Consider the following 144,179-nt stretch of genomic DNA (forward strand, 5'->3'; position numbering starts at 1 on the left):
TTTGTTTCATGCACAAAATTATTCAAAATATTGTACAAAATGACCTTCAGGCTAGGTGTATAAGATGATGTGAAACATAGATAAATTCTGTGCTTAGACCGGGGTCCCTTTTTAAAGATATTACACGATGTCTATGCAAATATCTCCAAATCCAAAAACATCTAAAACGCTTCTAGTCTCCAGTGTTTTGGATAAGAGACACTCAAGTTGTGCTTCCTCCCATGTAAGGTCTCGCCTCCGATGTTTTGGGCAGCCCTTACAGGTATTGTCGAATTTGTGGATTATTTCTGCCTCTCACATTCTTGAAAATGTGAATCGTGGGAAGGGTTAGAGATCTTCATCTCTAGAGGAGTGTGTATTGCCTTGTTGCTTTTGTGTAATTTGCAGGAGGAGAAACGGAAAGGTCTTGGCTTCCATTACCATCATCATCCTGTAAGTCTTCCAAGTGAGCCACCACGCCCGGCCTACTTCTCCTATTTCAATCATCAAATTGGCCTTCTCCCTTCTGCAGCCCCCTAATCTGGGCTGGAGCTCCTTGTATGAGACAAGGAGCAAGAATGGTGACGTGAAAACATTTGGGTTTCAGTCCAATGCCCAGGTTTAAATCCTTCCTCTTCCCTTTCCTATATGGCCTTGGGCAAGTCAATTCAACTTTTGAGCCTGTGATTTTTCTTATATGAAATGAGGATGAAAATGCTCACCTCATCTAGTTACACACAGAGAGTAAATCAGATGATGGATGTAATGTAGTAATTATCCAGTGAATATCTGTGCTCTGGAACTCAATGGTGCTGGCATCTCCAGGCCCCCTTCCTAAAGAAAAGAAGGCAAGGACAGCTTGTAAAAATAACAGTACTGTCCTCTGCAGTGCTCATTCTATTACTCATCAGATACTGTGTGAGGTATCACACACACTTTGCCTAATCACATTTGCTTATCCAAGGCCAAAATCAACAACAAAAGGAAACTGGGATATTATTGGTCTTGAGATGATCAGAACACTGAGAAACTGAAGAGCACACCAGGCTTCCCGCGATGAAACGGCTTGAGGACGAAGTCACGTGGACACGTTAGGGCCGTCCCTATTGGGAAAAGTGTCCCCCACTGCTGGGGCTGGGGCTGGGGCTGCTCACCTAGTGAAGAAGGAAGAAAGGAAGACAGACAGTAAAAACAACAGCCACTGACAACACCTCAGGCTGGTGCTGCAGAGGGGTTTTCAAGCCCAGGCAGGAAAGAAGGCAGAAATGGAAGGCCGGGTTACCGGAAGAGGAAGCCTACAGGAAGGGCCCGAGACTGAGGGAGTGTCCTCCCAGCTCCTGGTGCTTTAGATGAGCTAAGACAAACCAGCACTAAACCCCTTCTCAGGGCCCATGGATCATTCTTGGTTTTTTGTGTGTTTTTTGTTGCCGTTGTTTGTTTGTTTGTTTGTTTTGAGACAGGGTCTCCCTCTGTCACCCAGGCTGGAGTACAGTGGCGGGATCTCAGCCCACTGCAACCTCGGCCTCCCAGGTTCAAGTGATTCTCCTGCCTCAGCCTCCTGAATAGCTAGGATTACAGTCCCCCACTACCACTCCCAGGTAATGTTTGTATTTTTAGTAGAGACGGAGTTTCACCATGTTGGCCAGGCTGGTCTCGAACTCCTAACCTCAAGTGAATCTGTCTGCCTCGGCTTCACAAAGTGCTGGGACTACAGGTGTGAGCCACCACACCGGGCCCCATGGATCATTCTTATGGGATGAACTGCATCCCCGCCCAAACTCATATGTTGGAATCCTATCCCCAAGGACCTCAGAATGTAGCCATATTTGAAGACAGGGTCTTAAAAGAGGTAATTAAATTAAAAGGAGATCATTAGAATGGGCCTTAATCCAATATGACTGGTGCCCTTAGAAGAAACAGAGGATATTTGGACAGAGAGAGCTACAGAGGGAAGATGATTATGACATACATAGGGAGAAGGTGGCCATCTGCAAGCCAAGGACAGGAGCCTGGGACAGATCCTTCTCTCATGACGCTCAGAGGGAACCAACCTTGGCTACACATTCATCCCAGACATCAAGCCTCCAGAACTGTGAGAGAATAGATTTGTTTTTTAAGTCACCCAGTGTGTGCTATTTTGTTATGGCAGCCCTAGCAAATTAATGCAGTCATCTCTTTGGAGGAGGCTCAGTAAGGCAGTGACCTCCAAGTAGAGTCATAGGATCAAGAGCACGGGGCCCAGACAACAGGGGCAGAGCATCTGAGACTGGGGTTTCCACCCACGCAACCCCAGTGATCTGCAATAGCCAACCCCACCCACCCAACTAACAAAGGGACACCATCCCTGCCCAGCCCTACCAGACCCGTCCAAACCCCATGACTTCTCTTCCCTCTTGACTGCCCTAGGTGTTTGCCTGACCTGACTTCCCACCTCTTACCTGTTAACCACTGCCACCTGGCCCCCAGTGCCATCTGCCACACAGCCACTACTGCAATACCTCTTGGGTGACCACCGGTTCCACTCTTGCCCACAACCCACCTGCACCCATCTACTCTCCACACAGCAGTCAGAATAAGCCTTCTGCAACCTACACCCTCCTGTGGCTCCCATCCCACTTAGAACAAATCCTAAGTCCGTCTATGGCCTAAAAGGTGGTATGAGGTCTGGTCCTGCTGACCTCCCCACTGCGGTGTGTGTGCCTTCTCCCCCTGCCCTCCTGGCTAGCTGCCTTCCTTGCCGTTGCTTGGACATATCAAACACCTTCCCATCTCGCAGCTTTTGCACTTGCTGTTCTCTCCACCAGGAATGAGCTTCCTCCTGATAGCCACATGGCTCCCCAACTCCACTCCACCATTCTACCTCTTTGTCTGACACATGATCTTGGGTTCCTGGAGATGTCACACGCTCAAAGGTTAGCAATGACCTTAACACCAGTGAGCCCCGGGGCACTAACCTTTGCTGAATGATCACTATGTTATATAGACAATCAGATTTCCTCCCCATAGGTCCCTGTAGCAGGTGGACACCCATGCAAATCCCTCCCTCCCTGGATTCAGGGATCCACCCTGAATCCAGGACACCCATGCAGATCCCTCCCTCCCTGGATCCCTCCCTGCTCAAATGTCACCTGCTCAGAGAACAGGTGACACCCTGTTCCCTGACCACCCTGGCAGCACACTCTGGGCTTTTTATTGCTCTCCTCCTCTGCTATCTAATTTTTCTCCCTAGCACTATATAGTTATTGGTTTATTTATCCACTGTCTAGCTCCTCCTCTAGAAAACCAACTCCTTGAGGGCAGAAGTCCCAATGCCCAGGTCAGTGCCTGACACCGAACTGACATCCTGTAATGAGTGGGTTTCCCAAGAGCACATAGACTTTTACTCCCTGGCCTAGAAGAAGGATTGACTTTTAGTCAAAATCTCCTCATGCGTGAACGCTAACTAACTTAAAGCTTGCTACAATATGGCTTATTATAAAAATCAAGTCATAAATGTTAATTGTTTGTTAAACGCTTAGTTAATTAATCTGATTAAGCTGGTGTTTCAGGGTAAAAGTACCACGTGTACAAATGCATCATATGAATGGGTGAGTTTGTAAGTAAATGATGCTGGGGTGGGGTGAGTCACCAGCCCAATACCCCCATTTCTCCAAACCTGCTGCAGGACAGAAGGTCACTTGCCACAGCCAGATTTGGTTTTTTATTTTTGAGACAGAATCTCGCTCTGTCACCCAAACCCCATGTCTCCATGTACAGTGGCATGGAGATAGTGATCATAGCTCACTGCAGCCTCCACCTCCCAGGTTCCAGCAGTCCTCCTGCCTCAGCCTCCTGAGTAGCTGGGACCAGAGATGCATGCCACTATGTCCAGCTACTTTTTAAATTTCTTTTAGAGACAGGGTCTCACTATGTTGCTGGTCTCAAACTCCTGGACCCAAGTGAGCCTCTCATTCAGGTCTCCCAAAGTGCTGGGGTTAAGTGAGCCACCGTGCCCAGCCTGCAGCCAGGTTTTATAGCCCAGCTGTGAAGATGCTCCTGGGCCACTCAGCCCACAATGACCCTCAGCCTTTGAGCACCAGCAACCGCTTCCTGAGCGACTCCCGGTGGTGGACTGCATTAAGTGCTTGACACCTGTCACATGGACCCTCCCTCACTACCCAGGAAGTCCAGATGCTCTCTGCCTATGACCAGCTCATCCTAACTCCAGGTGTTTCTCTGTTCTGCTCTTTGGGCATTTTGAGCCCTAAGGTGTTTTTCTGTTTGTCAGTGGGCGTGCGAGGGTCTCTTATCTCCTTGATTTGAAGGGCAAACTCTTGCTCCCTTCCATGTGGAATAAGCACCCAACAAAGGCTCTGTCTTCAGGAGGCCTCAGTAAGTTCCTGCTGATTGAGCGACTAACAGCCTGGCTGTTGTGAGGGGAAGGGTGCCCTCCCTTTATTTTTATCTATTTATTTATTTATTTATTTATTGATTGATTGATTGATTGATTGATTGAGACAGAGTCTCTCTCTGTCACCCAGGCTGGAGTGCAGTGGCAGGATCTCAGCTCACTGCAATCTCCGCCTCCCGGGTTCAAGCGATTCTCCTGTCTCAGCCTCCCAAGTAGCTGGGGTTACAGGCGCAGCCACCCAGCTAATTTTTGTATTTTTAGTAGCGATGGGTTTTCACCATGCCGGCTGGTCTGGTCTAGAACTCCTGGCCTCAAGTGATCCGATGCCCGGGCCTCCCAAAATGCTGGGATTACAGGCGTGAGCCACACTGCCCCCAGCCGCTCTCCCTTAATAAGCCATGACCTCGCCCATTAACAAACTGCCCCCAGCTGGCAGCAAATGATTCCAATAGAACATGAGCTCCTTCCAGGCAGGGACGTTGTCTCATGACCTGCCACACCCCAAGCCCCTAGAAAAGCCCCATCAACATCTTCCCGCTGACATCGGGGGGCCTAGCGGTCAAGCAGCAGGTGGCTCTGGTCACTCTGGGTTCCTTCTCCTCTTATTGCCTCACCCCTAATGCCTGCCTCCCCCATTCAACAGCGAGGTTCCCAGGGCACAGGCTATGCTCATTCACCTTTATATCCCAAAGCCTAACATTCGCTCCTTCGGTTCATGGATTCTTTCAACAACTATTTATTAGGTGCCTATGCAAGCGCCAGGCACCACCCCAGACACTAAGGATACATTAGGAAACAAAACAGGCAAAATCCCTGCCCTCACGGGGCTGGTGCCTCAGCCAAGGTTTACTAACGGTGTTCTGTACGCCAGGAACTGTGCTGGGGCCGGGTGACATGACAATGAGGAAGGCCCCAGCCCTCAGGAGCACCGTATTCCCAAAGGGATGGAAGATGTTAAGCCGGCAAACAAATGAACGAATGAATGGTTAGACTCTGATACCTGCTAGCCCAGGGCACAACAGGGGCCCAGCTGCCATCTGAAAGGGAGTGGTGTGGGGTACTTGCTACTATAGACCAAATGCGTCCCATCCAAAATTCACGTTAGCTCCTAAACCCCAATGCGATGGTATTTGGAGGAGAGGCTGTGGTAATTATGAAATAAAGGTGGAGCCCTCATGAATGGGATTAGTGTCCTCACAAGAGAGGGCCCAGAGAGCCCCCTCCCCACTCCTGTCATGAAGACACAGCAAAAAGACGGCCATCCATGAGCCAGGAAACGGGCCCCCATCAGACACTGACTCTGCTGCCTTGGCCTTGGATGTCCCAGCCTCCAGAACTGTGAGAAATAAAGTTCTGTTGTTTATCAGCCCCTCGGTCTATGATAGTTTGTTACAGCAGCCCAAACGGACTGAGTAGCTAAAAGAACAAACTCTGAAGAGACAAACACCAAGGCTTGACATTGAGCTCTGCCGCTCACTCACCAGCTGAGCGGCCTGTGCAGCCCCGCCACCTTTCCAAAACCAGGTTTCCTTGTCTGTGGTACTCATTTCATGGGCTGCTGTCATAACTTAATGAGATTAGTATAGTGAGAGGTAGAGATGGAAAGCCCCTAAGAAAACAGGCAGCCCAGTTCCAAGGCAAGCAGGAAGGGAAGCCAGGTTAGAGGTTCATCAGGAGGCCGAGGTGACAGTGACTACTGTGACCTGACACCAGTCAAAGGTGACAACTTTGCAATACCCCACCCCACTCACTCCACCCGACTCCAGGCTTCAGGAAACACCTGGGACTGGTTTTGCAGGAATTCTACCTCCAACATTCAGATGTCAATTAATATTAATATTCAGCTGAAGAAGTAGGGCCAAGCCCTTCCTGCACCAGATCCAACTGGGCACAGCCAACTTCAAGTCTCTCTGTGCCAGCCAAGCTCAGACATTGCCCATAACAATATCAAATGCAGAACAACCCAAGAAGCAGAGAGAATCTTGCCTAGGGGAGCATCCTTGTTGATATCTGGGATCCCAATTAAAGTCCTCAAAGAAGCTCCTCAGAAGCAACATATGACCCTGCCATGTGCCGTGTGGGAAGACTAGGAGGCAGCGGCTCACATGCCAGAGTCCTGATTACTGGAGGGGCTCTAGCGTAGCTCATTCGTCATTCATTCTTTCAACAAATACTAATTTATTACCCACCATGGTAGGTACTACTACCATAGTGCCTAACATGGGCACTATGTTGCCCAGGCTGGTCCCGATAAAATCAAATTTGTATCTGATCATCCATCCATTCAGCAAATTTTTATCCTAACCTCTATGTACAGGGTGTTGTTGGGCTAGGGTAAAGGATGGCAACACGTCACCATGTTTCTGCACATGCCAGTCCCTGGTTTTAAAATATCCTTATGGTTTTTGCCACCATCACCACTTCCCCATCTGACTGCTCTTCTTTTATGTAGCTAATGTGATCCCTCGAGGGTAGATTCAGACGCATCTCCCCCTGGCCACCCCTCCTGGTCCAGATGCCCCTCAGCTCTGCCCTAAATGGCCCCACCCTGTGATTAGCTCTGTCTTGTGCTTGGCCTGCTGTTTGGTAACCACCTGCCTCCTGGTCTTCCTTTCTCTCTAGGTTGTGACTCCCCCTTTTTTTTGAGACAGGGTCATGCTCTGTCACCCAGGCTGGAGTGCAGGGGGGCGATCTCAGCTCACTGCAACCTCTGTCTCCCAGATTCTCCTGCCTCAGCCTTCTCAGTAGCTGCGATTACAAGCATGCACCACCCCGCCCAGCTAATTTTTTTTCTGTATTTTTAGTAGTGATGGGATTTCACCATGTTGGCCAGATTGGTCTCAAACTCCTGACCTCAGGTGATCCATCTGGTTTGGCCTCCCATAGTGCTGGGATTACAGGTGTGTGAGCCACCATGCCCGGCCTCTTCTTTATTTTTTTTTAGAGACAGGGTCTCACTATGTTGCCCAGGCTGGTCCTAAACTCCTGGCCTCAAGCCATCCTTCTCCCGCAGCCTCCCAAAGTGCTGGGATTACATGTGTGAGCCACCACACCCAGCTAGAAGGACATTTTTAAATAAATAATTACAGCTAAATTTCAGGCATGCACCACCATGCTTGGCTAATTTTAAAATATTTTGGTAGAGGTGGGGGTCTCTCTATGTTGACCAGGCTGGTCTCAAACTCCTGGGCTCAAGCAATTCTCCTGCCACAGTCTCCCAGGTAGCTGGGATTACAGGTATGAGCCACCACACCCAGCCTTTCCCCTTTTCATTTGTATTCCTTTACTTATTTGTGTTTTTCTAATTTGGTACAAAACATGAAAAAACAATTGTGGAGTTTTGTTTCTTTGTGTCACGTAGAAAATGAAAGAGGAGGGAAGTAACAAGGAAGACAAAATACACCTTTTAAGGTCAACACTGTTTGATGTTTATTTGGTGAGCCTGAGGGCAATTTTCATTCTCATTTCTTTTTCTTATTGATGTTTCCAACCTTTTCAACAGTGACCATGCGTTGCTTTTGTAATTACAACAACAAGAATGCCTATACACAAAGCAAAAAACATATAGTTTGTCTTGTTTTTAAGAAACGAAGATTAAACTACACTAAAATATAAGGCCACCGTCTCTGAATGATAAGTTTTAGGGCGATTTTTTTCACCCTCTTCTCTGCTTTCCAAATTCCAAAGATAAAAAGATATTACTTCAATAAGAAGAAAAATAAAGGGAGCTGTGTTTCACGCCTTCCCTCTTCCCTTCTTCCCACCCTATCTAATGCCTCGAATATCCCATGAGGGTCTCCAACTTCAGCAGGAGCTAAGAGCCAAGAGTCATCTGAGAGATTATTTTAGTTTGTTTCTCTCCTTTCTTTTTTATTGTGTGGCGAAGAAAGGAATCATAATCTGATTCCTAAAGAGGACTTCACCTTTGCTCTTGGTTGGACTCTAAATCACACTGGGACAATTAAAAAACCACAATGAGAAACATTTTACACCAGTCATGACGACTATTATTAAAAAGTCAAAAATAGGCTGAGTACGGTGGCTCACACCTGTAATCCAAGCACTTTGGGAGGCCGAGGTGAGCAGATGAGGTCAGGAGTTCAAGACCAGCCTGACCAACATGGTGAAACCCCATCTCTACTAAAAATACCAAAAAAAAAAAAAAAAAAAAAAAAAATTAGCCAGACGTGGTGGCAGGCACCTGTAATCCTAGCTACTCAGGAGGCTGAGGCAGGAGAATTGCTTGAACCTGGGAGGTGGAGGCTGCAGTGAGCCGAGACCGCGCTGTTGCATTCCAGCCTGGGCGACAAGAGTGAGACTTTGTCTCAAAAAAAAAAAAAAGAAAGAAAGAAAAAGTCAAAAATAACAGACATTGATGAGGTTGCTGAGAAAAGGGAATGCTTATATACTGTTGGTGGGAATGTGAATTAGTACAACCTTTGTTGGAATGAGTATAAAGATTTCTCAAAGAACTATCATTTGATCCAGCAGTCCCACTACTGGGTAGCTACACAAAGCGAAAGAAATCATTATAACAAAAAGATACTTCCATTCATATGTTATCACAGCACTATTCACAGTAGCAGAGTGATGTGGGTTGATGTGGAATCAACCTAAGTATCTGCCAACAGATAAGTGGATAAAGAAAATGTGGTATATCTATATATATCAGAAAGAATTAAAAAAGAATAAAATCTTGTCTTTTGCAGCAACATGGGTGGAACTGGAGGGCATTATCTTAAGAAAAGTAATTCAGAAAGTCAAAAATTACATGTTCTAATTTGTAAGTGTAAGCTAAATAATGGGTACACATGGATATAGAGTGTGGAATCATAGATACTGGAGACTCATCAGCCCGGGCAATATGGTGAAACCCCATCTCTACTAACAATACAAAATATTAGCCAGGCATGGTGGCTTTAGCCTGTAATTCCAGCTACTTGTAGGACTGAAGTGGGAGAATCACCTGAGCCCAGGAGGCTGAGGTTGCAGTGAGCCAAGACGGTGCGACTACACTCCACCCTGGGTAACTACAGTCAGACCTTGTCTCAAAAAAGAAAAATAGTAAGACGCTGGAGATTCAAAAAGGTGGGAGGGTGGGATGGGGGTGAGGGATGAGAAATTACCTAATGGGAACAATGAACACTATTCAGCTGATGGTTATACTAAAACCTCAGATTTTGTCTCTATGAAATATATTCATATAACAAAACTGCACCAAGTCTATAAAAATAAAAATAAATGAATAGATAAATAACATTGGGGAAAACATTCTTCACGGAGTTTTAAAATTCAAATCAATATATTTTTTTTCCAAATAGATTGTAGGATCTTTGAGAGAAAGAACTATTTCCCAGTTGTTTTGATATGCCTCATGCAGTTTATTCAATTACCTGTAACAGATAATCAGGGCTTCGTCATTCATTCAGCAAACCTTTCTTGGAGACGGCACTGAGCACCAATTCAGCGAGATCCTGGGAAATGAAGACCAGGCCATGGGCTCTGCCCTAAAGGGTTCTCCCCTCCATCGTCTCCCACCTTTGTGGAGGAAACTGATCAGATGGATCAAAAAATCCAAGCTCGTCTCCTACCCTCATCCCATGGGAGGCCACGATCCATCCCTCAGTGAGGATTGATAGAATGAAAGCAGAAAACTGGCATTCTAATAGAAAAGACAAAATGGTCTAAGAACATCCTTGTTGATATGTGGGATAATGATCAGAGTCTTCAAGGAAGCTCCTCAAAAGTGACATATTACTCCTGCCGTGTGCCATATGGGAAAACCAGGAGGCAGCAGCTCAGACACCAGAGTCCTGATTAATGGGGGCCTCTAGTGTAGCTCATTCATTGTTGATCCTTTCAACAAATGTTGATTTATTACCTACCATGGGCCAAACACAGACTTGACTCTGGAGGCACAAAAATGAAAAGCCACCGGGCGGGGTGGCTCACACCTGTAATCTCAGCACTTTGGGAGGCCCAGGTGGGTGGATAATGAGGTCAGGAGTTTGAAATCAGCCTGCCCATCACAGTGAAACCCTATAACTACTAAAATACAAAAACAAACAAACAAACAAAAAAAACCCATGATAGGTTGTTGTTAGTGAGAAGAAAAAAAAAATAAAACGCCAGGTGGGGTGGCTTGCGTCTGTAATTCCAACATTTTGGGAGGCCCAGGTAAAAGGATCACTTGAGCCCAGTAGTTTGAGGCTTCAATGAGCTATGATCATGCCACAGCCTGGGCAACGGAGTAAGACCTTGCCCCTTCAAAAAAAAAAAAAAAAAATCAGGCACGCAAACAATTATGCAATATGAAAATCCCTGGGAAACAGATGGGCCAGACAGCAGAGAGATTGCAACAGAGGTGCAGGAGGCTTCAGACTCTGGGGCTGCGACAGAGTCTAGCACAAAGAAGGAATGCTATAAACATTTGTGGGAAAAAAATGAGATAACAGACTTGGAAGACGAAGTGGAGGCAGGGGAGGGAGAAGGCATCCAAGCCAGAGGAACCCTTGTGTGCAAAGAGAGATGGAAATTCAGAAGAACCACAGGGGCTAGGAGAGAAATTCAGAGGAAAGAGTAGGAGGAGAGGCTTAGCAGGGTCCGGAGCTAGATCGTGAGGAATCTGGTACTCCAGGAAGACAGATTTCACTGTGTCCTGTAGGCGCTGGAGTCACTGAAGAATTCTGAGCGAGGAAGTGACACATCTAAGTTGGGAGAAAGTTTCAGGAAATGAGTAGTCAGTAGAGGAGTCAAAAATAAATAAATAAAAAGGAAGAGCGTTAAAATTCCCAGACGTTGGATTTGGAGGCTAGGAGGTGATTGTGTCATTCTGACATCTGTGAGGGAAGCAGGGAGGGAGTATTTGGGGAGGGGAAAAGCTATAGCTGGGAGAGAGGTAAAGAGGGCATTTATTATAACAGGGAAGGTGAAAAGGGCTAAGGTCTGAACTAGTGAGAGGCAATGTTGACGGAGAGGAGGGGGACAGATGGGCAAGAGATTTGAGGGTCAGAATTGACAGTGTTTGGTGGCTCATGGCATGTGGGGAGTAAGGAACAGTAAGGACTAAGATAAGATCCTGGATATGGCCATGGAGGAGGGAGTCACTGCGATCCTCGACAAGACACGTTTCTAGGTGGCGGTATGGGAACAAAGGATAGCTTGGGGTGAGTTCAAGAGAGAACTGGAGGACAAGAAGTGGAGACAGCTGCTTTCAGGAGTTGTGTTAGGAGCAGAGACATAGAGCCACAGCTGGAGGCTGCTGGGGTCAAAGGCGGGTCTATATCTTAAAGGTTGGGGGGTTTATAGCACACATGTATGTTGATGGGAATGAGCCAAAAGAGGGAGGGAAACTGGTGATGCAGGAGAGAGGAAGCCCCTGCAGGGTGAAGGCAAGCAGGACTGGCCAAAGAAAGAGTGCAGAGAAGTCATGGGTGGGGAGGCGGAGAGTGCAGATGTGTGGACAGGAGGCTGGCAGGAGCGTCTTTTCTGTTGGCATCTATTTTCTCAGTGAAACAGAAAGCTACATTATGAGCTGAGTGTGAGGATAGGAAGGAGGTGTTGGAGGTCTAAGGAAGGAGGAGAAGGTATGTTAGGGTATACCAAGAGAGGGAGCAGGGCCTGAGCAGTGATGACCAAGAGAGGGAGCAGGGCCTGGGCAGTAATGCTTCCAGAATGGAGAAGAAAACGGTGAGCCAAGTACCTGCGGTGCCCATGGATGCATGTGGGAATTACCAGGAGGCCAGCAAACGACAAGGACAACAAGAGTGCAAGGGGGCAGGGTATTGTGGAAATGGGCAGAGCCTCGGTGGAACTAAAAATCCCAATGAGGAGCATGGGGAATATACCTGCTCTAAGCTGGGTTGTTGAATGCAGAGAAAGAAGCTCCCTCCTCTCAAAAGAGCTGTGGGTAAATGAGGTCGTCAAGCTAGAGTCTGGTTTCCCTTTGGGTTGGCAGGTGGAGAACTGAAGGGAGTGTCAACAATTGGGGAGACTCCAGGGGCCACCATGGGAAATATCAGGAGTGAAGTCAGCAATTATAGGAAATCCATCGACATGTTCCTTTCTGATTGATAAAAAGGATGCTTTCCTTTCAACTTTTGCAACCAAAGCCAATATATATCTGTTGAATGAATGATATGAATGGATGAGTGATGCAATTATAAAAGGGGTGGGTCCAGTCATCATGGGTCATTGCTATGGTGTGAATGTGTTCCCCAAAGTTCATGTATTGGAAACTTGTTCATGTGTCACATCTCAATGAAACCATGTTGAGAGGCGATTAGGCCACGAGGTCTCTGCCCTCATGAATGGATTAATGCCATTATTGTCAGGGTGGGTTCATTACTGGGAGAGCATACTTTTTATAAAAGTGAGCTCGGCCTTCTCTTGCTCTCATTCTCACCCCCTTTTGCCCTTCTGCCTTCTGTCACTGGATGACACAGCATGAAGGCCCTTGTCAGATGCTGATGCCATGCTCTCAGACTTCCCAGCCTCCAGAACCATGGGTCAAATACATTTCTATTTACTATCAATTATCTAGTCTGTTAGTATTCTGTTACAGCAGTATAACATTGACTAAGACAGTCATTTAATACCCTTTTCCTCCTCAAACTAAGAACTTACCCCAAATAAACCACAAAGCTCTAATCTCTCCCTCCTCAGGAGCACCAAGATGAGGCAAAACTGCGTCTGCCATTGATATGCACCTATCCCCCTCTCTCCATCCCTCTCTACACAGACACAGGGCACAAAGTCTTACTGAAGAAAAATAACTCATCCAGACACAGAAACTGAGAGCACCCCCTTGCCTTCTTTCCTGGAGGGCAGGCTGGGTGTTTCCATCTGAGAAAATACACAAATGTCAGGAAAGAACCAAGAACTGACAGCAGCAAACGCAATGAGGGCGACTATTTACATAGTTCCATCAGGCATTAAGATGGTATTAATTTTCCATCTACTTCTGGGTTTTAAATGCCTAGCCCCTGCCCTCTGTCTCCACCTTATTAGCTGGAGATTTTCACTGTGTCTAAATCTTATTTGCATCTGTCATCCTTCATTTCAAATCCCTGCAACCTGGGGCCACTCACATCCTCATAGCTTTGCTCTGTGTGCCACAAGCATGATGCAGCCTTTCCCTGGCCAAGCCCTGGCAAAGAAGCAGCACACAAGCACCCCAAGAGAAAATAATTTCTCTCCAGGCTGCAGGATAGGTGCCAGGTTCCTAATTTTATCAGCAAAACCCAGGTGTCCTCTTTGCTGCCTGCCCAGTTGACAAAAGCAAAGAGAAGTGTTAGCAATGGTTCACAATCATCCAAGAGGCTTTGGAAAGAATAACTGGTACTGCAGTTGTCTGATTGTCTACACCTAACATGTAGATAAGGTTCTGCTGTCACTGCTCTTCAGAGCAAGAAGAATCAAGTGATCCAAGCCACTTGGAGTACTCAGGGGAATCAGGAAAAGCAAGAACAGAGAAGTGCATTCTTCTTACTGCAAGGAACACCCAGGTTCTGGGATTGGTGGACTGAGTTCAAATCCTGACTCTACCATCTGTGTGATTTTGAGCAATGACCTCCGAGCATCAGTGCTCCAGCCTGTAAAATGCACATGTTAATTGCACTCACCTACTCACTGCTCAGGGTGGTTGTAGTGATTCCACTGTTTATGCAAACTAAGCTTCAGACACCAAAAGGGAGATAATCAATGTCAGTCTTCCTCCTTTTCCTGGTAAAGTTTGTATTTATGATGATTCTAAACATCGCTGATGGAATTTGAGTGCAACCACGCTAGAAATAAGTTTCACATAAACCGAGGCACCTCCTTGGTACCTAGGAAACAGGAAATGATGGCATAGGAGATGAAAGAAATAGCTCTCCAGGCTTTTCGGGGGTCCTCTAGCAGGCAAACAAGGCCCTTGAAGATCTGCCTCAGTTTCCTCTTTTTAAAAATTTTTTTTATTTGGCAGCCTTCAGAATCACAGCAGATTCAGAGACTCCAGTTTCCTCTCAATACACTTTGGCATCCCTCCCAGTTAGTGACTGGGTTCTCCTGAAGGCCAATGCCCTTTCAGGCCTCTAAGCCTTTGCATATGCTGTTCCCTCTACGTAGAAAGCCCTTCCTCCTCTTCTTCACATGGACATCCCCAACTCATTCCTGAGAACTAAGCTCAAGCGGCTGTCTTGCCTCCAGGCATCCTTCCTAGCCCCAGCAAAGCTGGGCTGGGGGGTCCTCCTCTGTGCTTTCTACTGTCCCAGTGCCCTGTGGAAATAGGATCATTAAACGGCTCCTTGCTGCTCCATCTCTCCACCAGACCAGGAGCCCTGGAGCCAAAAACTGGACTTCATTTACATATTAGCACTTTCAGTGTCCATGTTTGGTTCAGTCATTCGACAAGAATTTACTGAGCAGCTGCTATGTAAAGCCTGACAAACGGATATCACGGCAAACAAAAAGTCAAAATCCCTGCCATCATGAAGCTATGTCTAGGGGATAGAAGATAAAAATGGAATCGAATAAGTATATTACAAGTCGAGTGCCAAGGATAAAAACTATCTTTGGCTAGAGTCTCAGAAAATAATAATAATAAATAAAAAATAAAGCAGGGAAACAGGAATAGGGAATGTCTTGGAGAGAGGCGACAGCTATTTTATGCAGAATGATGACAAAAGGCGGGAAGATGGGTGGGCATTTGCGTGGAGCCTGGAGGAGGTAGGAATGGATGTGTGGACATTTCAGGGAAGCACACTTCCCAGATTCACATTCTAGGTCTGTCACTTATTATCTGTGTTTTTATTTATTTTTTATTATTATTATATATATATTTTTTTGAGACAGAGTCTCGCTTTGTTGTCCAGGCTGGAGTGCAGTGGCCCAGTCTCAGCTCACTGCAACCTCTGCCTCCCAAGTTCAAGCGATTCTTCTGCCTCAGCCTCCCAAGTAACTGGGACTACAGGCATCCGCCACCACGCCTGGCTAATGTTTGTATTTTTAGTGGAGATGGGGTTTTACCATGTTGGCCAGGCTGGTCTCAAACTCCTGACTGCAAGTGATCCACCTGCCTTGGCCTCCCAAACTGCTGGGATTACAGGCATGAGCCACCGTGCCCGGCCCTGTGTGATTTTTAAGGACATCTCCTAACCTCTTTATGCCTCAGTTTCCTCATCTGTTAAATGGGAATAGTAATAGTACCTATTTCATAGAATTGTTGAGAGGTTCGGTTTGTGAAATTGTGGTGAAATACACAAAATTGACCCTCATGACCATTCTTAAGTGTACAGTTCAATGGTATTAAGTACATTAAGTTGTGCAACCATCACCATCATCCATCTCCGGAACTCTCTTCATCTGGAAAAACCAAAGCCCCATTTAACACTAACTCCTCAATCCCACCCCACCCCCGAGACCCTGGCAACGGCCATTCGACTGTCTCTGTGCATTTCATTACTCTAGGTACCTCGCATAAGTAGGATCACATATTTGCCCTCTTGCGACTGGCCTATTTCACTTAGCGTAATGTCTTCAAGTCTCGCTCATGTGGTGGCACATGTCGGAATTTCCTTTCCTTCTAAAGCTGAATAATATTCCACTGTATGTAGAGACAGTATATTATTTATCCATTGATCTGTTGTGGACATTTGCGTTGTTTCCCACCTTTGGGTTATTGTGAATAATGTTGCTATGAACATGGTGTACAGATACCTCTAGCTTTAATTCTTTTGGGTATATACCCAGAAGCAGACTTGCTTGGTCACATGGTAGCTCCATGTTTAATTTTTGAGGAACCAATTACTATTCTACACAGGAGTGGCACCAATTTACATTTCACCCACAGGGCACAAGGGTTCCTATTTCTCCACATCCTTGACAATTGTTATGTTCTCTCTCTTTTCTGTCTCTTTCTCTGTCCTCCTTTCTTCCTGCATTCCTTTCTTTCTCTTTCTTTCCTCTTCTTTCCTTCCTTTTTTCTCTTTCTTTCTTCCTTTCTTCCCTTTTCTCTGTCTTCCTTTCTTCCTCTTTTCCTTCTTTCTTTTCCTCTCTCTTTCCTCTTCTTTCTTTCATTTTATTTATTTATTTATTTTAGAGACAGGGTCTTGCTATGTTGTCCAAGCTGGTCTAGAACTCCTGGGTTTAAGCAGTTCTCCCATCTCAGCCTCTCAAAGTGCCAGGATAATAGGCATGAGCCACCAAGCCTGGCCTCTTTTTCTTTTTTTTCTGTCTTTCCTTTTCTTCCTCTCTTTCTTTCCTCTCTTTTCTTTTGTTCTTTCTTCCTTTCTTTCTCTCTTTTTCTTTTTTGTCTCTCTCTCCCCGTTTTCCTCTCATCCGTCCTTCCTTTCTTCCTTCATTCCTTCCTTAGTAGCCATCCTAGTAGGCATGTGTTGAAAGGTTTTAGGGAGTTATTTTATTTATTTATTTCTGAAACAGGGTTTCACTCTAGTGCCCAGGCTGGCGTGCAGTGGTGCAATCACAGCTCACTGCAGCCTCAACCTCCCGGGCTCAAGCAATTCAAACTGCAGTATCACCTGAATCAGAATCACTTTGGACAATTGTGTACAATGCACATTTCTGGGCCTCAGGACAATTAACTCAACAGCCTGAGCCCAGAAGTTGGTATTTTCTACAGATGCCTTGTGGGCCTCTTCTGTGCAGAGAAGTTTGAGGAAGGATGGGCTAAGATATATTTTCTGAAGGTGTTCTCTCTCTCCTCAAAATGGCTGTGGTCCTGAGAACCCCTCTGTCACCCAGGTGGGGAGGATGGAGACTTTAGCACAGCCTGTGGAGGAGGACACAGCCCAAGAACGGACATTTTGGGGCCAGGAGGGAGCCGAAGGGCTGGGGCAGTGGGTGAAATGGAAACTATGTCAGAGGGTGGAAAGGGGGCCTCGGGGCAGGAGCCACGTGACAGTTACGAAGAGAAAAGTGGTTCAGAGAGAGGACATATGCAGGCGAGAGGGAGCAAAGGCTCTGTCCTGGGGAGGAACAGCTGCTGGGAGTTAGGATGAGGGCATGCCCAGGGAGAGTGGCCTAGTGGAGCGAGGGACACCTGCTGCCTTCAACCCCAGCCCTGCGGCAGACCAGCTGTGCAGCACCTGGTAAGTCACTGTCCTTCTCTGAACCTTCATTTTTCTAACTATAAAAAGGGGCAGATAATGATGCATGTGCTTCCTACTTGGCAGAGCAGCAAATGACAGGAAGGATATGAAATTGTAAAGGGCTTTGGCAGCTTTAATTCCAGGGCTAAGGGTGGTGGAGGTGTTATTATTAGTGCCAGAGCACAACAGGGGCCTGGAGAAACCAGAGGCCAGGAGGCCACACAGCACGTGGTCAGGAACACAGACTGCAGCCAGACTCCTCTCACATTTTTTATTTTAGACAAGGTCTCACTCTGTCGCCCAGGCTAGAGTGTGGTGGTGCAATCATGGCTTACCACAGTCTCTGCCTCCTGGGATCAAACGATCCTCCTGCCTCGGCCTCCCAAGTAGCTGGGACTACAGGCATGTGCCACCATGCCCAGCTGATTTTTGTATTTTTAGTAGAGACGGGGTTTCTCTTTGTCACCCACGCTGCTCTCAGACTCCTGGACTCAAGCGATCCGCCTGCCTAGGCCTCCCAAAGTGCTGGCATTACAGGCATGAGCCACTGTCCCCAGCCTCTCCAACACCTTAAGTGTGGACTATGTATAGTGACTTCCTTCCTAAGAGCACAGTATGAAAATGGGGAGAAAGGAGTAATCTTATAGTAGAGAAAATGACAAACATCACATCAGCCAGGTGATCACAGTTAACAGCAGCCGGGATGAACCACGTTGCGGGTGTGCACGCTTCATATACTGTGGCGTGGTGACAGGGGCACTTTCCCTCTGGGGTCTCCCTCCTAAAAACCCATAACCCCAGTTGAATCATAAGAAAAATCTCAGACAAATCATAACTGCAGGGCATTCTACGAAATACCTGGCTAGTACTCCTCACAACTGTCCAAAAACCAGGGAAAGTCGGAAACATTTTCACAGCCAAGAGGAACCTACAGAGCCGTGATGACTATGTGGTATTCCAGATGGGATCCTGGGGCAGGAAACAGACATTTAGGTAAAAATTAAGGAAATCCGGCCAGGCACAGTGGCTCATGCCTATAATCTCAGCATTTTGGGAGGCCAAGGCGGGCGGATCACCTGAGGTCGGGAGTTTGAGACCAGCCTTGCCAACATAGCAAAACCCTGTCTCTAGGAAAATACAACAATTAGCCAGACATGGTGGTAGGCGCCTGTAATCCCAGCTACGTGGGAGGCTGAGGCAGGAGAATCACCTGATTCCAGGAAGTGGAGGTTGCAGTGGGCCGAGATTGAGTCATTGTGCTCTAACCTGGGTGACAGAGCGAGACTCTGTCTCAAACAAACAAAAACAAAACAACAAAAAAACTAGGGAAATCTGAGTAAAGTATGGGCTTTAGTTATAATATTATAATTAATAATACTGGTTCATGAATTGTGACAAACATACGTTGCTAATGTCACATGTTAACTACGAGAATCTGGGTTTGGGGTATATGGAAACCATATATCGGCTTCGCAACTTTTCTGTACATCTCAAACTATTCTAAAGTTAAAAGGTTGGGGTTTTTTTTTTTAAAAAGTACATTTCATTTTAGGAAAAGAAAAAAGGAATAGCATTTAACACTCAGTTTGGAAGAGCCTTGAGCAGAAGCAGTAAAATGAGGCTCATCTCCCCAGCTCTTTCCCTCCAGGCACGTTTCCGGCATTCTCCTGGCTGGAAAAGAGAGTGAGAACGTGGGGCTTGAGGCCAGGGGGTGTGAGTGGGAACAGCACAGGGGAAACAAAGCTCTCTGAGTTTCATTTCATCACCTGCAAAATGGAAATGATGAGGATATGTAGGATTCATTGTGGTCACGTAAGTACACCACGTAGCACACTTCCTCACACATGAGTGACAGCTTGTAGCTAACATCCCCCTCTCCCAAAGGCGAGGAGATGGGGCAGGTTCAGGAACTGGGCAGCAATAGTGACGTTGCCCTGTGGTGGTCCTGCTCAGGGCATGTGGATGCCACAGGGCCAGTAGAGCCAGGAGAGCTTCCAGGGAGAGCTCTCACAGGTTGGTCACCCCTATGGAGCAGGCTTCCAGTCCTCTCTGTCACCTGCTCATTGTGGGACAGTCACGCTGCCTTGCCTCTCTAGAGCATGATTTTCTTCTTTGGACTATGGAGAAGTTGGTAAGGGGAGGGCGGGGTTTGGGGGACAGACAGAGCTGAACTCGAATCCTGGCTCTTCCACCATCAGTGGGACCCTGAACCAGCCTCGATTTCCTCTTTAGTGAAAAGAGGATGTTCATATCAAGTTAGCAGAGTTTGCTAGGAGAATTCAAGCAGACGGTGTTGCGGTGCCCTGCCCAGAGTAGGTCCTCAAAAATTGTCAGTAACCTTCCCTCTTAAGCATTTCCTAGCTCTTGAGTCCTCAAATACTGAACAGTGAGTTTCCTACCCACCAGACTGGCCAAAAATTACACATTTTGGCAACACTAAATGTCTGGTCAGCAGGCAGGGCCACAGGAACTGTTCCACACCACCAGTGAGAGTTTGTGTTGCTACTGATCACTGTGAAGTCCAATTTGACAACATATGGTGAGGCTGGATACTTGCAGATCCCTTGACCCAGCAATTCCACTCCTAGATACGCGCTCTAGACACATTCTAGCAAGAAGACAAGCAGACTGATAGGAAACTGTTAATTGAAGTAACAGCACAAACTTGCAACATCCTAAATGCCCACAGCAGAAAAATGAATACGTAACTGGTGGTGTATTAACCCAGTGGAATACTCTAGACTTCAGACTTGAACTGACTGAACTGCAGCTCTCTGTATGAACACAGGCAAATCCCCAAAGCATAACCTTGAACAACAAAAAGGGTAAGTTGGCCAGGTGTGGTGGCTCATGCCTGTAATCCCAGCACTTCGAGAGGCCAAGGTGGGCTGATCACCTGAGGTCAGGAGTTCGAGACCAGCCTGGCCAATATGGTGAAACCCTGTCTCTACTAAAAATACAAAAACAAATTATGTATGGCATGGTGGCAGGTGCCTGTGATCCCAGCTACTTGGGAGGCTGAGGCAGGAGAATCCCTGCAACCACGGAGGCGGAGGTTGCAGTGAGCTGAGACTGGGCCATTACACTCCAGCCTGGGCAACAGGAATGAAACTCCGTCTCAAAAAAAAAAAAAAAAAAAAAAAAAAGATAAGTTGCAGAAGGTTGTCTGTATAAGGACATAATAGTTTGTAATTTATATATATACACACATATTATATATTATATAATAACAGTTTTATATTATACATTATATATGAACTTTAAGAATATATATAGTAATATAACTATTTATGAAGACAGTATTTGTAGTAATAAAATAAAAACATGCCTGGGAATAATAGCCATGTTCAGAGGGAGAGAAGAAAGAGAAAGAACTGGGGAGGGACACACAGGGGACTTCAATTGTGTCTGTAACAGTTTCTATTTTTAGAAAATAAAATCTGAAGAAAATATGGCAAAGTGCTAAAATGTCCTAAACCTAGGCATCAGGTACGTGGTGCTCACTACATTACTGGCTGAGCTTTTCTGCTTACTAAAATCATGCATCAATTTTCAAGGTCTCTAATATTTGATGAATTTCATTCTGGGACCCTTGGGTGCAATCTTTTAAACCACCCTTTAATTAAGGAACTTGACTTGCTTGGCTCTAAACACTTTCCACCTACTCTCAAATCCTGCCCTGTCCGTCTGTAAGAAACACTCTTGGGGCTCTCATCCCACTTCCCTGAAATCTTGGAGAGTCCCCTTGGTCCTCGCCCCACTTTTCTGGAATGTTGGAGAGTCCACTGTGGTTCCATTGAGTGTCTGCTTCCGTTTGTTTTAGGAGTCATCTGACACCCAGCCCACCCCAGGAACACTTGACATACTTCTCCCTCACCCCTGGAGAGGCTTTGAGTGTTGTCACTGGACCAGAGAAAATATTGTTTTCCTCACCAGGTGACTCTTCTCCATCACAGGTACCGGGAAACCTGAGGACACTTGCCCAGAATCACAGGCTTTCCAGGTCATTGTTGCCAGGCCACACCCAGAAGGGGAGACAGTGTGTCCGTCAGCTGGGGGTCTGCTGGGGCCCCCGCCTCATCTGCACCCTCTGGAGGTTTCTGGGGGCTGCTGCCTGCCTTTCTCAGTAGCAAAAACCAACTCCCAGGTTTTAAGAGCTGCACAAGTGGGAGCAGAGAGCAATCATCCCTCCAAGTTCTTTCCCCAAATCCACACTAAGGAAGCACTTAAGGAAATATCTAATAGCTTGGTTTTGGTCCTCATCAAAAAAAACAAAATCCATCTTTCATTTTTCTATATCAGAGGTCCGCCCCGCCCATGCCCACACGCATGCGGATCTCCTCCGCCTCCTCCAACTCCTTCTAAACATGACATGAGAACTCATGATCTCCATATGGAATTCTGGGAAGAATCAACGGAAAGGTAGGAGGGCGGGCAGGTGGCTGAGTCTGTCCTGGTCTTGCCGCCTCTCAGCACTGGACTCCACTCACCATTCCAGAGGGCACCTTTGGAAGGGTGTTCCCCGCTCCTGGATTTCCACACTGAGCACCAACAGGGGCTACTCTAAGTGCTGGCCTGATGGCAGCAAGTCAGGCAAAGAACTCCTTGCCCTCACGGTGCTTACACTCTAGTGAGGAGAGAGATGATTTACTAAGCAAACAAATAATCACATCATATAGATGCATGCTAGGCAGAAAAGCAACGTGGGAGAATGAGAGAAAGCGGGCTTGCGTGAGGCGGCTAATGCCCCATCTGTAGGATTAGGAGGCCTCTAGGATGAGGCAGTTTGAGTAGAGGGGACATTTCAGCACAGGGTGGAGGTCAGGCATGTCTAAGAAGAGGGACCTAGGAGGAGGTTGTGGGAGATGCGTGTGGCAAGACAACCAGGGGCAGACTATGTCACACACCGTGCTGTGAGAGCGAGGCCATGGCTGCCACTTACAGAAGAAGAAACAGATGGTCTAGGTGGTTATTGGGTTCACCAAGACCACACTGCCAGTTTGTGCTAGCTGAGCCAGGTCATCTAACTCTGAGAGCTATGCTTTGAGTTACTCCATGCCATCTCTTGGCCCAGGACACATATAGGTCCATGTCCCTTATGCACAACCCAGCGCTGGCCGTGGGCTGGAATCCAGGATACTCACACTTCAGAAATTTCATACAGTGCAGGCACAGCGTCATCTTCGACACTCCTGGGAGATCTGGGATACAGGACACACCACAATTACACATATTAATATTTAGGCAGCAAACATAACGATCTTTACACTCGGTATGCTAAATAAATAATAGCTCAGGACAGGTGGGCTTTGCTCACCAAATCCAGGGCACATGCCAAATTCGTTTCTAAAACAAAATAACAACTTTTGGTTTCCTGAACCTCCTGGATTTCTGCTAAAAGCACTGGGGGGACACCATTTTAAATTCTGAAAATGACGGCTCTGTGTGGACAAAAGATAGCAGAGCCAACTGGAAACCAGGTCACACACATTTATATCTTGGCAAGGCCCAGACGATGGGAAAAGCCACCAAGGGGATAGAACGCTCAGATGCAAACTTCCTCCTTGGCAAAGGAGACAACAGCAGCTGCAGAGCTGCCAGCAACACGCAATCGAAAGGTGACGTGGAAGTCCAAGTCCAGCAGCCAAGTGAGAAGGGCAACTAGTTAGAAAGGTGGAAGCCCAGCTCTACTAAGGAAGCTACCACATTTCATGTCAGCTCTTTGTCTTGTACTCTTGCTAGACCTGGGTTGGGTTTGAAAATGTGGCCAGAGGCAGAGAAACTATAGGTGGGAGAGACAGAAAAGCATCTCAATTTAAACTAAAAAAAAAAAAAAAAAAAAAAAAAAAATTCACCTTGGCCAGGCACAGTGGTTTACACCTGTAATCCTAGCACTTTGGGAGGCCGAAGTGGGCGAATCACTTGAGGTCAGGAATTCAAGACCAGCCTGGCCAAAAAGGTGTAACCCCGTCTCTACTAAAACTACAAACATTAGCCGGGCATGGTGGCACGTGCCTGTAATCCCAGGTACTCAGGAGGCTGAGGCAGGAGAATCATTTGAACCTGGGAGGTGGAGGTTGCAGTGAGCTGAGACTGCACCATTGCACTCCAGCCGGGGTGACAGAGTGAGTCTCCAAAACAACAACAACAACAATAACAAAAACAAAACAAAACAAAACCCCTTAGCGTCGGAGTGTTGGCGCCCCTCCTTGAAGTCTGAATTAATTTGCATTTTTCAGAAGTGCTGCATTTCTTCAACGCTTCTGAGAAACGCAAACCAATTCGGAGACTCCTGCCTGGGCTCCCCTTCTTCACTCTGCCTTACCCCTTTCTCCTCTGCTCCGTGGAAGAGCCAGAAACTGAGGGCAGTTCTGGCCAGATAGTGGTACTGTGGATGGGGAGTGGGGCATAAACTCTAGGAAATATTTCAGAAGTATAATCCAGACTGGATACAGTGGATAAGCCAGAGGAAGGAGGAAGTGAGCCTTAAGCTTACAACCAGGGCATCTGGACTGTGGTCTATCTTAACCAAATGCCAGACAATGAACACACCAGCATTAACCCTCTTCAGATGACTCCTCGAACCTCGTGCCAATGGTCATCTCCACCTGTTACACACTGCGATGTTCAGGGCCTGGGTCTGCTCTGCCTGAGTTTCAATTCTGTCTCACTGATCAAACTGTGTAGTTTTCTTCTTGTTGTTTTGATTTTTTTCTTTTCTTTTTTTTTAAATTTTGGTCACATCTACTACATAAACTTGCCATTTCAGCCATTTTTAAGTGTACTATTCAGTGGCATTAATTACATTCACAATGTTGTACATGTATGTTCCTTTTTTAACTTCAGAAAGCCCAGTCCTCTCATCTGTTATGTGGGGGTAACAATGGCACCCACTTTTGAGGGAAACTGCAGGATTATCCGGGATAATTCGAGTGAAATGGCACAGTGCTGGCATATAATTGACCCTCAACAAATATGAGCTATTTCATTGTTTTTGTTTTTGTTTGAGACGGAGTCTCACTCTGTCGCCCAGGCTGGAGTGCAGTGGCACAGTCTTAGCTCACTGCAACTTGTGTTTCCCGGGTACAAGCAATTCTCATGCCTCAGCGTCCTGAGTAGCTGGAATTACAGGCACGCACCACCATGCCCGGCTAATTTTTGTATTTTTAGTAGAGACGGGGTTTCACCATGTTGGCCAGGCTGGTCTCGAACCCCTGACCTCAGGTGATCCACCCACCTCAGCCTCCCCAAGTGCTGAGATTACAGGCGTGAGCCACCACACCCAGCCAATATTCGCTGTTTTATATAAGCTCTATTACCCACTTCCTCCTCCGTGTGCTCCCAGTTACACTGGCCATCTTGGTGCCCTCGTCACCTCCTACTGCTGAACACCTCCCCCCGCGCCCCCCCCCCCCACCTCCACAGTGACCCCGGGCTCACCCTCCTAATGGGTAAATCAGATCCAGTCCGGTTTCTGGCTCGCAATCCCTCCCGCCTACTCATCCTCCTCAGTGGATGTGGACCTCTCACTTGAACATGCACCCAAACCACCTGAAGGGTAGAACCACCTGGAGAGCGTGCTGACCACACGTGGATTGCTGAGCAGGGCCCTGCGTCTGCCGTCTCTGATTCAACAGGTGTGGGTGAGCCTGAGATTTTGCATTCCTAACCCCTTCTCAGGTAAGGCGGATGCCGCTGTCCAGTGACCCCACTTTGAGGGCCACTGAGCTGGAGAATGAGGTATGTAGAACCTGACGACCTCTCGTCACTCCGTGGCCACCACCCCTCCCCGTCAGGAGGCAGCTCCTGCTGGGTTATTGCAATAGGCTCCTCACTGGCTTCCCTTGTTCAGCCCTTTCTTCCCTACAGTAGATTCTTAACACAGCTGTGAGTGATTCTTTTACCACAGAAATAGGATCCTGTTCTTCCTCTGCTTAAAATGCTCCAGTGGTGGGCCAGACATGGTGGCTCATGCCTGTAATCCCAGCACTTTGGGAGGGGGAGGTTGGAGGCTCGCTTGAGCCCAGGAGTTCAAGACTAGCCTGGGCAACAAAACAAGACTCCATCTGTACAAAAAAATTAAATAAATATAATTAGCCTGGTTGGTGGCGCACACCAGCTACTCAAGAGGCTGAGATGGGAGAATTGCTTGTGTCCAGGAGGTAGAGGCTGTAGTGAGCCGTGATTGTGCCACTGCACTCCAGCCTGGGAGGCAGAGCAAGACCCTGTCTCAAACAAACAAAAGTCCTCCAGTGGTGTCCCAGCTCATTTAGGATAAAACCTGCTGGCCTTACCATTTCCTCTGAGGTTTATTGGCCTGGCCCCTGCATCTCTGTGCACCTTGGGGCCTTTGCTGTTGCTGTCCTCTGGCCCCCCCCAACCTACCCCCACCCCACCCCCCATAATCCCAGATATTCACCCAGCCTCCTCTCCCACCTCACTCAGATCTCTTCTCAAATGCCCTGCCTAACCTAAATAGTAACTTCTTCCCTCTTCCTTCCTTTCTCTCTAGCTCCCTAACCTGCCTCACCTTTCTTTGTAAGTTGTGCTGTTAGGTGAAATTAGCTTGCTCATGTATTTGTGTACTTGATGATTGTCTATCCTTCCCTCGCCATTAGAATGTAAGACCATAAGGGCAAGGCTTGGGTGTTGATCCACGCCCACAATGATGACGGCATGTCGGAGGCACACACTCAGTGTTTGTTGAATGAATAAACGACACCCTAACTTCCTAGTATGGCACATCATCTCTCCGTGATCTCTGCCCACCTCTCTGGCCAGACTTCTTGTTCCTCTACCTAAGAACACCCCAACCACACTCAACCTGACTTACAAGTCGGAGGGGGTGACCCAATCATTGACACCTCCAAGCTTTTGCACACACTGTGCTTCTGTCTGAAATGACTTTTCCTACTTTGTCAGTCTAGGGAACAACTTACCCATATTTTCAGTTGAACTTGAGCGCCACCTCCTGGTAAAGCCTTCCCAGGCTCCCACAGGCAGAGCTAAGCCCAACCCCTACACCTCTCATCTCATCTAGGTGCTTGTCCATCTGTGTCCTCTCCAGCCACTCAAGGGCAAGGGCAAAATCTTCATCTTGCATCTGCGGGAGCTGGCACAGAGCCTGGTTCATGGCACACGCCCCAGGAATATTGGCTGAATAAAAGAAACAATCAGCAGAAATCAGCCAAATCTCCTGAGTTTTATTTCTCTTAATATTACCCTTAAAGTGACAGAAATGATAATGCTAATTATCTTTAAAGTAAATGCCTGAATATATGAAAGAAAAGTGAAATTTTCTTTTTCTTTCCTTTTTTTTTTTTTTTTTTTTGAGGCAAAGTCTTACTGACTCTGTCACCCAGGCTGGAGTGCAGTGGCATGATCTTGGTTCACTGCAACCTCCGCCTCCTGGATTCAAGTGATTCTCCTGCCCCAACCTCTGAGTAGCTGGGATTACAGGCACCCATCACCACGCCCAGCTAATTTTTGTATTTTTAGTAGTATTGGTGTTTCACCATGTTGGTCTGGCTGGTCTTGAACTCCGGACCTCAGGTGATCTGCCCGCCTCCCAGTGTGCCGGGATTACAGGCGTGAGCGACCTGACCAGACCTGAAAAGTGAAATTTTCTAAACTTTCCAGGATGTTCTTGAGCTGCTCCTGACCCCCAAGTACTTCCTCATAGCTTGTGGGAGCCCAGGCAGAGGGCCACGAAGTCCAGGGAGTGGAGCAGGCACCAGGACCCCACCAGCTTCCTAGCAGGGCTCCACCTGTGTGTCAGGCAGAGGTGGGAGTGAAACCCATTGGAGGGGAGGTTTCAGGCTGACCCAGCAGACTCTAGAATTGAGCCCTTTCCTCTAGGAGAAACAGGCACCATCCTCTGCCTTGCCCTCCTCCAGGAATTGAGAAAATGTGTGGGGACACTGCTTTCTTATCACTGCGGAGTAGTCTAAGTTGAATTTTCCCAGAAAAGTTAGCAGCATTAGTATCAGTAAAATGAATGTGCTGAATGTTCAGTTTTTTCCTTTTTTCTGTCTGTTTTTGGCCTTATCAGAAACTCCAAAAATAAGCATTCTTTCTCAGGCTTGACCCTCACATGGCCTTGGTGTTCCCCTTCTGAAGAAATCAAACACAACAATGGCTTTGCACAGCCCTGGCCACATGGCTCCCCTCCAAGGCAGGCCTGTCCTCTGGTGGACGTGGGCGGGTCAGCCAACTTGTGATTTAAAAGTTGGCATTTCATGTAATTGCACTACAGAGAAAAGAGATCCTGGTGGGTAGACACAGGCTCTGGATTGCTAGATAATTACATTTCTCATTGTAAATTGTGATTTTAAAGGCAATTGTTACACTCCTAAAAGAAGGCAAAGAGATAAGACTAATGGATAGGCAAAGACTAGGATGATGATGGTAGTGGTGGTGATGTTGAGGAAGAAGATAACTTTTTAAAATCAAGAGACGTAGTGTCAAGCTTAGTGCTTTTTTCAGAACTACAGATGTGAAATCAAAGCGGCAGGCACCATGAGGATCTTTGCTAAACATAATAGAGGCCCATCTGATGCCCAACCTAATGTATGGCTCCCTCTAGTGGTCAGAGGAATTTCTGCATTGGCTCAGTCACTAACATACGCTCAGTCTCCAGCTTTTGATGCAAGCCAGCCAGGAGTTGAGACTTGGTCACTGGGTTTCCAGGGTGTAATTTTTCCCACTTTCACCTCCTTCCCTATCTTCCATGGCCTCTGGCTCCCAGCCCTACAATTTTCCAAGATCTCCTTCTGTAGGTCCCAAACTAATATAAATCATAATATTGATTTGTCCAGTAACCTAAGGTTTACAGTTTGCTTTTGCATCAATTATCTGAATCTTAGCCTTGTAAGGTAGATGTACCCATTTTATAGGCAAGCAGATTAAGTCTCAAAAAGGTAAAGTGACTTACCCAAAATCACACAACTAGTTAAATTTAGCACTGGGAGTTAAACTGGTATAGTCTGAGCCCAAATCATGAGCTTTTCCATTTACACTGCAGCAGCCTTCAAAAGGGGGAAATTACGTGGTTGATTTGAAATACAGAGAAGTAGAAAAGAGGTACTGAATTTCATCATTTTCATAAACATCACACGGGGAGAAAATGTACTTAAATGAGACTTGCCTCTAACCAAGTATGTGACCTTGGCCCTGAGGGGCTGATTCATATAGGTTCAATAGTGCTATAATCTACAACTTGATTGCAAGGTTAAGGTCTACTGAAACTGGTGGTGGTAGCTAGGAACTCAAACGGCCTAGGAAAAGCAATAGCCTTTCTGTGAGCTGGGCTGGCACACTCCCTAATGTATTCCTTATGTGTTGTAGCATACCCAAGCAATAGACAGCCTCCCTGCAGGCATCTTGTCACACAACGGGATTTTTCAGCTATGGACATCCCAGAATCACACCACAGTGACTCCAGAATCATTACTTACAGGTACCAAAAGTTTTCAGTAAAATGGTGAATCCCAAAGTTCTCCCTGCTTTACCTTTGTCTATCTCTAGACTTCATCCTCTTCTTAATTCCCCAGGCAAAACCCTTAATTAGGCTCTTTGCAAAAAAGGATTTACAAATGGCCAATAAACATATGAAAACGTGCTCAACTTCATAAGTCATATGCAAATGCAAGTAAAACCACAATGTGAACCCACTGCACACCAAACAGAATGGCTACAATGAAACAGGTAACACCAAGTCTTGGCAAATAGATGGTGCAACTGAAACACTCAGGCACTGCTGGTAGGAGTGTAAATGGCGTGACCGTTTTGAAAAAACTGTTGTCATACACCTTATGACCCACTCCTAGGTATATTCTCAACAGAAATACTTACACATATGAACCAAAATAAAGGTACAAGAGTGTCATAGCAGTTTATTCCTAATAACCTAATAACGAAAACAACCCAATACCCATCAACAGAATAGATAAAATTGTGGCATAGTCAGGCAATGGAATATGATAAGGCAATTCGAATAAATGGATGGTTGTCACACACAACACAGATGGATCTTACAAAGACAATGTTGAGAAAGAAAGTAAACACACAAACACAAAAATACATGTACAGTGTGGATAAGTCTACTTATAGGAAGTTCAAAGGCAGACGAAAGTAAGATATGGTCAGCATAGCAGTTATCTTTTGAGTGGGGGGCATAAAGCGGGCTTCTGGGATCCTGATAATATTCTGTTTCTTGACCTGAGGGTTGACCACCTGGGTGTTTTCACTTTATGATCATTTATCAAACAATATTGTGACAATTTGCTTCCTTTTCTTAATGTATGTAATCCTTTGATAAAAATATTTTTAAATGCTATAATTTTAATAGGAATACAGGATGAGTATTTTTAAAATCATGGTGGATTGGAAATGTGTGGATAATGTGGCATATTTTCAGGTTGGCTGAGTAGCCTGGCTGATGACTAGAGTCATTGAAAGCTGGAAACAGCTATGGTACTGCAAATAGGAGTTGAAATAGGAGTCAAAACACAGTGCAGATGGCAAATGGCAGGAACAGCATGTGGCTGGCTGTTGGTCCAGACCATGCCTGCACCTGCAGATATGAATCACTGTTATGAGCCTCATCCAACAGAAAGGAAGACTTTCATAGACCCAAAGAAGTCTCTGCCAAAGCAGGTGCCTGCTGCCCATATTTATTCATTTGGTATCCATCTAGCAACCTATCCAATGCACTGTTTCTCAAACTGGGGCCTGAGGATGTTCCAAATGTTCACTGATGGAAGATTCTTGGGGGTCTGTGAACTGTTTCCTGTAAAGGAGGTCATAAATAACTTAAGTTTGACAGAATGGAGATTCCTCAAGGAATAACAATAGAACAACCCAGCAATGCCACCACTGAGTATCCACCGAAAGGAAAAGAAATCATTACACCAAAAAGACACCTGCACTTGTGTGTTTATACACTATTCACAATAGCAAAATCATGGAACCAACCTACATGTCCATCAGTGATTGACTGGACAAAGAAAACGTCACACACACACACACACACATACACACACACACAAATACTACACAGCCATAAAAAATGAAATCATGTCTTTTGCAGCAAGTTGGTTGGAGCTGGAGGCCATTATCCTAAGTGAAATAACTGAGAAACAGAAAATCAAATACCAAATGTTCTCACTTACAAGTGGGACCTAAACAGTGTGCATGGACACAAGGGTGGAAATAATAGACACTGGGGTCTCCAAAAGAGAGGAGTGGGAGGGAGTGAAGTTTGCAAAGTTCAAGGGTACAATGTTCGCTATTTGATTGAAGGGTACACTAGGAGTCCAATCCCCACCAGCACACAATATACCCAAGTAACAATCCTTGACAGGTTCCTCCTGAAGCTAAAATGAAATAACTTTTATTTGAAAAAGAAGTTTAACAGTAAAAACATTATAATAATAACTGAAGATTGAGAAACCTTGAACAAGAGGGCAAAACTTTGCTCTAAAAATCAGCAAGAGATACAAAGATATCTAAGAATCCCCCGAAAATCACATCACCATATACTGGGTTTTTGTTTGTTTGCTTGTCTTGTTTCATGTTTTTGTTTGTTTGTTTTTTTGTGACGGAGTCTCGCTCTGTTGCCCAGGCTGGAGTGCAGTGGTGCTATCCTGGCTCACTGCAACCTCCATCTCCTGGGTTCAAGTGATTCTCCAGCCTCTGCCTTCTGAGTAGCTGGGACTACAGGCACCTACCACATTTTTGTATTTTTAGTAGAGATGGGGTTTCATCATTTTGGCCAGGCGGGTCTCAAATTCCTGACCTCAAGTGATCCCCCCACCTCAGCCTCCCAAAGTGCTGGGATTACAGGCATGAGCCACCATGCCTAGCCTTCAGTGTATTGTTAAGTAGAAGAGCAACTTACAAAACAATATGTATTGTATAATCTCAATGTTTCTAAAATATTTATAAGTACGTGACAAAAACTGGACGGATACACAGCCAAATGTGTTCTCTCGAAATAATGGGATTGTGAGAGATTTTGTTCTTCGCTTTTCTGTATTTTTCACATTTTCTACCACAAATATTTATCACTTTGAAAATTAGGAAAAAAATTAAATGTTAATTATGAAAGGAAGAAGACCCAATTCTACCTTGGAGGTGTATAAAAATCACACAGCTCCCAGCTAAATGTACTTATGCCCTCACAGGAGTAATAAAAACAAGACTTAGCCATGTGCCTTCATTTCATCTCTATCACAGCTTTTCTATCTTGATCTGATCTTAGCTGCTCAGTTCCTGGGAGAGGGAAGGTAAGGACCACTAATTCTCTACAGCACTCAGAGGAGTGCTACCAACAGGAAAGCCCTGTGCACAGAATAACCATGTCATTGCCATAGAAGCAACGGCGAACGCAGGGGTGTCTTGCAAATGCCATCACTGTTACAAGCACATCACATCTCTTAACTCATTCAACATTCACAACAAACTTCCGCAGCAGGTAGCATTATAATCCTTAGTGAACATGCGGGGAAACTGAGGCATGGAAAAATCAAGTAACTTGCTCTAGGCCCCAGGCATTGTGTGATAGAGGAGAGTCAACCCACGGCAGTCCAGAGCCAGGGTTCTCAGCCCGTTCACTTGCCCAAAGTGAGAGCAGGGGCTGCTGACACTGCCAAGCGCCCTCTCTGTGAATGCAAGGAGTCTTCTAAAAGCTTCACATCTATTATGTAAAGCTTTTACATCCACTATGTCATGTAATTCTCCAAAAACCCATGAGATTCTGTCCATTGATCTTCCCCGTTCACAGCTGGAGCAGCAGAGGCTTCGCGATGTGCCCAAGATCTCACAGGAAGTAGGAGAGGCCAGGCCTCACATCTGGGCTGTCAAGGTCCGCAGCAGCCGTGGCACCCCAGCCTCACAGGCAGTGGGATTTCAAAAGCAAGCCTGAGGCCTACTCTGTGTGTGTGTGTGTGTGTGTGTGTGTGTGTGTGTGTGTGTGTGTGTGTGTGTTTGTTTGTTTTGAGACACAGTCTTGCTCTGTCCCCCGGGCTGGAGGGCAGTGGCACGATCTGGGCTCACTGCAACCTCCGCCTCCCGAGTTCAAGTGATTCTTGTGTCTCATCCTCCCAAGTAGCTGGGACTACAGACACCTGCCACCACACCCAGTTAATTTTTATATTTTTAGTAGAGACGGGGTTTCAGCATGTTGGCCAGGCTGGTCTTTAACTCCTGGCCTCAGGTGATCCACTCACTTTGGTCTCCCAAAGTGCTGGGATTATAGGCACGAGCCACTGCACCCGGCCCTGAGGCCTACTGTTTTTATTCAATTTTTTGAGGGGTGGGAGGGGAATGGACAACAAGAATCTTGTGACTATAGCTGGGAAAGGAAGTGAAAGGAGAATCGGAGGTTCTCTTTAGCTCAGCCTCAAACCCAAAGATCCGTGACTCTTTAGCCTTGTGACAAACCCCTGCCAAGTTCCAGCAGGCCTGAGAATGCAAAGCACGAGACATTTCTTCTAAAAGCTGGACAGAAAATATCAGGCACTGCGATTCAAAGAAGCCACACTGAGATACTCCGCTGGAGTGAGACTCCGTTGTCATCACTAATGACAATGTGGTATTAAAAAGGACACTCAGGTTGTTCGGATATCTGGGGATATGATTCTGCAGAACCTCTCACCAGTCGTGCGACGTCAGGCAAGTCAGTTTTCCATTCAGCCTCAGTTTACTCAGCTGTGAAATGGTGATTGTAGTGCTGTAGCAAGGCATCAAGATGGTGTTCGCAAAGTGCCTGGCCCTGCGACTGTCACCGGAGACACAGTCCAGAAATAGTGTCAGCAGCAGCACGGTGATGGCATAAGGAAGGCTGCAGTGTCTGCACGCGGTTGGTGCTAGCAAGTCTAATGACCCAGAAGAGCCTGAGGCACATGAAAGCGAGGCGCACGCCGGCATAGAAATACTGCGACTTGGGAGGGCGCGCTTGATACTCATGTCATGGCTAGAGGCAGAGACTTGGGTTTAAATGATGAGCCACAACCTGCCTGATGGGATTACTCACTGGGGAGTTTTCTCTCCCATCCTGCTGGGCCTCTCAGGGTCTCCTTGAAAACCCTGTGTCCGGCTTCTCTGACACCCATGCTCCAGGCTTCCTCCTCCTTCCCCAGCTGCCCCTTCTGGGTTTTCTCTCCAGAGCTCATTCCTTTTCCGGAGTCCTGCATCTAGCGGGTCTATGGCCAGGTCTACAAAGACCCTATGTTCTCTTCCTACTCTCTGCTCTCTTGTCAGGAGACCTCATCAGGAGACATCATCCGGCTGATTTCCAAATTTAGATTCCAATTTAGATCCGTCTTCTGAGTGCCCCCAGAGAGCAGACGCCTACCCTTGGATATATCAAAGGCACCTCCAATTCAATGTGTCCACATTCAAGCTGGATATTTTTCTGTCCCCATCCCCACTACTAAACAAAACAAACCTCTGTCCACTATCCTGCCAACCTCTTCCAACCTGGGAGCCATAGAAATTAGGGGGAGTGGGGAGGGATAGCATTAGGAGATATACCTAATGTAAATGACGAGTTAATGGGTGCAGCACACCAACACGGCACACGTATACATATGTAACAAACCTGCACATTGTGCACGTGTACCCTAGAACTTAAAGTATAATAAAAAATTTTAAACAAAAATCTCTCTCCCCCAACCTCCTTACGCAATCACCTGTTCAATTCTGCTCCCTCCTTCACCTGAGTCCAAGCCACCATCTGTTGGCTAGACTCCTATAACAGCGTCTAACAGGTGTCTCCATATCCACTCATGACTCTCCCAATTTAGTCTTCACAGCAGGCCCAGAGGTCTCTATAGAATGCTGATCTGATCATCTCTCTGCTCCTCATAAACTGCTTCAATAGCTTTCTAATGCCCTTAAAGGAAAATACAGTCCAGGTGCGGTGGCTCACACAGGTAATCCCAGCACTTTGGGAGGCCAAGCCAGGCGGATCACCTGAGGTCGGGAGTTTAAGACCAGCCTGGTCAAAATGGCGAAACCCCACGTCTACTAAAAATACAAAAATTAGCCAGTCACGGTGGCGTGTGCCTGTAATCCCAGCTACTTGGGAGGCTGAGGCAGGAAAATAGCTTGAGCCCAGGAGGCGGAAGTTGAGGTGAGCCGAGATTGCACCACTGCACTCCAGCTTAGGTGACAGAGCAAGACTCTGTCTCAAAAAAAAAAAAAAAAGAAAAAGAAAAAAAAGGGAAAGTACAAAATCCTCAACCTGGCTGAAAAGTGCTGCATGATCTAGCCCTTGCCTACCTCATCACACGCCACTCTCGTCCCACACTTCTGCCTCCAACCACACAGCTCTCCTTTTAATTTCTTCAACCAGCCAGTTCCTCCCTGCTTGTTGAGATAGGAAAAAAAATGAAGTAATTGTAAGACTTCTAGTTAATTGTAATGACAGATTAGGCATACGTATTTACCTCTACCTCATGTAAAATCTCACTAAAATGAAGGTACGAGGATATTTTTTAAAGTACATAAATCCACAAGGCCAAATAGAACAAAGCCAAGATGTCCTAGGCAAAGCCATCCTAGAACACCCAGTCTCCAGCTAGCCAGCACCTGATGGCCAACACATGAATGAGCACAGCTGAAATTAGACATGCGTGGGCCAGATCACAAGCCACCCAACCAACCTACAGACTTGAGAAATAATAAGCAGTTGTTGTTTGGACCCACTAAGGCTTGGAGCTGTTTGTTCCACAGCAATAGCTAACTGATAAAGGACTTTCCCAACATAATGGTCCAGCCAGATTATACTACAGTGAGGCCCAAAGACAACAAGGCTCTTCACATGCAAAGAATATCCCAGTCAGATTTGTTGTACTTGCCTCTTAAAAATGAGCAACTATCACCAGATATCTGAAGTAAATGTCTTACATGAAAAGCAAAACAACTTGGAGAGGCCTGACGATGAATGAAAATAAAAACTAAACACAGCACACACACACACAAGCCAATCCCCCATACTTTTAGGAATATGAGACAAGATATTGTATCCTTGAAAGAAGAAAAAGATCTACAAGAAGGAAGAGGAAAATAGTAATGGTAATCAAGGAACAAGGAAAAGCTAGAAAATTAAAACATGCTAGAAAAAATGAAAATTAAAAGGTTAGAAGACAAAAGTTGAGGAAATCTTTCAGAAAATAGAATGAAAAGGTAAATCGAGCAAAAATAGGAGAGAAAAGATTATTTAAAAAGACAATCGGTTCACACAAATTCCAAAGAAAAAGAGCAGAGAAAACAAAGAAGAAAAAAATAAAAATAAAACATCTCCAGAATGGAAGGGCTTAAGTTCCAGTAGGAAAGTACAACTGTCCTGTTCTGGCTCCTGGAGTCACTTTTTTTTGAGATTGAGTTTTGCTCTTGCTGCGCAGGCTGGAGTACAATGGCACAATCTCTACTCACTGCAACCTCTGCCTCCTGAGTTCAAGTGATTCTCCTGAGTCAGCCTCCAAGTAGCTGGGATTACAGGCACCCACCACCATGCCCAGCTAATTTTTTGTATTTTTAGTAGAGATGGGGTTTTACCATGTTGGCCAGGCTGATCTTGAACTTCTGACCTCATATGATCCACCTACCTCCGCCTCCCAAACTGCTGGGATGACAGGCTTGAGCCAACGCGCCCGGCCTCCTAGAGTCACTTTTTAAATTTTCAGATATTTTGCAACTCAGTTGTTAAATACAGCTACTATTAAAAAAGTGCATTCCAGGGCTGGGTGCAGTGGCTTATGCCAGGCAAAGGCATTTAGTGAGCACTTATTGTTTTTCTCTGGCTACTGTGAACCAAGGTGAACACCAAGTGTATGCAAAAGTGGCGTGACTGCATTGTCCCATGCATCACCCATATGGGTGCCAGCCAGGTGCAAGGGTCTTCAAACTGATGGCAGCATGGGGCTTCCCGGCAGGAAAGACACCAGGGGGCAGAGAGAAGTGTGGTGCACATGGCTGCTGGTTAGTGCTTGGCACCATCTATTGTGCCCATGGCCATTTCCCCACACTCTGCCTTAGAGCTGCCATTAGACAGCAAAGAGACTTCGTCCAAAACACTCCTTCAGAACTGTGCCTGCCAGTGAGCCCTTCCCCTTGCAAACAGCCACCTTGGGAGGTCACACACGTACTCCAGCCCGTATTACTGTTTTTCCCAAAGTTGCAGAAAGACATCCTTGGCAGCTGCCAATGGCCCCTGGGGAATATTCTCTTGAATACACTCTGTGGAGAAAACTGTGCATTCTTTGAGAGTTTGGAGGGGATTCAAAGCCAGAGCTGATGTCAGAGATGATAGTTCAACAGGGAAACTTGCTTTCACCAGAAAGAAAAATTGAACCAAAGCAATGGGGTGTGAAGATGCCTAGATCATCAGCTGAGTTCCTGAATGTGAATCTGGGCCAGCACGTTACACAAATATTATCCCATTATCATCTCATTTAGCTCTCACCTGGATGCTACTCAGGGGAGGATCACTGTCACCATCTCACAGACGAGGAAAATCAGACTCGGAGACATTAAACAGCCTGGTTAAGGTCTCGCAGTGGCAAAGTGGCCTCAGAACCTGCTCTGTCTGTCTCCAGAGGTTTTGGTTGGGGGTGGGGCGTGGGGTAGAGCAGTAGCCTTAGAGCAGGGAGGTGGCATGCACTGGCCAAGGGACTGGCCCAGAGGAGGGAAGGGAGGGAGCAAGTGCTGCAGGGAAGGCTGGGCACCCACATGTGCTAGATTGACCTGGGAAGCCTAGGGAAGCAACGAGGAAAACAGAAGCACTTCAGTCTGAGGGTTGCAAAGCTCTGCTGCTTTTTGCAGGGACCCACAATGAGCAAATCACCATAAAAGGATTTGGTTGTCCTGCTTTCGAGTATTTCAGGGTGCCTTGACCAGGTTGTCTCCAAGTAGAGGGCTGGAAGAGCTACTTCATAAACAGCAAAGAATGCACTGAAATTAGATTTTTATACTTAAGAGGTGATGGGCTGTGTCACATGGTGCTCTGCAGGTCCTGGAAAGTTTTGCTCTTGACATTAAATATTGCTCGTCCCTGCAAACTTTTCGCACAGGACATTTGATTAGCAAATCTTTTTTTATTTTTTCAAAAATAGATCAAAGTTTCCCTATGTAAAATGAATGGGATCTGAATTAGAGCGATGTGGCCCAAGAGAGACGTTGGCTTCAACCTGCACTCTCGAGTCCCCACACTGCCCAGAAGGCCCTGGTGGAGAAAACACAGCCCCTGCCTGCCCTGGAGGGGCATCTGGGTGCAGCTGGGAGGCCCTCAGTACTTGGTGACAAATAATCTCCCATTCTAAGTAAAAGCTTGAGAACTGCAGACAGTTCAGGTGTCTGCCCAAAGCCACAGTGTCAGGGAAGTTTCCTTGTTTATCAGTGTCAAGGTCAGCCCAGGAATGGCTGTCATTCGCAGGGCCCAGCTTAAAATGAAAACACAGGGCCCCCTGTTTAGAATTTCAAGACGGTGATAGCAGAGGGATACTGAGTATACACTGAGTATACAAATGGCCAATGGTCAGACCTTATGTAAAAACAGAGCTTTGATTCACAACTTGCCCAGGAAACCAATGCTTTATCTATAGTAATCAGCCCAGGAAGCCAGTGTGCTATACGTCATTCTTTAGGAAGTCAGACTGTTATCTCTAGTAACAACCTAGGAAGCTAAACAACTTCTGTAATGATCATCCCATAATGTCCATGACTTTAATAACTGACAGCTTCGCCAGGCGTGGTGGCTCATGTCTGTAATCCCAGCACTTTGGGAGGCCAAGGTGGGCGGAATACCTGAGGTCAGGAGTTCAAGGCCAGCCTGGCCAACATGGCGAAACCCCATCTCTACTAAAAATACAAAAGTTAGCTGGGCATGGTGGCAGGCAGCTGTAATCCCAACTACTTGGGAGGCTGAGGCAGGAGAATCGCTTGAACCTGGGAGGCGGAGATTGCAATGAGTCGAGATCCCGCCACTGCACTCCAGCCTGGGCAACAGAGCGAGACTCTGTCTCAAAAAAACAAAAAACTGATATCTTCTTTTTTTTTTTTGAGACAAGCTCTCTCTCTGTTGCCCAGGCTGGAGTGCAAGTTGTGTGATCACCAAGTACCTGGGACTTTTGGCACATGACACCACACTTGGCTAATGTTTTCCATTTTTTGTAGAGATGTGGTCTCACTATGTTGCCCAGGCTGGTCACGAACTCCTGGCCTCAAATGATCCTCCCGCAGCAGCCTCTCAAGGGATTGGGATTACAAGTATGAGCCACTGCACCCAGCCTTCCCTAAATTTTGTTCCTGCTTCCAACTTAAGACCAACTTGGAAAAAAGCCAATTACACACCCTGAAACAATATATAAGATGCCCCACTTCCAGTTAGAAGCCTCCTGCTTCCACAGGCAAACAGCCTCCCATCAGGGCACATCCGAAGCCTTTCCCCTTCCCCCATAAAGCTTCCCCACTCCTCTGCCTGCCTTTGAGTCTCTGCCAAAGCAAGTGGTAGTGGCTGTCTCTCGCTATACGCAAGCTCTAAATAAAGAGCCCTGTCCTGTTCTCACTTGGTCTTCATTTATTTCCAAAGAGCATTTAACCAAGCATAGACCCTGATGTGGTTTGGCTCTGCATCCCCACCCAAATCTCATCTTGTAGCTCCCATAATTCCCATGTGTTGTGGGAGGGACGTGGTGGAAGATGACTGAATCATGGGGGCGGGTCTTCCCTGTGCTGTTCTCATGATAGTGAATGGTTCTCACAAGAATCTGATGGTTTTAAAAAACGAGAGTTTCCCTGCACAAGCTCCTTTTTTTTTTTTTTTGCCTGCTGCCACCCATGTAAGATGTGACTTGCTCCTCCTGCCTTCTGCCATGGTTTTGAGGTCTCCCCAACCATGTGGAACTGTAAGTCCAACTAAACCTCCTTCTTCTGTAAATTGCCCAGTCTCAGGTACGTACGGACTAATACAGGCCCTCAGATGTGGGCCCTTGAAGCCTGGGCCCTGCATGATTGTACAGATCTGCCATCCAAGAAGCTGACCCTGCAATGAACAGCACAAACAAGCAAAATGCTGCCCTCTGCAAAGGGTTCCAACCACCCTCCAACCTTGCAAGCCAAGACCTCTGGAATCCCAGAGTCTCCTGATGGGGAGCCTCCCAGACAGCCTCCCTCTTTGGGATGTACACCTTCCTAGCTCCGCACCCAGACCTGTACCCCTGGGTCTGGCAGAGTAATGCCTGGCAACCCCCCGACTCAGCTGGGGAAGCCTGTGCTTCGCCTGGGCTTCCTGGATGAGGCATTTGCCACTTCCACCACTTTGAAACCTGCCACCAACCTCTCCCACAAAGTACCCTCAGAATCCCACGTGGTCAAAGCTGTGGGGAGCAGCTCCCTCCTACTTTGGGTGGCTCAGCTCTGCTGACCTGACCCTAAGGACTGGGGAGGCTGTGGCATTGGTCGGCTGAGGGATAAAGCTAGACTTCTTAGGCACCAGGTGGCACTAGAGCCTCCAAACAGGATGCAGGGTGTACATCCTGTTTGGATCCAAACAGTCCTGTTTACATCCAAACAGGACTCAGGGTGCCTGCCCCCAACTTAAGGAGTTCACCTGCCAAAAGGGAAATGTGCATTACTTATAAGTAAAGGGAGCAGGTGGTAGATGTCAGAAATGTACAGCATGACTGAGAATTTGGACCCCACTCCTCCCCAGCTGTGTGACCTTGGGCAAGTTACCTAACTTCTCTGTGCCTCTTTGTCCTCCTCTGCATAAAAGGATCAATAATGCTTTCTTTCTCATGGGTAGTGGGGTGGGGGCAGCTAAACAAGTAGTAAACCTGGAGTGTATTTAGCCGAGGACCTTACCATGGTTAGGACTCTGAACACGTGGGTTACATGAAAACTCCACTGAGGCACAGATGACAGCTGGTCAGGGGCTGAAGTCGGGGAGGTGCTTGGAGGAGTGAAGGGAGGCTGTGAAAAAGCATTTGAATTGGACTCTGGGGCAGACAGAGGGAAGGCAATAACAACAAATTTTTACTCTAGTTTAGGTGGACACATTTCATACACTTCTGTCTTGTTTCAACCCAGAGACTTTTCTTTTGTAAAGATTTGCATAATGTCATCTACTCAACCACTTTCTGGCAGTAAGCCATCAGCCATCCCTCAGCTTCTGGAAGTGCAATGGACTAGGTAGTTTGTATCACTTGCCAATTGCCTAGTCCAGAGCAAATCTAGTTGTAAATTAGCATCACATTTAATTAAACGTAAATGGACCCTTGCAATAACTTGGACACTTTAGAGTGAAAAGTACTGGACTAGAAATTCGAAAGATCTAAGGCTCATGTTTTAACTGCATTGCTAAGTTGATTTGCAAATTTGCTCCTTCAATTTCCATCTCTCAAATGGAAACTAAAGTATTACATTTCCTGTTCCATCCCAAGACTGTCTCACCCCATCAAGTCCCTTTTATATCTTGGATGGATAACTAGGATATTTGGTTTGTGATGCTTTATTTGGTATAAAAACACTTATTTTCTTGATACTGCATTATCGTAGTTCCTAGATCCCAATTAATGCACCAAATGTGTGCTTTGCTGGTCTGTATTTCAGAGAGTCATACAGTATTCCTCAAAGCGTTCAGGGCTTAGCATTCTATGATTTTTTAATAGTTTCTCTATTGCAAACAACAAATTTGCTGTCTGTTTCACCCACGTATTCATTCTTAAGATGATTTCTCTCCCTCTTCCCAAGTGCGCCATCTCCCCTGGAAGCTTTACCCAATAGAAGTCTGTAGACCAACAAAATGCAAAATCATCCCGAAAAATTGGGAAAGGGGACAGAAAACATGGCAAAAATACAGTAGGGGGTCAGGTGTGGTGGCTCTCACTTGTAATCCCAGCACTTTGGGAGGCCAAGGACTGCTTGAGTCCATGAGTTCAAGACCATCCTAGGCAACAAGCAAGACGCCATGTCTACAATTAAAAAAAAAAAAAATTAGGCATAGTGACACACATGTAGTCACAGCTACTCAGGAGGCTGAGGTGAAATGCTGTGATCATGCCTGGGTGACAGAGCAAGACCCTAATACATACACACACACACACACACACACATACACACGCATGCATGCACACTCCAGAGTGGGAACTCCCCCTTCTTTCAGCCTGGAAAGCTGATAGCCTCTCTGGGGAGAGTAGAGATCTATCTCCACGAGACCTAAAGACACACAAGAGATCTCTTAAGGTGTCCAGCCTGGTCAACACAGTGAAACCCCATCTCTAATAAAAATACAAAAATTAGCTGCGTGTGGTGGCGGGCACCTGTAATCCTAGCTACTTGGGAGGCTGAGGCACGAGAATTGCTTGAACCCAGAAGGCAGATGTTGTAGTGAGCTGAGCTTGTGCCACTGCACTCCAGCCTGGGTGACAAAGTGAGACTCTGTCAAAAAAAAAAAAAATCTCTTAAGGTGACAAAAGCATGCATAAGTACCACTGGCTTTGCACAAGCGCTGTCTTGGAGGAAGGCACACTAAACTACGGGGTCAGAAGCCCAGGTTCTGGTCCGAGGTCTACCAGACATCATTCCCATGTCAGCAGGGAAAAAGCATGACTCCTCACGGCCTGTTTCCGCAGAGCTGATGGTGGCTACGAATGAAGGAGCTCTGAGAAAAACAAAGCTCATCACGAATGCAAGCCTGGCCATCACTGCTGGCCTGTGCCACAAAAACACTCAAGTAGTGCCACTGCAGGAAGACCGAGCTCAGCGAGTGCAGCCATGGGCAAGGCAGCTGGGGGCCAAAGGATCCAGGCCCCAGAAAGGCAACTTGTGCAGTGGCTGAAGGCATGAGTCCTGCGGCCAGACCGCCTGGTTTCCCATCCCACTTCCACTCTGCTGCCCGTGTAATTCCTGTGGACAACTTAGTCAATGTCTCTTGGCCTCAGGTTCTTCATCTGTGAAATGATGCTAATAATAATAGCACTTACCTTGTAGGACTGTGATGAGGTTTAGATAAGTTATCCATGGAATGTTCTTGGCATCATTTCTGACTCTTACTAAATAACCATGTTAGCAATTATTCTTATCTGGAGTCAGACCACCTGTTTTGCATCTGGGCTGTTCCGCCTACTAGCTGCGTGATTTGGGACATGTCAAACCAAATCTCTCAACGTTTCTGTCAAATAAGATGAGCAATCCCTTTATTGCAGAGTTAGTTGTTGAGAGAATTCTGTGAGAATGTATATAAAAAGCACCTTGCAATCTCTCCCATGCTATTTCTCTTCCACAACCAACTCTGCAGAGGAGAACCTCAAAAAGCCAAATGCAGACAGGAAGAATTTGGGGGAGGGGCAGAGGCAGGTGCAGGTAGTAACCCTTCAATCATGAACCTCTTGTATGGCCAAGCGCACAGGAATTTCATGTACAATTTGGCAGCTCCAGAGGCTCCCAGGTCCAGCTGGGTCTGGGCCCTCCTGGACCTGCTAAGTAGTGAGCTGAAGCCCAGGGCCAACTCCTAGGGGCCTGGGAACCAAGGCCAAGCTGAGACTTGCCTGCCTCATTCCCCAAATGGCCAGAGGTGCCTAGACTGGGCAGTTCCTCTTAAGAAAATCTTCAGACTACCCAGGAAAGGTTTGGCAATATGGACCACATCGGTGCAGAGCTGGGAAGGCCCTGGACTGCACCTTCACAGAGGAGGAGACTGATTGTTCAGTTCGTCCTGCCTCACCCAGCTTCCTGCCCTGGACTATGAGCAGGGGCTCACGCAGGCCCATTCTCCACACAGTCATCTTGGGCTGTCTCCTCCCTGTGCCACGCACATAATTGTGTGGTAACCAGCAATGCACTAAAGACAAAATTAGGCAGGACAGCAACCACAAACACCCCCTTCCTAGAACACCTGGGGATTGCTACTGGTTCCAGATTTAAAATAATCAGAACCAACCACTTCTCCCTGCCTTGGGGTTAAAAAGAAAGGAAGAAAGGCCAGGTGTGGTGGCTCACACCTGTAGTCCAAGCACTTTGGGAGGCTGAGGTGGGACAACTGCTTGAGCCCAGGGTTTCAAAACCAATCTGGGTAACATGGTAAGACCCTGTCACTTAAAAAAAAAAAAAAAAAAAAGCCAGGCGTGGTGGCACATGCTGCTAATCTGAGCTACTCAGGAGGGCTGCTTGAGCCCAGAAGGTCAAGTCTGCAGTGAGCTGTGTTAATGCCACTGCACTTCAGCCTGAAGCCTGCGTAACAGAGCAAGATCCTGTCAAACTAAACTAAAGTAAACTAAAATTAAAAAGTCCACTACCATTAGAGCCCTTAGTCTTAGCTCCCAGGTGTGGGGAGCACTAACCTATAGTAGACAAGGATTCAAACGCAGTGGCCACGCTTGCAGGTTGGCTTAGTCTTTTTATCCTGTTCCCATGTCCTTTCTAACCACGGGTGTCTGCTAGGAGCTCCTCTAGGGCAGTCTAGTCCACCTGGGCTTAGATCCCAGCCTTGCTACTAATTGACTAGGTAGGTGCCTGACCCTCCTCTGGGTCTTTCAAGGTACCAAGAGTCTTGGAAGCACAGTTTTTCCTTCCCCTCTCAAACCCCCTCTGATGCCTCCTCATTCACTGGTGACCTTAGGACCCAACTCACTGTTATCGTCTCCATCTTTTTTGCAACGTTAACAGCCACACATGAGCCATACAAAATCCTGGCCACTCAGCTCTGAATCTACTTGGCTCGTGACTTTCTCCTTCACACCAGTAACAGCTGCCAACTGCCATGGTTATATCTGTCATCAGAGACTTCACCACCTCTCTAAGACTGCCAATTTTCCTTCTCTCCTAGCCTCTTCCTTTCTATCCCTCTAAAACTCCACAATTCTCTCACTTTCCAATTTGAGACACCTATTTTCTACCTCTCCTCTCCTCATCACTCTCCATAAAGACCTGAACACCTCTCTCCAAGGGAAAAATGCTACACCTGTCACCCAGTGCTGCACCCACCAGCATCTGTCCCCACAGACTCCCATTAGGGTGGAAGAAAGTCATATTCCATCACCCTACACCCGATCCCTGCATTGGTCACTGGGCCCTAGCCCTTTTAGCCTTCTCAAGAATCTCTTTCACACATCTTCTTTTACTCTAGAATGCTCAATTTCTCCTTCTTTGGTGGCTCACTCGTATTGATGAATAAAGATGCCTAGTATCCATCTTTTTATTAAAAAAAGTTCTCTGGTGCCATTTCCCTCCCCTCCATCTCTGTGCCCCCAACAGCAAAATCCTCCAGAGTTGCCTCCACTTGGCCTCCACTGACTCACATCTATTCTACACCCATTTCAATAGGGCTCCTGTCCTCAACATGCCTCCAAGTTTCTATCAGGGTCACAACTGATGTGCAGCTTTTCAGAGGTCACGGGCAATTTTCCATCCCGCTGTTTCTCCGCGGTATCTGACATGCCTGACTCCTCTAGCCTGAAAGGTGTCTGTTGAACTGGTCTCTTGGGTGTCCTCCTGCCACCTGGGCCATTTAGTCTCCTCCTTCTCCAGTGGAGAAAATAGGCCCTACACCTTGCAGGGCCCCAGAACAATGGTCTCAGCCAGCCCCTCTGCTATCCACACTCTGCCGCTAGATCTTAACCTTCCATCCCAAGAGAACAAGGAGATTATATATATCTCAAACATATAATTTCTTTGAGACAAGGTCTCTGTCATCCACGGTGGAGTGCAGTGACACAATCAGAGCTCACTGCACCCTCGACCTCCTAGGCTCAATCACTCGCAACTCTGCCTCCTCAGTAGCTGGGACTGTAGGCATGCGCCACCATGCCCAGCTAATTTTTGTATTTTATAGACACGGGATTTGCCATATTGCCGAAACTCCTGAGCTCAAGCAATCCACTCGCCTCGGCTTCCCAAAGTGTTGGAATTTTAGGCATGAGCTACCATGCCAGGCCCACAAATATTTTTAATCCTTGAATCTGTTCCTGCAACAATTTGGCAGGACAGAGTAAGTGGTGGAAAGGAAAAAGGGAAGTAACATATTCTCAAGGTTAGAAAGTTTTGTAATATCATGAAAATGTTGACAATCACGAGGCTCGTTTATAGCAAGCGGGCCACTCTTCCAGTTTGGGCTCCACTCAGTTTTACTATCCGAACAGTGGACAGAAATATCACTTGAAAGAGTAATATTCACTCTGTAACAGGAATCAGGAATGCAGAAATGAAGAAAAACAGTCCCTAAAGTTTTCAGTCATAAATCTGATGGCAGGAAGCACAAACAACAAACTTGTCTTGTTTTACTGCTTAAAACATAACAAGCCGGTAAACGTCAGTTTCACTTATAGCCATGTGTGGGACAGATTTATCATCCGTACCGTGGTAACTACACATTACACCTCGTATCTCGAGCAGTGAGTTCAGTCTGACTGCACACACCAGGGAAAAGGTGACATTTATTAACTAGAATGGCTGATTACCAGCACAGCCCATACATACCCAACTATCTCCCACTTGGCTGAACATAATCTTGTTAGGGCTGAAATGTGGCCCTAAGGGATCCATTGCTACAATGCTACAGTGCAGAGAGGGAGTTGGGGTACAATTATGCTCACCATCATTTACACAGATTTATTGAAGTGTGAGCAACTTGCATGTGTAATTAACCATCAGCTAGGGTCATTTTTAAAGAAAAAAAAGACATCAATTTTCATTGCATCCAAGGGAACAGCTTATGAACCTACAACTAAGAAATTATAACCATCTAATTTCTAAAACACAGCTTTCATAGAAAAATAATGTTTCTCAAGCTTAGTGGGTGTAAGAATGATCAAGTGAGATGGTTAAAAATGTAGTCTTGGCCTGACCCTCAGCTTCTGATTGAGTAGGCTTAGGGTAAAATCCACACATTTTTAATCACTGGCCTTGGCACTTCTAATGTACTAGTGTGTGCTTCATGAGAAATCCTGTTCTAGAAATTTTCATTTCCTCACAACAAGAAGTGGAAAGTAAACACTGGCTATCAACCACATTAACAAATCATTTCCCATGCCCATTTAATAATGGAGTTTCTGAACTGAATATTTCCCATAAGAGATTATTTCTATGCTAATATGTTATTTGCTCTCATAAGGTTTTTGTGACCTTGACTTAGTATAATCCTAAGTACTATCTCCTTGTGCTCAGTGAGGACTCAAAGTATTATGCTGGATAGTCAACTGTAGGTGCTAGTAAATGTAAACAGTCTGTAGATAATCACAACATTGCAACTTCAAGAGGTGTCAAAGAAACTGATTTGCTCCTGGTGAAATGCAACCCATGATTTCAATTATAGCATCCTTTAGAAAGAAGTGTTTAGCCCATGTCTGCTTGCTGGACTTCCCTCAAGAATGGGAAAATATTTAGATCAACTCAGATATATATAAATTCCCCTAGTTACGGCATCATAAACTCAAGGCTTTACCATAATAGTTTTCTTCACATTTACATTCAAATGTTCCAAATTAAGAAGACAGAATATTTTAGCATTTTGCTAAGTGTACAATTTTTACATTGGAAAAAAATCAAGAACACAACAACAAAAAAAAACCCTACTAAGCCAGAGAATTAGAATTCTATTATAGTTCTATCAAGTCTGGCCAAAAAAGAGGCTAGTTAAGTTTCTAAAAAAATCAACAGAATTTATGTCAGCAAAAAACAGAATATTGTAAATAGAAGTGCTAGTCTTTATTGGGTATCTCACATGCGCTAACCACAATGTTCTACAAGTACCCCTCATTAGTCCTTAAACCCTGAGAGGCACTCAATTACCACACTTTATGGAGACAAAGTGCCAAGATCCACAAGAGCCAGGACCTGGAGGCTCCTCTTCCCAGGGGCCTCACATTCCCACCCTTCACTTGCTGCTCACTAAATTCAAAGCTCAAATTCAGCATCTGCAGCTAAACATACTAAAAGTAGTCAGTGTATAATGATCAAATTGTTCTACATATTAAAAGCAAAGTATCTATATTGTATGCTGTACCAAAATATCTCATGTACCCCATAAATATACACACCTACTATGTACCCACAAAAATTAAAAATTAAATTTCTTTTAAAAAAGCAAAATGTCTAATGGTGTCAAGAATTAGAGCATGTATCTAAAAATACAATAAATTCTCTGCTCTATGCATCTTATTAAAACTTAAAGAGATTCAGATGTCAATTTAAACTTTTTCACTTTACTACAATTCTAGTTCCTATTTGCTATACATATTAAAACCATTACTGAAAAACCAATTCTCCCATATTTTATGTCTACGTGTCTACGCTGGAACCACAGAAAGCAAATGTGTATGTATCAAAAAATCTTTGTAAATCTAATGCTGAGGTCACAAAGGACAAATGACTAACTAATAAATAACTCGTTGCTGATTGGGAAAGTGTCGTTCTTTCTAAGATCAGGCTACAATTATTGGTTCCTAAAATCCATTAAAGCTCTTTAAATGTTATATGGAAAATTTGCACAATGCATTCATTCTAAAAATGCTCTACATACCCACAACCTACAATTTTTCAGTAATGTCATCTGACAGTTCACCTTTCTTGCTCACAAAAGCTAATTCAAGACATTCTGCACTACACCAAGAACAATGCTCAACCATCAGTAAATATTTACATACATTTGTTAATCGAGTTTAAGGCCTATCATATGCAAGGCTACAGACCAATATAGTCAGTCTCCTGATCACAGTCCTAAATACTGCATCACCCAACAGTGGCTTCCATTCAGAGGTACCCTGGAGTACTCAGAGACAGCTACCTATTAAATAGACAAATGACACTGCAACCCTGTAGTTACCCATTCACCTGGTTATAGTATGTCCTCCTGCCTAAAGATACCTAAGCTTTAAAAAGTGACTATCAATGAACTGAGAGTGGAATTCATACATTAATCTCTTTGAAAGTCACACAAGAATACTATTGTACTTTAGGAATGAATGAGCATTAGGAAATCCACAGTAGCTTATCTGCACTAATGCTAGATAACATTTAGTTACCCCATTATTTCTCACTCTCTCAAGGAGTCAGCCAGACAGCTACTGTATGTCCTTGACCAAGTCTGAAAAGGTAAAAGGGCACATCTAAGCACTGCTGATTCAAAGAACTCAGAGCTCAAATGCAGGGACAGAATGAGAAAAGATAACCATGTAGGTGTCAAGCAGTGTTTGTTATTTAAACTATAAAAGACAGGATCCATCCTTTGGTTTAGCATTACAGTAAATCAGTATAATTTATTCTGAAAACGTAATTTTAAAATCATTCTGGAGATCCAAAATAAACTAGAAGGGGAGTTGGAAAAATAGGAATGTTGTCTATAGTTTTAAAATACTAAATGCATTAAAATTTCCAGTGACGAATGAGTATTTCAATGTAATTTCTTCCTGATACAGAAACAATTCCTGATACCTACCCTTCTGACAGAAAATATTAGACTTTTTCTTCACATTCAATTTGTTCACTTTCTTTCTTTTTTGAGACACAGTCTCACTCTGTCACCCAGGCTGGATGGAGTGCAATGGCATGATCTCAGCCCACTGCAACCTCTGGCTCCCGGGTTCAAGCGATTCTCATGCCTCAGCCTACCAAGTGGCTAGAATTACAGGTGTGTGCACCATGCCCAGCTCATTTCTGTATTTTTAGTAGAGATAGGGTTTTGCCATGTTGGCCAGGTTGGTCTTGAACTCCTGACTTCAAGTGAGCCACCTATCTCAGACTCCCAAAGCGCTGAGATTACAGGTGTGAGCCACCATGCCTGGCCCTGTTTTCTTTAAACACTAGTTCTGCACATAGCATTAAAGAGAAATCTCAGAAAAAATAAAGTCTATCAGAGTGACTGTATCACTAAGAGAAGATGAAGCAGAATATGCAAAAATAAAATTTACTGTTTATTTCTTTGTTACACAAAGAAAATTAAAGGTGGTCCAAGACATCTTAGTCCATCTCCTATGTCCTTCTGGCCATAATTACACACACAATAATGGCAAGCTAGATTAAGAGTCTAGCTCAGGGTCAAGTTTTTCCACTTTAATGACTATCTCCGGAGCGAAAGCAGCAGCACCAGCTTGTTGGTTCTCTGTCTCTGACTCCGACAACACTTCTTCCTTTATTTTTACAGGCTTATTACCGGCCTCCTCCTCTTCATCTGAAGACTCATCGAGCTCCCATTCATCATCTATGTCCATTTCAAATACTCTCACATGACGAAGATTTGAGCTTAACTAAAAAAGAAAGGCCATAAAAGCACTTTTAAATTAATGGCTTAACTAACATATCCTATATAAGGAATTAGAAATCAGAAGTCTGAATCAAAGAATGGTTTTATAGGAAACATATTCCCATCAATTTACAACAAAATCAATAAACTCAGCCTTCATTTTGTATAAAAAGGTCTCCACATAACAACAGTGGCAATTTCATGAGATTAAAATCTAGAATTATTATTAATTGCTTAGTAAGCTTTATCAGAATGAGAGAACTAAATAGCTAAGTCCACATGACCATAATCAATACAAGCTATAAATCACAGCAAAAATATTTGCACAAAAGGACCTTACATGTCATGTATTTGATGAAGGTTCCAAAGAAGCAATGTTACTTCTTGTAATTTCTTAGTTGCTGAACGATCTGTAAACACTTACCACACAGGATACCTTTCGAAAACCATTCCCAGCAACATACTGTGCTTTCATACTTTCCAGTAATCTCCAATGCTTCTCGAAATGCATGGTACGGGTGGGAATAGCACTACATTGTTCATCTAGCCTAAAGAGGGAAAAAACCCACCCAGGAATGAAAAGGGGATCTTCTCCTCCCTAGTTTACTACAGGTGGTATTAGGGTCAATTATGGCTTTGACTTCTACTCATACTTCCACTTCCAATATAATTTTAGCAACTGTTGTATTAAAAAAAGAGCTGTGATATAATATTCTATAAAAATTCCATATTCTATATTCTGGCTGGGCACAGTGGCTCATGCCTGGAATCTCAGCACTTTGCGAGGCCAAGGTGGGAGGACTGCTTGAGTCCAGGAGTTCAAGGCCGGCCTGGGCAACAGAGTGAGACTCCATCTCTGTAAAAAATAAAATAAAATTAGCCAGACAAGGTGGCACATGCCTGTAGTCCCAGCTATGAGAGACTGAGGCAGGAGGGTCACTTGAGCCCATGAGTTTGAGGCTGCAATGAGCTATGATTGCATCACTGCACTCCAACCTGGGTGACAGACACAAGCTCTGTTTCAAAAAAAAAAAAAAAAAGGAAAAGAAAATACTGCAATTCCAAATAGGCAGAATATCATTTTAGCAAGGTTTCCGACTCCCTTTCAAGGAAAGCAAATGGATACATTTTTAAATTAGAGATCTGCTTACTTAAGTCTCAATTAAAGCCATCTCTTGGAATTGACAGTATACTTCCCACATGGGTACTGAGGTCTTAATTCTGGAAGGAAAATACTGAAGGCAAATCAAAAATAACTAATTCCAACCAACTAGGGTTAATGCAATCCTTGAAAACGTAACAAAAGAAGTCCCATTCTCCACTCCAAATAATTCCCCACCTTGATTCCAGCAAATACTTCCTGATTTACTAGTAAAGCGAAGCGATAAAAAAAGCTATTAAGGCCAGCATATTTTGAATGAAAAATTGGAGCATTTCTGCTCAGCTACCTCTGTGGTTACCCCTAGTAATGAAATAACCATTATCTAGCATACCTGAAAGGTTGGAATTTATAATGTGCATTAAAAAATATTTAACTGTAATATCAAAAAGACAATTTTACCAGTTACCTTGTAGAATAAGTCCCAGTGAACTGATATTCTGCAGAATCTTCACTGTTATATACTAAAGACAATGGCAGCTGGACCAAGAGTCTATCTCTTCCTTCACGTCCTACAGTGTCTTTAAGAACGACTGTTACAGTTTCATCATCATAAAACTGTGCATCTAAACAACTGTAGATGCTAGAATTAAAATAAGTTTTGTTATATCAAAGATGATCATGACTACTGAGAAAATACTGTATGCATGTCATACTGGCAGCAAGCAGAAAAAAAATTTAAAATTAAGTGACATTCTGTACAGTAACATTTAAAATATACCATTGGTTTGTATTAAAATCAGTTATTTTTTGTACTGATTATTCACATATATAACCAAATCTTAAAAATGGGTAATCATGACCCCCCAAAATCTGTGAAGTTGTTTCAGTTCTAGAAAACCCCTGGCCATCGATGGTTAGGCCTTAAGAAATTCTATGAATGACACAGAAATTAAGCCTGTGGAAATTCTATGAATGACACCTTATATACACGTTCAGCAAACAGAGTTGACTAGACTGAGAAATAAAAATAAGATACTACACATGAAAAACAGGCACAGCAACTCCAAAGACTTTATCATTAAAAAAACTTCTTTTATGTGAGGAAACAAGTGAGAAAAAGATCAGCCTATGATTAGTTACTTCTTTCCCTTGCGAAGCCTCAGGGATGGCTTAGGTACTGTTACCCTTTTGAATCCTAAGAAAATCTCCCATCACTGAGAATGGCATCACCTCATAATCTTTTTGGTCATAACAAGAACTTCAGCCCCGCAGGCCATCTGCCCACGGGAACCACATTACTTTCTTTGCCAACAGGGAGCTCGGGAGTAATTATAGGAAACCATATGACATAAACTGCAGGGCAGTAAGGTTCTATTCAATCACAAGTCAAATCATTCTCTATGTATAAATACACCAAGAATCCTGCCCTCGATGTGGGAAGTGACAAAGCCCTTTTACCTATATTATCATCATAACTGAGTCTGGCCCTATTCCTAAACATATACACACATCACCCAAACAAGATTCAAGACTTACCTTCTTCTGACTTTTTCCGTTGTGGCATATGTAAAGCTCCCAAATTTAATAGCAATTAGTCCATTACTCACAGATCTCCAAGAAAGAAGAGGGGAAAAAAAAGACTCTGTGGAACAACCTGGATAGTCAATAATCTAAACACTTAAAAGAACATGATTGTCAGGGTCAGTACATTTACTTCTCTAGAACACTGAGAACTGGTTTAAACGCCTAGATAGATAAACCAACTTGGTTTAAAATCATACAGTCACCAAAGTAAATAGATTTAGCCAAAGACATTTGGAATAGAAATAACCAAATTCTTTCTTTTTGGTTACATCTTGGTCTCAAAATTTTCTTCAAATTCAGATTTAATATCATTTTTAAGATACCAATGGCATTCTAAATATGATTTATTTTTCAGAACTTCTACTTTGAATTTCACAGTAAGTCTCTGTTAGGCAAGGCCTCTTGTTTAATGAAAAGCATACTTAACCCTAGGCAAAAATCATTTCTATAAGGCAGCCACTTTTAGAAGTTTTTAACTACTAAAAATTTAAAACTTGTTTAACTTTTAACTGTCGATAGGCTTTTAACTTCTAAAAAATGAGATATAATATCCTGAGCTGTCATATTTTTCCTAACTCTAAAAAAAAAGTCCTACAATGACTATATGCCAATAAAAATTAAATAATCTAGAACAAGATCATATAACTTCCTAATTCAGTGTTACTCTTAATGACATGAAAACTAACAATGAAATGACAAATCTAAAAGTCACAAGGTAGTTTAAAATCTGAAATGCTGGAAGGCTATATGCTTTATTCTTAAAAATAATAAACTCTTCTCTCTGAGTCAAACTTCAGATTAATACTTACTGGGAAATATCAGTATGTCTCCTTAAGATGCACATTTTATAAAGTGAATCTTCTAGAATAGTAAAAAGAAGATAATGTAGATTTGAAGTTTTATTATTCCACCTAAGAAAAAAAAATTGTAATATTTTTTAACTATTGACGGATAAAACAAAATCGTACTGTTCACCAAGATAGAGAAGAAATACACTTACAGAAAAGGAAATTTGAACAATCTACGTGTAGAATCCTCACTAAAATAAAAGGGAAAAAGAAATGAGAAAAATTTAAATTGGCTGCTGAATTATACCACCCAATAGGTAAACAGAATTACCTTCTGGTATCTCTATACAATGGAATACAGATTGCTTGATTCATTGATTTTCCAATTACATCCTATATAAAATAAGATTTTAAAATATAATTAGAGCATTAATATGCACACAGATAACTCTACAGAAAGTGACTGACCATCACTGTTCGAATGTAGTAAAAAATCGCCTATATCACCAAACCTTGTACATAAAAAACTTTAATGACAATTGTAACAGTAAAGAAAAAGAAAGAAAATTCTGAGCTGAAAAGGACCTTGGTGCTACGCACATGGCAGCTTTAAGACCACCTCCCTCTGGTCTCATAACAACCATTCATTCACATCCTTCAGTAGCAAACAGAGACACATCAGCTCTGTAACTAAGACTGTTTACAATGAATTTCTTCTGGGAACAAATAAAATACTCAAGATGTCAACACCTTTAGTAATCTTTATACACACACACACACACACACGTGTGTGTAAGAAACTTAAGTTGGAGTATTAGGTTGAACCATATGAAATTGTTATTTTTCTTAACCAAAAACAGTTGAATATCAACATTTTCATAGTTCATTCTAAAAATTAAGATCGTTTACATAAGTGAGCCACATACTGTAGACACTATTGCTCCTACATAAAGACATGCATTTCTTTTAAACTTACTGCTGGCTTTTGCAAACACTGATCAATAATATTCTCCATCCGCCTTTTCACAAAATGCAATGATTTTCGAGGATAATAAGGAAACAGCAAAGGACTTTCTGGTTTCAAACAAAAACAGAAACAAAAATAAAAGAAGCTATAGCAAACTTATAATTAGAAGAAAATAATCTAACATTAGAGCCAGTCTGCACAGTTTATCTCAAGGTAGAATTTCCACTGACCACTTCATTGGATTTTCATACAACCTCATTAAAAATGACCATGGCCTTCTGCCTTTCATCAACCCCCACTGACAGCTCACTAAAAACAATCTCTCTCACTACAAGCTTAGACTCACCAAAATCCAACTGTAGGTCTCTGCTCGCTCTAAGAAGAAAGGAATGATTTGGGAACCATCAAATATGATGAAATATGGTTCATTCTTCTATTCTTTGCCACAGTGAAACAACAGCAGCAGTCCAGTACTGCTCAGTACTGTTTTTTAAGAGTCTCAAAAGGAAGAGACTGGAAACTAGCTCTATATAAATAAGCTCTTTACTTTTTAAAAGGTTACTTATCAGGAGAAAGTAATATATAATTTAGCACTTACACCTGCTGTGCTAGGTTTCTAAAATATGTTTTGTTTTTTTTTATTGCTTACAATAGCCATATGAAGTAAGCACCATATTCTCCAATTTACAGATGAAAAAAAAAAAAAAATGAAGCTCAACAGGTTTAGGCAATTGCCCAGTGTGAAAATAACTAAGTATCTAGATCTACCAATCAAACCCAAGCCTGACTCTAATGCCCACCCTCTTCCACTGTGCTTTGTAGGCCCTCCCTTACATAAAATCATGCTGGATACAATGAATTACAAGCACATTAACATTTTAAGTTCTCAAAGTGACAGATGCTATGGTATCACAGAAAGACATTGATCTTTGTTTCCAGTTCCTAGAACAGAGCTTCCAAAACCCTTGGAATTTCCTGAGTGATAAAGGTGACATGATCATTTTTTTTTTTTTTTTTTAAGACAGAGCCTCATTCTGTTGCTCAGGCTGGAGTGCAATGGTGCAATCTCAGCTCACTGCAACCTCTGCCTCCCGGATTCAAGCGATTCTCCTGCCTCAGCCTCCCGAGTAAAGGGACTACAAGTGCATACCACCACACCCAGCTAATTTTTAGTAGAGACAGGGTTTCACCATGTTGCTCAGGTCTGGAATTCCTGATCTCAAGTGATCTGTCCACCTCACCCTCCCAAAGTGCTAGGACTACCATGTTTTGTTTTAATGAGGCAACTCTTGGCTGGCACCTAGACAGCTTTAGGATAGGGGCTGGCCACCAAAAAGACCAAGCCTTGATTAGAAGTTTGGAACTTTCAGCTCCACCTGCCAGCCTCCAGGGAGGAGAGAGGGGCTTGGAGGTTGAGTTCAATCACCAATGGTCAATGACTTCATCAATCATGTCTACATAATGAAACCTCCATAAATACACTGGGACAATGAGGTTCAGAGAACTTTCTTGGTGGTGAATATGTCCAGGTGCTGGGAGAGCATGGAAGCTCCGCACCTTTCCCTCTATACCCTGCCTGATATAGCACTTCTATGTGGCTGTTCCCAAGTCATATTCTTTAGAACACACTGGTAAACAAAAATTAAATGTTTCCCTGAGTTTTGTGAGTCATTCTAGCAAAATTATCCAACCTGAAAGGGAGGAAGGTTCTGGGAACTCTTGACCTTATAGCCAAGTCTGACAACAAGCATGGCTACCAAGACATGTGGGTGATCTAGAGACCTGACATCTGACTCCAGGGCAGTCTTCTGGGACTGCACCCTTATCCTGTGAGGTCTGCGCTGTCTGTAATTAGTGTCGGGATTGAATTGTAGGACACCCCGTTGGTGTCAAAATTGGTTGGTGTCAGGAGGAAAAAAGTTTCTCTCATTTTGCTGTCAGAAACACTGAGTAAAAACCACTCAGACGCAAACCTACAGACTGCTTCTGTGCTAAGTGCCAGGCATTAGTCTAAGTGCTTATGCAGATTAATTTATTTAATCTCCACATCAGTTTTTTGAGGGAGGCGTTATTACCATGTTCTTTTTACAGATGAGAAATTATGGCACAGAGAGGTTAGGCAACTTGCTCTCAGCCGCGTTACTACGAAGCAGGAGAGCAGATTCCAACCCAGACAATCCAGCTTCCAGAGCACCAGCTTTTACCCATTACACAATACTGACCCATGTACCCTAAAGAAAGTACACAGATCAAGTATTTAGCACTTGATTTTTGCAGTGTAAGAAAACAGTTGCACTGATATTTCCTCACTGGAATTCATTATGGAACTCAATAGTGAGCTCCATCAGGTCTGTAGCTAAGATCAGGCCTTTCTTATTCAGACACATGAGATGTGGGGGGAAAAAAAGAGAGTAGGACCTATTTTCAGCCTGGCAAAGTTCCCTAGATCAATAACAGCCAAAAGAGCAACAGGGTCCAGGTGCCACTACTCTTGACACACCGCCACTGGCCCTCCACAGACATCCTGCCTTACTCCCTGGGCATCCTGATTAAATACAGTAAATGAGTAGCATCTCCCGTACCTGTATCCTCCCTCCATTCAATAGCCAACTTGCACCAATACATCTCCCTACTGACCTCAAGACTCTCCAGCAATACAAAATAGGTTCTGCTTTGAAAAAGAATTTGGACCATATGTAAAGTTCTGGGCATCAAAGAATTCTCTCCCTCATTCATTCATTCATTCATTCACAGAAGCAGCAACCAAATAGAAGTGGCAGAAATTACTACAGGTTGAGTTTCACTTATCCAAAATGCTTAGGTCCGGAAGTGTTCTGGATTTTTTTGGAATTTGGAATATTTGCATATACATAATGAGATATCTTGGGGATGGAACTCAAGTCTAAACACGAAATTCACTTATGCTTCATGTACATCTTATACAAAATATTTAATAATTCTGTGCTTGAAACAAAGTCTTGACTGCACTTTGACTGGGACCCATCATATGAGGTCAGGTAGGGAATTTGCCACTTGTGGTGTCATGTCGGTGCTCAAAAAGTTTTCGATTTTGGAGCATTTCAGATTTTGGATATTTGGATTAAGATGCTCAACCTGTACTGCTCGTCTAGTTAAAACCTCAGGCTTTCACATTAACAGAATCCTAGCTCCATCACTAACCAGCTTGTGCGATCCCAGGCTTCTCTAACCTTCTGTTTCCTCATTAGTAAATGGGGATACCAAGTATCTACCCACAGAATCTTGTGAAGACTGAAGCAGGTATCGTGTGTATATACGGCAGACTAAGCAACCCATAAATGTTAGTTACTACCTTAAAGATCTAAGAAATTGCTAAATCTGGTCAGATTATTCTTTCAGACAGCAAAGAAATACAAGCTTTAAAATATTTTCATCTAAAATAGTAAGATGTGCTGGCATATTTAATGGTTGCTATTATGTGCTGCATCCCTCATAATGCTGGACAGCTTTACTGTATTAACATTCTGACATCCTAGAAAATGAAAGGCATAACAGTACACACACGCACACACGCGCGCGCGCACACACATACACACACACACGAAACTACAACCCGAGAATAGAGTTGAGCATCACTGTGCTTTTAGAAGATAATAAATTGGAATTGGCAATAAAGACTTTTCTCACTATTTGGCTCTACAGTTTCTCCTCAAAATCCTATTTTTTACAGGGTGCAAAACACTTAAATAAGAATACTTAGGAATAAGCAATCTTGCTATAGCATAGTTAACTTCAGAGTGTCTATCTATCATGATGATGTCATACACGATTGGTTATTTTGCTGTTCCTATAATTAAATAAAAATAAGTCTAATAAACTTAGATAAGTGTTCAGCAAGTTTTCAGCAAAACTGTTTATTCAAGACCTAGTCTTAAATAAACATGGCCCCAATCATGTTTATTTTTGGTTGGTTCATGAAATACCTTTAAGGTGGCTGCTATTTTGAAGAAAGTCATACCACTGGTTTCCTTCTGTGTTAGGGGGTGACACAAGATCATCATCTTCATCTTTCAAGTACTAGAAATACAGAATTAGAAATTTAAGTTTATTTCTAATAAACTTATTTCCCTTCCATACCTGGAAGGGAAAAAGGAAAAAGAAAAAAAGTAAAAGCCAAAAAAAAAGTTAAGTTTAGTAAACTGAAGAATTACAGTCTAAAATCTGTTCATATTTAACCCTTTTTAATTTAACAAGCTACTTCGTTTTACTGCCAAGTCCTCCGAAAGTGCATTACTACTATTCTAAGTGAGGCAGCCAAAATCTGCTGTGTGTACGTGGCAGAATTAATTAGTCAAGCAACTAAACAAACCGCAATATATTAAGATTACTATGTTGTAGATGTACAGAGACCACAAATCGAACAAACTGTGTTTCTTTTTCATGAACATATTTTAATTTTATATATGCAAGTTATAAATTGGTTTCATAAGTTACCAACTGTCAATATACTGTCAATATACTCTATGGCAGTTGTTCCCCAAATGAGGTCCACAGGCCCCTGGGAATCCCCAAGATGCTTTTGGGGATCCACAAAGTCAATACTAGTTTTATAAAAATGTAGATGTCACCTGCCCTTTACACTGGGCTAACATCTGCACTGATGGTGGGGAAAACTGTGTCTCAGTCAAGAATCACGGTAGTGGTTCCAAATCACACCAGCAGTCACTGTATTCTTTTTCTGTCACATACTCATACTTTCATTTATCTTTAAGGAAGTCATTAAATTATTAACTTTATTTTCAACTTTTGAGTACAAATCTTTAATATTCTGTGTGACAGAAACTGAGAGTTATACAAAGGCACTTTTGCTACACAAAAACATGGTGGTTATCTCGAGGAAAAGCACTTATGTTAAAAGCAAAAATAGGCTGGGCACGGTGGTTCAGGCCTGTAATCCCTGCACTTTAGGAGGCCATGGCAGGCGTATCATTTGAGCCCAAGAGCTCAAGACCAGCCTGGGCAACATGTTGGGTCTCTACGAAATAAAGACAAAAATTAGCCAGGCATGGCGGTACATGCTACATTGTAGGCCCAGCTACAAGAGGCAAGTGGGAGAGCTGGAAGCTGCAGTGAGCCATGATTGCACCACTGTACTCAGAGAAAGCACCTGTCTCAAAAAAAAAAAAAAATTTTTTTTTTTTTTTGAAAACCTACATCTGCCCCTGTGTGCTTCACAACACAAAGACTTTTCTGACTAAATTGGTGGTGCTATTTATAGGTGGCAGCATTTAGAACAGCTGCATGACTCAGGGAACCAACATTTCCAAAATGACCAAAGCATGATGTTACAAAATTATGCATGGGCAAAAGATCCGTTCAAAGTGCGAGGGAGATGAATGAATTTTAATGTAAAAAATGTTCACTGATGCAATCTTAGATTCCACGCTGAAACGAACCTTTAAGATATTATCACTTGTCCAGATTTGATATAATAAAGCAAAGTCGCAATTATCTGAAAAAGCTAATAAAATACTTCTCCCTTTTCATATACACACCTGTGTGAGGCCAGACTTTTTTCATATACACTGATACTATAGAAACAACATATCAAAACAAACTGAATGTAGCAGCAGATATGAGAATCCACCTGTTTTCTATTAGGCTGGACATCAAAGAGGTTTGATCAAAGAATATGAAACATTGCCACTCTCCACTAAATTATTTTTATTTTGTAAAATATCCTTTTTCACTAAAAGTATTTATATTAACATATATTATATTTTTTCTTCTTTTTCTTTTCAGACTGAGTCTCACTCTGTTGCCCAGGCTGGAGTGCAGTGATGCAATCTTGGCTCACTGCAACCTCCGCCTCCTGGGTTCAAGCGATTCTCATGCCTCAGTCTCTCGAGTAGCTGACAAGTAGCTGGGAGATTACAGGTGTGAGCTTCAACGCCCGGTTGTTATATTCTATTTTTGAGTGAATTAAGGAATAATTTTTTATTATGTTTAATTTTTAATACCTAATAATGCCTATCAGCAATAGATAACTCGCATAAACAAAAGCTCTTTTCTAGTCCTCAGTAATTTTTTTTTTTTTTTGAGATGCAGTCTTGTTCTGTCGCCCAGGGTGAAGTGCAGTGGCTTGATCTTGGCTCACTGAAACCTCTGCCTCCTGGATTCAAGTGATTCTCCTGCCTCAGCCTCCCAAGTAGCTAGGATTACAGGTGTCCACCACCACACCCAGTTAGTTTTTGTATTTTTAGTCCTCAAAAATTTTTAAGAATGTAAAAGGGTTCTCTGATCAAAATGTTTAAAAACTGCTGCTCTTTGGTAACTTTACTAAAAGGGCAGAGCTCCTGTATTACTTGGTATCGTGTTACTTTCCAGAAACTTTGGATAACAAAGACGAACACTGCTAAGGTTTTAAAATGAGTTCAAAGCCCATACCTGACCAACTCTTTCAACGTTGAAGTATTTTCCTTTTCGATTATAAAGGTCTGGAGCCTGGAAAAAATAAACATAGTTTAATTCTTAAGTCAACTCACGAAGAAAAGTATCTTAAATTTAAACCCCAAACTTTCCTTTTCAAGAGAGCTGTGAGTGGCAGTTATTATTTTCTTTTGTAGATTATAAGACACACAAACAAGTCTGGTTTACTATGTTTAGAAACATAATTAGTTCAACAGTTTAAAAAAAGTAATTGCTATGGACTTCAATAACATTGGGTTAAATTTAATTATGTCTTGTCATTACCCAGGTTTACTACAATTTTTTTTAAACTGCATTACAGAAATATCAACTTCTTACCTCATTGAAATGTTCAGTAAGAAATTCAGCAACAAATGTGATATCTTTCTGAGTCATCTATCAACAAAAGGAACAAAAAGAAAACAAATCAAGATAAAAGAAAGCTGCTCAATAAAAGAAATGGTACATAATAATAAATGTGACATTTTCACCATCTACTAAAGGCCACGGGAAAACCGGCAAACTTCTTTCAAAGAAATATAGATTATGCGACTGTGAAAATATGAACGCCTGGGGTTCCAAGAATGTAATTAAACATGTGAACTCATCTTCCAATCAGTTAATCCAATAGCTACAAAACTCTTTATGGCCTAAGGTTATTTATTATTTCAGGCCTTGTGCTAAGACCACATGTGCTGAGGTTCCTCCTTTGGGAATGGGCACTGGACCCCAGATAAGATGTGTTACCCTTAGTTAAGGGCTGCAGGCAAACAGTGCTGTTTGCTTCAGTGCAGGCCCCTGCTTCTTGTGATGACCTGCATTTATCCCAATTTAGTTCTTCAGCCATCAGAAAATTATACCTTAGGATCCCTTCCAACAACTGACATATTTTACCTCCCAAAATAAAGCTAACAGTGATGTCAGAAAAACAACTATTGTGAAACTTTCCTGGTTTGCAAGGCCAGTTCCCCACAGTGCAAAAGATCTACTTAGCAAATGAGTTGCAGACAGTGGAGAATCCCTTTCTCATCTAGTTCACAAGCCTAATTTTAATGCTGTCCATTTTTTCAGGCTCAAAACTACCTAACCTATCTAAACAGTTTCGGCAGGGGTGAAGAAGAGTGAGCTGCAGGAATCAAGTGGAAATTCCGCCCTATTCTGTAGGACGTCCTTGGAAGGAGATTCCATCGCCGCTTGTCACAGTCCTTACAGGAACCCTTCCTTTCTTTATTTAGAAAGAAACTGTTGCTTACCAGACTTCAACACAGGGACTAATATCTAAGCACCTGATTTCCAAGGAAAATAAGAAGCATTTAAAATTTAAGGAAGTCAAAGTAAGGAATACAAGAATGCTGTCTTACATGGATTATAAAACCTTATCCAAACACGAAAACTATAAATTTAGATAGTCGTAATAAAGGTATTCTATGAGATGAAACAATACACAAAACATGCTTTGGGAGGCCGAGACGGGCGGATCACGAGGTCAGGAGATCAAGACCATCCTGGCTAACCCGGTGAAACCCCGTCTCTACTAAAAAAATACAAAAAACTAGCCGGGCGAGATGGCGGGCGCCTGTAGTCCCAGCTACTCGGGAGGCTGAGGCAGGAGAACGGCATAAACCCGGGAGGCGGAGCTTGCAGTGAGCTGAGATCTGGCCACTGCACTCCAGCCTGGGTGACAGAGCAAGACTCCGTCTCAAAAAAAAAAAAAAAAATGCAAATTTCTTTTTTAAAAAGGTGGTGCTTAAGGGATCTAATGTCTACATCCTAACATCCTGTTAACTAATAACTGAAGAAGAGTACCAAAATGACCAGCACAGCTGAGTTCAAACAGGACAATGTGAACACTGTGAAAATGCACTAGTACATACTACCTTATTCAGCTCGGGAAGCACATGGTCTTCTGTCATTCTCAACATTGCTGGAAATACAAAGTTTAAAAACTATCTTTAAAAGCAAACTACAAACATAATTTTAATTTTAAACACATTTCAAAGACAAGGTATTTGACTGAACTAAATCTTCAATTTTACACAGCTTTTCACCAACAAAAACATTTTTCTTCCAAAGACTAAGGGGGGGCCAGAACTTTAATTTGCTTCATATTTTCAGGTTCAAAATTGTTGGTCTAACCATTCTAAACTATTCTTTTTCTTCTTCAATTCAACCTGTTGCCACTCCAGACAAATCTAACTGCTGTCTGTGCTAAGACTACGTGTGTAAGGATCCCTCCTTTTAACCTGGTGATGTTTCTGCTCTTAAAATCTGCAAGCCATCCTTTCCTCTAAAGTCTTACGATAGCAAAGAAATCTGTTTATTTCCCTTGGTCTTTTCTGCTACGCACTTACAGTATATTCATGTACTTTTCTTTGATCTAGTATCTGTAGTTGAATCTCTTTGTCCTTTCATAGGATTGTCCTCATCAGTACTATGTGTTTTGTATTATGTTCCACCTAAGTCAAGACAAAGTATGTTTCATGTACTTCTGCATGGTATTTGAACATGGTTCTTAATTGCATTTGGTCAGTAATAAGCAAGTCAGAAGTACTTTTGCAAATACATAACTGTTTTTAATTAATTTAAACGTCTAAGTTATCTGAAAGGGGAGCTAAAATCTAGTTCCACTCATTCTTTCCATCCCAAAACACTACTTATGGAGCATACCCTAGGTGCTAGCGATATATCAGTATAAAAGATATCCCTGCCTTCATGGAGATCACATTTTACAAAAAGAAAACCAAAGTTATACAGCTACTGGGGACAGAGCCAGGATTACAAGTAGATCTCCACTTCTCCAATCCAGTGTGCTTTCTACAATGTCCTGCTCTAATGAGAAGGACTGAGCAGTAAGTCATCTCTCTTCTAACCCTGATTCTTACTACAGTTAGAATATGTAGTAAGGATAGACACTGCCTAAATTACCTCCAGTAATTATAAGTAAAACCAAACTACCTCTGCAAAAAAAAAAAAAGTCTTGTAAGTTCTCATTCAGTTTTAATATTGTAATTTATTCTAATTAACAACATGGATCTTAAACAGGCCCGCCTGATAAGCACTCTGGTTCCTCATTCTGGTTAGTATTGGTACAGTTTTCAGAAATATCAAAAAGTATCAACATATGCAGATCGCATTCAGTTTTTAAACAAAAGCAATTATGTTAGATTGAAAAATATAAAGTCTGTTTTTACAATATTAGAACTGAAGATCTGGACATTTGTTTAAAGGATATCAGCACATTACAGGTAATTTACATTCTATTTTACTCTTTAGAGTTTCAACAAGTGTGAGATAAACTACATTAAAACTAAATTTTGCATATGTTGGAGGGAAATACATGCTGGATTATTTTAAGGATATTGAGAGTTCACAAAAATAGCAATATAAATGGACCTAAATAAAATATGCATATACTGCAGAGTGAATACAAAACATTTAATACCAAGTCAACAAATACTTATTAACTACCTGCTCAAATGTAAAGACATTGTGAAGATATAAAGACAGGCTATAAGTGGTCTGCATTCTATTTAGCTGGAGCATCAATACACAATGGAAGTGGTAACGGAAATGTTCTACTTCTATGCAGCCACTAACCATTTGTGGCTGCTGAGAACCTCAAATGTGGACAGTACGGCTAAGGAACCAAATATACAGTTGTACAGGATTTCAATCTACTTAAATAGCCACATGTGGCTAGTGGCTACCATAGTGGACAGTAGAGATCTAAAGACAGAAGACCAAATAATCAAACAGAAGATAAGCTACCCAAGGACTCTTATTTTTTTTTTCTTTTTTACTTTTAAAATCTAGCACCTAACAGTGCCTGACACTTACAAAATTTTTTTTAAATGTTATTTTAACCTATGGAGACATTACAAAGTTAAAAAATGTGAACTATCAGTGAGCAAACAGGGATAACACAGGCTACAAGTTAGCTTTAATAGTTCTGTGAGGAATATTTCCAGCACAGGGAAAAATGTTTACGGTGACACATATTCCAATTATACTGATTTGATCTTTACAAATTATATGAATGTATTAAATTATCACGAGTACTCCAAAAATATGTATGTTTATTATATACTAATAAAAAATAAAGAAATATTTCTGTGGGGAGGTGGGTGTATGAATAAAGTAAGACTGGCCATGTGTTGATAACTGCTGAAGCTAGGTGAAAGGTACAACAGGGATCATTATACAATTCTCTCAATGTATTTGAAATTGTACTAGATTTATTGAAACCATCTAAGATAATACTCCTATAGTTTTTTTAAAGTATTAAAATGAAAATGCATTTACTCAATGCATACAAGTTTACTGTATGTAACTTACCCACATACAGCCACCGAAAAAATGCTTTGAAGTTTTTCATACTACTGTCTATAACTCTAAAGAGATAAAAACAAAAAAATCAGAAATAAGATTATGATGTGAGGGGTTCATATATCACTGCTTAACTATCAAGAAATATCATAATCCTTACTGTTCTATTTTATTCTATCTGGGTGACATTTAAGTCTTTAGAACAGCAGATGTTACAAATTGAACACATACCTAAAAATAAAATTTCAAAAAAGAAAATACTGATTCTAAAAATAAAGCAAATAACTTAGATTCTAACTGGTTACAACAGCCTTGCCACAAACTGTGTAACAGTCTTTCTTATTATTCAATAAAGCATGAACTCCTTTTCTAACTTTGCAAATAAAAGAACTCAGAAAAAAACAGTTTTCAGCATTATTCTCATTTTAAAAGAAAATACTCATTGGTCAGTAAGAAGAAAAAACATCAACTTCAACAGAAAACCATTATTACAAATTTGTGCTATGTCATTACCTCTGATATCAATGGACCATTATTTTTGGAAGCTGATTTTTTATTCTAACAATTGAGATCTCAGAAGTTGAATTTCCCTTGGCTTTACACAAATGTCCCCCCAAAATTAAGTGTTATATAAATGGAAGCCATCTTCATTTTGATAAAACTGTTTCTGAATAGAGAGATGGGTTATCGCTTTTTAAACTATCTCTTTAAGCTCACAAGTATAAGATAATTACTCTAGACAAAAACCTGTGCTTTTCATTCCCAAATCTCAAAGCCCTTTCCAAGCATTAAGTTTCATAATACCACTGGAGAGGTAGGTCAGTATCATTAACCTTTTGGTACAAAGTAAAATGCCCGGAATAAAAGACTGAAACATCTCTTATGTTACTAAGCAATATACCCTCTTGCAGCAATGATAAAAGAAAGAAAAAAAGTTCCTTTGTGCAGTCAATATGTTCAACCCTATCCCAGGCCACCAGACCAACATCGAAATGCTCAATGCCTCAGTTTCTCCATCTGGAACCTGTAATAATTCTACTTACCTGAAAGAACAATAAGTTAAACTACCTTTCATTCATATTGAGAAGTGATCATAGAAAGCATATTTTATATTTGCTCTCTGCAAATATGGTGAACCAAAAAATACTTCAAAATACAGGAAAAGCAATGCCATTTCTCCTTGTGTTTTTTTGTCTTCTGAGCACACACATCCACAGCCTCTACCTTCTAAAATACCATGAAAATGGCCATGGGAGGAGAGGGGTACATGTGTTAGAAACTCACAAAAACAAAAAGAATAAAAAAGAAATTAAATTTCAGAAACGTCAAAAGTGACAGAGGACTGATGCAGCTCAACAGCAAAAGTGACTGACGCAGATTAAGAGCGGAGGCCCCTTGCCAGGCAGTGCATGGAGAGGGCACCTGGGAAGGAGCCTCCGCCCTGGAGAAGCCCAGGGATGCTCAGACCTTAGCAATGTCAGCTCTAACAGAAGACCTCAGGGGGATGTGTGGGGCTGGACACGGGGACAAACTGGAAATATAACACAGAGTGGTCAATATGTTCTTTCCTCCAACATACGAAGAATGCTTACGGGGCTACTCTCCGGAAGAGCCAAGGCACTTCCACGTGGGCACCAGTAGCCTGAAGCAAAGCTCCACATACTCTGGCATCTGCTCCCTGCTGCCCCAACCTACAGAGATTCCAAGCAACTTTAAACTGCCTCCTGAATAAACATGAGTAAGTAACCAAGCATCTGGTATTTAAAGAAACCTTGCGGCTGGGCGCAGTGGCTCACGCTTGTAATCCCGGCACTTTGGGAGGCCGAGGTGGGTAGATCATGAGGTCAGGAGATCGAGACCATCCTGGCTAACACGGTGAAACCCATCTCTACTAAAAATAGAAAAAATTAGCCAGTCATGGTGGCAGGGGCCTGTAGTCCCAGCTATACTTGGGAGGCTGAGGCAGGAGAATGGCGTGAACCCAGGAGGTGGAGCTTGCAGTGAGCTGAGATCGCGCCACAGCACTCCAGCCTGGGCGACAGAGCGAGACTCCGCCTCAAAAAAAAAAAAAAAAATTAAAAGAAAGGAGTGCTATAATAAGAAACTGAAGAGAATGGTTCAGTTTAATGATCCTGTCCTCCAACCCGACCTTAGACATTTACTCCAAAGTTCACATCCCAGACCCCGTCATCACCAACTGCAACCCTTCTAAGTCTCAATTTCAAGCATCCCGCTGACCAAACACCCCCTCCTATCTGTCCAGTCTCTCTCCAGGGGCCCCACCTTCCTCCCACCAGGACGCATCATCTACTGGTTCTACTGCCTTTCACCGTCTCTCGGCCTCTACATGTCCTCACTTCCTTCCTAAAGTAGTTCAGATTCAAGGGCCATCATTTTAATCTGGTACTTGCTTCAATTCCCTTGCTCCTCTTGCTTCATTTTGCTCATGAAGCCTGGTAAATCTAACTGCTCCCCTGCTCTATGCCCCACTCCTGCAGCAGACCTGCAGTCAAGCTGGCCGGCCTCACTTTCCCACTCCCAGAGCCCTCCTGTTCCGTTAGTGCCCTTGACCTCCTGCTGGACTAGACAGCTGCTTCACAGCTCTCCTTGTATTCTTAAACCTCCAACACTGCCTCCCCATCCTTACTCTTAGCTGATGACAGATGTCCTGTTAAGATAATAAAAGCACCTTGAAGGGAACGTCCCCCAGCTCCCACCTGCTCATACACTAGCCTCTGTGACCCTCCTCTCTCAGCCTTTCCTCCCACAACTGATGAGCTCCTGCCTCTGCTTTTCCAACCCTTCCCCTTCTGCACTAGGTCCCACCTCTCTCATACTCTTTAGAGCCTCTCCTCTCTCATCTCAATTTTTTACCTTCTAGATCATTCCATCCATAAACATGCTCCAGTTCTTCCCAAGATAAAAAGAAGGAAAAAACCCAACAATTCTGCTTCCATCTACTGGCCACTCCCTTTACAGCAAAACTCCTCAAGGGGCTATACTTGCTGTCTTCTCTGCATCTGCTTATTCTGTATCGTACCGGTTCCCATCACTCCCCAAGGTGGTTCTTATCAAGGTCACTATCCTAATAATATTCTAAGACTCTATTCTATTCTTGGTGTTTCCCTTGCTTGACTTAGCATCTGTCAACCGATCCCTCATTCCTTCTTGCAATGCCTTCTTCGCTCAGCCTGCAGGACGCCTACTCCTCTGGTTGTTCTGTCTCTCCCATCTCCTTTGCTAGTTCTTCATTGTCCCCATTCTGAAATCAGGTCGCTCCTGTTCTCTACGCACACTCATTACCTCATCCAGTCCCATGGCTTTAAATAACACCAATGTGCTGATGGCTTCCAAATGCACATTTCCAGCCTGGACCCCTCCCCCTTGAACGCTAGTCGCACATAACTAACACCGTGCCGGACGGCTCCACCTGCAGATCTAATGGGCATTTCAAATTCCACACACCCAACACACTGACAGGGTGGCCAAAATTAACATCACTGAGAGGGGTGGATGACGGACACTGTGTGTGCTGCCGGATATGGTAACTTGAGAAGGACACACCAATTATGTAGTATTTCTGGCCAGGGATGCATAACCTAAATATAATCATTTTTTTTAAAAATCAGATAACGCTAAAATGAGAAACATAAAGATATACAGACATACATATACATACATACACGATGTGCTTCTTAAAGAAATGTCAACTTTTACAAAAGACCAAGAAAGTTTGAGAAACTGCTGAAAATTAAAAAGATACAGCAACTAAAACAAATACATGATCCTGAACTGCATCTTATCATACTGGACATATTGGAATAATTGCTAAAGGGAAATTGAACTGTAGGTTAATATACTGTATTAACGTTAAAATTCCTAAATTCGTTAATTATACTATGGTTATGTAAGAAAATAATTTTATCCTTAGAAAATATGCACTAAAGTATTCCAGGGAAAAGGCACCTGATACAAACAACATATTCTCACATGTTTCAGAAAAGATGAAGTATATGATAAATATAATATTTTTAAATGATGAATTAAGTAAAGGAGTACTATCAGAGTTGTCTTTATTATTCTTGTAATTTTTATGTAAAATTACTTCAAAATGCTAAGTCTAAAGAAGAATCCAGTATGTCCAAACCAAACTCTTGATCTTATTCCACACTCCCCCTCCCTAAACCTGCCCTCACATTTGTTCCCCCTTTCAGTAAATGTCAATTCTACTCTTTCAAGTACCAAGGCCCTACACTCATAATTATCTATGACTCCCTTATTATCACCTTCTACAAAGCAGCATTGAGAAAATCTCGTTAATTATACTCTCAAAATATATCCCAATCCTGACCACTTCAGATTCTGACCACCATTTCTCTCTTGGCTTCTGTCCTTGCCTATCTATAAGCTTTTCTCAACTCTGAGTAGCAAGAGGGATCTTTCTGAAGCCTAAATCATATCCTTTCCACGACTCCTAACTCCCCAAGGGCTTCTCTTTACAACCAGAGTAAAGGCCAAAGTCCTAACAACTGCCCCACAGGCTCTATGCAACCTGGCCACCCTCTATCACCGGCCAATCTACCCCTACCTTACTCTCATTCAATCCACTTCAGCTACAGTGCCCTTGTTCCTGCAACATGCCAGCCATGCTCCAAACTCAGGGCCTTCACACTTGCTGCCCCTTCCACCCCCAAACATCAACAGGGCTTGCTCCTCCTGTCTCCTTCCCTCTCAGTGAGGCCTCCCTGACCACCTATATGAAGTTGAATCCCCTACCTTATCATGCTCTAGGTCCTTATTTCTTGCTTGGTTTTTCTCAACATTACTTATCACTGTATTTAAAACATAGTTAAGTGCTCAACAAATATTTACTGACATTTGACAATAGTCAAAAAACTCAGAAAATAAAAAAGACAAAGATATGAAAAATATAAGAGAAAAAGAAGAGACACAGAAATCAATCCACCACAAATTCTAATATCTGACCAAACGGATTTCTAGAACACAAATCTGGTTTAAAACAAAGAGAAAACTTGGCGTAATGGCATACTCCTGTAGTCCCAATTACTCGGGAGGCTGAGGCAAGAGGATCACTTGAGCCCAGGAGCTCAAGTCTAGCCTGGGCAACACAGAGAGACCCCGCCACAAAAATAAATAAATAACAATAAAGTAAATAAAAGAGGGAGGAGGAAATTATTACAAGAATAATACAAGAGAATTCAGGTTACAATGGCTTATTATAGCACAATGAATTAAAAGGCCCATACCTAAAAACAGTTATGACATTTCAACATATCAAGAATAAACAGTAATGCTTTTACAGCTTTTTCAAAAGGAAAAAAAAACAACTATAAAGGGCTAAGAATCAGAAACACCAGACCTTCCATCAGCAACAAAAAGCACAGAATCCTATGGAACTCTGCTTTTGAAGTTCTATGTGAAAATCAATAACCCTCAGGGAATCCTAAACCCAGCTGTCAATTAAGTGTGAGGGTAGGAGAAAAAACACAAAGGGAGATAAAGTTTACCTTCTATGTCTGCTTTTTGAGAAAGTTACTAGAGGATGTTTTCCAGCAAAATGATTAAATAAGCCAAGAAACAAAGGCAATCCTAGCAGTTCTGGGTCTAACCCAGGAGAATAATGAAGAAAATGCCTAGGTGGTAGCCGTGCAGGAGAACTGGAGCACAACTGTGGGCTGAGGCAGAGGGGTGGGAGGCTAAAGAAGGCATCTGGAACAGGGGATTCCAGAGGTACTACACCACCCTTCAGAAAGGAAAGGACGGAAGGATGCAGAAAAGACGGACAATGCAAGAAAAGAAGCAAGCCAAACAGTCTAAGAAAAACAAAACAAACAGTTAATTTCTAAAAACTGACAAAAGAAATGTGGCACAGTCATACAATTTAGAAATATGGAGGTAACCCACAGAAGAACTAAAAATAGAAGAGTTAAAATGATTCCCTCTGGGGAGAAGACCTGAGGTGAGGATGACCAGGACAGGAAAATACAGCTTTACTTTATAAAATCTCTGTGCTGCTGGCTGGTCGGAATCATATAAAGACATAATTGTGATAAAAATTTAAAAACTGATTTTAAGAGACTCGTAATAGCTTACTAGGTTCTTATTTAGGTCAAAAGTGACGTATTCTTAGGTCAGTGATTCCAGGTACTCCCAATACTTACTGAAGAAGTTCATTTGCCTTGAGTATAAAAGAACCCACAGCAGTTATAGCATCTAAAGGGAAAAAATAAATAAACGTCATTTGTCAAATTAAGTAAACTGTGTTTAATGTATTCCACCGAGAAATTAAATCACTACCTTCAATTCCTGCAGCATCTAGTCCAAGAGGTTCATATTTTTGCTTCCATGAAGCCATTCCTTTCAATTCACTTAAATGGTATAATAAAGACTCCGAGCCACTATCCAAACAGAGCAGAAATAAATTAGTATCATGATGATCATCAAGTGACTACCTTGCCTGAATACTTCTAAATTTTCAGAAATAAAAACTGAAAAGTAACTTTCATTTTCTTTCCATGAGAAATAATTATTTCTCAAAACTGTTCCTAAAAAGTGCAGCAGAACCATCTGGTCAATGTGACTACAGAGAGAGAAACAAATGACAAGATCGAATTTTGTAAGATGATCAAATTGTGTTCCACAGTTAGTCCTGACCCTTTTAAGATAGTCATATGGCCATCTTGTTCACCCAACTACTACACAGTCAATGTTCAATAAATATTTCTTAAGTTCCCATTTTAGGTCAGGTACCGTGCTAGATACTGGGGACATAACGGTGAGCACAATCAAGGGTCTCATGGCACTGACAGTATAACAGGGAAGACAGTCATGACCACACAGTCTATACAGTGTACCATTCCAACTACCATAAACGCCTTGAAGGAAACACACAGGGTGCAGGCATAACAGAAGAACCTGAGATAATCTGGGATTCAGAAGGGCTTTTCTGAAGGAATGAATGTGAGCTGAGAGCTGAAGAATGCATGTGAAGAACAAGGTGGGACAAGAGGAATATACAAAAGCCCTAGGTGGGAGACAAAATGTCAAGCTGGAGAAACTAAAAGGCCACCAGTGTGGGCGAGGCAGAGAGGCAGGTATGCTAAAGGCCACGCAAAGGTCTCCATTCTAGGGGAAGGCATTAGAAGTTTTTACGCAAGAGAGAAATATGTTTAGCTCCACTGGGGAAAACATTCAAAGGACAATGTGTACTGAAAGAGCCCAACTAGTCCAGAGGGTACTACAGTGGTCCAAGGGAGGGGTGATGTAGTTACGGCCAAGGACTCAGCATAAATGAATTTATCAAAATTTAAACCAACCACCACCTGGTGTGCTGGCTCACGCCTGTAACCCCAGCACTTTGGGAGGCCGAGGCAGGTGGATCACTTGAGGTCAGGTGCTCGAGACCAGTCTGGCCAACATGGTGAAACTCCATCTCTACTAAAAGTACAAAATTAGCCAGGCATAGTGGTTCGCGCCTGTAATCCCAGCTACTTGAGAGGCTGAGGCAGGAGAATCGCTTGAACCCAGGAAGCAGAGGTTGTAGTGAGGTGAGATCACACCACTGCACTCCAGCCTGGGCAAGACTCCATCTTGAAAAAACAAAAAACCAAAAATCAAACAAAATAAATCAAACGCTCAGCATCCACTTGTAAACTGCTTCAATGAAGTCACTATGGATAGAAAAAGCATGAGGTTTGAAAATCTAGGATGAAGTCTTGGCTCCGACACTTAGTAACTTTGGGCCAGCCAATAACCGATTCTAAACTTCTGTTTCCTCTTGTGTAAAATCACCAACACCTTGCCAAGATATTAAATACATAAATATATAATATTCTTGGTAAACTGTAAAACATTAATCTCACTGTTCAAAAAAGGGATATAGGCCTTATTTCAAAATATACTTCATGCTTAGTTGATTAAGAAAAAAACCCAGATAGGGTCTAGCCTGGTGAAAAGATGTTGGAAAATTACTTCGAAAAGCAGAATTATTATTGACTCTTTCAATCTTGGGTACAGGAAGATTCTTCTCAAATGCCATGCAACAATTTTAGCTAGAGGATGCTTAAAAGGAGAATGCCAGATGAAGAGAAGGCGGCAGAAAGAAGGCCAATGCCAGGTACGTGTGGATACAATATCAAAAAATTCTACGTCCCCTTCATACCTCTGTAAGTGACTTATGACCAATTTTTGTATACTGGAGTATGATGACTCTATAGACTGGCCAAGCTTTTTTAAGCCCTAATTAAAAGAAGAAAACATATTTAGCATAAAGTCAGGATATTATATGCCACTCGAGAAAAAAATTAAGAATGTGTTCATAGCCATTTAAATACATAGATACATTAACTGCACCTTTACTGTTAACTGATTCATCAAGAGAGTCTGAAGTTCAGCACTACAATGAAAAACAAAGTATTTTTAGTCACTTCTCTACTGGAAATCTGAATACATCACTTACAACTTTTAAATGTCAAAACACAAACAAGAAACAAAATAAATAGCCCAACAAAAACTTCTATGCATGTAACATCACATATACCCCATAAATATGTAAAACATTATATATCAATTAAAATATTACGTATCAATAAAAAAATCACATGCTATGACTATCAACTACTTTTCAAACAAATAATTACTGTTAAAAAAAAGCAGAAGCAGGAGCACCTAATCTGAGTTTACTACCTTGCTTTCCCCCATAATAGCAAGTGCATGAACTCATCTTGCACTGATGTGGTTGTGTTCTTTTCCTAGAAAAAAGTGGAAAAAAAATTGTGATATATGTATTTCTTAAATTATAAGCATATTTATTCAAAATTATAGGAGCATGACTCCCTTTCCTTGCCTTAAACTTTCATCAAATCCATAAAGTGATCATCTGAACATCAGTGACTAGAAGACAGCCAATCAACTGTTCTAACACCTGCTCTTATTGCCAAAGCCCCGCCAGCTCCACTTCACAATCCTGCCCCCACTTAAGTTGTACCAATGGGAAAAGAGCCCTTTTTGCAAATCTAAGAAAGCAATTTGAAGTTAGACGAAGCCATTTGAAAGAAATCATGATCTTAACCTTTTATGAATCAAACTGATTTTTCTCATGTACCTCGAAGTAAATACATACATAATGCATTAACTCTCTCCATGGGAAACTTCAGCGGCTTTACCTGCACAAACTTGGTGAGACGAGAATCCATCTGCATTAGTATTTCTTCCCATGCTTCACACATACATGTTAGTGACAAATTTATATACTATTAGCAAAAAAGAAAAAAAATTGAAATGGTAAAAAGTATTTAAACCAACTTGCTATCTAAATAATATGTACTTATGATCAAGTGTTTCAAAGAAATCTAGAATTTACTTTCAATCACTGTTTTATTTTTATTTATTTATTTATTGAGACAGTCTTGCTCTGTTGTTCAGGCTGGAGTGCAGTGACGCCATCTTGGCTCGCTACAACCTCTACCTCCCAGGTTCAAGCGATTCTCCTGCCTCAGCCTCCCAAGTAGCTGGTATTATATGTGCACGTCACCATGCCCAGCTAATTTTTGTATTTTTAGTAGAGACGGGGCTTCCCTATGTTCGCCAGGCTGGTCTTGAACTCCTGGCCTCAAGTGATCCGCCTGCCTCAGCCTCCCGAAGTGCTGGGGTTATAGGTGTGTGCCACTGTGCCCAGCCTCAATCACTCTTTTAACTCGGTTAAGATGAAGAAAAAGACTATAGCTTGGTCATCACTTAACAATGAAACATTCCACTGATTCTTAGGATTTCATAATAAAACATTCTTAAATTTTTATCTGTTAAAACAAGTATCTCCAAAGCTTTTTATATAAGATATGTCTTATCTACACTAACTGTCAAAATACTGGTTTGGTCAACTATTCAATTTTCAAACAGGATCCTTAAAAAAATACCGATCTCTAGAAACCTTTAATATCAAATAAATTAATGACTGTGGTAGAATGAAAAACACGGCCACAATTTTTTGTAGCTCCTCCAGTCAGATGTAGTAGAGTCAATTTCTTCAGCCCTTGAGTCTTGCTTTGACTCACAGAATGCAGCAGAAATAACGCTGTTGACTCTAGGGCCTGAAACGTTTTTGTAGGCTTCCACTTGTACCCTCGATGCCCCATTAACTACCACCATGTGGACAAGCCTGTGCTGGCTTGCTGGAGTATGAAGAATATGGAGTAGAGACAAGACATCACAGCCAAGGGACACACACCAGCTGGCATGACCAAGTCTAGTCAAGATCAGCTGAACCCTCCCCAGGTCACCCAAACATCTTGGCTGAGCTCAGTCTAATCACCAACCTACAGAATTGGGAGGTAATCTGGGGTGAGGTTATCATGAACAAATGTAAACGCATGTGAAGACTGTTTTTCCCACAATACTTTATAATGTAAATGGTATTTTATTTATGGGAGTATTTTAAAAGATTTAAACTCTTTTGGAGGTGGAAAATAGGGTGGGGTGGAAGTAGGTTCTCAATTAAATGTCCTTTTCCTGCTTTAATAGCCCTTATAAGATTATCTATCATACTAGACACCCCTACTTCAGAGAGCTTTACAAAACAAAATTTTGAAGTGTTTTATTTACAGAACTTTAGAAGCCAACAATACGTACTCACATAAAACAAGCTCTAAATAAATACCTGTAACAGAGCTGAAATATGAGTAAACTTTCTGGCCATCCGAGTTACTTCAGGTAAGAAAGAGTATAACAGATTGGTTTCAAGCTATAAAATCAAAAGAGTAAAGTGAGTCATCATCAGATGCACTTGCTGCAAAGTATATAATTTAAAGAATGTAGGTCAAACTATGTACCAGAAAGACTATGACAGAATTGTGCCCTGTTTGAGTAGAACGGTTTGGAAACTAACAGCACATAGCCTTAGGATTTCCTAACCTACACACAACCATACACAAATCACTCTCTCTGGATCATCAATCCCTTCCGTGTAGGTGGAATAAATGTAGTAATATAACCTATTTTGCAACAGTATTACAAAGAAATTTTTAAATCACAAATATATGTAAAAACTTAAAGGAAGTATAAGGAATTAAAGGCTACTGATACATATTGGGAAAATATCTATCAATGGTATATGAATTGTATCTCAATAAATTTGTCATCAAAAATTATCTGTTACCAACTTCACAGTAGTAGTGAATCATTTTATTATAACCCAAATGCAATCCTGGTGGTCATAGTTTCACATAACCTTAAGATGATGAGCAAATATGAACAACCATTACTACAGTGAACAGTAAATCAAGAGTTCTCTGATGCTCTGAATACAAAGAGAATGTTGGAAGGCATCACACACATTGCATCTTGCATCTTTTTTGTTCTCCTTTTGTTTGAGAGTTCACACATACTTAAGTGGCTGGGATATTTAAGATGAAAACTTTGAGACAATTTCTTGGCAAGGCTATGATCTACATACTCTATGGGAGCCCAATTAGTTTCTTCAATCTACAATGCAGACAGCACACAATAAAGTGTTTTCCCAATATTAAGTGATCGTTTTACACAAGATGCAATGTGCTAGTTAAGAGTACAGACTAACTAGCCAGATTGCCTAGCATCACTTTCCCATCCTGTGACATCGAGCAAGTTCTGAAGTATTTGTGTGTCCAAGTACTTACTTATAAAATGGGGATAACAACAGTATCTGCCTACTACGATGCTGTGAAGATACAAATCAATTGTTCTGAAGCATTAAGTATATGGCACATATGAAACAATCAATAAATATTAGCCTTTATTGTTATCAGGGACAGTAGTCCTAAGCAAACACTTGGTACGAAGTCAAACTGGAATAGCAACAAATTAATATGGTCATTAATAGACCATCAAAACACTTTTTATGAAAACTGTATTGGAGCATAGGGAGAATAATATGGTATTCACTATAATAACACTCAATATATTAGGATGTAGAAATTCCAAGTCGATTTTTTGGTATTATTTTAATGATCATTACAATACAGTGAGCTGTGGATAAAAACCTATATAAAACCTGTTAAATACGTATTTACTCTCTACTGTTATCAAGTTCCAATACTCACCTGAAAGTATGAAACTTCTGAAGCACCACTGGTAGAGACTTCTGTGACCACTGATAATGATTTCAAATCACTTGATAAACATAATGCAAGACAAGTTCCAGCAATCTGTAGAAGAGTCAAACCCCTTAGTATATTATCATTGCTAGGTTGAATCTGATTACCACGCAGAAAGCAAAAAGTCAGAGCTTTAAAAAGCAGAAACATATACTCCGAGCTCCAGCCACACACATGGAGCAGATGAAGGTAGGTGTCTGCCTGCATGGACCTTTCTAGTTACAAGGCCACAAAAACAACCTGGTTCCCTCACCCCTACCCGAGTCTCAAATCAAGTGCTGGAGAAACAACATATTCCACAGAGCCTACCATATTTTCTACCCCTTTCGTGAGTGGTAAGAGTCAGATGAAAAAGCTATGGAGAAGACTGAGACGTAGCAACTATAGTAGATTCAGTACTGGACTTAAGAATGCTTCTGAAGATTTACATTCCAATCACAAATTGAAGCTCTTTTACATCTCACACTAGAAAAACATTAAATCATTATCAAGTGTATCATACTAACCTTTCTGTTAAAGAGAAAAAAAAACAAACAAACTTGACTGATTCCACAAATAGCTCCCAATCTTTATAGACATATCACAATTATTTTATCTTAGTAAGAAAATCATTCTCTGAACATTTAATACTAAAAACCGAGACTGGAAAAAAACCTGGTGTTTTATTCTTTTTCCATAAGTACCTAGTATATTCTAAGAGAAACAATTTAGAAAGAGAAAATTTTAAAGAAATCTTACCCCTGTGACTCGAGCAATTTTAAACATTCCATAAGCATAAAGCTCAATAAATCCAGAGCTTCCTCCAAGGACAAGAATATTAAGCCTAATTAAAAATAATGCAACAAGCTGAGAACAAATCAACAACACAGATGATTACATTCTTAAACCAAGATATAAATTACTACTGCTTTCATATAATCTACATGCTAAAGCTCCCCTGCAGAGGGAAGTGAAACATCAAATCCACTAACACTCAATATTCAATCGTATCAGGTTTATTCCTTTTTTCAAAGAACATAAATTTCCTCTAGCCTAAAAAAAATCAGCTTACGGTAAAAGAAGAATACGTTATTTTAATAACAACTATATTTATGCACCATCAATAACAAAACAATCCTTTTACCAACTAATACAAAGTGCCATCAGTTTTATCATGGTTATGATGCTAAATATATTAAACGGGCTTAAAAAACATGAATACTTAAATTTTAGAAACTCTAGTACTTATATCCTTTTATTAAACATATGTACATATTATTATTAAAACTTGATAAAACGAAAGGCCACACAATAAAAACAATAATAGATATTAAAGTCTATATATTGTTTGAAGGTATTAATGTCAACAATGAGGCCAGGTGTGGTGGCTCATGCCTGTAATCCCAACACTTTGGGAGGCCAAGGTGGTTGGATCTTCTGAGGTCGGGAGTCTGAGACCAGCCTGGCCAACATGGTGAAACCCCGCCTCTACTAACAATACAAAAATTAGGCCGGGCACAGTGGCTCACGCCTATAATCCCAGCACTTTTGGAGGCCAAGACAGGTGGATCACAAGGTCGAGAGATCAAGACCATCCTGGCCAACATGGTGAAACCCCATCCCTACTAAAAATACAAAAATTAGAAAGGCCTGGGGGCGGGCGCCTGTAGTCCCAGCTACTCGGGAGGGTGAGGCAGAAGAATCACTTGAACCAGGAAGGCGGAGGTTGCAGTGAGCCGAGATCGCGCCACTGCACTCCAGCCTGGGTGACAGAGACTCCATCTCAAAAAAAAACAAAAACAAAAAAACAATGAAATAAAATGGCAAATAAAGGATTTGCTCTTAAAGCTTCTGAAAACTGCCTCAAATATGAAATAACTTTAAGAAATTTAGACTTATTTATCTATAAGACTTACCTGACATCTCCCAAGAGCTTAATAATTTCATCAGAATTTTCTTCACTAAAATATACAAATAAATTAGGTCATCTTTCAATTCTATCTTTCAAATAACAACAGATTATCTTACTTGAAAACAAGAAAAGGCATATCTTACCTAAATATTTTTGAGGTGTTGCTATAGCTAGAAGGAAACAGAGATTAAGGTAAAAAATACTCTCAGCAAAAATACGTATTTTAAAATGCATGAGAAAATTGTCAGTGTTAAAAGCAGAAGAAAGAGCAATCTGTAAGATTAATTTCAAAGAAACCAGTGATACATACTTTTTTGGCAGTGTAGGTAGTTTAGGTAAGAGGAGATTTGATTCATCCTCAGCGTTATAAAATGATGTGAGAACACTAAAAAGGAAAAAATGAAAGTATTATAAAAACACCAAAGATTTTACTTCTCTTACCATTAAAAATGCTGATTTTTAAAAAAGATACCCAGTTTTACAACATCATTAAGTAAATAGATGCCACAAATACTATACAGTTATAGTCAGTTTAACAGTCCCAAACGAGAAATTGAAAAGTAGGAATTTCTTTATTTTAAGGGGAAAAAAAACATCAGCCTGCACACTTTAGAGAAATGATAATAAACATTTTTCTTAGCATACCAAATGCATTCATACATACTCAGATACTGAGAATTTATGATTTCTTAACTCTCATTTAAGAACTCACACTAAACATATGACTACTAAGAGTAATTTTAAAGAACACTGCAATTACCCTAGCTTTTATTTATGAGACAGGGTCTCACCCAGGCCGGACTGCAGCGATGTATGTGATCATGGTTCACTGCAGCCTCCACCTCCTGAGCTAAAGCCATTGTCCTGCCCCAGCCTCCTGAGTAGCTGGGACTACAGGTGCAAGCCACCACACCCAGCTAATATTTTTTATTTTTTTGTAGACATGGGCGGGGGGGGGTCTCACTATGTTGCCCAGACTGGTCTGAAACTCCTGGTCTCAGGCAATCCTCCTGCCTCAGCCTCTCAAAGTGCTAGGATTACAGGCATGAACCACTGTGCTTGGCCTACCGTATGATTTAATTATTGGTTCCATGACTTATATACACTTGTGGATTTAAGAATCCAACAGGTAAATGAGACTACACCATGCCTTTTGAAATAGTCTTATTTTCCTCCTTTTCCTTCCCAATTCTAACTCCAAATAAGGATGGAAATAAATGAGTGAGCAAGTAAAAAAGTGCTGATTTAGCAAGTATTTTTTCCTACTTTAACAAAAAGGAGCTGACTTGAGAGACCCTGGAATCTCCACATAACATTTCTAAACTGTCAGTAGGAAGTATGTTGGGAATACACACAGCAGATAACTGGGCTGGAATAGCACTTACATGGTATGCTCTGACCCTCTAACCTTCTACAGATTCACATAACCATTTGCAATCCTTCATGATCTGATGATGGATTTATCACTCTGGTTTATCCGCAGTGAATTTCAAACCCCAGGTCAAACCCTTGTCATCCAATTCTTTCAGGCTTCCCTTAGGAAAGCTGGCAATTAATATTCAGGATTTACAAATTCATTTGATACTAACTTAGTATAACTTAATTAGAAAGGAAAAGTTAATACAAAGAAAATTACCATATTTCCCCGAAAAAGAAAAACAATTTTTGTTTTCAGCATTAGCCAAAACCACTGATTCCTCCGGTCTTCTTCACTGTAACCCTGGTGTACTACTTGACTACACAGACTAAGGCAGAATTATTTTTATGAAACAAGGACACTATCAGGACCATGGACAAAGAAAAAACCTGTCCAGCATTAGAACAGAAGGCTCAACTTAACCCTTTCCATATTCTAAGAATACTTACTGAGACAATAAAAAGTTCAGATGATATAAATCATGAAATGGAAATTAATATATGTATTAATTAACAGAAGTTTAAAATTACTGATTGGCAAATTGAGGTTGTTTTCCATTTCACCATTTTATGGAGCTTTGTTTTTTTGTCTCAGTAACTATTTTTGGAGTATGAAATGACTAGAAAGAGGAGAAAACTCTTAGCTATTCAGGTTTACTGCTCCAATAAGAAAATACAGGCCTATCTCCTTCAACTGTGCTTCCCTTCATCCTGCTTCCCAGATACTGCATTTTTCACAAATTAAAAGTTTGTGGCAACCCTGTGTCAAACAAGTCTATCAGCCAAGCAAGTCTATCAGCCAAGCAGGTCTACTGGAGTCCTTACTCCAGCAGTCATGTGCTCACATGTGCTTCTGTGTCACATTTTGAAATATTTGCAATACTGCAATTTTTTTCATTATTATAGTATTTGTTATGGTGATCTGAGGTCAGTAATCTTTGATGTTACTACTGCAATTGTTTTGGGGGTACCACAAACCATGGCCATATAAAGTGGTGAGCTCTGGCCGGGTGTGGTAGCTCACACCTGTAATCCCAGAGCTTTGGAAGGCCAAGGAGGGCAAATCACTTGAGAGGAGTTCGAGACCAGCCTGGCCAACATAGTGAAACCCTGTCTCTACTAAAAATATAAAAATTAGTTGGGCGTGGTGGCGCATACCTCTAATTCCAATTACTCAGGAGGCTGAGGCAGGAGAATCACTTGAACCCTGCAGGCAGAGGCTGCAGTGAACCAAGATTGCACCACTGCACTCTGGCCTGGGTGACAGAATGATAACTGTGTCTCAAAAAATAAATAAATAAGGCCAGGCGCTGAGGCTCATGCCTGTAATCCCAGCACTTTAGGAGGTCGGCGGGCAGATTACCTGAGGTCGGGAGTGCAAGACTAGCCTGACCAACAAGGAGAAACCCCATGTCTACTAAAAATACAAAATTAGCTGGGCATGGTGGTGCATGCCTGTAAACCCAGATACTCGCTAGGCTGAAGTAGAAAAATCACTTGAACCTGGGAGGCGGAGGTTGTGGTGGGCCAAGATGGCGCCACTGCACTCCAGCCTGGGCAATAAGAGCAAAACTCCATCTCAAAAATAAATAATAAATAAAAATAAATTTTTAAAAATGGAGAAATGTGAGTGTTCTGACTGCTCTACTGACTGGCCATTCCCTCTCTCCCTTCCTTTGCACAGGACTCCCTATTCCTTGAGACACAATATTGAAACCAGACCAGTTAATATCCCTACAATGACCTCTAAGTGTTCAACTGTCTCACTTTAAATCAAAAGCTAGAAATGATTAGGCTTAGAGAGGAAGGCACGTCGAAAGCCAAGATTAGGCCAAAAGCTAGGCCTCTTTTGCCAGTCCGCCAAGTTGTGAATTCAAAGGAAAAGTTCTACAAGAAAATTAAAAGTGCTAATCCAGTAAATCCAAAAATAATAAGAACGTGAAATAGCCTTACTGCTGATATGGAGAAAGTTTTAGTGATCTGGACAGATGATCCAACCAGCCACAACATTCTGTTAAGCCCAAACCTAATCTAGAGTAAGGCCCCGACTCTCTTCAATTCTATGAAAGTGCTGAGAGGAAGCTGCAACAAGTTATCCAGAACATCCAGCTAAATTACTGAAGAAGGTGGTTACATTCAACAACAGATTTTCAGTGGAGAAGAACAGCCTTTTATTGGAAGATGCCATCAAGGATTTTCTATTTATTTATTAATATATATACACCATATATATTTATACATATGATATATATTTTACCTATATATCTCATATATATGAGATATATATGCATATATGTGTATCTGTGTGTGTGTGTGTGTATATATATATATATATATACGTATTTTAAAGCCAGTGAAATATAGTACCATCTAGGACTTTCATAGCTAGAGAGGAGTCAATGACTGGCTTCAAAGCTTCAAAGGTATAAGCTGATTCTTTTGCTAGGGGTTAACACAGCTGGTAACTTTCAGTTGAATCCAAAACTCATTTACTGTTCTGAAAATCCTACAGCGCTTAACAATTATGCTAAATCTATCCCATCTGTGTTTTATAAATGGAACAACAAAGCCCAGACGATAGCGGATCTGTTTACAGCATGGTACACTAAATGTTTTAATCCACTGTTGAGGCCTACTGCTCTGAAAAAAGGTTCCTTTCAAAATATTACTGTTCATTCATGACTGGTCACCCAAGAGCTCTGATAGATATCAGATTAACGTTGTTTTCATGCCTGTTAACACAAAAATCCATTCTGCATCACATGGGTTATGTAGACTGTCAAGTCTTTTTTTTTGTTTTTTTTTTTTGAGACAGGTCACTCTGTCACCCAGGTTGGAGTGCAGTGGTCCACTTACGGCTCACTGCAGCCTCAACCTCCTCAGGGTCAGGTGATCCTCCCTCCTCAGCTTCCTGAGCAGCTGGGACTATAGCTACCATGCCTGGCTAATTTTTAAGAGGGTTTCACCATGTTGCCCAGGTTGGTCTTGAACTCCTGAGCTCAACAGATCTGCCCATCTTGGCCTCCCAAAGTGCTGGGATTACAGGCATGAGCTGCAGTGCCTGATCACCTTTCAAGTCTTATTATTTCAGAAAAACATTTCATAAAGCTAGAGCTGACATAGATAGTGATCACTCTGATGGACCTGGGCAAAGCAAATTGAAAACCCTCTAGAAAGGATTCACCATTCTGGATGCCATTAAGAACATTCACAATTCATGGGAAGAAGTCAAAATATCAACATTAACATGAGCTTGGAAGAAGCTGATGCCAACACTCATGGATGACTTTGAGGGGTTCAAGACTTCACTGGAGGAAGTAACTGCAGATCTGGTAGAGACAGCAAGAGAACCAGAATTAGAAGTGGAGCCTGAAGATGGGACTGAATTGCTGCAATCTCATGACAAAACTTGAACGGATAAGGAGTTGCTTCTTATGGATGAGCAAACAAAGTGCTTTGTTGAGATGGAATTTAGTCCTGGTAAACATGCTATGAGCAATGTTGAAATGACAAAGGATTTAGAATATTCCAAAAACTTAGTTGATAAAGCAGCAGTAGAGTTGGAGAGAGCTCACTCTAATTTTGAAAGAAGTTCTACCTCGGGTAGAATGCTATCAAACAACATCTCATGCTACAGAGAAATCTTTCCTGAAAGAGTCAACTGATGTGACAAATTCCACCATTGTCGATGTTAAGAAATTGCCACAGCCACCTTAACCTTCGGCTGCCACCACCCTGATCAGTCAGCAGCCATCAGCACCAAGGCAAAACCCTCCACTTCCAGTGAGATCACCACTTACTAAAAGCTCAGATGATCGTTAGCATTTTTTAGCAATAAAGTATATTTTAACTAAGGTACATAATCTTTTTAGACATGATGTCATTGCACACTTAAATGTACCATAGCATAGTATAAACATAACTTTTATATGCACTGAGAAACCAAGAAATTCAAATGACTTGCTTTTATCACAATGTTCACTTTATTGCAGTGGTCTGGAACCAAGCCCACAATATCTCTGAGGTATGCCTACAGATATTTATCAGAAGGAAAAAAAATCTAAGAAAGCATTAAAAAATTTCATCTTGATAAACTGAAACCAAAATTTAAATGCAACACACATACACTTAATACTCAGATACTCCTAAGTTTCCATTTAAAAAATTTAAATCTCATGAATATCCTATGACTACATACGTTCTTCTAATTACCTGCTTTCTACTGTCACTTCCATCCAATGCATACAGGAAACTGGAGCCTCCACAGAAAAAGAGTGTAAGCTCTCAGGTTTTTCTACATCACACAAAACAATTTTCTTGGTATCAGCAAGAGCAAAGGCCAAAACTAAAATAAGAAAAAACAATCAGAATAAATTAGTGTAACATTTGAGAAAAATAAATGGATATTTCACTTATTGCCCAGTTTTACTCTTTTAAGTGCATCTTAATCATGGCAATTTTTGACCTAAACATCCTTCAATATTTTAAAAACTAAAAAAGAAATATTTGCATATATTGTAGTTAATTATCTAAGCTTATTTTCAAGTGCTCAAACTTTATAGGATATCTACTACTTTCTCACGTATCACACGTAACGTCTTACACATCAAAGTCTCCAGACTGAAACCCTGTTGTCAAGCAGAAAATACAAAAGAGGCTTCCACAAATAAACAATTATATCTTATCACATGTCTAAAAGGTAAGCGGTGATTCCATCTGCTTTGTTCTTGGAATGCTTTTTATTCCTCTTTTATGTTTCTAAACCATGGTGGGAAACGAGGCCATTAAATACACATAAATCTTCCTTTGAGTGCGGCTGAATTTTCTAGTATGGTTTCTGTACGCAACTCATTATTTCTTCCTAAAGCGCAATTTAAGAATTTAAGAATTTCCAAAAAGAGGGCAGTGAGTTTCACCGCATATCACCATCACATGCAACTTTGCCAGATGTGAACCAATCCCAGCCTTCTTAAAATCAATTTAAAACAAACTTGATCATTATCTAACAAAAAACATATTTTACTGTCCAAAAACATGAGATTTTAAAAAAATGAGTAACACAACTACTTAAATACATTTTAACACACACTTTTATGATTTATCTTTGAGATTCCATGTTTTTGAATGATTTAGAGCAAGATCTCCTAACTTTACTTATAAAAGTCCTCTAATCTGATACATATTCTACATATACTCCAAGCAAAATGACTACAGAATGCGCACAGAATGTTTAAGACGTTCCTGGAAATTCCATTTTGGGACTTAATCTAAGGAGCTACTGGCAAAGTTCTTCCCAGTGTTCAGAATGTTTACACAGCGTTGCTTACCAAAGCCAAAAATTGAAAACCATCTAAATACCCACCAAGGGGGAACAGGTTTAGTAAATTACTAAATTTACTAAATTTAGTAATTTAGTAGATAAATATAGTGGGTTAGCACGCAATTAACATTAATGTGGTAAATCTATCCACACTGACATGGGAAAAAGTGAGTGGGAAAAAAAGAAAAAGCTATACAACAAAATGGCATGCACCAAATAACCGTCTTTTGATAAAACTACATCTAGATCTCTACATGTATGTATTTTATCGGGAAATATTGGAAAAGATGTTCACCAAAACAGAACAATTGTCATCTCTAAGTGATCTGCTTTCAGGGATTTTTTTTTTTTTTTTTTGAAACGGAGTCTTACTGTTGTAGCCCACGCTGGAGTGCAGTGGTGTGATCTCGGCTCACTGCAAACTCCACCTCCTGGGTTCAAGCAATTCTCTGCCTCAGCCTCCTGAGAAGCTGGGATTACAGGCACCTGCCACCACGCCTGGCTAATTTTTGTATTATTAATAGAGACAGGGTTTCACCATACTGGCCAGGCTGGTCTTGAACTACTGACTTCGTGATCCACCTGCCTCAGCCTCCCAAAGTGCTGGGATTACAGGCATGAGCCACCGCGCTCAGCCTAGGAAATTTTTAAGTACTTATTTATATTTATCTAGGGACAAAATTAAGCAATGAGGGCCAGGTGCAGTGGTTCACGCCTGTAATCCCCAAACTCTGGTAGGCCAAGGTGGGCAAATCACTTGAGGCCAAGAGTTCAAGACCAGCCTGGCCAACACAGTGAAACCTTGTCTCTACCAAAAAACACAAAAATTAGCCAGGGATGATAGTGCACACCTGTAGTCTCAGTTACTCAGGAGGCTGAGGGAGGAGAATTGCTTGACCCAGGAGGTGGAGATTTCAGTAAGGCCAAGGTTGCAGTGAGCCGAGATCGCACCACTGCACTGCACGCTAGCCTGGGCAACAGAGTAAGACACCGTCTGGGGAGGAAAAAAAAAAGCAATGAGGAGCACACATGTTACAAAAACAATTCACTTTTTTCTTAAAGCACCAATAAAATTTTTAAATAGTTTATATTTATCTACAGAAAAATTAAGCAAAGAACACATATTTTACAAAAACAATTCGCTTTTCTCTTAAAGTACCAATGATACAAATGAACTTTAAATTGTAGTTTACAGCATTTTACTGCACTGATTGTATGTGTACAACAGTTCCAATACGGACTGTCATTGTAAAAACATTACATGCAGAAGGAGAGTTCAGTCACCAGAGCCATCACAGGCTATAACATAAGAGGGTGCCAGAAGAAAGATCACACACAGAAATGGAAGGTATAGGGCCAAAGCTGATAGTGCCTCGGGTGAGGCAAACACACATGCACCAAGGGAATATGTGCCACCCATTTCGTGTGAAAATATGTTGTGAAAGAAAAAGGCCATGATGGCTTTGAACTCACTCACTGGCGAGTGGCAAGTGGTGCTTGGGCCAAATAATACAGGACAAGATGACAGCGGAAAGAACAAAACCAAAACATTTTGTATATTCCATCAGATTTCACTTTCTCTGCCGAGAAGCTAGATTTTATTTAAGAAATATCTTTGCCAAGAAACAAGATAGCAGAATTATTCCGAGTTCTAGAAAAATATTTTAAGGCATTTTTTCTAAAAAGTTCTCAAACTGATATCTATAACTCTAACGTATACTAAGAACAATAAATCCTTTCTGAAAATGGGCTTTACAGAATACTCTTTGTGAAAATAAAAACATATTTTTTGTAATATTATCATTACGTTTGCCATCTGGTCTCCATGCCAGACACGTCACCTCCTTTCCTGTATTTTCATTTGGCGGAAAACTCCAAACTCGATGAAAACTGGCCAGTCGATGAAGTAAAACCTAAGACAAAGCAGATATAATGGCAGGAAATTAAAAATCCATTTCCAAAAATAAAATAAACTTAGATCCTTACTAAAAATTTTTTTTAAATGACCATCTCTCACTTAGCTATCAGAAGAATAGAAAAAGACAACAGTGTGTGATGAACACAAGGTCTTTTAAAACAAATTGGTGAAACAAGGTCTAATTTAATCCTGTACCTAATCTTTTTTTTTTTTTTTTTGAGACAGAGTTTCGCTCTTGTTGCCCAGGCTGGAGTGCAGTGGCGCAATTTCAGCTCACGGCAACCTCCGCCTCCTGGGTTCAAGCAATTCTCCTACCTCATCCTCCCGAGTAGCTGGGATTACATGCATATGCCACCACACCCGGCTAATATTTTATTTTTAGTAGAGATGGGGTTTCGCTATGTTGGCCAGGCTGGTCTTGGACTCCTGACCTCAGGTGATCCACCTGCCTTGGCCTCCCAAAGTGCTGGGATTACAGACGTTAGCCATCGTGCCTGGCCCTGTACCTAATCTTTTATGTCAACAGGAGACTTACCTTTTATAAAGAAGAAGGCTGTCCAAGGTGACGACCAAAAGAGAGAAAAGAACACAAACACCACTAAAAAGGTAGCTAGCTGTAATATAGTCAAATTACACTAAGCTTGGAATTTGTCCACGTGGCACCTAATTTCAGCTGTGTCACTCACTAGCCATGGATCTTAGACAAATCACTTAACCATTCTAAATCTCCATTTCCACACCAGTAAATTCCCACCTTGGAAGGTCAAAACGTTGCCCAACAGCTCTACGACTGACCCTGTAGCAGCTTCTATACAACCACTGACAGTAAGGAAGAAAAGGCCTCACAAAATGCACATGCTCCTTCAAGACCCCTCCCCATCTCCACACTCAGCTTCACCACCATGACCCTGCCTTATCTCACAGCTCACAGCACCCCTCACTCCGGGTTACATCATCTCCTGGACTTGACTTTCTCTTTTCTGAAACCATTCCTGCCATTCCTTACTTCTGAAACCCTTCCTCTGTGCTTTCTATAGCTCACGGTCAGGTGTCATCATGAGATTAGTATCTTCATACGTTTCTCTGAAATGTGCCTCTCACCTGAGGACAATGCTTCCCTGCGGCCTTGCTAGGTGGTGGCCATTTTGTATCCCACAGCCCCTGTACTGCTTGCTACTCTTGGGCAGGAGATGACGTAGGTGTCTTCCTTGATGCCTGATGCCATTTCTTCTCTTCTTGAAAATCTCCTAACTTTGAATCACATGTAATCACACCATACCACCTCTATCCCTCTTAACTGCAGTCCTCTACAGACCCCTAGGCCATTCCCCTCATTCCTCGAAGATCTGGATACCTGGCTCGCCCACGCTTTCTAGCAACACACTCATCCTCATTTTTGGTGATTTCAAGAGCTATGATGCCCTAGCTCTCAATTACCTCTCCTCCAGTGATCACATCTTCTACTGCACTCAGCCACTCTCAGGGTCACACCCCTGGCCTGGTCATTACCAGCAACTGCAGGGCCACCAAAATCTCCATTTCAAATTTCCCACTTTCCATCCACCGCCCCTCTTTCCAGCTCATCTCTACAACACTCAACTCCAATTCTTTGACCTCACCAGAATAAAGTCTATTGATTCTACCACCTATTTACTGTCCCTCTCCCCTGCCTTCGTTTCCCTCCTTCATCAAGTGAGAATCCAAAGTTCAGAAACACAATCACTCCCCTTGCACATAACTTCAACTCTCTTTCATCTTTCTCTTGCTTTGTCATACTTGCAAAACAACAATCCTGATTAAACCCAGCGATGCCTGCACCCAAACAGAACGGAGAGAGACACACACAACCTCATTCAACCAGTCTCTCAAATAACAACACCGATCTTGTGTAGCTCGTAACACTGACGGGCAATCCCATTAGGCTTCCCAAGTCCACCTGCCTTGTTAGCTTTTTCATACCTCTTCTTTCTCAAACTTCCGATATATTCTTCTCCATCTTCACCCATAGACAATACCCTTGCTTCTTCCTTCACTGAGAAAATGGATATACTAGTGCCCTCTATCACACCTACCCATCTGATTCCACGGATGTGCCTCCTGTCTACCTTCCCTCCTACTTCTGTGGCTGTACCACCTGCTGCTCTCTAGAGCCACAACAGAGTTTCAAAGCATCCCCGCAGTGGAGGGAGAGGAGATTCCATGGAGGGCCCTGAAAAATTAGTCATCAATACCCCGGCGACTGGATCATGGTAGATAACATGGTGCTGTAGTCTGCAGGGTGCTACGATTTCCTTATCACCTAGTTTCCAAATTTGGCTCTATACAACTCTCACCTGGCCAGATAACGCTCAAGCCAGAGGCGGAAAGATGCACAGGTGAAGGTTTCCTTACAAAATGGCTGGCAGGTAATAACCCTCAGCAGAAAGTTGGGTACAACTGGCTTATACTCGATGAAGTTTAACGTGAACAAGAAATGGTGATAACACTCATGCACGTTCTCTCTGGAATCCAATGCATCCCTTCCTTGTCCAATTTAAAGGTATTTTTAGTGGTGGTTATCCAACCCGTAGTATAAAACGTGGACAAGAGAAGCCAGATTCTTAAATATATCCTCTGTGGCAGCTACATGCATGCACTTGTGCAGCTGAAGTTTGATAATAACTCTTCCTTTTGCCATTAAAACTGTAAGCAAACTTAGGGCAGGGTCCCTGGATCTACCACTATGTCTAGCTCATGAGTAGCACATCGTGCGCTTTTTTAAAAGTTCATTTAATTAATAAACCAAGGAGTGAAGACGACTTGGGGAAGCAGGATTGCGTGACGGTGTTAAGCTGTGTGAAAACTGTTACTTTAGCCATAAAAGTACCGAAAATAGCACAGACATCACCTTTCGCATATATACTTAAAGTATGCTGCCGTCCTGGGAGGCAAGGGAGGGGTAGCAGGTGGCCCGCCATGTCTGCAGAAGGGGAAACTGAGGCTCCGGCCGCCTGTGGCCCGAAAGAACAGGCTCGGGCTCGGTGTTCTTGGGACCCCGGGAACAGACCCAGCACAGGCGGGCTCCCGCCGGCTCACTCACCTCGCCCGCTGTGTTGGCCAAAGCAATGAGATCCCGCTTGGGCGACCAGACCAGGAAAATAATCTCCTGCGGGAGCTGCTTCTCTCCCACCACCCGGAAGGACGGGAAACAGGTCGGAAAACGCAACATGGGGACGGCCCTGCAACGACACCCTAGTAAGAGGCTGGCAGGAGCTCCCGGCCCTCCACGAGGAGCCCCGACCGCGGCTGTACCTGCAAGAGTCCCCACCGGTGACTAACACAGCCCCAGCGACCTCACCCCTCCCTCTGCCGGCCGCGCGCCACAGCCTCCAGACCGCCCCGCCCCGCCGCTGTCGCGCGCTCCAGGCACTTCCGGCGTCGAGACTGCCTCGCGAGAGAAGGAGGCGGGGCGGGGCGCGCACCCGGCTTGGCGGGGCTGAGAGCCAGATCGGGCGGACGGGGATGGGGACGGGGCGCAGTGGGAGAGGCAGGGAGCAGCGAGGGGCGGAGCGAGGTGGGGGTAGGATGGGGCCCGTGGGCAGGGCAGGGAGCAGCGAGGGGCGGAGCGAGGGAGGGTGGGGCTCGTGGGCGGGGCAGGGAACCCCGAGTGCCGCGGAGAGGGAGGGAGCGGAGCCCCAGACCCAAGTGCGGGTGGGATCGCTGGGCGCCAGGACCCAGAAGGGCCCGAGAAGGGCGGGGCGGGCCCCTGTGGCCGCACGCGGGGCTTTTGGGAACGCGTTTGTGCACGTGTGTGGTCATGCTTGCATAGGTTTCCCGTTTTCCCGGAAATTCGCTGCTGTGGGCGACGGGACGTTAGGGGTTTATGGGGTAGGCTTCAGCAACAACGGGGAGATGATAAAGAATATGAACTTTAGGTCCTGATCAGCTGGAGCCTCCTCTGACAGTTACTAAGCAAGTAGTTCTTATGTCATTCCTGGTGGGTCAGTATAGAATTTTAAAAGTCCCCCTCTCCAAGCAGCACCCCAAACCAATTAGAAGAAAATTAACCCTGGATGGGCCCAGTATTTACTAAAACTCTTCGGGTGATTCCAGTTTGAAGAGAGAAGAGGCGCCTGCCTAAAACCTCCCTAACAGGAAAATAACACTGTGACACCTCATCCCATTTAGCCCTCAAAACATATTGATAGTTGCAGACCCATCATAACGAATAGAGTGTAGGCTCACACACGATTTCTTCTTGGCATTTACTATGTGGGGGAACTGAGGCTACACGAATGCATGGGACAGGAACTCTGCCCAGAGGCTCACAGGTCAGCCTGGCAGACTTGTACATCAGAATTCATCTGATGTTGCTTTATGTAGGACACATTTAAATGAGTCAACATGTTCACAGTTCCCACAGCTATGACCTCCCTAAGAGAATGTGACAGTGTCATCCTAGGGTTCTTAAACCCTATGGTAGAAAGTCTACTTTTCACTACCTTTGACTTGTTCAAAGAAGAAAGAGACCGCAAGACCTTTAACTTTGAACAGGCCTTACCTTCTAGACCTTTGTCTGGATCTAGCCCTGGGAAGTAGATGATGGAGGGAGACTAATTCATTCAGCATCAAGTAACTATTTTGTGCCAAGTACTGTTCTTAGCCCTTGACTTTATACCTACCCTGTTTCCTTTCAGGGGCTTTGCAACCCTTGCCTTTGCCGCAGACAACTTAGCATGTGCCCCCAACTCTTCCAGAATCAACATTTCTAAGGTAAAAATGCATCTGCCTTTGTTTTTCACAAAACGCATTTTCAGGTGTTAATGTTTTGGGGCAGCTATAATGGATCACCTGGTGGGGGTCCAGTATCTATGCACTTGATATTCTAATGGAAATTGAGTGTCCATTTTCCTGGAACTTACCTGAACACAAACACCCACACAGCACGTGAAAATGACTGTTCCCAGAGGCATAAACACCGTACTGCAAAGGACTGAGTATAACCACCTGCACATTAAGTCTTCACAGAATATGAACTTCCTAAGCCTTACAGCAAAGGAAACAGCATAGGTGTGGAGTTCCAGGTGTGGGCAGGAAACAGCAGAGTTTTATGCTGCTATAGACCAGGGGTGTCCAATCTTTTGTCTTCCCACATTAGAAGAATTGTCTTGGGCCACACATAAAATACATTAACACTAATGACAGCTGATGAGCTAAAAAAAAAAAAATCACAAAAAACTCATGTTTTAGGAAAGTTTATGAATTTGTGTTGGGCTGCATTCAAAGCCCTCCTGTGCCTCAGGCTGCGAGTTAGACAAGTTTGCTATAGACCCTCATGTGTGTTGGTAGGCAGTAGGGGGCAGGAATTGTTCTTGGAAATGATCCAAAGTAGCCGTAAGGCAAGAAATATTAACACATCGTGTTTCCAGCCTTTTCTTCTTCCCACTGCCCCATAAAGATTTTAGCTTTACCTCCTCTGTATTTTTGCCTCCCCCATCCTTAGGAAAATACTGCTTTGTCAAACTGGCTCATTTGTGCATTGGTGACACAGAATAAAGAGAAAAAGGGAAGAAGACTCAGGGATCAGGCATCAGTGCTTTTTAAGGAGGCAAGGGCAGGAGAAATAAATACTTGCTTAAGTATGTTCATTACAAGGTTATTTACGAAAGTGAAAAAATGCAAACCACCTAGATGTCCCATCATAGATTTTTGAAAAATATATCTATCCTGAAGAATACTATGCAGACATAAATCTATGTTCACAATATACTTATGAAAAAGCATGGGACATAAAACAGTATGTAATTAAAATTCCATTTTCTTGAGGGAAATTTGTGCGTGTGTCTGTAAACCTACTTATGCAAGAACCTATCTTTGGAAGAGTAGACAGGGAAGTTATAAGAGTGGTTATCTCTGGGTGGTAGGGTTAGAGATGCTTCTGTTTTTCCTTGATTTACCTGGCTCATGTATTAACTGTAAAGTTAACAGGCAGCAACCTTTGTTTTCCTGTTTTTTGTTTGTTTGTTTGAGACGGACTCTCGCTCTTGTTGCCCAGGCTGGAGTGCAATGGTGTGATCTCGGCTCACTGCAACTTCTGCCTCCCAGGTTCAAGTGATTCTCCTGCCCCGAGTGGCTGGGATTACAGGCACCCGCCACCATGCCCAGCTAATTTTTTTGTATTTATAGTAGAGATGGGGTTTCACCATGTTGGCCAGGCTGGTCTCGAACTGCTGACCTCAGGTGATCCACTCCTCCGGAACCCCCTTAGCCTCCCAAAGTGCTGGGATTACAGGCGTGAGCCACCGCACCTGGCCTGTCTTCTTTAAGCATGTGGAATGTTTGGGCTGACTTCCTCTAGTGTTCTCCCACTCCTCCTCTCCACACTTGCAGATGAAGAAAGTGGCCCATCTATTCAGGCCTACCATCTTAGAGATCACCGGGTTTCACCTCTTCTAGTATCCAGTGGTATCAAGCAGCTAAACCAGGGAACTTGTAACTAACTGTCCTGCCAAAGGCAATTGAGATAAAACTCAGCCTCTCAGAGCTCTGAGATCTTGTTGCTCAGTGTTGGTGCTATTTGCCTCATCTTGCTGAGTTAACATTTATACTATTGCCTGAAATCAAATAGCAGAGATCTTATCTTTACTTTATTGCAATGACCTTCTTAGCTGACCCTCAAGTAATTTCAACCCAGGTCCTCATGGTCCAATTAAAATCACATCAAATAAGTAAAACTGGATTTTCCTTTAGATTTTGTGGAAGCTGTCCTACCTAGACAGCTCGAAGTGTACCTGCTTCTTACATAGCATAGTTAGGGTGTGAGGCATAAAGCAGGATATTAAATGGCATTTCCATTCACTCAGTTGTATTTATGAGCACCTACTACCTAGAGGGTGAAGAAATGTGTTAGCTTGGCTGCCTGCTTCCCATTAACTGAGGTCACAGGTGATGCGGCTGGTAATCTCTATCACTGTAGAAAAGGCACAGTTCTCGTGCCTAGTAAGCAAACACAATGATATCCACAGGCACTGCCATCAATGAGCTTCTAATTTGTACAGGGCTAAACAAGTATGTAAAGTCATTCTTATACAGGGCATGATTTAAGTACCATAAAAGAAGTATAAAAACAACATACAAACATACACATTTTTATTTCTCTGGCAACAGATGTACTACTACAGTGGAGAGACCAACAGGGACACTGTGAAGGCAGTGGCAGCAGACCAGGACCCTTTGTAGGTTGTGATTTTATATATCAAGATTAGTCAAACTTCTCCCAGATGCCTAGTATTTTGCAGATTACTTTGAAGGGGCCTTGCAGATAAGGCTACTCATCTTCACACAGCATATCCCCATGTTTAAAACTTCAGTGTTAGGGTGGTCCTCATATTGACTCTAAGTCCCTCCTAATATAAATCTGTTTTCTTTTTCAGTCCCTAGAAGAAACATAATAGAGTGAGTCCAGTCCGTATTTCAGGCATGCCTACCACTTCAAAGACTCTAGAAAATTCCATTCTTCAAATTTTTATTGAGCACCAACAAGGCACAAGATACACAAGAGCAGATGAAATGGGTGCTGACATTAAAAGACCTAAATCTTTGAGGGAAATAAAATCTGTAACAATAATCACAGAATAATATGTGAAAGGCTTTAAATGTGGTATAGAACGCCAAGGGGCCAAAGAAGGTTTCAGTATCAGGGACTCGTGGAAGATTCCCAAACGAGAATGGACTGGTCACATGGAGGGACATATTCCAAGCAGAAAGAACAGTATCGGATGAAAAGAATGGGGCATATGGAGTAACAAACTAGTCTAGGTACTGGACTAATGTAGGAGAAAAACATGAAATCGGGCCTACAAAAAGACTTTGTATCTGATTAAATTTTATAATATAAGAAGAAGAATGAAATTTAGCTGTAATTATTTATTAAAAGTGTCCTTTTAAAAAGCTTAGAAAATGTTATCTGTCAAATGTCAGGGATTTTCTTCTATTGCTATTTTGAGAAGGTATCTTAATGTTCAGATGTTCAGATTTCTATTAAGAATAAATGACCTCATCCCGCTTCACATTCTACCTCCCAGGGACACATTTTTACAGCCTACTAATTAGTTTATTCTCTGAAAAAGGAATAGAGATTAAGTCCTTAAAATTAGTATTAACTGAATGTAAGTGTAAAATCACCAGATTTCCTATTTTTAACTTTCTAAGACAGTAATAAAGTTTTAAAGTACATTATTCCTGGCTGGGTGCGGTGCCTCACGTCTGTAATCCCAGGACTTTGGGAGGCCAAGATGGGCAGATCACCTGAGATGAGGAGTTCGAGACTCACCTGACCAACATGGCGAAACCCAGTCTCTACAAAAATACAAAAATTAGCCGGGTGTGGTGGCGGGCACCTGTAATCCCAGCTACTCGGGAGGCTGAGGCACGAAAATCGCTTGAACCCGGGAGGCAGAGGTTGCAGTGAGCCAAGATCCCACCATTGCATTCCAGCCTGTCTGACAGAGTAAGACTCTGTCTCAAAATAAATAAGTAAGTGAGTACATTATTCCTGATTATAACTATTTCCTCAATTCTAAGATGCGTTTTTTGTTTGTTTGTTTTTGCATTTCAGTATTTCTGAAATCAGATAATCTAAAAATTAATTAATGAAGTATGATTTCTCTTCTCCCCCTGAAAAGCTATGATAAAATCAGTGGTGTATTTTACAACTGATGGTATCTTAAAATTAAGGAAATATAGTGATGAGAATAACTTTGGCCTTCAGAACTCAATTTTTCAGTAGTCACAGTCCCTCAGGGTGTCTTAGTTTCAGAGGAGATTTCAGTAGATTTTATCATGGAATGGTGAACACCATAAAGTCAGGCAATGTCCCTATCCTTGCTTGAATCAGAGAGGGGAACTCTCACAATGGTTTTACAAAGTTCATATCTCACCCAGTTACCTCCAAATGTGCCCCTCCTATCATAGCACTCCATGTAACAAAGGAGAGAAGAGCTTTCTGATGCTTATGAAGTCCAGAGGTATAACTCATCTTTTGATGTCAACTGAGGTACACCACTGCCACACTGATCTGGGCCACACTTGAGTATTCTACACCAGGCATCAGTCCTAACTTACCTGGAATTTAAATACCAGGTAGAGTGCAATTCCTCTACCCTTCCTTACAGGGCTCTGGCTAACCCCAAACAAAGATGCCTTCAAATCTGCTTTATAGCAGTTGTTTGGAAACAAGAGAAAAGTCATTATGCAAATATGTCATTGAAAACAATTCAGTCTTAAGGAGATAATAACTAGCAGAGAAATGGGGAGATGAACTGTTTGTTCTGGGAGTTCAAATTACTGCCTTAAGTGCTTTGTTTTCGGGCCAAAAGATAATCACCATTAGACCCCAGTAACAATCTTTATTGTTAACATAACTCAGCAATGACAGAGGAGAACTGAGAGCCAAGCCCTTGGGTCTCATTTAAAATTTAATCACAAAACAAACCTCAGGTATAGCTGTTATTCTCCCCATTATAATAATGAAGAAACCAGGGCTTTTAGAGAGAGAGTGGCCTGGCCAAGATCATACAGCCAGGAAATGTTAAGGGTAGGAATGAGGAGTTTAATTACTAAACTATCCTGACCTCTGCTCCGAACTACTTTTACAAACAGAGAAACTGACTGCATAGGTTAAAAGACACTGGAATGACAGAGCAAGTCTTAGTTCTAAACATCTCACTCATTCAACAAGCATTTAAGTGATTCTAGACCATCAAAGGACAACTGCAAAAAGTACATGGAAAATAAATATTTAATAATAATGTAATTATAATTACAATCTCTATACAGTGCCTTTGTAAAAACTTTCCATCATCTTCAAATTCAGTCTAAAAATAATTGTACACTGTACTTTTCAAGTGGGGTTTAAACTATTGTTTCATATGTAACAAAATATTTTCCTATTTAAATGAACATACTTTTATGTTCAAGGTAGACAAACTTCATAGGTTTTCACTTTAGTTTTCTTCTGACATCTTCTGCAAAAGAACGCTGTCTGCATTTTCTGGATTAAAGAGGCTAGAATAATGTGACAGGAGCTGGGTGAGGTGGCTCATGCCTGTAATCCCAGCACTTTGGGAGGCCAAGGCAGGCAGATCCCTTGAGGCCAGGAGTTCGAGATCAGCCTGGCCAACATGGTGAAACCCCATCTCTACTAAACATACAAAAATTAGCCAGTCATGGTGGCATGTGCCTATGATCCCAGCTACTCAGAAGAATAAGGCAGGAGAATCGCTTGAACCCGGGAGGCAGAGGTTGCAGTGAGCTGAGGTCATGCCATTGCACTCTAGCCTGGGAGACAGAGCAAGACTGCGTTTCAAAAAAAATAAAAATAGAATAATGCGACTGGGAGAGACTTAAAATGAGGAAAAATGAATGCTGAAAGAACTAGTAAACCGGCTGAAGATGGAACAACTCCCAAGTCTCCAGAGAGGCAGATAAGGGACTGTAAGCCAGCAAATGCCACCTGCCTGTTATCTAGCTCAGAAAGGTGCACAACTCTGGAAGCGGCTGAATTTAAGTCCAGTGTGGCACTTTCAGAAAATGGCATCAAAGGTTGGACCATAAATCTTTCTTATTCTCAAGTCACTGGACATTTAAGAGCCAAGATATTGATGGGCTCTTTCCCTCCTTTTCTTTCTCCTTGTAGCAGATGTATGATTCATGGATTGTCCTTTCGTGGTCTCCATTTTCATCTTATTACTTTTTCTTTGCTTCTGCTTTCTGACAGCTCTGGAAAACAAGGTGCTAAATTATTTCACAGAATGAGCACAGTGAATTATGTAATTATGTTGAAGTTTAATTAACTAGCTAACCAAATAAGAAAATAGAAGAAGGGAAAGAATCTACTGTATTGCAAGCATAAATCCTCAGTCTCTTAACCATAACAACAAGGAAAGAGTCAGAGGCCTGACCAAGCAAAATGTTTGAGAAAAAAAAATTATTTAAAAGATGGTTACTATGGATTTAGAACAAGCTGTCTGGGGCAAACACACCACACAGGTAAATGCAAAGGCAGTGAGATCGGACTTTTTAAAGAAGTTTTTTGTACATCTGTACTGCTCAACTCAGCACTTTGATCTCTAAATCCTTGAATGCCGTTTTTTTCGGAGAGGAGCTGATACATGGGGCAGTTAGCAGAGGTAGAAAAATGAAACAGCACAATGGAAAAAACCAACAAGGCTTGAAAGGGCCCGTTTCCTAAGTCCTACAGATTTTCGTTTCCTCAGCGGATCTAAAAGTCCTGACAAGTGCCACGCAGAGTATCAGCATTTTGTGGTCCTTATCTTAAAGATTAGCTTCAAAATAAACAAGCTGGAACTCACCCTCTGAAAACACTGAACCACACCAGACAAAACAGATTCTTTGTTTCTGGTGTTCTCTGCACTAAGTTACAGGCGACCTGTGGCTAAAAAAATTACTGGCCCATCCATTCACTTTCTCCAAGCTAGCGGAATCATGTCATGACGCTCATCACATCGAGAAACAAGGAAGGGGCCAGAGCTATAGCACTGCCAAACCAGGACTCTTCCCCTGATTACCCAGCAATATCAATTGTTAGGTTCACCTCTCATAAGCTTCTCCATAGGAAAAGCTTATTCTTGATCTTGTCAGGAATAAACCTGGGAAAAGAGCTTCATGAACAATGAATCCCCCAGTGGGTTCAATTTATCCCTCACTTTTTGTTTACTCAGCATATATGTTACCTGTTGAGAATACAAAAATGAATGGGCATAATCTTTGACTTCAAGGAGCTGGGAGACAGAGATATAAGGGGGAGGACAGTCACCCCCTCTCTATCCCTACTTTTTTAGGTGACGATATTGAGGCTATGAAATCAATGAACATTCCATGAGGAACTGGCAGAACCAGCTTGATTCCAGGAGCTGTGCTGTACTATATACTCTAAATTATTTATATATATGCAAACTGCTAACCATATAATAATCACTCAATAAATATTAGCCATTATTAGTTCCACGTGACTATTCCGCAGAATTTTTCTTGACAACCTTAAATTTTTTCATATTTAAATTTTGCACTGTGGACTAGGGATACCTTATCAGTTCAAAATAGAACAGTCTACAGAAGAAGTAGGATTGAAAACTTAAACAAAAAAGTTATCTTTATAGTATTATACTGATTAGTGCATACTATATAAATCTATTTTCCCACTTTTTAAAAGTAGGATAATTTCTTGGTAAGTGATGATTTAGCAAACTTAATGAAATATAGTATAATCTCTAATGGCAAAGTCAATGAAGCCATGTGTGCCTGTACACAAAATTTAAGTTTCTCTTTGGCTCATCCACTTATAAGCAGGACTAAAAATGAATGAAATTTCACTAGGGGATACGGTCAACAAAAACAGGAGGAAAATATTCGAAAATATTCGTTTCTAATATGAATATACAAAACTTTCCAGAGATAAAGTCTTTGAATGGTGACAAACTGACTATAAGTCAGTTTTTTGTCTTAAAATTAAATTGACCTAGTATTTGCCCTTTAAATTATAGATATTTATGTAACTGATAAAATGAGCTTTAACCACAAGAGGGAGCCAGCATCATTCCAGTTAGCAACTAAAGAAAAATTAACACCAAGGAAAAACAAATTAATGTAAGACAGCTGTAAAAAGCCTGAGATGGAAAGACCTTTTATGTCATGTATGCTAAAAAGGTTGTTATTTTTCACTATTGTAAAAGAAAAAAATAATTTTGCTTTGTCAATTTCAAAATAATTTTTTTTTAAAAGCAGTAACTATTAATAGGAGTTTAGGTGTCTTCTCTGAGGAAAAAAAGTAATATTATTTAAGAATTATCAGGCATCCACATCTCAAAGGATTTGCTCTTGGAATTAAACTTGATAAGATCTAGTACTGAAAGATACTAGATGATTTCCCCTAAGGAAATAGTACATTTGTGCCAAATAGACTATATTTAGGAAGCAATGAAGGGCCTACAATAGAGTATCAAAATGCAAATTCAGTTTCCATGTAAGTTCACAGAATTAAAGGCTGAGCATGTTACTGACTGCCACCCAGAATCACACTGACAGTGGTACAGCAATCCCAGACCAATATGATTATGAGGTTGTATTCAATTTTTGAAGGTTTATTCTAAGGGAAATATTTTATAAGATTCTTCAGTAAGCTTCTTTAATTAAGTTTTTAAAACTTTATCCTGGATTACTCAGTGGAAATAATTATTTAAAGTACAGTAAATGTAGGAACGAGGCAGTTGTAATGGTAGCCAGAATTCAAGTGGCTGGACTACAATGGAAAAAAAAAAATTTCACTGACCACAAATAAATAAAACACATGGGAAAGAATTCTAATATTATCATAAATAATTATAAAAGTATCAGATATTTCTAATAAGAATCAATTTTTCTTTAATTATAAGTCATAGTCATATGGTAGCCCAATCTGAAATTTCATATAATGTCATATAATGTCAAATTTAGCTGTCTGGTAATCTCCAATTAATAACTGTGTGACATTAGTTTTCTTAGCACTAAAGCAAGAGCACTTAATCGCTATCATCCCTTTTAGTTAGGAAGAAAGTATAATCATTCAAATTAGCCCGGTTAAAATAGCAGTGTTTTTCTTTTTTTGTTTTGTTTTGTTTTATTTTGGGGATAACTATTCCAGAAGCAATGCCTTTTCTAAATATGCTATTGTCATTGCTCTCCCTTCACTCTGAGTTGTAATCCATAACTGTAACCAAATATTGGTGAGAGATGTGAAAATAATCACAGGAAAAAAAGTAATAAAAATTTCAAATATTTAAGTATTAAGCATGTCTAAATATTTTTCTTAAAATTTGATATAAAGAAATAGCTTTCTTACAATTTGCCTACTGTGGAATTACTTGCTATTCAATCTGAAATGCCTTCTCCAGCCTTTCCTGCCATCGTGTGTCTAGATCTGATCTGTTCCTCAAAGCCTGACTTAAATATCATGTCCTTCAATAAAGCATGAACTGTCATGCCCTAGAACTTTACACATGAGACGTAAAGCTAAGGAGAGGTAAAGTTAACCACTTTCTACCTCATATTTTGGTTATTTTCATGTCTAAGCTGTAGAACTGTAAGCTCTTTGAAAGCAAGCTCTTTGAATCATCTTTCTCTCCTCTCTCCATCCATCTATGCAACCAGTACATAATAGTGAAAGTGACAATTAACTTGGCACTTTAAGATCCTCCGAATGTTGCATGCTTTTATGGATTACCCTGTATGAAACACAGATGGAATACATTTTTCTAGTTAAGTATTCGACTGACTTGTTAGCTCTTTTAGATGTAGCAATGTTAGGACAAGTACTGCGTTTATGATCCAATTCACCACAAATAAAGCAGCCATCTTTGGGGCCCTCGCAAGAATGATCTGGAACAGCACAGTGATTGCAAATGCTACAGTGGATCCAGGCTGTAAAATAAAAATTAAGTTTTAAAAGAAGTTCATGTAACGTAATTTTTCATCTTGTTAACTTTTAAGGTAGGATATACGAACAGTGTTTACTTGAAATATTATTGGCTAGTTTGCACAGCTAGTTTTAGTTTGGCTAAAGAGACCAGGGAGAAGAGGTTAGAATTCCACATAAACTAGCTAACTTCTTTCTGTTACATGCAACAAATTCAGCCCTTCTCCAGTAAGTTATGAGCTGACAGCTACTGTCACAATGGAGGCTGGCTGAGTGACACAATGCCTTATTAAAATAAGTCAAACCAAATGCCACACTGAAACAGGTTAGCAATCATCTCTCCTGCAAGGCAGAACAAGGCAGAACATACACATTGATAACTATAAAATTAAAAAGCAAATAAATTACCAGTCTCTACCCTGATTAGTTTTTCCTTTATAAATCCAATGAAAAATCCTATTTAGATGGAGAAAAACTCTAAAATGTGTTCCTAGGATCTCAAACATTAAGTCTCAATACTTACAAGGCTTTACACACTTTTTACAGAGAAAGCAATGGTTCCATTTCCTGCCATCCTATCAAAAAAAAAAAAAAAACAATTTTTAAATTATATTTAATTTGTTATTAAAAATCAAGTTCTATAATTAAAAATTAAAATGTCTTATTAAAATCTGTGTAAATTATTCATTCCTTATTTCTGCCTTTTCTGGGCTTCACAATTAAATACTTTGATTTTAATTTATGCATTTCTCCACTCAACTCAAATGCCTCCTTGATGGGCCTCAATTTCCTTAACTGTAAAACTAGGAGATTTATCTAAATGATCTTGAAAATCCACTCCAGTTCAAGCAACCCAATCTGCACAAAGAAGGACTCAAATGAAAATTTCAAGAGAATTAATGATTCATAATTTTATGTGTCTATACTGCATAATCCTTAATGAAATTCATATTTGAGAACTTTACATAATTTAGAAAGATAGATTATAGGTTACTGTTTGATTCATTTTAAAACTATGAAATAAAAATATCTAGAAAAGTGCATAAAATATATCCAATTTAATGAGTATTGTAAAGCAAACATGGATAAAACCCACAAGGTCAAGAAAGAATACCACCAGCCCTCTGGAAACTGTCCCATGCCCCTGCTCAGTCACAGCATTCCTCCCGTCCCCTCCAAATGACACCTCTTTAATTTGTGTGCTTGTCATTTCCTAGCTCTTGCTTCCTTTTACCACCTTTGTGTGCATCTCTAATAAGTTTGTTTTCCTCAACTTTAAACTATACAATCTGGGCATCATTTTTTTTAAATGAAAAATACACAGCATGTCTCAACTAATAAAAACTAAATATAAACAATCAGATGTATTAACATTGTTAAAAACAAGTATAACCAGTAATACCATTCTATACTCATGAAAAATGTACTTTCTAATGTTTATATAAATGGAGCCTCTTCTTCAGAGAATAATTTGTGCTTATGAGCCAAACTAAACTTCACATGCCCTTTCTGATCAGATTTAGTTAAAATAAACAAAACAACTTAAGGGTCACCCTGCCTTCCTAAAAAATTAGGGGGTTTATTTATAATTGCCAAAACTTGGAAACAACCAAGATGTCCATCAGTAGGTGAATGAGTAAACAAGTTGTGGTATATCAAAGGAATAGCATTCAGAGCTAACAAAAAATGAGCTATCAAACCATGAAAAGACATGAAGGAACCTTTCATGCCTATTACTAAGTGAAAGAAGCCAATCTGAAAGGTTATATACTATATTATTCCAACTGTGTGACATTCTGGAAAAGGAAAAACTATAGAGACAGTAAAAAGATAGTGGTAGCCAGAGACACCCTTCAGGAAGAAGGATAAATAGATTGAACACAAAAGATTTTTAGTGAAAACAGTGAAACCACTCTGTATGACACTGTAATGGTGAAAACATGTCATTATACATTTTTCAAACCCATAGAATGTAAAACACCAAGAGTGAACCTAATGTCAACTCTAGGCTCGGGGTGTTAATGATGTGTCAATGCAGGTCCATCACTTGTAACAAATGCACCCCTCTGGCGGAAGATGCTGACAGTTGGGGAGAATGTGCATGTGTCAGGACAGGGGACATACGGGGAATCTCTGTACCTTCTGCTAGATTTTGTTGTGAACCTAAAACTCCTCTAAAGAACCAAGTCTATTAAGAAAAAATAATACCTAAACAAATAAATAGGAGGTATGTCCCTTTGCAGTCCTTCATCTGTAAAAAATCAAGGAGTAACTGTACCTAATAAGGCTGTTGTGAGGATTAAATGAGTTCATCCATGTGAAGCTCTTAGGAAAGTGTCTGGCATATTAAAAGTGCACAGTACATGTTATTAATTATTTCGCCAGAATGATGATGGTACCTAATAGGTCAGTGCCTTATTTGAAACACCATAATTTTTCCCTCAACATACACATAATTGAGTATGCATTTAATGCCTTATTTGAAACACTGATAATTTTGGCAGTCCCAAGTACCATTTGAAGATGAATTCAAATGACTGTTGGTGATGATGAAGGCAGTTAAGTATTTTTAAAAGCTGTTGTACTCTATAATTTAAAATACTGTATTATAGCATAATTAATAAATGATAATACATATTAATACAAATCATATTAACAAAATAACATTTAAAAGGTAATAAAACTAGTAAGCTAAAATAAAATGAAAATATTTAAGTAAAAATACATTCTATAAGAACACCATACCTTGGATGTGCAAGAATTACAGTGCTCACAGTGTTGATTCTCTAGAGAAACATATCGTTGACACAGAGAGCAAAATCTACAGAGTAAAGGACAGAGAAATCAGCTGCATACATTTATTGAGATTTACAGAGTAGATAAAACTTTACAAAGCACTCATTACAAAAACTGAGTGCAATCTGAATTCAATTCAGTATGAAATTATGGACCTAATTTAAAAGTAATAGAATAACCTGATTCAACACTGAAAGCATTTGACTGACAGATATATGTAACTTTATTTTCAGTGACTTGTGTACTTCAAAGTTCCACTTTGATCTTACCTGTACCCTTCTTCAGTAGGAAGGATTATTTTGTTGGGCGGAATGTTGGTGAAAATACGCACGGGAGACTGTTTTCGACCTGTCTTTCCGTGTTTATAAAGTGCATGATTATCATAATCTACCTAGAAAGTTAAAAATTAAAGCAGAAAGAAAATTTACTCAAATTAGTCAACATTAAGATTCTTTAACCAATAAATGAACAAACTGATGCCAATATATGAGTTAAAGTATTTGTCATGCCAAGTGTCAGGTTCCAGTCCAAGCTGAGGACCGAGGGGAGTAGGTGGACCAGTGGTGGGCAGCTGGAATAACACTCAATGATCATAGACAATTTCGACATGGCTTTTACTCTCTCTGGGCATAAGCAAGACTGGGCGCAAGCCGTGGGTGCAAGCCGACCTGGGTGAAGGCCGTATGTACAGCGTTAGCAGGTAATTATACCTTTTACAGACAACAATGGCTCCAAGCCAAGCACGAGCGCATGTGGGTGATCACCTAATGAGCCTCACATGGCATGGTTGCATAACGTGTGGAGTTGTGCAACTGCGCTCCAAACCTGCTAAGTCACACTGTGCCGGAAAGCCACCTCAGCCTACTCCTGACTAAAGCGCAGCCATCTCTCTTACACTCCACCCCCTAGGCCAAGAGTGTCCTCTGGGTAGGGACACATGCCCATAGAGTGGAGCCCTGAATTCATAACACACAATACCACAGAAAGCAACAGCTCCAGGTTATGGCAGGCAACCACCTCATGGTGACATCACCCCAATGTTGCTTTATACATTAAGCCGGGTTTTTGTTCCTCTACCTGTAAAGGCATTGGGTTAGGCAACAACAGATTACCTTTTGTCCCCATACTTGGTCGGAGGAGGTCATCCTTCCTCCTATAGGGTCTTGCCACATGGCCTGGCCCCCCAGGGGCTGGTGACCAACTAGTCACCTTTGTAACTTCTAGGTAGTTAACCACAAGGTTAACCCTTGATAGACCACCCAGGTATCAGTACAGATTACCATAGGTGTCACCTCCTTGGTGATCACCATCCACAGTGCTCTAAGTTCAGCCCATTGGCTACTTTGCCCATGCCCGGTGGCAAACCATATAGTATCAGTACTAGGTTGGACTGCAACAGCAGTCTAGGCAGCAGTAGCACCTTGGCTAGACCCATCTGTGTATCATGCCCCCCCATCAGGAATGGGGGGATGCCCTTCCTTAAACAGTAATGGCTCAAGGTGTAGGGTTGCATCAGGCTATGCCTTAGGCCCCATGGCCTTATCTTGCAATAGGACGACAGGTCCCAAGACATCTTGCAACTCAGATGCTAAGGGACTTGTACTCAGCATACTCTGCTGCTCCAAGTAGGTGCCCCACTTTGCCAAAGTGGATGTCTGCGCTGTCTCAGTTTGGGAGGTTATTATCCACGAACACACCCATTACACTATCAGGCAAGTCATACGCACAATGTCTGTAGCCTGTCCTGCCATGCTCTCATGAATCTGAAGGGCAGCATATGAGTTATGAACTGCTTCTTTATCAATCAACAACGGGGCTCAGCTCCCTTCCACAGCTGGGACCAAAAGCCCACCGATGTTCTCAAGTGCTCCATGCACTGATATTGGCCCCAGCCAAAACTATCTGTGGTCACATGTACATCCAGCTCAAATGGGTGCCCCTGTCAACTACCTATAGGGCTTATGCCTGCTAAATGGCCCACTTGGCTGCCAGGAAGGCGGTCTCAGCTGCACCATCTTAATTCTAGGCAAGGGGAGTGTTGCTGCTTCTAAATCTGCAAGAGAATCAGAGGTGGGCATAATATCATTAACAAAACCATGGCTAATGGCGGGGTATGCAAAAAGCCCTGCGGCAACCTGTGAAAGTCCAATGTCATCCTCCCATGAAGGCAAACTGTTCCTGGCTCTCTGGAAAACAATGCATTAACCAACTCCACTATATAGTGATACTATCCCAGTTCCATCAAGTGGTCCATCAAGTCCGTGATAGATGGCACAGCTGCCAAGTCATGTAAAATATCCAACCCCAGAATGTATCTGCGCTGGTGTCTACCAGCACCAGCACTTGCTGTACATTGGTGGGAGACCAGTGGATTGCTAATTTCACATGTGGCCTCCTCAGGAGGGGCACCTCGGCCAGTTCCCTCATCAAACAGAAGACTATACATCCCCACCTGGCTGCAGCACATAGTCTTTGGGCTGGAGTGCCAGGGTGGCACCAGGTCACGCAGAAACATTCTTCTCCTGCTTGGGTATTTTCTAGAATTGTTGCTCTGGAAACAGCTGTCTCCACAAAGTTCACTGGGCTGCTTATCAACTTTCTCTTGCTCCACCCTGGCCAAAATCAAATCTATCCACACCTGTGAGCATGTCACTCACTGGGACCCCCTTTTCTCCCACTGGGGGCACCCCTGCAGGTGGGGCATCTTTCCCTTCTTTATGGCACGGAAAGCTCGATCCCACCAACAGCCTCCTTGGTATCAGACCAGGTGGGGGTCTCTGGCCAAGACAACAGACCCAGGCCTGCATCCAGAGCAGGCCCTAATTCCTTTTCCAAGCTCTGTAGCCAGGCCTCCAGGCGCCCTGCCTGTGCCTGGAGGTCCCCATTCATGGCAGCTTCTAACTCTTTTTCTGAGTTGTGTAGCCAGTCTCCAGGTGCCCCATCTGTACCTGGAGGGCCCTTACCTCTACTGCATCCCTCAGGGACTGGGTGTGTACTTCTCGTAGCACAGTCAAAAATGCCCATCCAACTCTGCTGGCAAAAGCTCATTCCTCCTCAGTGCTCTGCATTTCTAGCTGCTTCAGTGCCTTCTCCATGCTCGCAGGGGACCCATCTACTGCTGCCCAGGTTTCCACTGGAGCCCATTCAAGCAGTACAGCTGACACCGGGCACCACAACCCAGGTTGTGGCCACACGGCTGACCCAGAATCACCAGGGAATGAAGGCTCACTGTCCTCAGTATCCTGTTCGTGATGTCAATTGTCATGCCAAGTGTCAGGTTTCAGCCCAAGCTGAGGACCAAGGGGAGTAGGTAGACCAGTGGCAGGTAACTGGAAAAACACTCGAATTGTAGACAGTTTCAACATGGCTTTACTCTCTCTCTGGGTGCAAGTGAGCCCAGGCATGAGCCAACCCAGGCACAGGCCATATGTACAGCATTAGCAGGTTAATTATACCTTTTACAGACAATAGTGGCTCCAGGCCAAGCACGAGCTCACATGAGTGATCACCTAATACACCTGCAGTGTGGTTACATAATGTGCAGAGTTGTGCACCTGCGCTCCAAACCCACTGAGTCATGCCGCACTGGAAAGCTGCCTTGGCCTACTCCTGACTAAAGCACAACCATCTCCCTTATAGTATTTAACAAGAAATTCATAAGAGCAAGAGTTTACTTACAAACCAACAGCTTCTGTAGCAGTAAAATTTCATTATTAAAAAGATCTGTTATGACAAATTTACATTGTCTAGTATTAAAGGAACAACTCTAAGCTTTTATCTAATACAACAGACTTTATGAGAAAGTCTATCATGTATTCAAGAACTTAGCTTTTGGCATTAAAAAATTCAGCCTTTGAAAATGTGTGCTCATTTGGTCAGGGCTTTCCACTTTGTGTGTGAAATTTGCTCTGTGTCATCTTACGTAAGAAGAGGGTACTGGTACTTAAAGTTGCTGTGATGGTTAAATGAGATAATGTTTGTAAAACACTTGTTCAAGGCCTGGCATAAGGCAGAAAAATGGAGATGAAGACACAGGCTCACATTTATAGTTGTTCTCCCCACAGTGACTATTTCAAATATATACCTCTCTCCTCAAGGTCCCTAACTCAACTTTTAGTTTCAGCAGATTATCTTGAAAGCAAATCAAAGTGAATAAGCATGACTTCTATTAGCCTCTTGCTTCGGTCTCCTCCTGCAACCTATTATCCACAAGCATTCTCAATTTGGTTTTAAGACTGCTATGAATCCACCTGGTCATTAAATCCATCTTTCTTTACATCAGTAGCTCTCAAAGTGTGGTGTCTGGATCAGCAATATCAGTGTCACCTGGGATCTCATTAGGAATGCAAATTCTCACCTCACCTAGGGCCTAATAAATCAGAAACTCTGGGAGTAGGGCCTGGCAATCTGTGTTTTATCAAGTCCTCCTGGCACACTAAAGTTGGAGAACCACTGCTTTAGATTATCCACGAGAATACCATGAGGTCAGTACAGGTAAGCCTGACATTCAAATAAGTTATGTACTGAATTGTTTCTATTATAAACAAGAATACAAAAGAACTTACAACAAAACTGGCTTGTAAGCTAGCTATTTAGTAAGTGAATCACAAAAACGTAAGAAATTGAGGGCAAGGGAAAGAGAGGCCTTTAAGGGGAGATTCCTAGGCTTGTTCTCCAGCCCTGTCTAGTTTAAGGCTAAGCTTCAGCAGTGGGAAAAACTAAGTACACTGTAGCACAGGATGAGGAGACCCAAGGGACAGTGTGGAAAAGCCCCTAAGGGTTTCTGGCTGTCAGTATGGTGAGTCTGCAGTCCAGCATAAACTGTGTAAAAGCTGGCGCGGACTCACAGTTGGCCTATTTGGAAGTACAGAACCACAACAAAGAAACTTGCAGGTCAGATCACATTTGAAGCCCCGCGTTCAGTCACTACATTTCAAGAGAGACGTTGATAAAACTAGTTCATTTCTTTGAAAAATAATGGGAATGAACAGAATTTATAGCTTAACAAATTGGGGATGTGTATCCAGAAAAGAGATGACTGGGAGGATCTGATAGCTATTCTATAACTGAAGGGGTGTCATATGGAATAGAAATTGGACTTATCCTTTATTGCTTCAGAGAATAGAACTAGGACCAATGGTTGGAAGTTAATGGGGAGCATATTTTATCTTCATATGAGAAAATTTTCTAACGATTAAAGCTATTAAATAAATTGCACTGCCTTCTAAGGCTGTAGGCCTCTGCTCACTGGAAGCATTCAAGTGAAGCTGGATGACGGCTGGTCATGAATTTAGTGGAGAGGATTATTACGTTGGGAAGTCAGCCTAGGTTACCTCTGTTTCTTTCCAACTTTGAAAATTCTATGAATATATGTTATCTATTAGAGGCTAGGATACAAAAATAGATTTTACTACAAAATCACCTTAAAATAGTACCGTAAGTCATTTTCTTTTAAAATCATTTAAATTCGTAATGTTTCCCCTAATGCACTCCTCTGTGTACTCAATAAATATATGGTACCTTATTAAACCAACAAAGATATTTTGAACATTTATGAGTGTCATAAGAAAAAAAGTCTTCCCAAGAGATTCATATGAAGCTTTTCAAATGTTGGAGAATAATATTTTAGAAAGATTTCTAGTACATGGAATATTCTATGCAACATACTAGATAGCAGATGGAAGAGAGGGGAAAAAAAGAACAATTTCTTTATGGTTACCCAAGGAGTCAGAGAATGTATGTGTCAGGAAGGTGGTTGATTGCTTGATTTTGCATAACCTAATTGAGATTATTATTATTTTTAAATGCGGGTTTGTTGTGCTAATTAACTATAAACATATGGTATGTAAAATGCATGCTGCTAGGGTAAATTAATGTACCTCTAACATACATCCATATTTCATAGCTTCAGCCACACAAATAAACCTCCTATGGAAGTGCTGTAAAGCAAACACAATTTTGCAAATTGCCTATCACTAGTAGTAGAGCTGATACACCATTTTCCCATCATTATCCCTGACATTTCACTCACAATGATGATGAGAGGCATTTTCAAATAGAAAATTTCTCTCATGTAACTGATTAATGTGATGAAGTACTGTATAGAAATGAGGGAAAGCACAAAATCTCTGCAATTCCTAATTTTTAATTTTATCTATACGCAAATGTCTTCTGTAACATGAGACTGAAACTAGTTAAATGGAGACCAAGACATCCAAGTCAACATTTATTTTGTGCCTACTATGTTCCAGGTATCAGGTCAGGAAAGAAAGATTAAATAAGACAGAGTACTTGCATTTCCGTAACTCCCTAAGGATTGTCTTCTATTGGATTTCAGCACACACAAAAGGTCCCCAGTACCTTCTTCTGCTCCAGCAACCAGCTTCTACCACAGCAGTAAAGTCTATCGTAATCCCCATATCCCATAACCTCTTATTTAAAAGTAACATGTGAACATCTTATACCCCTTTTTACTTCAAACCCACTACATGTTTTATGTTTATTATAGATTAAATTTTAGGAATTTTGGTAGCCATCTTTTAATTTGCAATAATTTTCCAGAAATTGCTGCCAAAATATCTTCATTTCTGACTGTGAAACTAATCTTGAAAAACAGTGTCCTAACAGGCTGATGTTTATAAAAGGATAGCTTTGACAAAAGCAAAGAGCTATACTTTTAACACCCCAGACAAGTGTCCCATATTAAGTACAGACAAGAGAAAACAGAATGTCCCAGGTGGAAGGGAGGTAAGATCATGTAATTCAGACACAGAAAATTCAGGACATGAACACCACCACTCCCTAATCCCACCCCCATGGCAGACACCACTAATCATATTACTCTTTGCTACTGAACCTGGTATTATCAACAAATTCTCCAGAAAATCACGAATAATTTATCAGGCTTAGTACCAAAAGAGAAACTTACCTGCCATCTCTTTTCTGGTATAATCATTTTATTTTATAGGTAAGGAAACAGAACCTGGAGAGAGAAAGTGACTTCTCCCAAGATTAAGTAGCCTCTAAAAGGCAGTGCTAGGACTCAGACTTCTGACTCGAAATCAGAGTTTCCTTTCATCATCACGTCCTTCCTTTCTAATCTGTTGTTAATAGAACTCTTGGTTTTCTAGGTCTTGGATGACTGTTTTATTCCGTATTCATCAAGTGTTTGATCACTGAAGAATCTACATAATTGATGTTTTATGAAGATTTGCAGCATTTCTGCCTTCCTCTTACCTGGGAAGTATTTCCAAAAAAATAGATTTAGTGATTTGGGGATTTTTACTGCATTGTGGTTTGAGGGCTTATAATCATCTCAGGTGATGTCCCCCTCTGGCAAAAAAAAAAAAAAAAAAAAAAAAAAAAAGGCCTAATCAAGGTCTATGGGAAAAGATCCATGAAGGAGGAGAGGGGACTCAAAGTTTTCATTCAATGAAGGCTAATATAAAAGAAAAAAAAGTACCACAAAATGAAGTTAGGCCAGGCATGGTGGCTCACACCTGTAATCCCATCACTTTGGGAGGCTGAGGTGAGAGGATTGCTTGAGCCCAGGAGTTTGAGACCAGCCTGGGCAACATAGAGAGACCCCATCTCTATTTAAAATAATTTTTTTTGCTCATGCCTGTAATCCCAGCACTTTGGGAGGCCAAGGCGGGCAGATCACGAGGTCAGGAGATCAAGACCGTCCTGGCTAACATGGTGAAACCTGTCTCTACTAAAAAAAAAAATCCAAAATATTAGCCAGGCGTGGTGGCAGGGGCCTGTAGTCCCAGCTACTCGGGAGGCTGAGGCAGGAAAATGGCGAGAACCCGGGAGGTGGAGCTTGCAGTGAGCCGAGATCGTGCCACTGCACTCCAGCCTGGGTGACAGAGCAAGACTCCATCTCAAAAACAAACAACAACAAAAAAAATTTAATGAAGTTAAAGTAACAAAAGAAAAAGAGGAAAGCAAAATGCTCAGAAAGGAGTAATAGGTCCAGAGAAATTTTCAAAAAAGAGAAAAATTGTCCAAGAATGTACATCAAATAATGTTTATAAATACATGAGGAGCTATGGCAAAATCAGTTTCTCCAACATAAGCATGTAATCACAGTACTGTTCTTCCCTTTAGCAGGAATCAGGAAAAACAAATTTGCTTTGTTTTAGATTTTATTCTCATTTTTCTTTCCAAAGGTTGGCTTTCTTTTTATTGAGAAGACTGCTTTTTAGCCTGTCAGACACATGTGACCTAATCAGAACCTTTCTTCATCAATACACTGAAGTGTGTAATTACTGTCCACACTTGGACCTTGCAACTATTTCTCAAGACCAGAACCCTAATATTTCCAAAAGTTCTTTCCTAGTAACACAGACTGCCTAACAAGTGACGGCTGGTTACTCCAAAGTTGCCTCTCTCATCTGCTGTATTCTGGATCTGCCTTCTTTTGCCCTCTCACCATTTCAAACTCTTGTCCATAGTTGGGGGGGGGGGGGGGGAACTCCTCTCTAAATATGGATGCAACAGTTTTCTAAGGGCACGAATTATTAGGTTGGTGCAAAAGTAATTGCGGTTTTTGCCATTTTAATGGCAAAATTACTTTTGCACCAACTTATACAATTATGCAGCTTTAATCTCTCAGATGTATCAAAAAAGGACCTGATGAAGAGTTTTACCCCTACCTTGGGACTATCTGAATGATGACAATGACAGTGATGGTGATGACAATGCCGACAGCAAGAACCTAAACTTAATACTAGGTGTGTGTTAAGGACAGGGCTAAGCCTTTCCATGCATTATTTCATAAAATCCTTAAGACCTTAAGAGACAGCTATATATTATTGCCATACTCATTTAACAGGTAAGATAAGCTTCAGCGGGGTTAAGTAAGTGCCAGCACCAGGATTAAAACTCAGATCCTTTTTGACTCCAGGGTTCATGCCTTTTCACTCAATTATCCATTTGACATACACATGGCACCTACTGTGTGCCAAACATTGCACTAGATAATTATCCATTGCCAAAGGCAGTAGTGCTGCTGAAAACTAGAACCTGTTTACGCAGTTAATATTTTTAGAATGTCAGCTGTCTCTGCATTGCAAATGTCTATATTAGAAGCATCCCTCAGACAAGAAACAGGAAACCTGATGCCCCAAAAAGGAGTTAAATGAGCTCTGAGAAAACTTACGATATAAATTTTGCCCAAAGCAGAGCTCAAGAAGTCAAGTTTAAAATAGCTTGTGCTACACACTTTTAGAACAAAACCTGTTAATACTACTTAATAGCCATAAAAAAAAATCCATTATGTTTGATAAAGTCATCTCAGTTTTGGAAATCTATTTTAAGCAAGTTATATAAAACATGAAAAAACTATATGCACAAAAGGTGTTTATAGCAGTGTTATTTATAGTACCTTAAAAGGTAAAAACAACCTATAGTCCAAAGAGAAGGGAATAATAAATAGCCTGCATATGAAATAATTTAGTTATTAAAGCATAAAGATTGGGTAGCTATGTTTAAAAATGTATACTTAGAAGACATAGTGAAGAAAGCAGAATTCGAAATTGCCTTCTATGATTACAAACCTGTAAAAAGTACTTTTAAAAAAAGATTAAAAGTGAACACTTTGAAAGTATAGTGTCTGCTGTTTGGGAGGAATCACAGGTAGAGTCTTTTACCCTCATTTTTGGTAACAGTTTCTTTCAGAATTTTAAAATAATTTTCATAATGGTATACACCTTCAAGATTAGAAAGAGTAGAACCAAGTGCTAGCTTGCAACAGCAAGTGAAGACAGTTCACTAAGTGAAGCCCTAGCAACATAGTGAGACCACTCCCCCCAGCCCTGAAAAAAATGGAAAAATTAGCCAAGAATGGTGGTGCACACCTATAGGAGGCTGAGGTGGGAGGATTGCTTGAGCCTGGGAGGTGAAGGTTATGAGCCCAGGAGGTACGGCTAAAACTCTGCCTTAATCAGAGGCTAGTCGATTATTCAGAAAACTCAAATAGAAAACTCTTACAAAAAGAGGCAGCAGGCTGGGTGCAATGGCTCACGCCTGTAATCCAGCATAAGAGGCTGAGGCAGGCAGATCACTTGAGGCCATGAGTTCAAGACCAGCCTGGCCAACATGGCAAAACCCTGTCTCTACTAAAAATACAGGGGAAAAAAGTTAGGTGGGCATATTGACACATGCCTGTAGTCCCAGCTACTCAGGACGCTAAGGCAGAAGAATCACTTGAACCTGGGAGGCAGAGGTTGCAGTGAGACGAGCTTGCACCACTGCACTCCAGCCTGGGCGACAGAGTGAGACTCTGTCTCAAAAAAAAAAAAAAAAAAAAAAGGAAGCAGTACCTGCCTGAAGACCATACACGGTGGTGATGGCAACAACAGGGTTAACTTCAAACACAAGGGAAAAAAATACAGGAAAGTGGAGTTTAAAGCAGAATGAACTTAAAAGACCAGGTGGAGCTACTGTGGACACAAGCCTCATTCTCATTTCAGGCATGGGGAAAATTCCACAGGCATCACTGTGAAGGAGGAGGTCTACTCATTCCAGTAGCTTCTTCCCAGAATCAACACATTCACACAGAGCCATCTCTGCCTTCTCCGACACTCCTGACATCCCAAGAGTGACACAGTAAAGTATGCATGGCATTTCACCAACTAGAAAGGTGATTTACTTTTCTCTACCCTCTGAACAGAGGAAACCAACATTCATAATGATGAACCTGGGGGGCTGCACAATCTCCTAGTGATGATGAAAGATTAAATCAGCAGCTCTAAAACCCAGCACACTGAGAATCACCCAAGGAGCTTGGTGAGATATTTTTTCTTGGGGCTTTGTCCTCTAATTTTGATTTAGTGGGTTTATTTTGGTATTCAATCTGTATTTTCAACATGTACTCTAGGGATTACAGACCTTCAGGAACCACTGGACTGAACTACATATGGTATAATTTTAGTGTTTAATATAGCTCATTGTATTTTAATTTACTAAAATCAATGAATAGTCTTATACCTATTTAAGTAGAATCTCCATTCCCCAACCATGCCAGAAAACAGAATGTGTACTCTACCTGGTAATCCAGCATCCGGAAGCTTGGAAAAAACTGACAAATTCGGGATTCAAAAAAATAGGGGAAAATCCAGAAAATGGGTAGTTCTTTGTGACTGTCATCTAATGGATCACAAGAAGGGAAAAATAATAGTAAATTAAAGAAAAAAATAGAAGGTTACAATAGAAAAACTTCTGCTAGCATGAGAAACTGCAATGATTCAACACATTTAAATCTCATACAAAAACAGAAAATGTTTACCAGAGTGCCATTTCAAACCTGACTATTCCCAAAGGTCAGTGGAAATATTCCTTTATATTGAAATATAGCTAGTAAGAGTATGTAAAAGTAACCCATATGTATATTACTATTGTCTAGGTAAGGCAAAGATGTTACCTAAAAAGTTGAAAATAGAAAAGGAGTGTCACTTTTGAGGCACAAAGGTAGTCATGACGTAGTGGAAGGACCTCTGGACTAGAAAGCAGTAAGTAGGCCTTGGGTGTGAATTCCAGCTCTGCCACAACTCTTTATCTTAGTTTTCAGGGATGAATCAACCTTGACTGCATCACGGAAGATTCTTAAAAACAGTTTTACCAAAATTAGTGTTTGTGAGAGACAGGGAACACAGCTATTACTTACAAAGCACCTAGTATAGGCTAGTACTTATTACAGCACTATTACAGCTAAAACTCCAACAGGCTAAAAAGCCTTAATTCAGAGGCAAGACTAATCATACTGCTTACACTAAGCTATAATAAGTACTTTCTATGTACTGTCTCCTTACAATAATCCCTAGAATTAGATATTATCCCATTTTACAGATAGGGAAACTGAAGCCATAAGCTATCAAGTTCAATGCAGCTAATAAGTGGCAGAACAGGAATTCAAGCCCACAAAGCTCTTTATTGCTTCCCCAATGACACTGACTTTATCCACTCTAATTAGTGGACTTAAAAATAAGTGAAATACTTAACAATATGAGTCACATTTTATATTTCATTTGCATTCTGTCTCCCAAAGCACTATTAGTGGAAAAGCATGATCACAAAATTCCTGACACTCTTAACAAATTTATCAACTTGCGAGCTAGAAAATATTTCTAAAAAATGAATATACCAACTAATTAGATAATTTTATAAAATACTTTGAAGCCCTAAGTCACTTTAAACTGAATAATAACCCCCAGCCACTAGACCACCTCTAGGGCTGGGAATCTGTGTACTGATAACCACAATCAGTCTATGGGATGTCTAACCTCCAAACTCATATCCTGGCAAAGTGTAGAGCCCTGGACCTCAGGCTGAGTGCCTTCTTAGTGTTCTGGGCCAGGCTTCAGGAACAGGGAATGTATAGTCCACAGGGCAGAGGTATGTGTCAGCTTTGTTCAAAAATCTATTCCCAGTACCTAAACAGTGCCTGGCACACAGTGGCTACTAAGTAAATATTTACTGAATGAATGACAGCAGTTCACTGCTGTTCTGCATAATGTCCCATTATCCCCATCAAAAACATAGTATTTTTTCCTATAAGCCATTAAAAAAAAATCCACATGATTAGAATAATACAAAGTATATCATGATAATGAAGTTTGCTGCAACATCAAATAAACCTGTTTTTAAAAAGAGAATTCAAGACATGTATATTCTATCAGTGCTCTGATTCACTGAGCTCAGCTAATATTTGACAGGAAGTAGATACATAGATACATGTTTACTTTGCAGTAATAAATTATACACCTTGGCTTTGACCTTCTTTCCACATAGCAATTAACTTCCTGAATGTAATAGCCAAAGGTTCAACCAAGCCACCAAACGGAGGATCCGTCACCATAATGATTCCTTCGCCTTTATCTTCCTGTAAAAATGCTCTGCATACTTCAAGGGCAGTCTGGAACAAATAGAAATTCATTTCTAAATTAGGACTAGAGAGAGGCACTTCATCCTATTTGGAGGAGAATGCATTAGACTCAGTCTCACTCTTAATACTGGAAACTTCACGGAGTCATCTTGCCACCGCAGCATCCCTCAGTGACATTCTGGAGCCTCTCTTTGCCCCCATAAGATTTTATCTTTGGGTTCCTTGATAAGCAGGTTTTTAAAATTGCAAATTCAAACACCAGCACTATCAGAAGACTACACATTTCAAATGGTTAAATTAAAAGGCTAAATTTAGTGTCCTAAAAGAAACTCATTACCCATAAAAACCATCTAAAATGTTAAATTCAATTCAACAAACAGAAGCCAGGATGGTGCTAAGCACTAGGGACACAAAGACGAAGAAGACATGTTTTCCCATCTGGCTTGTCCAGTGCCATGAGTTCGTTTAATAACAGCTACAAATTACCAGTTAAACATGCACATGTTTTTGAGTATCAGGCAGACATATTTGAACATGCACTGTGAGTAAATAAAAAATGAAAGTTCACATATGACAAAGCACATCTGGTCCGTGAAACCATGCTATTAACACATTTTCCCAAAGGTCAATTTAAGCTTTTTTAATAATTGCAAAGTAAACATTAACAGGGATATTTAACGGTTTTTGCTATGGGTGAAGTTATTAAGAGATACCATATAACAGTATCTCCAGTCAACTGACTTGCAAATAGCTTTCAAGTACAGTCCCCTTGGTATCCCTAAGGGATTGGTTCCAGGACACCCGCATATACCAAAATCTGCAGGTGCTGGAGTCCCTGATATAAAATATTGTAGTATTGCACTTAACCTATGCACATCCTCCTATATAGTTTTAATCATCTCTAGATTACTTATATAACCTAATACAATGTAAATGATATATAAACAGTTCTTAGACTCTATGGTTTAGGGGATAATGACAAGAAAAAAGTGTACATGCTCAGTACAGTCACCACCACCCTCTTTTTTTTTTTCCTAAATATTTTTGATCTGCAGTTTGTTGAATCCACAGATGCAGAACCCACAAATGGGGAGAGCTGACTGTACTCATCTACAAAAATAAGTCAACACAGTATACAAAGTGACATGAGATTTAAAAATTTAATGGCATTTTAAACTTTAATAAGCCTATATGTACTTTATAATAAAATATATTTTGTTCTACTGCTAAATCAATTTAGAAGACCCACTGATAAGAGGAAAACCTTTTTCCCTAGGAGAGTCTTCATTAATTTCCTACTGGAACTCCTATAGCAGAGGATGACTTGTCAAGAAGGTTAATCATTTTTCAAGTGCTGTCTGGCACTTCCTTAACCTGCTTACAAGAACAAGGACTGAAAGCACAGATGATGATATTGAAATCTTCAAACTCCTTAGAGTTAAAAGTAGAAAAGAGAAATTACACAAGTAAATGATGTCAAGCTCCTAACCTAACTTTAAAAATATTTTTAAAGGATTTTTTTTCCAGGTAAGAATCAATGGCATCATAGCCCAACACGAGTTGCTGATTATCTTAATGTTGATCTTCTACAGGAAACAGATACTTGCTTACACCACCAATGTTCACAGTAATTTGACTCTTTATCTCAGTTATCATTTAAAAAGTGCCCGGTAATTTAATTAGCCATCCTCTCTACATACTTTAACTGACTTTGCCATTAAGGCCGATGACATTTTTTAAACACTATATGATTTGCAATGAGAAATCCTATGTGGGGAACTCCCACTTTTGAATCTAGTGGACTGTAAAATGCTGAGGTGTACTAGCAGAGTCTTCTATTCTCCTAAGCACCCTGGACAGCCTCACAGGCACTGAGCGGACACTTAAATACTTAGTGATTGATTAGTGGATGGTAAATCTCTAGTGAAAAACTTGACTCCGGGAGTAGGTAGAAAAAAGGCAGATAGTAAAATCATTAAAACAATGGGTTTCTGCAGATCAATCTCTATAGCTGCAGTGCTATTTAGAGGTTGCTGCTGAAATATAGAGTAAGAAAAGCCTGAGCTGGATGACTCTTTTCTTCAGGGAAGATAAAGTGGAGCTCAATCTTGGCAGCTTATTCCAACCATTATTGTAGAAACTTATAAGGTAATGCTGTACGCTTCCTATAAGCTACAAAGAGTTTCGAAGAAAAACCCTAATTACCTGTTACTCTTTAAAAAAATAAAAAATTGCTAGCCAACCTTTAGGTATTTAATTTTAGCCTTATTTTGTATGTATTGTTCAAAATAAAAAGCAAAACCATAGTATGGTATTAAAACAGACAAACAACAAGAAAATCCTAACTCACTAGCGTAGCATCAAACAGTGATTCAAACTCGATTACTTCCTCATTTACTACGACACAGCCCGGACCTCACCTGACGTCAAGGTCCTGTGGTTTCAAGTGGTCAGACTGGATACCGCCACATCAATATCCTACCAGCCCCACAAACTCAACCTTTCCAAACTTCACTTCCCTCTGTTTAGATGAAAAAATACAAATCCAGGCCATTCCACCAAGTCAGCTTGGACTTCCTTCCCCCTCAGTACAGTCTTCTCACTGCCTCTGTGAATGCCTAGACAACCCAGTTCTTTCTTCTCCTTTTCTCACTGCCACTGTCCCAGCTGAGAAGTCCCTCATCATCCACTGGCAAGTGACTTTCAATTCCCACCTGCCTTCACATTCACCTCAACAGTTCTCAATTCTTAGTGATTACCAACCATATAAACGCTTTGGGAAACAGCTGAAATACATCTAATTATAACTGCTGTTTATTTCAATACCTTGTTTTAATGGCTTCACAGCTGAAAAATATTAATATAAATCCCAATGCTAAATTGATTCAAATGGAAGGAGTGCTATACTTACTAAATCAGGGGACTCATTTTTCAATCCCAACCAACAATTTAACATTTGTTTTCATTTCCTGAATGCTGACTTTTATAAAGTCTTGCTTGGTTTTCATCCTCCTATCATTAGTTAATATCTCAAAGCACAATACATAGTCGGCATGGTTCACAATTTTTACAAAATTGATATATATGCATATATTTATGGGTATGCTTCAAAGTGTCTTGATAATTTCACAATATTTTTGGCCAGCGTCCTGGCAGGTGTGATTACTTGGTTGGTTACAGATTTTATTTTATAATAGGCCTGACACAGAGCTCAAACTAAATGTATCAGCTCTACCATGCTGTTTATTCTCAGTGACATTATTAGCCTCATATTGAAAGGAGCTTTTTTTCAGCTGCTGTCCTTTTTTATTTTTAAAGATCTTTTAGTTTTTAGAGCAGTTTGAGGTTCGCAGAAAAAGTGAGAGGAAGGAATAGAGATTTTCCACACACTCCCAGCCCTGACACATGCATTTAATTACAGTGTGGTAAGTCTACAAAGGAGAACTTGACCCTTTGGGGAGTGGGGGTCGGGGAAGGCTGGAAGAAGTGATTTGGAACAAAGTTCTAAAACATGAGTGGAAGTTATCAAGGCAAAAGACAGCAGAAACCAGCAGGAACAGCACGGGCCTTCCCTGTGGTGCAAAGTCGTCTGACCAGTTCCAGATGAAAGCCCTGTGCCCTGAGCACAGACAGCAAAGGGGAAACAGGGAGAGGGGAGGCTAGAGTGGAAACTGGGGTCAGATCACACAGAGCCCCATGGGCCTTCTAAGAATGTGGGCCTTCATCCAAAAAGTAGTGAGAAGTCTTAACAAGGGAATAATAAAATCACCTCTAGGTGCTCAATAAACAGTGAAAGAACAAAAATAAATACCAGTAAATAGTAGAACAGTCACAATTTGACCTTGAGGGAATTTAGCAAAAGAACAAGGGAGGCACTCTGAAATCTGTTATTCCACAATAAGAGAACAATGAGATAATGGTCACAACTCTTACCTTTCCATCAAAGAAATGATGGTTAAACATATTATAATGGCAAAAGCTATCTTCCATATAAAACTGGGAATACCTGTAAAATAATTACAGAGTTATTTGCCCAGTCACAGCTATAGAGTAAACAAATATAAGCTAAATTTTAAAACTATAAAAATCACACCTTTATTTTAAAAATTTCATCATTCTTTAGTTTTTTGAAATAAAGAATAATTTCCAAAAATTTCAGGTAATTTTTAACAGTGAAAAAATAATAAACTTAAATGATTTTCCCATGTTTAATTAACCAGTAGTAAAACTACAGAATACTCATATATAAAACACACATGTTCCTATGTACCAGGAGGTTATACATAAACAATGAGGTTACTGACAGATTATGCAATTTAAGCTTGCAATGGGTTGGCAATTAAGATACATCTCTCATGGTTAATAATTTTAAGAATACTAAATCAACATTTCTGCTCAACAGCTGTTCATTTATTTTCTTCTGTAGGTGATTTTTTTTAAGTATTTAATACAGACCAGGCACAGTGGCTCACACCTGTAATTCCAGCACTTTGAGAGGCTGAGGCAGGCAGACTACTTGAGCTAATGAATTTGAGACCAACCTGGGCAACATGGCAAAACCCCGTCTCTACAAAAAATACAAAAATCAGCCAGGCGTGGTGATGCATGCCTGCAGTCCCAGCTACTAGGGAGGCTGAGGTGGGAGGATGGCTTGAGCCCAGGAGGCGGAGGCTGCAGCGAGCCAAGATCACACCACTATACTTCAGCCTGGGTGCTACAGCCAGACCAGGTCTCAAAAAAAAAAAAAAAAGATAATACAAATTACAATTTTTTTTTTGTCTAATGCAGGCTAGCTTAATAAAATATGCTTTTCAATATAATAGGAAAAGCATATGGATTTCATATTTACTAAATTAGTGCAAGGAAAGAGGAATATTTATTTACTGATAGAATTATTTTGTTTTGCTAACACACTATTTCAAAAAGCCACTGGCAGTGAATGAGAGTACCGCCTTTGGGTATTAACATTTTATAAATTCCTGCTAATTTACTAGGAAAAACTCATATCACATTATGACTTAAATCTGCATTTGATTACTTACAAGGCGGAACTTTCTATATTTCTTAACTGTATTTGTACTGTCTGTCCATATGTTTTCCCCATTTATGTATCTGGGTCTTAATGTCTGTGTTGCTGATTTCTCAGTTTTCCATAAAATATAGAAACCTCTTTGTTATCTCAATAGGATTTTGAACTTCAACTATTTTATTACACATAATTTACATATGAATCACATCGTCCTTCTTGGGAATTTGTAACCTGGTGAAAAAACTGAAAAAAATCTGAGACACATCCTTACTTACTACGACTTCTTGAACCAAATCATGATACTGGCAACTTCTTTGCTTGTGTTTCTACTCAGTTATCCATTACTGTCTGTAACTGATCGGTCACCCATGGTGAGTATTTAATATAAGGGCAGCACTGGTTTATCCTCTTCCCATTAACTGTGGCTAACAGCACAGGCTCCATAGTCGGATGGTCTGGTTTCAAACTATGTGTCTCTCACTTACTGACCGGGTATCCTTAGTAAGTTATTTAACCTTTCTGAGCCTCAGTTTCTTCATCCATAAAATGGTAAAAGTAATAATTTCTACCACATAGGACTGGATAACAATGAGATAATGTATGTAAAGTACTTAATACAATGCCAGCTACATAGCATGTACTAAAATGTTAAGTACTGTTACTGTTATTTTAATAATTATCAGCTGTAAATATTTATGCCTTAATGCCCCTAATATTAAGAAATTATGTTTATGTTCACCAAAAATAATCCAAGCCTATTTCTTCTTGTTCTGTGGAGATGGACAAAGAGCTGCCAACCATTCTCGGTGTAATATCCTTTAATGTCATTTAAGACACTGTTAGCACATTTCCTAAAATATAAATTTGCACTGAAGAAATAAAAGGTTTAGATAACTGGAAAATATTTAAACTATATACTGTAATCTAATGAACATTCCAAAAATTGACTGTAGGTAATGTCAAATGACCATTAAACAAATATGTCTTCCTATTTAACTAAATTTCACATAACTGCCTTTAAAAAAGAGTGTATTAGTACTAGTACAGCCACGTGTAAACATGGTATCATTTGAGGGTTTTCTTCTCTCTTGCACTGCTTTATGAGTATGACCAAAGGAAAATACAATCCCTTTTTAACTTAATCCATATTATTTTCATTCCTTCACAAAGATACAATAGTCATTTTTAAAAATTAAAAAAAGAAAATTTGATTTACATGAAATTCAGCACAGCACACCTGTCCAAAACATTCTGGGCAGCAGTGCGCAGAGGCAGAGAGAAAGAAAAGCGAAGATTTCACTTCTAAGTTTCCATCAAATACATAATTTGAGAGCATAATTATTCATATTTTAAATTATGAAAAATCACTCAACATTGCCCTCTTAAAATGAAACTGGCCACAAAGAATTATTCTCTCCATTGAATAACGCAAACAAAACCAATCAGAAATGCATGCACTTGAAAAATGCTCAAAAGGACATTCATTTGGCCATTCATTCTCTTTAAATGAGAGTCAGTTACCAAGTGTGAAACATGCTCTACACACAGGAAATGTAATCAAGAGCTGAATAAAATTAGTTCATGAAATGAACCTAAGAAATTCATTTTTTGACATAACTTTATTTGGATAATAGTTTGCCAAATAGAGTTTCACATCTTTCATGCTAAAATTAGAGCATATAGAAATCCATCTTAGCAAATGTGAACTTCGTATCTTATACCCCCTAAAAAACATATTTATAGCTCATCTATAGAGAACACTGGAGTTTGAGGCAGTTCTCCAACCTTGGATAAACCTGTTGTAAGGCACCAAGAAACCAAAGTCAGAGTCCCAAAAAACTACTCATTGTCACTCTATAGTACGCAGAATTGTTTTTCTGATTTAACTGTGGTCTTTATGAGAAATCTGAACCAACCACACACTCCGCCATGCTGAAAATACAGGTAAAAGTCTCAGAGAATTCCAGCAACTTATGTGTTTCAATAAACCAGCTCTCTCTTTAGTGTTGACTTTCTATAGAACTGACTCAGTAACAGACTACGTTATCAAAAAAACTGAGCTGTGATATCCCCAATAGAACACCATCAGTTTTTGTTTGCAAGGCACATGCAAAAGTTTAAAAGTATGAAAAAAAAGTATCAATATATTCCATACATTATAAAATAACTTTATCCACATCCCCTAACCCCTACTCTGACCAGGACATTACAACTACTGGTGCAAGAAAAGGAAAACTAAAAGGCATGGCATTAAAGGTGAAATAGTTAAGGGGCCATATAAATCTTTCAAATTAAATCAGGTAAGATGAAGAGTTCTGGAGATCAGTTACAAACAATGTGAATTTACTTAACACTACTAAGTTGTATATCTAAAGATGGCTACTATGGTTAAATGTTATGTTTTATGTATAGTTGACCTTTGAACAACATAGAGGTTAGGGGCGCAGCAGAAAATCCAAATATAACTTTTACCTTCTGTGTCAGTCCCTTTTGCATTGCTATAAAAGAATACCTGAGATTGGGTAATTTACAAAGAAAAGAGGTTTATTTGGTTCATGGTTCTACAGGCTGTACAAGCATAGCACCAGCATCTGCTGGGCTTCTGGTGAGGTCTTAGGAAGTTTTTACTCATGGTATAAGGGAAAGGGGAGCTGGCATGTCACACGGCAAAAGAAGGCGCAAGAAAGAAAAGAGGAGGTGCCAAGCTCTTTAAACAACCAGCTCTTGCGTGAACTAATAGAATGAGAACTCACTTATTACCACAAAGACAGCACCAAGCCATTCATGGGGAATCAACCCCATGATTCAAACACCTTCCACTAGGCCCACCTCCAACACTGGAGATCACACTTCAACATGAGATACCAACTCCAAACCATATCAACTACCCGAAAGCTTAACTACCAATAGCCTATGATGACTGGATGCCTTACACATAACAGTCAATTAACACATATTTTGTGTATGTTTTATATACTGTATTTTTACTATAAAGTTAGCTAGAGAAAAGAAAATGTTATCAAGAAAGTCATTTGGAAGGTCAAGGTGGGAGGACTGCTTGAGGTCAGGCAACCAGCAAGACCGGTTTCTATTAAAAAAAAATCATAAGGAAGAGACAATATTATTTAATATTCATTAAGTGGAAGTGTGTCACCATAAAGGTCTTCATAATGAGTAGGCTTAGGAGGAGGAAGAAGAGGAGCAGTGGCAGAGGCAGAAGAAAATCCATTTGTAAGTGAACGTGAGCGGTCCAAAACCATGCTATTCAAGGGTTAATCGTATTTTTGAACAATTTTTAAAAGTAAATCAGAGTACTAGCAATAAATACCACAAAATAAAATTCAGAAAATCATTTAAATTATAATAGCACTAAAAATAATAAAACATCTAGAGATAAATTTAATAAAAGAAGCACAAAACGTATATACTGAAAACTACAAAATATCATTTAAAGAAATTGAAGACCTAAAGAAATGGAAGGACATCTCATGTTCATGGACTGGACAACTTAATATTAAGATGGCAATATTCCCCAAATTAATCTACAAATTCAATACAATCCCTGTAAAAATCCCAGCTGGCTTTTTTCTGTGGAAATTGACAAGCTGATCCTAATACTCATATGGAAATGCAAGACACCCAGAACAGCCAAAACAATCTTGAAAAAGAACAAAATAGGAAGACTCATACTTCCCATTTTCAAAGTTTACTATACAGCAACAGTAATCATGACTGTGTGAGAGTGGCATAAGGATGGGGATAGATCAATGGAATAGAATTTCAAGTCCATAAATAAACCTATATATTTGTGGTCCTTTTGTTTTCATTATGGTACCAAGACAATTCAATGGGAAAAGAAGTCTTTTCAAAAAATGGTGCTATAGCAACTAGTCATCCACATGCAAGCAGTCAGACCCCTACCTCATACAATAAATAAAAATTAGCAGGCCAGGAGCAGTGGCTCACGCCTGTAATTCCAGCACTTTGGGAGGCCGAGGTGGGCGGATCACAAGGTCAGGAGATCGAGACCATCCTGGCTAACACGGTGAAACCTCGTCTCTACTAAAAATACAAAAAATTAGCCAGGCGTGGTGGTAGCGCCTGTAGTCCCAGCTACTCGGGAGGCTGAGGCAGGAGAATGGTGTGAAACTGGGAGGCAGAGGTTGCAGTGAGCCAAGATGTGCCACTGCACTCCAGCCTGGGTGACAGAGCGAGACTCCATCTCAAAAAAAAAAAAAAAAAAAAGCTCAAAACAGACTCAAGACCTAAGTGTAAAAGCAAAAATTATAAAACTCTAGGTAATTAATCCATATAAATCTCAGGTATTCTTTTATAGCAATGCAAAATAGACTGACACAGAAGGTAAAAGTTATATTTGGATTTTCTGCTGTACCCCTAACCTCTGTGTTGTTCAAAGGTCAACTGTACATATAACATAATATTTACCATAGTAGCCATCTTTAGATACACAACTTAGTAGTGTTAAGTAAATTCACGTTGTTTGTAACTGATCTCCAGAACTCTTCATCTTGCCTGATTTAATTTGAAAGATTTATAAAACTCTTTGGATTAGGCAAGACTTTCTTAGATATGACACCTAACACACAAGCAACTGAAGAAAAAAGAAAAACTGGACTTCATCACAAGTGAAAAGACAATCCACAAGATGAGAGAAAATATTAACAAATCATATATCTGATAAGGGTCTAGTATTCAGAATATATTAAGAACTCTCACAATTTAACAAAAATACAAACAACCAATTAAAAACTGGGCAAAGGATTGATATTTTTCCAATAAGATAAACAAATGGCCTATAAGCACATGAAAAGATGTTCAACATTATTAGCCACCAGTGGAATCCAAAACAAAACCTCAAGGAGATACCACACTTCAAAAAGACAGATGATAATAAGCATTGGCAAGGACATGGAGAAATTAGAAACCTCATATATTCCTGGTGAGAATAAAATATGATGCACTTACTTTGGAAAATGGTTTGGCTGTTCCCCAAGAAGGTAAACATAGTTACCACATGACCTAGCAATTCCACTTCTGGGTATAAGGGCTGAACTGTTTCACCCCCAAAATCCTTATGTTGAAGCCCTAATCACTAGTACTTCAGAATGTGGCTATTTGGAGACAGAGTCTTTAAAGAGGTAATTAAGTTAAAATGAGCCATTAGTGTGAGCCTTAATCCAATCTGAGTGGTGTCCTTCAGAGGAAATTTGGACATAGTAAGAAACACCAGGGATACTCACACAAAGAGACCTTATGAGGAGACAGTGGCCATCTGCATGCCAAAGAGAGAGGCCTCAGGAGAAACCAAATCTGCTGAAACCTTGGTCTTGGACTTCCAGCCTCCAGAACTGTGAGAGAATAAATTTCTGTTGTTTAAGCCACATAGTCTGTGGTATTTTGTTATGGCAGCCCTAACAAACGAATACCCAAGAGATCTGAAAACCTATGTTCATGTGGAATTTGTACACAAATGTTCATCGCAGTATTATTTGTAATAGCCAAAAAGTGGAAGCAACTCAAATGTCCATCAACAGATGAAAAGATAAACAAAATTTGGTATATCCATATAGTAGAATATTATTCAGCCATAAAAAGGAATGAAGTACTGATACATGCTACCACATGGGTGAACCCTGAAAGCTTTACGCTAAGTGAAAGAAGTCTGACACAAAAGGCCACACAGTACATTACTCCACTTACATAAAAAATATCTAGACTAGGCAAAGCATATCCATACGGATAGAAAGTAGATTCATGGTTGTCAAAGGCTGGGGCATGGCAAATAGGAAAGGAGTGCCCACAGGGAGAGTGCTTCTTTGAAGGCAATGAAAATATTGTGGAATTAGATAGTGGTGATGGTTACACAACCATGTGAATATACTGAAAACTACTGTTTTATGTATGTAAAATATATCTCAATTTTAAAAAAAGAAACGGGCTGGGCATGATGACTCACACCCTGTAATCCAAGCACTTTGGGAGCCTGAGGCAGGCAAACTGCATTAGCCCAGGAGTTTAAGACTATCTTGGGCAACAGGGTGAAACTCCATCTCTACAAGAAATATAAAAATTAACTGGGTGTGGTGGCACATGCCTGTGGTCCCAGCTACTTAGGAGAGACTGAGGTAGGAGGATCGCTTGAACCCAGGAGGTCAAGGCTGCAGTGAGCTGAGGTCACGCCATTGCATTCCAGCTTGGGTGACACAGCAAGAAGTTGTCTCAAAAAAAAAAAAAAGAAAAGAAATATACCTAAAGTATCACCAGCAAGAAAAGTTTTCAAGGTTATATATCTACTTTTTAAAGTGTTTGTATGCATAAAAAAGGTTTAAAAAGTCAAAACCCATAATGTTTTGGATGGCAGAATTAAAGATCATTTTTCCTTTTTTAAAAGCAAAGTAAACCAAGGATTCTTGCAATTTTAACAAGTTCTTTAAGAAGACACAGTATGATATCTCCTACTCTGTATAAATCAGTCCACTAAAACTAGCTTGAAAAAGCTTGTCTTTAATAACTTAGAATCATTATATAACTTTTTTTTTTTTTTTTTTTTTTGAGACGGAGTCTCCCTCTGTCACCCAGGCTGGAGTGCAGGGGCCAGATCTCAGCTCACTGCAAGCTCCGCCTCCTGGGTTTACGCCATTCTCCTGCCTCAGCCTCCCGAGTAGCTGGGACTACAGGCGCCCGCCACCTCGCCCGGCTAGTTTTTTTGTATTTTTTAGTAGAGACGGGGTTTCACCGGGTTAGACAGGATGGTCTCCATCTCCTGACCTCGTGATCCGCCTGTCTCGGCCTCCCAAAGTGCTGGGATTACAGGCTTGAGCCACCGTGCCCGGCCCATTATATAACTTTTAATGTAAATTCAAAACCGTACTATTAGAAAGATCACACTGTACCATTTTCACTGAAGTAAAAGTGCCAAAGGTAGGAATATGAGTGCTGCTGACAACTGTATACGTTGTCTTGACTAGTTTAGTTACGGACATCTGGTTTTTTGTCTCTCCAGCACCTACATCCCTACTCTTTAAGTTGAACACCTGTTTCCTGTAGAGAACTGACTCCATGTGATTGGTCAGAGGCTGGCTGGAGTACCCCATCTGCCAGGCCACAGTGATGGCTCTGGCATCAGCAAGTGACCCCAGCCAGGCTAATCCGAACACTCTCTGGAGTTTTGCTGCTGGAGCTCTCAGGAAGAACTGCCTCTTTCCACTGGGCAGTTAAGCCAAAGACTAGATAAGCTTAAAGCTGCTGCCACCAACGTCCCTGGCAGTAGGAGGGAAGCTGTCTGCAGAACAAAATCAATACACAGAGAAAGACAGAATGAGAGGTGGAGAGAGAAAGAGGGGGCCCTAGCAACATTGTGTGAGGCTCACTATCTCAACTAAACTAAAGCCTGCTATATCCCAGACCTCAGGAATGTGAACCAATAAATTCTCTTTTACGTGATTGGATTTCCAGGTCTCCAAGGAAAAAATTCCTGAGTGCCTTATTCTAAAAATATAAATAACCTAGAAACCAGTTTTGATTCATCTGAAAATCTCTGTGGAACAAGGCAGGAGGATACAGGGAGAAAGGGAGAGATGGAAGGATGACAAGAAAGAAACTGACTGTATGAGAAAGGCATATATACAAGTTCAAAAGCAAAGTTATTTCCAAAGGATAGCTTAGTTTTTGGAGCCAGACTGCCTTGGCTTGAATTCTAGCTTGGCCACTTATAAACTGTGATTTTGATCAAGCTATTTAACCTCTTTATGCCCCAGTTTTCTCATCTGGAAAAATGATGATGATGATAGCATCTATCTTACAGGGCTAATGTGAGGAATGAGTCAGGGCAAGGCCTGAAATAAAACAGGCACTCAAAAAATACCAGCTATACCATGCACAGTGGTCCACACCTGTAATTCCAGCAATTTGGGAGGCTGAGGGAGATAGATCACTTGAGGTCAGGGGTTCAAGATCAGCCTGGCCAACATATTGAAATCCCCTCTCTACTAAAAATACAAAAATTAGCTGCGCATGGCAGCGCACACCTGTAATCCCAGCTACTGGGGAGGCTGAGGCAGGAGAATCACTTGAGCCCAGGGTGCAGTGGTTACAGTGAGCTGAGACTGCACCACTGCACTCCAGCCTGGGCGACAGAGCCAGACTCCCTCTCAAACAAACAAACAAAACTACCGCTATTAATAATACATTATAAGAACTCAAAAGTTAAACTTCTACCTTTAAAATCATGCATTTAGAATAATTTAATACTTTAGGAAAGGAACACAGAATTTAAAAACAGAAGTTGCTATCTCCACGCGTACTCATGCAATGGAATATCATACAGCCAGCCATAAGACACATGAAGTACCGCTGCATGCATGGGTGAGCCTTGAAAACATGATGCTAAGTGAAAGAAGCCAGCCCCAAAGGTCACAGATTCTATTAACATAAAATGTGCAGAATAGGCAAATCCAGAAAAGAGAGACAGAAAGTGCTTGTGAGGAGAAGTGAACTCTAGGTTTCTTTTCAGTGTGATAGAAATGTTCTAGAAGTACCCAGTGGGGATGGTTGCACAACACAGTGATTACAACAACCACTGAAATATATACTTTTAAATGATGACTATAAAATGAATTATACCCAATTAAAAATAAATTGAGTTTATCTTCAAGAAGTCTATATCATCATTTGTCAAGGATCACTCATGTTAAGCAGATGCTAGTAAAGTGTGCTAGTCCTGTTAACAAGGGATGAGTGGTTACCAGGCCAGACCTATTCATAAGGAATGAGACAGTATAGGTAATTTCTGAGTAACGTGCTTGTATATGTTAGACAACTTAGAGTTGACTCAGAAATCTAAAGGAAAATAAATTATTAAAGCTACACTTTTTATTTTATTTTATTTTATTTTATTTTATTTTATTTTATTTTATTTTAGAGACAGGGGTCTCACTCTGTTGCACAGGCTGGAATGCAGTGGTGCAATCTCAGCTCACTGCAACCTCTACCTCCTGGGCTCAAGCGATCATCCCACCTCAGCCTCTGGAGTAGCTGGGACTACAAGCACATACCACCACGCCCTGCTAATTTTTGTATTTTTAGCAGCAATGGGGTTTCACCATGTTGCCCAGGCTGGTTTTGAATTCCTGGACTCAAGTGATCCACCTGCCTCAGCCTCTCGAAGTGCTGGGATTACAGGCATAGGCCACTGCACCCGGCCAGGCTACATTATTATTATTATTATCTTTTTTTTTTTTTCTTTTTTGAGACAGAGTCTTGCTCAGTCGCCCAGACTGGAATGCGGTGGTGTGATCTCGGCTCACTGCAAGCTCAGCCTCCCGGGTTCAAGCGATTCTTCTGCCTCACCCTCCTGAGTAGCTGGGATTACAGGTGTGAGCCACCACGCCCAGCTAATTTTTTTTATTTTTAGTAGGCACGGGGTTTCACCATGTTGGCTAGGCTGGTCTTGTACTCCTGACATCAAGTGGTCTGCCAGCCTTGGCCTCCCAAAGTGCTGGGATTACAGGCATAAGCCACGGCACCTACCCAAACTACACTTTTTAAAGTGACATTTTACACTTTAAAAATCTATTTGGTGCTCGGTGGCTCATGTCTACAATCCCAACACTTTGGGAGGCCAACGCAGGAGGACTGCTTGAGGCCAGGAGTTCCAGACCCCAAATCTGCAAAACTTTCTTTTTTTAAAATTTCCTGGGTGTGGTAGTGCTGGCCTGTAGTCCTAGCTACCAGCGAGCCTGAGGCTAGAGGATCGCTTGAGCCCAGGAGTTTGAGGGTACAGTGGGCTATGACCATGCCACTGTACTCTAGCCTAGGTGACAGAGCGAGACCTTGTCTAAGAAAGAAAAAAAAAAAAATCTGTCTGCTTTGTTTTTAGGAAGCAGAGCTAAATAAAAGGAAACACAAAGCCTGATTCCTTCAATACCTTCAAGAACACATTAAAAATACTAAGAACATTGTGTCTTATAAATTCAACATGAACTCCTGGTATTAAACAATTACAGAAACTGAGAAGAGTACTTCAAATCTAGAGAATTATAGATACAGTGGATGATGTATTTACCATCCATGTTATAAGTTAAAGGTCTGTATCTTCCAAATTACCACCAGAGGGGAGATTCAAGACCTGTTCCTTCCACTGTGTCAACTCAGAAATCATCAGATGCCATTTAATTCCAACCTTCTCACAAAGTCTATCTGACGGCTAATCCTCTGCTTTGGCACCTGTCTATCCCCTACTTAGCACTCCCTTCACTCCAGGCTATGTTCAGTAAAAGACAATATGTACAACATCCACTAAAATATACCAAAAGAAATGTCTGAGTTCCCACACTTCAAAGATCTAATGAAACAAAATCCTGGAAGTCTGATTAAGTATGAAGCAGTTTAGAATTATCTTCAAACATAATATATGAGAAGAAACCTCACTCAATAGGGATTCATCTCTAGATTATAAGCCAAAGACAAACTAGACACATTCATAGAGAAAATCTAGGAAGCACGCCAGCAAAATGAGAAATCAACTGCCTCCCTGTTTGAAATACAGATTATATGTTGAATTTATTTGACTAAAAAGTTTCCTCATAACAAATTACTACTTCTAAATGTAAAGAGTTGTAACAGAGTATAAACAATTAAAAACAGAAAAACATTAAAAAGAAACAGGAGACAATGAAAGGAAATACTATATTTTGTAAACCTACCGAAAATCAATATCCAATAAAAGGCTTTTAATGTTAGACTTCTTGTCACCTGATGCTGTCAATCTGATCAGCTCATGCAACCTAAAGCAATTAGTGAAAGCAAATGTAATAAAAAATTACAAATGTCATAGATAATAAGCAAACAAACAACAAAACCATCAATGTTCTTCTGGTATTTATGATATTTCAATGAAACACTGAAGAGAATTTCGCAGGTATAATCAAGGTTTCAATTTTGCAAACATTCTTTTAAGAGCAGAACTTATCTGAAACAGAGAGGTCTAAATTATCAACAATTTAGGAGTTAAATCAGAAAGAATCTTCTCCCATGTATCAGAAAGAAATCTATGAAGAGTTTTCTCAAATGGAATACAGGTTGCAAACTCCTTAAAAGAGGGACTGTGCTTTACATTTTAAATACTCATGCTTCATGCTATACCTTGCATAGAGCAAATAACTGCTTAATAAAATCTTCATACAGTTTCAATTGCAGTGAGAAGATAATTCTTTAAAAAATCATATGACATACCTTGGTGTTCCAACACACAGTACTCTTCTGAATCCAAGGGCAGAAAGTAAGTCTACCAAGAACTGACAGCTCCGATCAGCAAACAGATACTGGGCATTTGTCTTCTTGTTTTCCAGTGGATAAAGGAGTTGACTGGGCCTTCTTAACTGGGTGATGGACACGTCACCCAGAACCTGATGCTCACTATGTTGCCCCCAGTCATCTGGTAACAGCAACTGCTGACATCTTTGACAAAACTTTCTCTGAGTCAAGGGCAACTCAATAAACTTCAAGTACCTTCAAGACAAAATAAAACACAAAGAAATATGTTTTAAATTTATTTTGTAAATACAACGTGTTTTGCTATTTTTAGCATCCAAAAAGTATTCTTACTTCCTAAAGAGTACTGCATAAAGAAGAAAGGAAGAAATCTGTGGAATGTCGGCTAGAATTTATGTCTGGCAGCATACTTGCAAAGAGGAAAAGCATCAGCAATTTCATAAGAATTGAGACGCTCCAATTTAGTCACTGAATGAAGATCAATATCCATTTAAAATGTGAACATAATATATTACTCAAACAACTTAGTAGTAATGACAACTACTATCAAGTTTAAATTTATTGACAAATCCACGTGTTCTAACTTTTATCTGTTAAACAGTCTGGCTCACTTGACAGTCATTTTAAAATGAGAAATTAAGATCATTCTTCAAGTTCTTATGACATACTTAGCAAGAAAAATCACCTCCTAAAAGAAAAGATGTTTCTCAAAGCTCCTCTGTTCTTAGCAGTACTGATGGAGTTATAAGCTCATCTCCAAAACAGCAAGACAATATTCAAAGCCTTAAAAAAGACTACACTGAATATCCCATTTGATTTCTTCCAAGTCACCCTTATATCCTGTTTCAAAGTCACCATTTCTTTTTTCTTTTTTTAAGTTTTATTAGAGATTATTGAAGAGACAAAATAATCATGGTCAGTATGTTTAAAAACTGCTGCTTTTGTATATGTGATGCCAGCTATGATATCAGAGTAAGAAAACAAAAGAAAAATAAACAATATGATTGAGGACCGTGGAGAGTCAGAAATGTCTAAAACTAAGCAGGTGAAAATAAATAGTGCACTACACAATCCTTATAGTTTGGGAAGAGTCATATCATTTTTTTTTCTTTTTTTTTTGAGATGGGAGATGGAGTCACCCAGGCTAGAGTACAGTGGCACAATCTCGGCTCACTGCAGCCTCCATCTCTCAGGTTCAAGCAATTCTCCTGCCTGGGCCTCCCAAGCAGCTGGGACTACAGGTGTGCACCACCACATCCAGCTAATTTTTCTATTTTTAGTAGAGACAGAGTTTCACCATGTTGGCCAGGCTGGTCTCAAACTCCTGACCTCAGGTGATCCGCCTGCCTCGGCCTCCCAAAGTGCTGGGATTACAGGCATCAGCCATCACGCCTGGCCTAGTCATACAGTTTTGATGGAACTAAATTTAGGAACTGCAACGTAAAAACTGTTAACTTAACATGTAATCAAAGTGAGTTTTAAATTTTTTATATCTAAGCACAGTTTCACTTCAAAGCACCCAAGGCAGTGACAAATAGATATTCTGAATGGCTGCAGCAAGAAATAAACTATCGTGCCAGTAATTTAAATGTTTCTATTTCTACGATAACTGTTCTTTTGACAGCTTTATCTAAAACTAGAAAGAAAAAAGAGATAGAGGGATATTAGAAGAAACTTCTAAGTAATTCAAAGTGAGAATGCCAGTAAAAGAAAGGGCCCTATGACATGAAATGCAAGGGAAAGAACCAATAAACACTCTTCGGCAACAGAGACACTGAATTTACTACTATTACCTTTCATCACTAAGTACTAGCAGTGTTGAACAGGCCAGGAACAGTGGCTCATGCCTGAAATCCCAGCGCTTTGGGAGCCTGAGGCAGGAGGATCACTTGAGACCAGGAGCTCAAGAGCAGTCTGGGCAACATAGTTAAGACTCCATCTCTACAAAAAATTTTAAAAATTAGCCAGGTGTGGTGGTACAGGCCTGTAGTCCCAGTTGCTTAGGAGGCAGGGGCAGGAGGATCACTTGAGCCCAGGAGTTCAAGACTGCAGTGAGCTATGATGACGCCACCACACTCTAGCCTAGGCAACAGAGTGAGGCTCTGTCTCTAAAAGAAAAAAATGTTGAAAGCTTCCACAGACAGTTATGATGGAGTAAGAGAGACCAGATTTACCATTCTGGCCTTCGAAAGAAGTTTTAAAAAGACAAAATATATGGAAACAGCAGTTTTAAGATATCGGACAACTAGCAGCCCAAAACAGTGAACCCCGAGGGAAGGGAACAGAGGTGAGTGGTATGGCTGCCCAGCTTCCTGCCTGCGGAGAGCCGGCGGCACAGGGATGGGGAACCGACACACAGCCTGAGGAACTGATGAGACAGAGCTGAGCACTCCAGGAGGCTAGGCGGCCAGAATTCACAGGAAGAGTACTGCGGGAATAACCAGGGAGGACAGGAGAGCAGAAAGCTGTACACCGAGAGAGAAAAAACGCTCCAAGACTAGCTGACGATTCCCCTCGAGTCTTCGGCTGAGTACTGAGCAGCACACACATGTGCAGAAACTCCCCAAGGCGAGGGAAAGAACCACTGGCCAGAAGCGGGTGGAATCATCACTGGAAAACACACACAGGTCCAGAATGGTTTGTCTCCCAACAAGCCAACATGGAAATGCCTCAGAATACACAAGTACTCAAGTACTCAGAAGAGCACTGCCTCAGTAGGGAGGAAAAATTAGCCCTAGAACCACGAAAGGTTGCTCAGTCCTGCCTAAAAAGCTTAAAGACAAGCCTTCAAAAGCAGGGTCAGCAAACTCTCTGTAAAGGATTAGATAATAAATATTTTGAGCTTGGCAGGCCATAAAGTCTCTCAGTCACAACTATTCTGTAGTGACACCACAAAAGCAAACACAGCCAAGTGAAGAGGCATGGCCAGAGGTGGCCACAGGTAGTAGTTTGCTAAATCCTGCTCAAGAACGTCAAACTACAAGAAGTAACTGTCCCAGAACAAAATAAAAAATATATAAAGGAATTAAAAATATCCAGTATACAACATGGTAAATTTCACACTACTAGTATCCAATAAAATATTACCAGATATGCAAAGAAACAGAAAAACATGAGTCATGATCAGCAAAAAAAAAAAAAAAAAAATTAGCCAGGTGTGGTAGCTCACATCCGTAATCCCAGAACTTTGTGAGGCTGAGATCAGTGTCAGCTGAGGTCAGGTGTTTGAAACCAGCCTGGCCAACATGGTGAAACCCTGTCTCTACTAAAAATACAAAAATTAGCCGGGCGTGGTGGAGCATACCTGTAATTCCAGCTACTTGGGAGGCCGAGGCAGGAAAATCACTTCAACACAGGGGGCGGAGGTTGCAGTGAGCTGAGATCACACCACTGCACTCCAGCCTCAGTGACAGAGTAAGACTTTGTCTCAAAAAAATAAAAAATTAAAAAATCAAAATCAAAAAGTCTAAACAAACCCAGAAATGACATAGGATGATATTGGTAGAGACATTAAAGCCACTCATTGTAACTATATTCCATGTGTTCAAGAAGGTGCAGGAAAGCATGAGCCTGTTAGGCAAAGACATACAAAATATAAAAACATCCGGCCGGGTGCAGTGGCTCACGCCTGTAATCCCAGCACTTACGGGAGGCTGAGGTGGGTGGATCATGAGGTCAAGAGATCGAGACCATCCTGGCCAACATGGTGAAACCCTGTCTCTACTAAAAATACAAAAACTAGCTGGGCATGGTGGCACACGCCCCTGTAATCCCAGCTACTCGGGAGGCTGAAGCAGGAGAATCACTTGAACCCAGAAGGCAAGAGGTTGCAGTGAGCCGAGATCACACCACTGCACTCCAGTCTGGTGACAGAGCGAGACTCTGTCTCAAAAAAAAAAAAAAGGAAACTATAAAAAGACCAAATCTACAAAGGTTTGTTAAAATTATTTATTTAAAAAAAAAAAAAAAAAACCCTACATGGGAATAACAGTAGTTCAGGGGCTAAAGAGAAAAGCTTTGTGACCTTGAAGGCACAGCCTCAGAAAGATATAAAATGAAAAACTGAGGGGCCTAAATATGTGGAAATGAAGCCCTCAAAATAAAGGGGAGGGTGGATTTTGAAAATATAATAAATGATAACTTTCAAAATTACATCAAAAGATCCACGAAGCTTGGAGAACCACAGTCCAAGAAACATGAAGGAAAACTACAAGACACATCATAATAAAATTATTTATTTATTTTCATTTTTTTGAGACAGAGTCTCATTCTGTCACCCAGGCTGGAGTACAGTGATGTGATCACAGCTCACTGCAACCTTGACCTCCCAGGCTCAAGCGGTCCTCCCACTCGGCCTCCTCAGCAGCTGCAACTACAGGTGCTTGCCACCACACCTGGCTAATTTTTGTATTTTTTGTAGAGACAGGGTTTTGCCATGTTGTCCAGGCTGGTCTAAGCTCCTGGGCTCAAGTGACCCACTTGCTTTGGCCTCCAAAAGTCTTGGAATTATAGGCATGAGCCACTGCACCTGGCCAGAATTATTTAAAATCAATGATAGGCCAGATGCAGTGGCTTACACCTGTAATCCTAACACTTTGGAGGGCCAAGGTGAGAGGATCGCTTGAGCCCAGGAGTTCGAGACCAGCATGGGAAATGTGGCAAGACCCTGTCTCTACAAAAAACACAAAAATTAGCCAGGTGTGGTGGCAAGCACCTGTAGTTGCAGCTGCTCAGGAGGCTGAGGTGGGGGTACTGCTTGAGCCTGGGAGGTCAAGGCTGCAGTGAGCCATGATTGCGCCAAAGCACTCCAGCCTGGGTGACAGAGCAAGATCCTTTCTCTAAACAAACAAACAAACAAACAAACAAACAATGATAAAGAGAAACCAGAGGAAAAAAGATAGATTGCGGACTGGGCACGGTGGCTCAAGCCTATAATCCCAGCACTTTGGGAGGCTGAGGTGGGCGGATCACTTGAGGTCAGGAGTTCAAGACCAGCCTGGCCAAGATGGCGAAACCCCATCTCTATGAAAAATACAAAAATTAGCTGGGCATGGTGGTGGGTGCCTATGATCCCAGCTACTCAGGAGGCCAAGGCAAGAGAATTGCTTGAACTCAGGAGGCAGAGGTGGCAGTGAGCCGAGATCACACCACTGCACTCTAGCCTGGGAGACAGAGTGAGACTCCGTCTTGGGGAAAAAAAAAAAAGATAGATTATGTACAGAGGAACAGAGATAAAGATAAAAATGACATCAGGCTTCTCACTGAAAACAATACAAGCAAGATGACATTGGGTCAACACCAATTCTACACAAATTCTTTCAAAAAACTGGAGAACACTTCCCAATTCATTTCATGAGGCCACCATTATCCCAATACCAAAACCAGGGGAAAAAATACAAGAAAACTGCAGACAAACATGCCTCATGAACACAAACTCAAAAATTATTTTAAAAATGTTAGCAAATCAAAACCAGCAATATATAAAAAGGTTATTACATCATGACCAAATATAGTTTATCCTAGCAAAGCAAGGTTGTTTAAAAGTTTGAATTCAATCAATGTAATTCATATTAACAGGTTTTTTTGAAAAAAAGATAATTTCATTAGGTGCCCCCCCAGAATGCACTTGACAAAATCAAACACCCACTGATGATAAAGATCCTCAGGCTGGGTATGGTGGTTCATGCCTATAATCTCAGCACTCTGGGAAGCCTGAGTCAGGAGGACTGCTTGAGCTCAGGAGTTTGAGACCTGCCTGGGCAACACAGTAAGATCCTCATCTCTTCAAAAAATAAAGAAATTAGCTGGGTGCGATAGTCCCAGCTACTGGGGAGGCTGAGGTGGGAGGATTACTTGAACCCAGGAGGTAGAGGCTACAGTGAGCCATGATTGTCCCACTGCACTTCAATCTGGGTGACAGAGCAAGACAGATAAAAAGAAAGAAAAGAAAGAAAAAACAGACAGGAAGAGAAGGAGGGAAGGAAGGAAGGAGGGAGGGAGGGAGAGATAGAGGGAGGGAGGGACATTCTAAAAAAACTAGGAATAGAGGGGAACTTCTACAAGCTGATAGAGGGCATCTAAGAAAACCTATTACTAATACCATACAGCTGAAAGACTGAGTGCATTTCCCCAAGACTGGGACAAAGCAACGATGTCTGCTGTCAGCCTTCTACTCAGCATTGACTAAGGGTTTCTAGCCAGTTTGATAAGACAAGATAAAAAAACAAAAGACATAAATTGGAAAGGAAACATTAAAACTTATTTATTCACAGACAACATGATCATACATGTATAAAATCCTAAGGAAATCTTCAAAAAGCCTGCTAGCACTAGTAAGTAAGCTTCTCAAAATTTCAAAATAAAAGATCAATATATAAAATCAACTGTATTGTTAGAGACTAGCAATAGACAATTAGAAACTGAAATTTTAAAAAAATTTATAACCACATTAAAATACACAAAATACTTCGTGATAAATCTGACAAAAGATGTGTAACTGTAGTACACTGAAAATTACAAAGCATCACCAAGAAAAATTAAAGATGACTTAGTAACTGAAGAGATACACCACAGTCACAGACTAGAAAACTCAATATTAGTAAGATGTCAATGCTCCCCAAATGTATCTATAAAATCAACACACTCTCAATCAAAATCACAGCAGGATGTTTTGTAGAAACTGAAAACCTCATTCAAAAAATGAATATGAAAATAAAAAGGGCCTAGAATAGCCTAAACAACTTTGAAAACAATGGACAAAGTGAGAAGACTTACACTACCCTATTTCAAGAAGACATTATAAAGTCACAGTAATCAAGACAATATGGTATTTATGTAAAGATATACCTATAGGTCAAGGGAAGAAAATAGTCCAGAAAAAAACCCACATATAAAGTCAACTGATTTTTGAGAAAGGTGCTGCAGTAAGCTGAATGATGCCCCCTCACTCCCAACATCCTATCAAAGACAATATGGAACCTGTGAATACATGTATAGGACCAAAGAGAATTTACAGATGTCATGAAGTCACGAATCTTAACATGTGGAGATTATCCTGGGTCATCTGGGTAGACTCAATATAATTACAAGGGTCCTTATAAGCAAAAGGCAGTGGAATGAGGGAGAAGATGACGTGGTGACAGAAGCAGAGACTGGAGTGATGTGCTATGAAAACGGAGCAAGGGGCCACAGCCAAAAGATGTAGGTGGCCCCGGATGCTAGAAAAAGCAAGAAATGAATTCTCCTCTCAGAGTCTTCAAAAGGAACGAGCCCCGCCAACAGCTTAACTTTAACCTGCTTTAGTTGATTTTGGACATTGGGGCTCCAGAACTGGAAAAATAAATCTATGTTGTTGTAAACCACTAAGCTTGTGATAAGTTGTCCCAGCAGCAACAGGAAAACTAATGAAGGTGCCAAATCAATTCAGCAAGGAAAGGATAATACTATCAACAAACGGTGCTCAAAAAGATTTTTGTTTTTTGGGTTTTTTTTTCACTCTAATCCCACAGCAGATAAGGTGCTGGAAAAGTTTGAAAGCCATATGCAAAGCAATGAACCTTGACTCTTACCTCACTTCATATAAAAAAAAAGAACCCCGAATAGATCATAGACCTAACTCTAAGACCTAAAACTAGAAAACTTTAAAGAAAACATATTAGAAAATAATAATGACTGGGTTTGGCAAAGATTTCTTAAATAAGACTCAAGCACAAAGTGTAAGAATCAATAAACTGAACTTCGTCGTGACTTAAAATTGTTTTCTTCAAAAGACACTCTTAAGTGACAAAAAATAAATAAATTGGACTTAATAAAAAATTTTAAACTTTTGCACAGCAAAGGACACCATTAAGAAACTGAAAAGACAGCACAGTGGCTCACACCTATAATCCTAGCACTTTGGGAGGCTAAGGCAGGCAGAGTGCTTGGGGTCAGGAGTTCAAAATCAGCCCAGCCAACATGGTGAAACACCATCTCTACTAAAAAAAAAAATTAGCTGGGTGCGGTGGCACACGCCTTTAATCCCAGTCACTCAGGAGGCTGAGGCACGAGAATCACTTGAACTCGGGAGGCGGAGGTTGCAGTGAGCCGAGATGGCAACACTGCCAAAAAAAAAAGAGAATGAAAAGACAACCCAAGAATGGTAGAAAATATTTGCAAATTATATGTCAGCTAAAGGACTGTACCCACAATATATAAGGAATAACTCAACAATAAAAAGACAATTAGCCCAATTCAAAAATAGCAAAGGAACTGAATAGACATTTCTCCAAAGAGAATACAAAAATAGTCAATAAGCACATAAAAAGATGCTCTATGCCATAAACACAAATTAAAATCACAATTCAATATCACTTCACAATGGCTACAATTAAAAGGACAGATAATAACAAGTGTTGTAGGAGACAGGAAAAAATCTGATTCCTCCTACATTGCTGATAGGAATGTAAAACGGTACAGCCACTTTGGAGAAGTCTGGCAGTTTTGGAAAAATTAAACGTATATCCACCATATGATCCAGCCACTCTATTCCTAGTATTTACCCAAAAGAAATAAAAGCATGAGTCCATACAAAGACACATACATAAATGTTCATAGCGGCTTTTTTCTAAGAGTCAGTAGCTGGAGGAAACTTACACGCCTACAAACAGGTGAATGGAAACATCCATACAGTGGAACATTATTCATGAATAAAGGAATGAACTGTTGACAAACACATCAACATGGATGAATATAAAAAATATGCTAAATAAATGAATGCACCTGCCCTTAAAAAACAGTACATATGTTACATATTGGCCAGGCACAGTGGCTCACGCCTGTAATCCCAGCACTTTGGGAGGCCGAGATGGGCAGATCACGAGGTCAGGAGATAGAGACCATCCTGGCCAACATGGTGAAACCCCGTCTCCACTAAAATACAAAAAAAAAAAAAAAAATTAGCCGGGCATGGCATGCACCTGTAGTCCCAGCTACTCGGGAGGCTGAGGCAGGAGAATTGCTTGAACCCTGGAGGCGGAGACTGCAGTGAGCTGAGATCGTACCACTGCACTCCAGCCTGGCAACACAGTGAGATTCTGTCTCAAAAAAAAAAAACCGGACATACTGTACCTACTGTATGATTACCTTTATATAAACTTCTAGAAGATGCAGACTAATCTATAGTGACAGAAAGCAGATCAGTGGATGTCTGGGGACCCTAGGGGTATAGGGATATAGAATAGGGGGGCAGGCAGAAACTTCTGGAGGTAATAGTATGTTCATTATCTTGACTGTGGTGATGATTTCACGGGCAGATGTATATGTCAAAATTCATCAAATGGTACATTTTAAATATGTGCAATTTATTATATGTAAAGTATCGTACCTTAGTAAAGGTAAAAATGTTGGGGGAAAAGTGAATTTTCTGCTAACAATCCCCATATCACTAGGGTGACCACACATCCCTGGTTGCCCAGGACAGTCCCAGTTGACATCTTCCATCCTGGAGTTCCATCTGGTTATTGCCTCCTTCCCCTCCAGTCTCAAAAAGTATCTAGGTCTGGATTTAAATTCTACAGTCACCCTACATACAACCCCCATAATATTGTGAAAATTAAATCAAATTCCAAAAGTGCCATATCACAAACAGTAATAATCTCAAAGAACTGCAAAACACCAAATTTTAAAAATACATGTTTTCATAGTGATATTTTTTTTTAAATGATCCTGATTAATCAACTTTGGAAGTTGCTGCAGTACCGAATCATTTTTCTAACAACTAGTTAAAAAGGACAGGAGGGGAAGGATGAAACGTTTATCTTTCCTTTCCCACATGAACTGTAACAAAGTACGCTAACAGTTGATGAAACCAAGTTCTTTTTTCCAGAAGAATTACAGCTAATGAATGCATAAACAATGACAAGATTCCAAAACCCTTTACAACCTCTGGGCAACGATCATCAGTTACCACTAAAATCATTAGGCAAAGGGCTGATGGGGAGCTTTGTCATGGATGCTTTATCGCTGGCTAATACCTGAACACGTGATTAATCTTAATATCACAAAAAGTGAAAAACTAAACATTATCTGCCTTTTGATGTGAGGCAAAGAATTAGCCTTAAGAGGCGACTATAGTTGCTACTGG

At 41.4% G+C, this 144,179-nt stretch overlaps 2 protein-coding genes across 4 annotated transcripts in view; both read right to left on the reverse strand.

Moving 5' to 3' along the window:
• Positions 1–49,346: 49,346 nt before the first annotated feature.
• Positions 49,347–91,065, reverse strand: ANAPC4 (anaphase promoting complex subunit 4). 3 transcript variants are annotated; one of them, XM_008017722.3, is made up of 29 exons: positions 90,896–91,065; positions 90,684–90,822; positions 87,494–87,599; positions 84,579–84,711; positions 79,261–79,335; positions 79,094–79,120; positions 78,955–78,999; positions 77,798–77,882; positions 77,006–77,110; positions 75,586–75,669; positions 74,096–74,182; positions 73,617–73,681; positions 73,284–73,326; positions 73,093–73,169; positions 71,229–71,329; positions 71,093–71,144; positions 64,920–64,975; positions 62,459–62,508; positions 60,924–60,980; positions 60,564–60,620; positions 58,100–58,193; positions 54,147–54,244; positions 53,502–53,563; positions 53,383–53,421; positions 53,192–53,293; positions 52,335–52,409; positions 51,265–51,438; positions 50,121–50,244; positions 49,347–49,700 (listed from the first exon to the last, which is right to left on the reverse strand). In XM_008017722.3, exons 2-29 carry the CDS (start codon positions 90,810–90,812, stop codon positions 49,473–49,475), a joined length of 2,430 nt encoding a protein of 809 aa, XP_008015913.1. In that variant the 5' UTR covers positions 90,813–90,822; positions 90,896–91,065; the 3' UTR covers positions 49,347–49,472. The 3 variants fall into 3 exon arrangements, with proteins under 3 accessions (XP_008015913.1, XP_008015915.1, XP_008015917.1); XM_008017724.3 differs by having other exon boundaries at positions 62,462–62,508; positions 90,896–90,996; XM_008017726.3 differs by lacking the exon at positions 50,121–50,244 and having other exon boundaries at positions 90,896–90,996.
• A 6,301-nt stretch (positions 91,066–97,366) lies between these two features.
• The window catches only part of ZCCHC4 (zinc finger CCHC-type containing 4), a 56,569-nt gene continuing 9,756 nt past the window's right edge, over positions 97,367–144,179 (reverse strand). The window contains exons 4-13 of the mRNA XM_008017727.3: positions 134,018–134,293; positions 133,489–133,569; positions 121,669–121,741; positions 117,615–117,765; positions 115,900–116,000; positions 105,119–105,240; positions 104,799–104,874; positions 102,577–102,628; positions 101,914–102,058; positions 97,367–98,362 (exon numbers count right to left, since the gene is read on the reverse strand). Of these exons, the coding sequence (XP_008015918.1) occupies positions 98,227–98,362; positions 101,914–102,058; positions 102,577–102,628; positions 104,799–104,874; positions 105,119–105,240; positions 115,900–116,000; positions 117,615–117,765; positions 121,669–121,741; positions 133,489–133,569; positions 134,018–134,293 (1,213 nt within the window). The 3' untranslated portion in view covers positions 97,367–98,226. The remainder of the gene's footprint in view (positions 98,363–101,913; positions 102,059–102,576; positions 102,629–104,798; positions 104,875–105,118; positions 105,241–115,899; positions 116,001–117,614; positions 117,766–121,668; positions 121,742–133,488; positions 133,570–134,017; positions 134,294–144,179) is intronic.

Source organism: Chlorocebus sabaeus, chromosome 27, assembly GCF_047675955.1.
Source record: "Chlorocebus sabaeus isolate Y175 chromosome 27, mChlSab1.0.hap1, whole genome shotgun sequence".
Taxonomy (NCBI): Eukaryota; Metazoa; Chordata; class Mammalia; order Primates; family Cercopithecidae; genus Chlorocebus; species Chlorocebus sabaeus.

Coding starts and splice junctions, on each gene's coding strand:
- ANAPC4 (XM_008017722.3), bottom strand. CDS start 90,812: ATGTTGCGTTTTCCGACCTGTTTCCCGTCCTTCCGGGTGGTGGGAGAG. Junction 54,245..58,099: donor AAATAGCAGCCACCTTAAAG/GTATTTCATGAA, acceptor GTTTGAAACCAG/AAAGTCCTTTGCTGTTTCCT. Junction 50,245..51,264: donor ACTGGGACTTATTCTACAAG/GTAACTGGTAAA, acceptor TTCCCTCTTTAG/GCTAGATGAACAATGTAGTG.